The following is a 131,493-nucleotide window of genomic DNA, read 5'->3' as shown; positions in this document are numbered from 1 at the left end:
TTACCTGTGGGGCCGTATTAAATCAGAACACGGGCCGCAATTGGCCCGCGGGCCGGACTTTGGACATGCCTGGTCTAGATGTACCTTTGTGGGGAAGAAGCTTCTGAAAGCAGGCTCGCCAACGGGGGCAGGGGCAGTTGCCCCGGGGCCCAGCCATTCAAAGGGGCTTGGGGCTCCCTGCTGCCACAGCTGCTACTATGGCAGCAGTGGTGGCCGGAGCCCTGGGCCCTTTAAATTGCTTCTAGAGCACTGTGCTGCACACTCTGGGCAGCTCTGAGCATGGGTTGGGGGAGGCTTACTGTGCTCTGGATGGCTCTGAGCACTGTCTGGAGCCAGAATGGTGCACTTGGGCAGGTCTGAGAGCTGGCTGTCCTTGGTCCTGTCCCCTTCAGCTGAAGCCCCTGCCTCTTCTGGGAGTGTGGAGCCAGGGACCCCTCTCCAACATGTCTAGGGGCCCGTGACAGCTCTCGACTCCCCTGTCTGAAAGTAGACAACTTTTTCATCAATCGGAAATAGACATGACAAGATTCAGTGGTTGGAAGCTGAAATTAAATCAGCTTAGAAATAAGATGTAAATGTTTAACAGAGAAGGTTCTTGGCTATTGGGACAGCTCCCTTTAGGATAGTGGTGCTGGAACAATTTGTGTAGTGGAGGTGCTGAGAGTCACTGCAGCAAACTGCAAACCCTGTATAGATGGAAACGACTTCAAGCCCAGGCCTGTGGCACCACCCCCAGTTGCTGCACTTATGGATGTGGTGGCTTCTCCATCACTTGAAGTCTTTAAATCAAGAGTACATCTCTTTCTTAAAGAGATGCTACTAGAAGACTTACCCAGCAATGCTTGAATCCTTCAGGGCAGGGGGCTAGGGAATGGGGAGTGTAGGAGTCAGGGAAAGGGCTTAAGGCTGTGGGGGGAGAGGCAAGACAGGAAGCTGGGGTGTGGGGGGTGTGCAAGTGAGGAAGGTGGGGAAGTCAGGGTAGGGGATGTGGGTGCTTGCTGGATGCTCCCCGGGACCATCTGCAGCCTGGGGTTTAGGGGGGCTGCCTGTGGTCATTCTGGGCTATAACTGTCCCTGCTATCATACTCCATCATTTCCATTTGATGAGATTATCACATTCCACCCACATCCCATTGTCCTGGCACAACTGAACCCTGATCTTGCTTTAAGTTATGATGAGGAAGCTCTATATGGAATTTCCTGGTCCTAGCTCTTACTGTTTAGGAGGAGTTATTGAACAAATGGACTCTCAGACAGATGGATACAGATGGACAAATGCACAAACAGATTATTGGCTTGATGCAGAAATAACTGTGAGGTTCTTTAAAGGAGGAGGTCAGGCTAAATGACCATAATAATTCCTTCTGGCCTTAAAATCGATGAATCTTTGAAAATTAGTCTAGGGTCCAATCCATATGGGTAACCTATGTGCTCATATGATGTTTGTGGTGATGTATCCTGTATTCTTTATGCCTATGAATATGTTCTTTATGCAAAATACTTCATGTAACATGTCTCAGAGGAGTAGCTGTGTTAGTCTATACCTTTAAAAATAATGAGTAGTCCTGTAGCACCTTTGAGACTAACAAAAATATATAGTATCATGAGCTTTCCTGGGCAAAACCCACTTCCTCAGATTGGCAGAGGGGTAGCCATGTTAGTCTGTATGGCTATGTCTACACTACAAGGTTTTTGCGTAAAAACCGGCAGAGCTTCCACACCTCAAGCGTGTTTTTATGCAAAAAAAAAAAAAAAAAGTAAATCGACAGGACAGAGGGCTTTTGCCGGTAGAGGTATTCCTCTCCCCACAAGGAATAACTCTTTTTTGCACTACAGCTCTTGCGCAAAAAGGCACGTGTGGACACTCTGCAGGGGTTTCTTGCGCAAAAAGAGCCTATCAGAAAAAGCACAGGTGCTCTGATGGCCATTCTGTTAATGGCAATCAGAACTTTCTTGTGCAAGAGTGTCCATGCAGTGTGAACGCTCTCTTGCGCAAAAGCGCGTCGCTTTTGCGATGTTCCTTTGATGTGTGGATGTGCTTTTGTGCAAGACGTTTTTGCGGAAGATCTCTTTTTGTGTAGACAAAGCCTATCTGCATAAACAACAACTTTATGGCACTTTAGACTCTCATTATTTCATGTAACATTTTAAGAGTTATAATTGGCTGAATGCGTGTATTCTGTTTGTGTGCATGTATCATTCCTGTATTTGAAGTTAGAAATATGAAGCATAAACCTGTTTACTGATCTAGACATAGTAAGTGAGCACCAATAGGGGACTAAGGAACTTAATGGCTTGGTATGTGGTCAATCATCTGTGAACAGTCTAGCTTGTCCAGTAAGCCTGGACTATGGTTGGTTGTAGAAAGACATGTGACTGTCACCTGGTGGTGGAATCCATCTTGAATTTTGACTTTTCCACAGAGGTGTGCAGAGTTGAACAAAGACTTCCCACCCTAGGGAAATTCTGCATAAGGCAGGAGAAGTAAACAATGTCTTCATCTGGCTTTTGAGACTGCCTTCCTACCCCGAGAAGATACATGACACTACCTGGAAACAAAATGTCTTGGAATGACAGGATTGGAGAAGAACTGGCCCCAAGTCAGAAAAGACATCTCCGACTTGAAGGATTTTACCTGCAATAAGTATTAGGGTGCAAAATTATTATTTGTTTTATTTTGCTTGGAAACTTACTTTGATCTGTCTGTTATAAGTTGCAACCATTTAAATCCTACTTTTTATACTCATACAATCGCGTGTTAATAAACCCAGTGTAAATCATTGTTACCGGGGTAGAGGGGGGCGCAACAGCCGTGCATAGCTCTTTCATTGATAAAGGGGGTAAACAAGTTATGAACTTGCCCCATATAAACTTTAAACAGATGGATTTATCTGGGGTTCTGGTCCCATTGGGGCTGTGCATCTGGGTGCTATGACAAATCCCTGTGACTGAGCCTTCCCAAAGGTGAACTCATCTCAGTGTCTGTGCTGTTCTGCTGTGAGCTGTGACCCCAACACTGTGCCGTTGCTGGGGGAGACCAGAGGTGGTGGCTCAGCAGCACAAGGTACTGGGGTACCCCCAGGGAGCCAGTAAGTGAGCTCAATGCTATTTTAGCACCTCATGTGACTGTCTTAGGGAGATCTCCGTGACTGAACCAGTCACAGTGCTTTGCTGATTTGAGTGAGGCTTTATGTGCATGGGATGATATGCCAATCCAGATCCAACTGCACAACCAGGGCCTATTGCTCTGCTCCTCTAGCACAGAAACCAATGCGAGCCTTACATTTGATTCCGGGGGTGGGGAAGGATCACACTTTAAATGGCTGTGGTGGTAGCTTAAAAAAATCCTAGGAGCCCTTGTTATGTTTGAAAAGTCTAATGCTTAAATTAAAGTGTATTTTTCAATGCTGTATTTCTTAGTATAGAAAAATCTGTTCTTCAGCCTTTCAACCCTATTACTCTGGTGTGTTTTAATGCCTCAGTTAACTGGGAGCATAGAGCAGTGGTTCTCAAAGTTTGTGACGGTCTTGCAGGTGGGCCACAGGCTCAGGGCTCACACCCGCAGCAGCGAGGCTGCCCTGGTGCTTCAACCTCATGAGTGGGTGGGAGGCTGGAAAGTGCCGGCTTCCCACTGGGGGATGGGTGAGCTTCACAGGCTGGTTCCAGCTCGTGGGGGAGGAAGTAGCTCTATGTGCTGCCACTCCCTCCCCCTTAGCTAGGGTAATGGCAGCTCAGGAAACCACTTTCCTGGAGGCTTTCCCCACTGCTCCCATTGGCCGGAATCATGACCAATGGGAGCAATGAGGGGCAGTGCCTGGGAACGGTGAAAGGCACAAAGCCAGGTAAGTGCTCCCTGTCCCCTTTATGCGTAGACCCCACACCCCCATCCTCCTCACGCACCTGTTTCTGCTGAACCCCCTCACCCTACTCCTGCACCCTTCCTCCAACCCAGACCCCCACCACCACTTCTGCACCTAACTTCACGGTCAGATCCCTCATCCCTACCCCCTCCTGCACCTATTTTGATTGGTTGGTGTTTGCAGAATTGTTTGCATTGAGTGGGGTGGGCTGGGGGCCAAAAAGTTTGAGAACCACTGGTCTAGAGGCAGTGTTTTGTGTGGTTTACCCTAATCTCTGGCTTTGATTCTTTAAAACTCTAGTCGATTTGTGATATTGAGTCTGGTACTGATGGCCAGGAATACTCTGTGTCTGATGGGTGTTTATGCTTTCTCTAGGTCTATTGCTTGTTGATGGTTAATAATTAAAATAATTACTGTCATAATAAAACAGTCTTGTTCAGGCTAGAGTAGATAATTGAATCCTTCCACCTCAAAATGGTTACTTTGTTTACTTGCTCTGTACAATTTGTGATGATAGTTTTGAGATATTCCCTGCTATTTATCTTTAGAAGTTAACAACGCAGATTCAGAGATTTCTCCTTCCCATTAGTCTCCTCAAGAGCATTAGTAACATAGCCAAATTATCTGTGGAGGCGGACACTCCTTAGGCTTTCAATGAGTATGTATTTATTCTACTTTGTAAGCACTTTCTATGGTACTCATCACTGTAGAAACTGAGTTTGATGAATAGTAACAATTTCTTCCCTGAAAGGGATAGTAACAATTTCTTCCCTGAAAGGGATAGCTGAATGCTCTAAGCATCAGATCTGAAATTTTTAGGCTCCCTTCAGGATCCTCCAAATCTAACCCTTGCCGGATTGACTCAACCCCTTCATTCTCTGAGGTAAATACATTTGAGTTCCTTGCAGATTACTGAGAGAGTCTTTTGGATGAGTCAATAAAAGCAAAATACTGTCCCCTTTGTGTGGCTATTAAATATCATGGAGAACTCTTGGTAAGAGAAGGGTTTTGTCTTGGAGTCCTGAACAAATTTTCCCTCTGCTTTTCCTTGGCATTATGCAGGATGTTGGTGGTTTATCTGGCTGATGTTCTTTGCTCCAAGGTGAATTTACCCATGCTATTTAACCTCTCCTATTTCCTTTCCCTTTATCCTCTCTGTATATTGGGAGGTGGGCTGGGATTGGGATTTGGGTCTGCTTTATGTTTAACTATTGGATATATTTATATAGAATGTCCAAGATCCTTCTTGATGATTGACACTGAATTCATTTATTTTAAGTCTAGGCTCGACAAAGCCCTGGCTGGGATGTTTTAGTGAGGGTTGATCTTACTTTGGGCAGGGGGCTGGAGATCGATGATCTCCTGAGGTCTCTTCCAGCCCTATGATTTACATATTAACGTAGCACATTTTATTTTCAAAGCATTTAACAAACATTTAATGATACTTCCAATACCTCTGCAAGTTAAGCAGACAAAGATAATAATTGTAATACCACCTAGCACTTCTTGTTGGATTGTTATCTTCCTTCAGATTCATTCACTACAGTTAAGGTGTAAATGATTTGCATGAGACCACAGAGACTGTGTCAGAGCTGAGATTATAATTGCCAGCACCACTTGCCTTGTGAACAAATCCTCTGCAAGACTTCAAGTACTTTGTAGTTTCAGTTGGTTTGGAAATACCAAAGGAGGAAGTGGGACTGGGGGACTATATATTCAGTTTAGGGTTGCCACAAAAAAATCTCTGGGACTCCATCAAACAGAGGAAAGAGACTCCTGGCCTAGTTTCAATAGGTTTCCTCTCACTTGCTCTTTCCTGTAAGGTAGTCCATAGCCTTCCTTTAATACCATTAAGTCTACTCTGCTGCAGTTTTGCAGTTCAGGATGTTATAATAGCTCAGATGGTTTCCTCTGTCAAACAGGCAGACCAACCAATATCTCAGTGGGAAATAAAAAAAAAAAGAAAAGGCTTTAGGAGTGACAGTATTAGACTGCCTGCCTTAGTGGTAACATTGTAATAAAGTTCTTTGAAGTAGGGCGACTGACCTTGTAGATCCCTGTGTGAGCTGTACTCTTTGGTTATTATTTGTATTTCAGCATGGCCTAGAGGACTCCTCTGAAATGATGGGTCCCATTGTGCTAGGCTTTATATGTGCACACAGAAGAGCTTGTCCCTGAAGAATTTAGAATCTAAATACACAAGATGGACAAAGGAAAGATGGGAAAGATTATCGTTCCGTTTTACATATGGAGAACCGATATTAATGGCTAACTTTGTAAAGGTATTTAGGTGCACTAAGATGCAGATAAGTGCCTAATAAAGTTTTTTAAGTGCCTAAGCATCTAATCCCAATGAAACCCTGGTGGGAGCATCATCCAAGCCTCTTCTGGTGAAATGGACCATTGGTCCAGAGAGAGAAATGTGCAAGTGGAAAGACTGGGCTGTATCTATACCACACAAATGAAGTGTAAACCATTGGTAAACACTGACTGTTGGCCAAGTCTAATGTAAAAGGTTCAGCTCAGTCAGTGTGGAAGGGCCCAAATTGTTTTAGAACTGGACTTCTAATCCTTCCTCTAATACTCTGCCCCAAATCTTGTTGGGCTACTAGAAGGTAGTTTCTGACCCCCTTGTTTTAACATTGTTAGGCCTCCTCAATGCAGTTTAGATCCTTCTTAAGCAGCAATTGCATTTAACAGCACTGCTGACCTGTGTGGTTTGTGCAGGGGATAGGGGCAGTGCCAAAAGCTGGGCTCCAAACAGCAGAGCTGTTCAGTGCACCGAAGGGTTGAGAAGCAGCAGAGGTGTGAGCTGGCTGCATGAGAACTGGAGTCACTTCTAGAATAAATCTTCCTTTAGCACATGACTGAGGCCTTGTCAGTGTAGGGGATTTGCCCCAGTTCCACCGCAGTTATATTGTACTGTTGCAAATAGTGGCTTTGCTTGTCTGTGCTATGGGTTGTCTTGGTGCAGCTACATTGGTATGCTATGATGGCTGAGATCAGGGCAAATCCCCAGAGCAGACAAGTCCATAGACTGCAGCTTCCAGCTTTGCTCTCCAACATATCTGAATGGCATTAATGGTGTTTGTTGTTCCAGGTCAGATGGTAGGACAGCTGTACCTGAAGTGTTTAATGATCAGATTAGTTCTGTTGTTTTTTTGATGCATTCCAGGTCAGTGCCTTGCAGATGTTTATTTTGTAACATGACCTGGGCTTTGCAATTCACAACTGACACCCAAGCCCTAAGCACACATGTAAGGCCCCAGGGGACACTGTTCAGCTACAACTCCCAGCAGCTCAGGTTTAAAAACAACAAAACTCAAACCTTTTTATTAACCGGTAGCCTTTAGGTGGCAAATTCCAAATCCTGCATTTTCAATCATAAGCTTGGACGTTGTATGCCACTAATACCAGACTTTGCCTGAAACGCAATAACAGGTTGTGCAACTCTTTTTAGAGAATCCATTGTTCAGCATATCTGTGTAAGGCACGACAGATTTTAATATCCAATATGGTACAGTCACATCTTTCTTTTAGTCCTCTAATCCTGACCCACCCCTATCAAAACAATAGGGAACATGACGTAACATAAACGACAAAGTTCTTTGGTAGCAGTGCACACGTCTGTGCAGGAAAGTTGTTTGGTAGTGATCTTTGTCTTCTCCCGCTTCCTTCCCACTAGCAGGATTATGAGAAAGTGAGGCTGTTGTTAGTTGTCATCCCCTTCCTTCTGAAGACCAAGAAAGGAGCTGGCTCCCCACCATAATCCTGCCTGAACACTTGTCTGTGACGAACTTGCTTGTGCACATCCTGAATCTGCTGGAGCAGAGAGATTCATACACATCAGGTGGCTGGAAAAGAATTGGCATCCCAATGCATTTGGTCTGCTTTAGTTAATCCAAATAGAAGGCTTTCCTAGGATTTCTTCTCCCTTCTGCCCTGTTAAATATGAAACATTTCATATTTATTAAAATAGTCCTGAACCTGAAGTCCTTTACGATGGAGATTAATGCTGTGACAGGCAGTTCCAGAGAAGACAGAAAAATCAAACCATCAGAGCGCTAAGCTTTGCACCTCTGCTCACCAGTGTCCATTATGTGTGGTAGTCCTTCTGCTAGGATCACCATGGGGCATGTGAATATTTACTGGGTGAGCTGAGTGGTCCAACTTTGAATTAAGTATGGCCTCATATTTATGTATGCATTGGTAAGAGGTCTTCACCATTTAAGAAAGATACAGCCAATTGCAAAGCATACAAGCACTTTTAATAATCAAAGATGGCCATTTTAGATTTTGTCTACACTGGCAATTGAGCCAAGAAGCTTTTGTCATTCACAGGTGCTTAAACCCCTCTTGCCACAAAAGCTTTGCCCATGTGTGAACAGTGCGTTGAGGAATGCTCTCCCGCTGACAAAGCAAAACCACTGTTAGGCTTTGTCTACGCGCGAAAGGTTTACTAGTACACTTTTGTCTAGTACAGTTTCTTTCTGAAAGAAGCCCAAGCTGTGGTCCTCCCACTGGTCTGAGGCAGGGGAAACAGTTTCTCTTTCAGACAATAAGCAACAGAATGGAAATGCAGGATAAGTCCAGTACCTTCACTTCCCTCCTTAGGGCAAGATTCCACCACTCCTAGGATATACCTGCACTGGCAAGTTTTGATGACGAAAGTCTCATTCCTCTGATACAAAGTGCATAAGTAGCTCTGCTGCAATGCGTGATGTCCTAAGCACATTGAACACAACATGGGAGAGAAGTCTGGAATCCACAATTTCTCACAGCAGATGCTGGAGTTAGCAGCAAGGACTGTCAGTTTCAAATGGTACAAAAATAAGCCACAGCCCCCGGGAGGGATGGGAAGCAAAGAGGTAGCTGATGGGACATTTTTAACCTTCCCAAAAAGCCTTGCGCTACGTATTTGACACATTCTGTATTTGACCCAGTTTACTTGGGACATTCTTTTTTATTCCTTTCTTGTACGTACTTCATTCTGAGTCTTTGAACCATTGGAATCAGTGTGTCTATATACACTGCTGGAAATGTCCGGGGAAAGTAAGTGAAAATAATTCACATTTCTTCAGTATCTTTCACCGGAGGAATTGGCCCAGAGCCACAAAAACACCAAGGTACTGCAAAATCACAGGAACAACACTGCAATCTACAAAACCTGTGCTAGGCACCTAGGTTCCCTGTACAATAAATGGGGAAAGTTAGGCACCTTAGATCGCAATCTACAAAAGCCAGCCTATTAGGTGGGGAGCTGCCTCAGGTAGGTAGCTGATGGGGGATGGTAATAAAAGAGGCCCTGGCACCCCACAAGGCCAAAGTTAATGAACCCTGATCACACTCCCCCCCCCCCCCCATTAGGTATGCACTATTAAATCCCATGTGTCCTGGCCCTGCACCACTCCTGAAAGCAGCTGGCACGTACTTCAGTGACTCCATGTGCTGCCCCCCTTCCACAGGCACCAACCCACAGCTTCTATTGGCCACAGTTCTCCATTATTGATCAATGGGAGCTGCAGGAGTTGTTAGGTATGCACTATTAAACCCCACGTGGTAACAGATTTCTATAGCAGTAGTAAGGCTTACGTTCTTTGTAGGCGGCAACCACTAACGTGTAGCATAATCTCTAGTTTGTGACGCACTATTTAGGCAGTAGAGGGTGACATGGTCTTTCTGGCTCTGTCTCCATCCAGTAGCAGGTAATCAAGTTGCAAAACACCCCCACGTTTTTCTTTTTCTTTATCGAGGAAGGAGTACTTCTTCTTGGATGTTAGTACAGTATGCAGACATGTGTTGAGTCTCTGATCCCTTAGCTCTGAGTTTCTAAATTAAGTAGACCAGAGACCCATTAGGTTGCTGACTACCGGAATCATAGCTGGCTTCTTGCACACAACAGCACTGAGCTCCTCAGAGAAACGGCCACTTCAGCCTCATTTGATGTTCAGATCCATGCTGACTAGCTTACTAGCCCCTACTCCTGCCATGACAAAGATGTTTCTCCAAGTGATGTAGTTTAGTGGACATTTCTGTCTCCAGATTAGGCATGCGCAGCACTGTTCTATTTAGGGCTAACTCCTAGACATAAAGGAAATATTAAAAATGTACAAGGTTTCCGACTTGACAAATCCTCTCCTCTAATTCAATACCATGGACTGCTTCAGGCCGTCATGAGGCGCAACGCTGCTTTGTTGTGAGAGAATAAGGATCCAGTGACACATGCATTAGATATATGGACGGATGTAAATGTCTGGTACCACTAGTGGAAGCTGATTACATCTGAAGGTGGCTAAGTAAATAAACAAGATCAATTTACAGCACAAATAGAAGGTTCTAAATTAAATGTGTGGGCCGGTGGGGTTGCGGGAAGATTGATCTTTCTCCCAAAACCCTTTTTATTCTTTGATTTGCTGGTGCAAATCTCAAGTCCCAGTTGGGATCTTGATGAAAAAAGTACTTAACATGCTTCACTTTGATCACAAGGTATTCACATTGTTACATTAAGCACAAATGTAAGTGCTTTTCTGGTAAGTTCCTTGCTTTTCAACAAGCTGTCTCACATCCCGCTTGGTTTGAAAGAGAGAAAATGGCTTCAGTTTATGCAGGTAGTCTTTGTTCCATCACATGCTCATGCTGTGGGCTCAGCTACTCCACTCAACCCACCCAAGAGAGATTTTCTCTTTTCAGTTGGTGGTAGAAAGTGCCGTGTGGGGAAATGCTAACTTGCTGCAGGGAGAGCAAGGCCAAGGGCAGAAACAGAACTGGGATGCCCTAGCAAGCCTCTTTGCTTTAGAGCTTGATCTATCACGTGAGAAGCTGAGGAAAAAAAACCCACACAGGACTGAGAGCCAGAAGGCCTCGGTTTTCTCCTTGCCTCCACCACTGACCAGCTGCGTGACCCTGAGTGGTTTGCTTCCCCTCTTGCCTTTTTTTTTAATTATTTTTTTTTAAGACTGTAAATTCTTTGGGGAAGGACCAACCATCTCTTACTAAGCATGTGTTTGTACAGTGCCTAGCACAACAAATTCTTTATCTCAGTTGGAACTTTTATGATACGTTTACGCTTCACATTTATTTCAGAATAAGCTATTCCAGAAGTATTACTCTGCAATAGTTTATTTCAAAATAGCATGTCTACACTAGAGGGAAGCCTGGAAATTAGTCCAAGACAGGCTACCCTAATGTGGATGTGCTTCCTCGATTTAGACCCCCAGGAGGCACTGAGGAGTAGTTAGTTTGAATGGCCCTGAGGGGGAGGGGGCTATTTCAAAATTGCAGCAGTGGAGCGTCCACACTACAGCTAATCTGCAATAGCTATTTCGGAATAGGCATTATTCCTTGTGGAAGGAGGTTTACAGAAGTCGGAATAAGCCATTCGGAATTTTGAATTTATTTCGAAATAATGGAATTGCTGGGTAGATGCTCGCATTATTTCAAAATAACGCCAGTTGTTTCAAAATAACTGTGCTATGTAGATGCACCATTACTAACTACCATGACTACTATTATCATCATCTTTTATTTCTGGAGTATGCCTACCACCCTTGACTTTGGTGAAAGTGTTGGATTGGGCACTCTTTCTGATTGGGCATTTAAAGAACTTCCCTGAGAAGTCTGAATTTCAGAAGGCATCAACTCTACTTATGTGGTGTTACTTCTGGCCCCTTGTTTTTTGTGAAGTGGGAGATGAAAACAGTATTTCACAGTTTTTCTTCTTTCTCACGATGCTTAATTCTGAACCCAGATCATAATCCACTGTGACATTATAGCTGGTTGCTATGGAAAGCCTTTGATGTCACAAATGAAGGGTTGCAGTTGCATTATTTAACTTTTCATCATTTAAAATATCATTTCATGTAGCTCAAAAGCAGGAAGTGAAGCTGAACTTTGTCTGAAATCCTGATTTCGTGAAAATTCTTCTTACAAAAGACTAATCTGCAGGGAAAAAAATCTCATGTATGTGCAGAATGATTTGTATGAGCAAATTTTAAAATGCTCTTTTATAAAGGTGTGAGATTCTTTAAAGAAACCTGCTCCCCACCCCCTGATGTATGCTCTTCATCCCCCTGCTGAGCCCTGGGCTTAAAGAGAAAGTGGGTGGTCTAGGACCATTCCTCATGCATTACAAAACCACAATAACTGGCACCCCATCAGAGATTCTCAGACCAAATTGTCCTCTAACTCGGGGGTGGGGAGTAGGTAGACATATGCCAGGTGCTCCAAAATACACTGTTTATTGTGCAGCAACATTTCCTGTGGGGTCTTGTAGATTCTTCTAAATCAGGCCCCAGCCTTTTGAATATGTAGATAATGTCAGTCATGTGAGTGGTTCCACTGATTTCACTGAACGAAGATGTCAAAGAATGAAGTGACAAGGAGTCTTGTGGCACCTTATAGACTAACAGATGTATTGGAGCATAAGCTTTCGTGAGCAAAGACTCACTTTGTCAGATGCATGTTATGTCATGCATCTGATGAAATGGGTCTTTGCCCACGAAAGCTTATGCTCCAATACATCTGTTAGTCTATAAGGGTACATCTACACTTGCTCCCTAGTTCGAACTAGGGATGCAAATGTAGGCGACTGAAATTGCTAATTAAGCGGGGATTTAAATATCCCGTGCTTCATTAGCGTGATCTCGTCCGCGCGTTACTCTGCTCAACAGCTGATTCGAACCAGCAAGTGCGTGCCAGGACGCGTTAGTTCGAACCAAACCCCTTGGTTCGAACTAACGTTACTCCTCAAAAAATGCGGGGTAACGTTAGTTCAAACCAAGGGGTTTGGGTCGAACTAACGCATCCTAGTGCCCACTTTCACTTTCGAAACAGCTGTTGAGCAGAGTAACGCGCCAGAGAGATCATGCTAATGAAGCACGGGATATTTAAGCCCTGCTTCATTAGCAATTTCGGTCGCCTACATTTGCATCCCTAGTTAGAACTAGGGAGTAAGTGTAGACATATCCTAAGGTGCTGCAGGACTCCTTGTTGCTTTTGCAGATCCAGACTAACACGGCTACCCCTCTGATACTTGGATCACATGGCATGCATTAACCTGCTCTAGCAAATACACAAGAGATTGTCATGTTGCAGCCAAGGACTGATCCCTACAGATGTCTTTGTGATTGTGGCTCTGTGCTAGGACTTGAGAGAGCTGGGTTCTGCACCTAGTTCTGCCATAGACTCTCTGCATGACCTTGGGTAAATCACTTAGTCTTTCTCAGTCTCAGATCTCCATCTGTAAAAAGGTGATAATACCTTCCTGTCTCATGAGGTTATAAAGATAAGTCTATGTCTACACCACCACTCTTGTTTAAAGGTGTGAAAAACACATTTCTGACCAAGGTAAGTTTCACCAACAAAAGCACCAGTGTGGGCAGTGCTATGTTGGTGGGAGATACTCTGCTGCTGACATAGCCGCTGCTGCTCATTGGAGGTGATTTAATGATGCCAGTGGGAGAGCTCTTCTCCATCAACAACAGAGCAGCTGCAGTGGTACAGCTGTGCCACTGTCACATCTGTAATGTAGCCATCGCCTTTATCTAGGTATATGTGGGAGGTGGTTACCCACAGTGGTGTTGCGTGAGATGTCTTATAAACAGTTAGACCCTGGTCTACATATAAGATTTAGGCTCACCTGAGAGACCTAGTGAAGCTGACCTAAGCCCCAGGGCCAGCATTAGGCCAACTGAATTCTTCCATTCCCCCAGCTCTACTGTCTCTTGGAGAGGTGGAGTTACTAGAGGGAGGGAACAACCCCTCCCACCCCTGCAGTGTTGGTGATTAAGAAATGCTGTTGCTGTGCCGCTGTAGTGGTTCTACTAGAGACAACGTGACCTCAAAGAGAAAATGTGTAAAACAAAACAAAAAAAAACCCTTCAAATTTCAAATGGCTTGATAATCCCTCTAGAAATGGCCCTTCTGGGTCAGGACTGAGGTACAAAGCCATGGCAGCATGGGTCAGTTTGCACTATGGCCGCCTTTGCTTTACCTGTTCCATGAAGAAAAAGAACTTGAGCTTTTACTGCAGCTGGAACATACCATAAACTGTGAGCTCTAAATCTATTGTTTAAAAGCATGTTTGAATAGAGGGATTTTTGTACAACAATGCTTCCTGGCCTACTTCACCTTTTGCATTTTCCTCACTACAGTGTTGGTTCAGAAGCACAAAAGAATAAAAAAATAGTCAAAAGACAGCATTCCTTAAAACTCTCTTAGCAAATAAATTAGCTGGTTTTAGTTCCTGCCTCTCCTTTTTTGGCCGTTACAGTGGTCCCCTTCACATGGGTCCTTTGTCCCTGCTGTGGCTGTCTGCCAAGGGTGAGACAGGCAGGTGAGTGGTGCACAAGGGAGGAGTCTGGTGACAAGCTATAGCAGATGCATATTAATAGATTCCCCTGCCTGTCAGGCTTTTGATTTGATTTCCCCCCCCCCCCCACCTTCCCAGTCTCTAGGGCGACTGCTTAGGCTTGGAAGGAGGATGATGCCATTGTCTGCTGGATCTTGGATGGCTGCTGCTGCTGCCGCCGCCTCCACATCTATCAAAGGATTTTGCACCTTTGCCCAGTGCCTTAACTTCCTGCCTAATAGAGGTGTCTCTGTTTCCACGGCAATAAGAGGAGGAGCCTGCCAATCACTAGATACTGCACGTGCTGCACGTTCCCAGCCAGGCCAATATCTTTGCAGACTCTGCAAAGGAAAGAAGCTGGCAGGCAGCATGGCAAATGCCGTGCCTCAAAGAGCAAAAGCTATTGTATTCTAATTGCAATGGAGAAATATAGTATATTAAATCCTTTCAGTGGAAAACATTATTTGATGGCCTCATATCAGGATCCAGTGATTTTTATAATGCATGGAATGTTTTGTAATTTGAACGAACTAAATCTATTGAATATATATTCTCTTATCACCAACACAGACAGACCTCTCAGAGGTAATGAATAACCTGCAGGTTATGAATAAGAATTGTTACTACTTGCATGGAAAGTTAATGTTGTAAATAAAAAGTTTTAAAATGAGAAACTTCCATCTTGATTGCAGCATTCTTTGCTACACATGGGATAGTTTGCATATTCATCTTCTGCCTTCTGTTTCTCCTCCATACTAAAACACACACCCTCTAGCTCATACCTCGTGGAAATTTACAACAGGCTATGATATGTAATATAGAAAGAGTTTGTGCGTCTGTCCTTGAGTCCATCCATCTATCCCTCTGTAAATCAGTTTGTTCAAGAACTCCTCTAAATGGTAAGAGCTAGGACCACTTATCCAACATGCACTTGAACTTTCATTGCTGAGAGTGAATCAGAGGGGATGAGAATCAGCATCTCCAAATCAGAGGTCATGATCCTCTCCCGGAAGAAAGTGGCCTCTCCAGATGAAGGGGAGCAGCTATCCTTAGTGGGCGAGTTCCAGTATATAAGGGTCACGTTCACGAGTGATGACAAGCTGGAGCATGAGATCAACTGGCAGATCGGTGTGGCGGGGGCAGTAACGTGGGTGCAGTGCCAATCCATGGTGGTGAAGCAGGAGCTAAACTCTTGGCCAATGGTGTGGAAATGTGGTTCCTCCACAGGATGGCTGTGCTTGCTCTCAGAGACAGGGTACGGAGCTCAGCTATACAGAAGGACATGAGAGATGAGCTGTTACTGCTCCAGATCAGAAGCCAGTTGAGGTGATTCAGGCACCTAATAAGGATGCTCTTTAGGACGCTTCCGTTGGAGCTCTACTGGGCATGTCCCACTGGGCGGAGGACCCAAGGAAGACCTGGGACATGCTGGAGGGATCGTATCTCCAGGCTTGCCTGGGAACGCTGGGGAATCCTCTAGGAAGAGCTCGAACCTGTTGAGGAGGAAAAGGAAGTCTGGTCCTCCCTGATCTCCATGCTGCTACTGGGACCTCACCAGGAAAAAGCAGCCTAAAAGAAGACGAAGAGAATTGCCTTCTGTTTCATGCTTTCTGCCCAGCTGCCAGTGAGCTTTGGTGAAAGGAAGGCAGATTGTGTAAATCCTTCTTGCTAGGGCCTGGCCTCTCTATGATCAAGGCTGTTGCAGTGCCACCTTGTGGCACCAGCTGGAAACTGATGTGGCTTCGGAGCACATGTGGGGAGATCTCCGAGCAGCAGGGGCCCCAGAAGTACTGTGTTCAGGCTCACCAGCAAGAGGACATGCCCTGATGCTCACCTACCATGCCCCAGTTATGGATTACATGGTGACGGTGGCCATCCTTTGGTGTGATGTACAATTTCTCAAAGTGGCACATGAGCTCCTAGCTGTGGGTTAAATCATTGCATCCCCACCAGTCACCCTGCTTGTTGCAGTTCTCTGTGCCAGCTGGATATTTGTCTGGCCCAGACAAGAGGGAGTGTGATATCCAAACCGGTCCCACTTAAATCCACTCAGGGTGCAGGCAGGCGGTTTGTTTCACATGTCTCCTGCAGTGATGGGGAACTGACAGTGGGGGCAAGCAGGAGATGCTGTTGGGAGCCCGCAGTCACAAACCACCTTCACACATGGGCACTTGCTGTAGACACTGGTGTCATCTGTTGTTTGTCTCTTGCCCATGTGTCAGAGTAGCCCTTCTCAGGGACAGTGCTGATCCCAGTCCAGGGAAAGGGGAGAAAAGGATCCCTAAATAATGCTTGCTCCATTTCCTGACCTGCCAGCTTACTATGGCTGGTTGAGCATCCAAATCTGTTGTCCAAATACAGAGAATGTGAAGTATATCAAACATGACACCAGTACTGCCTTCTGGAATAAGTCTCAGTTCAAAGATATTAGTGCTGGATATTCCTTTTACTGGATGGTTTGACTGCTGCTAAAAAGCTCCAGTCGGGCTTTCTGGGGCTCCCCACCACCTTATAATGCTGGGTCTGCTCCTCTGGCTTCCCCTAGATAAAGCACAGATTTGGAGCAACCACTCTCTTTTAAACCACTGCAGACATTGAACTGCTTCAGCTCCGGGGGGATGCTATTCAAAGACACAGCACCCAGAAAAAAAAAACTCCCAAAAGGGATCAAAACTAGGGATCTTAAGGAATAATAGACTATCCAAAAAGCAAATAGTTATTGGATGGTCAGTCAACTAGTTGATTACCTCTCCCCCCTTGCTGCCTCTATCAGATAGAGGCAGCAAATGGTGTGGAAGAGGAGGTACTTCAAAGGGGCCGCGCTGCACAGCTGATCCGGGGATCAGCTGTGTGGCTGCCCCTTTGAAACACCGCCTCAGCGTTTCACAGAGGTAGCACCACGCAGCTGAGCCTGGGGTCCACTGGGTACTCCCCAGCTGATCCTGGGCTTCAGCGCAGCATTTCCTCAGAACCTGGGATCAGCTGGGGAGTCTCCAGCTGACCCAAGGTTCTGGGGTAATGTTGCACGGAACTGCGGTCAGCTGGGGAGTCCCCAGCTGACCCCGACTCTGCGTGGCATTTCAAATCACCAGCGCAGCTTGGAGCCCAGGGCCATGCTGTGCTGCCGCTTTGAAATGCACAAGAGCTCCCGATGGGGACTCTTGTGCATTTCAAAGCTGGTAGGTGCCTGCTGCCTGGAGTCAGCAGGACCTCCTGCTGGCCCCAGGCTGCACATGGAGTTCTGCCTGGATTCTTGTACATTTCAAAGGAGGAATGTGGACGTGCCTATCGAGTAGTCGATGGAAATTCCATCGACTACTCAACCAGTAAAATAACCAATAGTTAATATCCCTCATCAAAACCCCAAATAAATCCGTCTTACTCTGTGTAAAAGTTTTACAGGAAAAACTCATCCGGTAAGTTCCTTTTATCAATGAAAGAGAGATATGCACTGGGGCTGCTCCCCTCAGGTACCAATCATTGACCCTGGGCTTGATAATAAACAAACATATTCTATTAAGTATGAAGGTAGGATTTAAGTGGTTTCAAGTAAACACAGAGAGATCAAAGCAAGTTATTAAATTAAAACAAATAGAAAATGCATAGCTAGTTCTAATTTCCCAAGAAACTTGTCACATGCAAATTCTTATCCTAAACAGCTGTTCTTATTTCAGGCATAAGCTTCAAGACAGAGACAAAGTCTTTTACTCTGACTTGGGTCTCCAGCTCTTTTAAAAGTTCTTTATATCCTTTTAGGGTGTGCCAGGCAGTTTGCAAAACCAGCCAAAAAAAACCGGGCTTTGCTTAAATAGAATTTCCGCCACGGTGGGAATCTTTTGTTTGGCATCCCCCCCTCCAATGAAAAAACACCAAGTTCAAAATGGATTCCAGTACCAGGTGGCGTGGTCACATGTTTTCCTAGGACCAACCACCATTTAGACTTATTGGACAAACAAGGATGTTTACAAGTCATTGAGTCGATCGCCAAGCCATTAGGTTTCCAGGGCACCAGTAATGGCTCTCATTAGCACATTTAAAACTAAGCAGATTCACACTTCGTATTTCTAACTTCACATATAACGATACATGCACCAAAATAGGAAATACAGATCCAGCGGATTGTAACTATGAAATTGATGGGTGACATGAGGTATTTTGCATAAAGCATCTTTGAGTTATACAAATTCATATTCATATGCCAATGTTCACATCATGGGGGGGGCATCACAAGGAGGAGCTCAGGGCAAGGGCCGGGAATGTGATGGGGTGCTGCAGGAGTCAGGACAGATGGTTGGAAGGGAGAGGGGGATGTGTGACGAGCTCGGGGCTGGGGATTTAGTGGCTGTGCTTCCCAAGCATGGGAGCTGAAGCCTGGATGTGCTATGGTCAAGTAGCCCAGGGTGCTAGCAGGGTTCAAACCTTGCTCCCAGCTAGTCAGTCTTACTGGTGCACCACCCTGGGGCTCACTGGCTTACTTTCACCTTTGCATTTGATAGACTTTGTCATAGTGCACTGGTGTAATCTCCAGGATGTCAACTAACCAGGGTGATGAGGTACCAACAGTTGGTCTGACCTGAGATTGGTGCAGAGTAAAGTGCAGCTAGCTCTATGTTCCAGAAAGCTTTGGCAGCCTGCCAAAATCATAACGAAACTCAATGTCCAGAAGCTCAAGTTCTTCATATTCAGAGGCTTTCCCATCATCAGACAGCTCTGTAATGGATTTTGAAGCCAAGTGAGGCCAGCTTTGTGATATAACCCTGAATTCCGCCAGCGACATGCTAGGCTTTAGCATAAGAAGACGCTGACATTGGTTTGACAAGAACGACTCAGAGACTGCATGTACTTAACTGCATGAGGTGCATAAAGCATGTTTATCTGATAAGACTTCGAACACTAAGAAAGCTGCCTATCTCAGCTTCAAACAATAGGCCCAGTCTAAGCTACGTGTAATGAAAGCACACAGTAGAAAGTATCCAACAAGCTGCAGACCAGGAACATCTCTTCTCAACTGCTTTTACTCTCAATTCAAAACAATTTTGGTTCCAAATCTCACAGTAGCAATCCCATCCCTGGGGCAGATTGCAGCATACTACACACAGACAAGAAAGCCACTCTTAAGTCTATTCAATTGTCTGTCTGCAATTTTGGAAGCTATTGACGGTATACCACAGTTCTTGATACACAAAGAAGTTGTTGGACTGCCAAGTACTATTCAGACAGAAGCTGACATCAAACAATTGTTGTGAGGGTAGGCAACTGACTTGGAATACCACCTGAAGTTTGTAAGCATGGTGGCTATCACATATCTCATATGGTTCTTCATTGTCATCTGGGAGCAGGAGCCCATGTCTCAAAACTTTAGTTATTTATATGCACAAAGCAGTCTGCCACAATAGTTATGATATCTTGCTTCATTCCATGGTTAGGATGATTTGGTGCATTTCTTCCTCAACAGATTCTCCTCCATCCTTGATAACAGCATTTCAAAGAGTCAGAGTGGCTTTGGTGCAGGATGCAAAATGTTATGATTTTTGCTGCTCACCAAATACAGGAAAAGTGCTAAGAAGAAAACAGTGACCCCTTTATGGTGTTTGCAAAGGCCTTTGTCAGGTCTACAATGTTAATCACTAAGGTCTCGGGCAGATCTTGCACAAAGTTGGGTGCCTGCATAAATTCAGCCCATTATGTGCTAATTCCAGAAGGGTACAACGGCTAGAGTGCTGGAAAATGGTGTTTCCTAAGAGCCTTTCTATGTCACAGTGTTAAACAGGGCTTTGTATTTGCAGCTACACTGTTTACCATTCTCTCTGGTACTATGCTGCTAGATTTTTCCAAAGACTGCACGTACTTAAATGGTTCCACACAGATGGCAGCACCTTTTGTCTCCAGCATTTTTGAGCTTGTACTAAAGTGATTGGTTTGCTTCATAGGGGATGGTCATTTTATAAGTTGCCAGTAATACTCAAGACAGATGCATGTGTTGGTTGCTTCTTTGGTAAATGGATCAAGAACCTATACAACAGTGTTGTCTTCAAGGCGTCATTGTCAAGTCCAAGTCGAGTCTCAAGTCATTACAGGTTGAGTCTCGAGTCCCTAAAGTCACTTTCGAGTCAAGTCCCAAGTTGAGTCTCAAGTCTTAATTTAAAAAATGTCAAGTCACTTTTGTACAAGCCATCAATATCATTTTTGGACAATTTTTTCATCAAGTTGATTTAACAAAATTAGCAAGTCTCAAGTTGAGTCTCAAGTCGGGTCACCTAGGCAACTAAAGTCAGACTCGAGTTCAAGTCGTGGGACTTGAGTCAACAGCTCTGCTATACAATTCATTTTTCCCAACCACTTGGTTTTCAACAAGACAATATGTTCCATGCTTTCAGCTGAAATCAAAGAAGTAGCAGTCAAAGCACATTTAGAATCAACTCATTTACTGTGTTAGATCATCTCTAATTTGGGTTTATGAAGGAAACATTTTGCTCGCTGAGTGACAAATCCAGAATTATGCAAGCTTATTTGGGATTCTCTTGTATTTGGGAACAGGCCTTTGTCTGTTACGAATCCGAACAAATCAAACAATGCAATTGCCTAACTGCCTGCCTCAGACCTTCACTCTGTACAACATGTAGTCCCTGGATGATAAATCATGAATTTGGGTATAGAGAAATTGTGCCAGTCTTGTTCACGATTTTTTCCTCTGCTGCCGTCAAAGCTTGTTCTATCTATGTGTCTTGTGAAACAGTTTTTGTTTACAGCACTCTGCGCCTTTTGCTCTGATTAAAATCATGTTATGTAAAAGGAGATACAAAGTAGGCATGGCTGTGGGGCTCTTGACAAGTTTCATATGCAGCATTCAGAGCTGTAAAGCTTGCATGACTCAACGCACCATTTCCCCTTCCTTCACAAGCAGGAATTGGCTAATGCAGAGCCTTATTTTACCCATTAATATTTCAGTAATTTCCTTCCATTAAAAGAGGAAGTATTCATTCCAACAGCAGGTTCTCCCCTGCTTGGATAAAGTAATTTATATAATATTATACGTAGGAAGAAGGTGGAAAGGAAGTACTTTCCCTTGTTAATTATTTACTAGTCAAATCCTGACATTTGCACGAACACTTCCAAGTCACTATACTGTAACGATTGACTTTCCTCTGAGAGATACTGAACTGTCACGTATGCCCAGAGTTGCTGTTGCTTTGAGTACCTAACATTTCAGTACAGGGAAGAAAAGCTGGGCAACATGCATGTCTCTGAAAGAACCAGGCGCTTTGGCCACTTTTTAAGCATTGTTCCACAGGTTTGCCAATTCTCCCAGACTTAGAAATGCAAGACACTTTCAAGCCTGCCCTGAGGGTTTGATGTCAGTCTTGTAGAATATATGACCTTGCTCATCTTGCCTCATAAGTTTAGTGTGTCTTGATCTCACATGAAGCTGCAAATAACATGTTAATTTTTTGGCAAAAAGCATTTCGTTTTTTGGCAGAAAGTCCCCTTCTGGGCACACCCAACAAACACAATCAAGATCCAATAGTGAATGAGCTTAAAATGGCATTGCTAGTGCGTAGGCAGAATGTGGGTGAGAGTTGCTGTGCAATGGGAGGTCTCTGAAGGTCTCTGAAGCATGCAGAATGACTGAATGATTTGTATTTTCTTCAAATGACGAGTGGGTGTATCTTTGGGCTGCTTTTCTTTTTGTAAGACTTGTGTGGGTGGACGACATGACTCAGTATTTTCTTCGCAGATGCAAAGATCACATTGCCAGTTTTGAGTAGATTCATGCTGAGATCTGGGAAGTTTCAGAGCTTTGCTTTCTGGCAGCTTGAAACATCTTGATTTTAAGCAAAATCACAATGAAGTAACTTTTGCAAAATGTGCAAAATACATTGAAAGACTATTTAAGACTGTGAATCCTTTTTCACCCAGCAATCTCCTAAATCTCTTGCTATTCAGAATGTTACTTCTGGTATTTATGTATAACTAGAGGTTAGACCTCCTCACTGGTTCTGAGTGAGGGGATTTGCTGAACCAGGGGAGGTCTCCTGCCACCGGCCCCTCCAGCCCACCACTTCCGCCTTCGGCTGGTCACCCTGCTGCCTGCCATGGCCAGGCTGCCTCCCACTAGCCCTAGCTCAGCTGGCTGCCAGGCTGCTGTGGCCTGAATCCCCCTGCTGGGCTAACAGGTTGCTGCTGCCCTGATCCCAGCTCCACTGCCAAGCTGCTGCCAGACCCAGCAGGCAGGGCTCCCACCTGCCGGCCCTTCTGCTGCCTGACTCCCAGCCACTGGGGCTCTCGACCCAGAAACATCTGTGGTCCTGCCATGCCATGGATGTTGCTGGACCAGAGAGTCCTGGTTTAAGAAGGTGCATCCTATACTGTCCTGCCTAATTACAGCACTACTATTGAGTGGATTAAGGCCCTGATTCTGTGAACTGACTCACTTGCTTAATTTTAATATTTAGAGTCAAGCCCAAGCACAAATGTTTGCAAAAGATCAAGTCCTAAATGAGGATCACATCTGGTTTGCCTAATTAGCTACTTGTAGTTTTTTATACTCAATGTTGTTAGTATGAAATTTTAGTTTTTAAATGCATTTGATTTAATGGTTAAATAAATGATATTCTCAGTGCTGGGAAATATATTTATTGAAGGTGTTTTTAAAGTTTTTTATTTTTCTCCTATTGTACAATCTCAGTCTTTTATGACCTTTTTGCTGAATATTCATGTATAGCACTTTGTTGAGTTAGAATCTGACAGACAGAAAGGAGCTGTGAAAGAGCAGATCTAGAGCTAGCTTAGGACTATTTTATTTCTCATATTTTACAGGACATGAACTAGTTTTTCCCCCCCTCTCCAATGAGTTCCTACCAATCACCAATATCCCCTCATCCTTAATTATGAGTCAATGACCAATGAAATAATGTTTGCAATTGTACCTGAATTCTGGCTGAACTCCAGTTGTTTCCGTTCTCTGCACTAAATCAATCAATGCTGAGCCACCCCCAAAGAAAACAAATCCTGCTCACCTAGTAAATAAAGTCTAAATCAATTCATGCTCTCCCCCACCATAGGCCTCTACTGGAATGATGGGCGAGGTGGATAAAGGCCCTCCACAAACACAAACCGTTGCTGGGATTGTGTCTAAGGTTTCTTTTCTGTGCCAGATCTTCATCCCTTCCAAACAATGAAGCAATGGCTAATGAGCAGGGAAATCCTGGCCATAGCTTGCTTGAAGATCAATGACAGCCAACATCTGCCTGCCATCCTAGTAGTAAAGCACAGTTTCAGATGCTTCCAACCACACCCCACCTCTCCAACCAGAGAGCCCTGTCTGTGAGATTTTTATTGTTTCCCCAGCAGAGCTGTTTGCTTGCATGATAGTAGTGGTGGCGGGAAACCTCTCATACCCCATAGAATGTGAGTGACTGGAGACCCCCACATGCATATGTAACTAGGGTAACACTGTTCCTCTGTTTTTGGGGGGGGGATAACACTATTCACTCCTGTTTCTGGGTGCACTACTCCTATAATGTGGTCCTCATTGTGAAAAAGTTTGAGAACACCTGGTTTTAGAGAGTTTTTGAGACACATTTAGCTCAAGTGGGAATTCATATGTCAAATGGTTATGTTCTTTGACCTGATGTTCCATCATATTCTTACATAATAACCCAAACTGAACTGGCTGTTTTGTTTCTCAGTTTGTATATGCAATAATTGCTCTTGCAGGATCTTGTGGGTCCAGCCAGGAAGGTCCAACCAAATAGGCATTAGGATAAGAGTCATACGTTAATAATAGATTATGCTGTTGATTGTTACCTCACTGGTTATTACCTCACTGGTTATCATAAGCCTTTAGGTCTTGAAATGTATTTATTTCTCTACAGATTGTTTAAACCTGTACAATACTCATACTAATTTACGTTTGTGTGTTTGTGTCATAAGCTGCTGAAATGAAGGAATATTTTGCAGAAGTAGCACTGAAGCGACTTGTTAAAACACCCCCTTATACAATTATGTATGCTTTGTAGCAAAGTCAAATTTTGGACCATTCTCCTTTATCATTGTTTAAAAGTACTACACTTTTTCTGTTTTTATTTTTCCATTAGTTTTGATTACCAAGAAACTTGTGTTGGGGTGTTTTGTGGGGTTTTTTTGGTTGTTGTTCGTATAAAAATGCTTTGCTGCCCAATTTTTCAGTGATATTATAATCTAAAGTTACCACCCTTTTTAAATATTAACATTAGCTTGCCTTACAATGGCAGGCTGCAAATGAAACATTTACTTCATAGCATTCCCTACCCAAATGCAAGTACAGGAATTTGTGGAGTTGCTGGTTATGCATGACAAGCGATGTAAACTAACAAATTTGGATATTCTATAACCATAATGATCATGGTAACATGCACTATACCATGTCATAATTGTTATTGTTCTACTATTTACTTGCTATAATTATTATGGAATCCCCATGTGGAAGCATAATCTATGCCCCACGAGGTGCTAGTTGCCTGATAGAAGACTGAAAAATACAAGGTTTTTCAAGTAGATGGAAAATCAGGGTTAGTGAAAATACCTATTAGGAATTTTCAAGTGCATTACTTATTGAGCAGTAAGGAACTACAAGAAACAAGTAATTCCAAGAAAGCTTAAATATTTGGATTTAAACTATATCCTCATCCCCAGATTGGCATATCAGGTGTCGACATTTCTTTTTTGCCATGAAATGAAGGACAACTTTATAAAGTACTAGAAGTCATACTCAGCATTGCTTGGGTCTGTGAGGGAAGAGGGCTGGTGGTGGAGGGGATTCAGGAGTCAGGGTAGGGGTCTCGGATCTCGGGCAGGTAGTGGTGGGTGCAGGAGTCAGGGCAGCAGGTTAGGGAGGCTGAGAGCAGGGGTGGAGGAGTCAGGTCAGGTGGCTGGGAGGTGTGGGGGATCTCAGGATAGAGGGTGGGGATGCAGGAGTCAGGACAGGTGATGAGGGCTCAAGGCAGGAGACTGAGAGGTCTGGGAGGGCCTACCAGGGTGGTGAAGATGGAACTGCAGCTGCCACCCACCCCACCGGCTCCTCTAGGGTAGGGAGGGCTGGGGATGTGGTGCCTGACCCTGGCAGATTTTCTGGGAGTGTGGGTTGGGGGGGTCTGAGGCTGCTCAACCCGGACCTAGCAGCTTTTCTGGGACTGAGGGAGCAGGACGGTGCTGGTCAGCCCTAATGGTGCTCCTAGGGGAGGTCGCAGTGGTGGGTCTGCTGGGTGGCAGGGACCCACTTCTGATGCTGGGGCTAAAGGCTGGGGAGGATGGCTTTTGGGGCAGAGGATCTACTTACTCGTGGTTGGTGGCCAGCAATATGGAAAGCGCTGGTCCCAGCAGGCCATTCTTTTCCTGATGCGGCTGCATCCTTGGTCACTCTGCAGTGTTTCCTGCACTCACTGTCCCCAGTGGTCATTGCAGAGCATAGCTGTCCCTGCTCCCAGCCCCCTCCCTTTCTGTTATGGAAAACAATTGGATTCTAGGCACATCCCATTTTCCTGACACAACCAAACCCTGACCTTGCTTTAAGCTAGGATAAGAGGGACCTGCATACCAAATTTGGTGGTCCTAGCTCTTACCATTTAGGAGGAGTTCTTGAACAAATGGACTTATGGACAAAAAGACAGACGCACAAACTGGCACACATATTTATCAATATATAAATAAAATGTGGAATAGCCTTGAAAACATCCCTCAGGACTTCCACAACAGTTAAAGTAATTACAAAACCACCTGTACAGAATAAGAGCAGTGTACCTTATTCCATATAAATAAGGCTGCAAGTCTGTCTCAGAGGTTGAGAGTCATGGATCCTGTGACTTTCTGTGATCTCCATGCAATTCTGCAACTGCAGGAGTGAGAGTGGCTGATCCCAGGGCCATACAACCAACTGACCTGGGAGCCAGAGCTGCGGCCCCAGAGGCGGGTGGAACAGTGGGCAGAGTAGCAGCTGCAGGAGCAGCCACACCAACCACTGCTTGGTGGTCCTGGGCAGCTGGCCCTTGGGGCCACTCAAGCAGCAGCTAGGGCAGTTGGCCCTTGGGCCTATCCAACAGCAGCCAGTGCTGCTGACCCTATGGAGCTCTCTAGCAGTGACCAATAGACTAGTCCAGAGGCCCCCGTAAAGCAGTGGTGCCATGGGAGCCCCCAGAGCAGCTGGGCCCTGGGGCAGCTAAGATTTAGTCAGAGGTATTTGTAGTAAAAGTCATGGACAGGTCATAAATTTTTGTTTATTGCCCATGACCTGGCCATAATTTTTACTTAAAGTACCTATGACTAAATCTTAGTCTTACTGGTAAGTTAGATGTGCCTCAGAGCTTACAGATCTCCCAAGGAAAAATGGAACTGCAGACCTATTACAGCCATATAATGGTCCAAAGATAATCCTTGCTTGGGTCAGTGGGCTCTTCAAAGGACAGTCAGCAAGTGCTGTTTCACTGTGTTTCCATGTCCCTTGGCTGGCTCATCACCCACTTTCACAGAACCCCTGCAGTGAACAAATAACACATTGCCATTTTATGAAAATACTTCTGTTGCAGTTCAGGACAATGGCATCTGTCTTCTCTCTCCTGCAAAGAGACTCACTCTTAGGCTTCTGGCTGGTTCTCAGCCATCACTTTTCTTGGGCAGAGAAACATATCTCTTTCTCCACTGCCTGTTTTTTTTCAGATGGCACAGATCCCCAACATAAGGTGAAAGCATTACAGAGAAAATATACTTAAAACAATGCACTACAGTGTGCTAAAAAGCTTACCAGAGATCACCCCCAATTCCAGCCTGGGCTTTGATTGGAATCAGTCCTTCGAACCTCACCAAGGGGTTTTTTTTTCTGTGATTACAAGCTCATAGCAGTCTCATCTCAGAAGAAGCACACCATACATAGGTTAGTTTTTCCTTTATACAGGTCAGCCAGGGCCTTTGATCTTCAGGTTCTGTGAATGGGTGATCATCAGGAAATGGTCTCTTTCTCAGGGCCTAGCTTCAAAAGGCTAGATCTAAGGTAACTGAGGTGGGAAGGGGAGCAAAAGAATTTACTTTCAACCCCAGATACTTCTCAATAAATCTACTTCACACATATTGTTCCAAAAAACATTCTTGTCTGCCACATTGCTCAATAGAGTCCTTTGATCATCCTGGCCCACAATAATATATAAGCTTTGCATTAAACACACTGGATCCCAAGGATATTTACACTTAATTCAATAAGATTTTTCAAGGATATTGCAGGAAATTGCCACATCTGTCACAATTTCCTTCAGCTGTCTGATCTCTGCAAGTAGTGCACAGAAGTAGTAAAATGGATCCCCTCGGCTCCTGGCAACCACACCAAAGAGCTAATGACTGGCGATCATGTTCAATATCTTTCAGGGTATAGAAAGCAGAAGAAAGCATTAGATGATTCCCAAGTTCTGCAGCTGACAAACCTCACATAGTTCATCAGAAGCCAAGTCCTATTTCTGCAAACAACAGTTGGATCACTGACTGAAGAAAATAAGTAAGCACTTACATTCCTCCCTCTTTATCTTCTCCAGATCTACTACATTACTCCTGCTTGCTTCCTCAGCCCAGCTGGGTCATTCCACTCTTGACAGCCCAACTTCTCAGTTCAGCAGATCTGTAGTCTGATTTTTCCCAGGACATCTGCACAGGGGAAGATAGGAGGGAAAAGTGAGGTTGTTTGGGTGCCTTTTTGAAAAGTGCAACATTAACTGAATTTTCAGGGGTTCAAAGATTTTTTTTTATTTGAAAACTACTATTCTTGAAATGTAATATTTTCACATCACTGATGTGCCTACACACTTACCAAGGTTTTTTTGTATGAGATTAATATTGATCTGTTAAATAAGTATTTTGTAGCTCTTAAAAGGTATGGATTAGTTTGATGTAAATATTCTGAAGGACCTAATGTCAGGGACAGATGCTGAAAATCAAAATAAATGAATAACTATAGCAAGTTATGCATAGGTCCACTCAGAGACTTATTCAAGTCAAGACCACTGTACAGTAGATTGTCCCATTACTACTTCGTATCTTAAATCACTCCTTTATAGAAAATATAGTGTGCAATGTAAAGAAATGCAAATATGCCACAGCAATCTGTTCCTTTTTCAAACATATGGATGGGGGTGGGTGGGAAATCCTTCACCATTTCAAATGGAAGAACTATCTTTCTATATGTGTTGTAATGATTTTTCTTTGTCACAGAAAAATCCTAAGGCATCCCTCTTGAAACTTCCCTCAGTAGTAGTTCCTTCAGTTTGTTTTGGAAGGTAGTCTCAAATTTCTGTAATGTGAAGAACATGTAACATTGATAAATTTTGCTTCAGATTGATAAAAATGCTCCACTGAGGTATGACATCATGGAGGGGTTTTTTTTTGGGGGGGGGGGGGGGGGGAGGGATCCACTAACCAAATTCTGAAAGATGGCAGTGCTAGTGATCTACTGCATTTGCTAGTTCATTGTGTGAGTTCTTATTGAGGTGTTTTGGGCTCATTTACCTATACCAGATATTATCATACTACAGGAGAGATTCAGATGCCTTTAGGCAATTTTTATGCTTGTAGAAATTTTCTAAGTGAATGTTTCATTAAAAACTTCAGGCGTTCTGTGAGGATGTTTCGTTTTCTGCTTAGCAATAGCTTGAGCTAACTCAGAGTAACTTTAGTTCCTACTCTTCCCTATACGATCTGTCCATTTACTGTTTGGAAAATTCATTCTCTGAATTAAATGACTTCAGGATCCACAGGGATGTGCTGGCAGTGGCAGCAGCAGCAGCAGCAGCAGCAGCAGCAGGAAGCCACAGGCAGTGCGTGAAAGCCCAGATGGGAAAGGCAAGGCCTAGCCCTACCCCTTCTGCCCACGACTGCACCCCTTCCACCTGAGATCCTGCCCCTTCAGCAGCCTCCCCCTCCATTGCAGTAGGAGGGGCCAGGGATGCATAGGGAGAGGGGGATGCACGGGCCAGTAGGAGGGGCCGACAGGTGTACTGGGGAATGAGGAATGCATGGACACCCCTGCCCTGCCGGAGCCCTGTCAGAAGGAGATGCCTCTGGTCCACTGGGAGGATTTGAGGATTGGCATTGGTCCTAAGGTAAATTGAGTTTAAGACCCTTTCCTTAGTTACATGCAAGAACATCTTATTCTGAGAGGCTACATCTATACTACAAGGTTTTTGCGCAAAAATGCCTGTTTTTGCGCAAAAATTGGCAGAGTGTCCACACCTCAAGCGCACTTTTGCGCAAGAAAATCAACAGAACAGAGGGCTTTTGCCAATAGTTATAGCTCTCCCCACGAGGACAGCTCCCTTCTGCGCTATAGCTCTTGCACAAAAAGGTAGGTGTGGACGCTCCGCAGGGGTTTCTTATGCAAGAAACCCCTTTCGGAGAAAGCACAGCTGCTCTGATGGCCATTCTGTGAATGGCCATCAGAGCTTTCTTGTGCAAGAGCATCCATGCAGTGTGATGCTTTCTTGCGCAAAAGCACATTGCTTTTGCAATGTGCTTTGGGGTGTGGACGCGCTTTTGCGCAAGAAGTTTTTGTGCAAAAACTCTTGTGCAAAAGGCTTCTTCTGCAAAAACCCTGCAGTGTAGATGAAGGCAGATGGTACAGCTTCCTGGTGTAAGAGGTGCAGTCTCTCTTTGAGATAACAGGCCTTGCAGCAAAGGTGCTATTATAATACTGCATGCAGGTGAGGTCTCTGATGTTTAAGACAGATACATTCAAAGTGGAACAGATGCTGAGGAGAACTATGAGGTTGACCAGAGAAATGGAGACCTAAGGAATTTGGCTTCTTTAACCTACACAAATTAAAATTGCAGAGGTATATGATTGCTCTCTATAAATATATCAGAGGAATAAACACCAGGAAGAGACAGGACCTATTATAAGAGGGGATGGATGAAATGCTGTGTCCTGCAGGAGGTCAGATCACATGATCATGATGTTTCCATCTGGCCTTACAGTCTATTTAGTCAATGTCCTGTGTGTCCCCACAATGACATGCCCTATGGTCTTCTCAGCAAACATCCTTAGTTGCTTAGTTCCAGGCTTTACATATCCCTATAGTACCATCACCAGTGGCTGTTCGTTCCAATAAGGGTATGTCTGCTCAGCCAACGAACAAAAGAGACTGCGTTATGCTGCAGAGAAACGTCTTCTTCACAAGTCCAGGGCTGGTATCTTCTCTTCCTCCAGTCGGCCGTCTGATCTTTCATGTCCCTACTGTAACCGTCAATTTCGGGCTCGGATTGGACTAATCAGCCATCTCCGAACCCACCCCCAACTAAACTGATGACACTGGGTGGTCCTCATCGACCTCGATGGACGAACAGCATGTCTACTCAGCAGCATTATTTTGGAATAACTGACATAGTACACATCTACACTACAAGCCTTTATTTCAAAATAATGTCGAGCTGGAGAACTTCTTACTATGACTCATGGTAACCCTCATTTCATGAGGAGTAAGGGAAGTTGGAGGAAGAGTGTTCTTCTTCGAGTTCCTGCTGTATAGATAGTACCAACTGCCAAGTTAAGCTATTTTGACGTAAGCTACGCAACTGACGTAGCTGAAGTTGTGTAGCTTATTCCAACTTTAGTCCTGCTGTGTAAATGTGCCCTGTTCTGCTTGGTTCTAAGCCCTACACGTCCTTATAATGTTGTACCCCTCCCAGCAGATGCCCTGTGCCTCTTTGCACCAGCTCCTACCTGTGCACAGGGTACACTGATTTAAACCAACATGATTTAAATCACCAAGTAGAAAATGTCAATTTAAATACATTTTAATCAACTTTTTCCATTTATACTGCAGTTATTTTATAAATAAAGGTGCATTTTCTTTAGCTGGTATGACCTTCGAAACATGTTGATTTACCATGCGGTTGAGCCTTTACACTAGATTTGGTACATCATTTTGATCCCTGGGAAAGTATATTATAACTATATACTTTTATTTAAGTAGTGATATAGCTTAATATTTTCTATTTATTTAATATACGTATTTAGTATGCTAGAAAATGATGAATATCATCTCCTCTTATTTCTAAGATAATTTAATATTTTGCTCATGATTTGTGTCAAGCTGCATTAGAAAGGTAACTGGAATTTAATCAAATCTAGCATATTACATTTATTTTTATTAAATGAAAGAACCTTAATAATTTTGGATAAATAAACTTCTCTTTTCAAAACAAGTTTCACATTTGCAGCTAAATGATTTATTAAAGGAACAGCAGGATTAGCTGTATTCTTTGTATCAAAATGATTATTTCAAGTCAGCCTGGGAAGATTTTCAAATGTGCCTACATGAAAGTGGCAAGTTCTTAATTGCCTAAGTTTCTTTCCTCAGTGTCCAAATTTCAACAGAATCACGAGGAAGGGATAAACACCAGGGAGAGACAGGACATATTATAAGAAGGGGTGTATGAAGTTCTGTGTACTGCAGGAGGTCAGATCACATGACCATGACGTTCCCATCTGGCCTTAACGTCTATTTAGGCTTAATTTTTCTGAGTTTGTCCAAGGGGAGTATAGATCAATGTTCACATATCACACCATGTCAGTGCCTGTCCTGGGGCCAACTGATCTAACCTGTGGACCAAATTCTGTGAAGAATCCCAGCTGTGTATCATATGGGGCACATTGTGCATACAGTAAAACATGTGAAGCTCATCTTCTATGTTTCCCTTTAGTCTGAGGCTGACTATCTTGACTATCATAATTGCACCTATTTTGTCACGTTCTTCACAAATTTTCATCTGAACAGTTTTAAACTATTTCTTAATAAATAGTTTAAAACAGTCAACTACTGAATTTCATTGTATATCTCAGGGGAGAATTAATTTGGCTCTTCCTGCTCTCTCTTCATCGAAGCTGAAGCAAAGTTGTTGTTGCAGAAGTAGTCTGCAATTTCAACACTATTGTATTTTATTCCTGGAGTAGTTATACTTAAATTTTGGCTAAAAGATGCAACAAATAAGCAGGTTCCCTACATTAGCTTCTTCTAGATTTGCTGGTCCTGACTACAACCCATTCATGGTTTTAGTGGATAATGAAGTATTTTTGATAGAGGTAATTTACCGCCTAATGCTTGTTTAGCTATTGCTGGTACTAATAGAGGACTAAAATTGTGGATGCTGCAAATTATGCCTAAGCTGGACTTTGAAACAAAATGGTAAATCGCTCATATATTGAAAATTACTCACTACAGCACTTTAAAAAACTCTGATGCTCCCACTCAGGAATAAGCCCTCTTGCGCAACTGTTCTTGGCAACATGAATTTCTTGCGCAAGAAAGCCCTATGGTTAAAATGGCCATCAGAGCTTTCTTGCACAAGAGAGCATCTACAGTGGCATGGATGCGCTTGTGCAAAAGCACATCTCTTGCGTAAACACACATGCCAGTGTAGACGCTGTCTTCTGGAAGAATGTTTGCACAAGAACTCTTCCGCAAAAGATCATGCCAGTGTAGACGTAGCCTAGACTTTTGCTAGAGTAATTCAAGTATTGAGAGAATGAGAGGGAAGCAGTTGAGAAATTAATGAGTTTCTGTTTGTACAGTGCATGGAAACAGAGCAATGCCATTTGTATGAAGTGTCCAGACCCATTCATAAGCAAGGACTAGTAGTTACTGGGCAGAGGTCAGTATTTTTCCATGAGCCGGAGAGAAAATTTCCATGGTGGATGAAGTCATAATAGTCACAATGTGAGTACTGAGCTGATCATACATTACACTGGGAGAAACTATAAAACAGGAGTGGGAGAGCAGCCAGATGAGCTTAATGGAGGGTAATGAGATATTTAATGGTGTCTCCGGTAGGCAGAGGCCAGATCCTGATGTCTGTGATGACTTTATCAGACCCTGTCACCCTGTAGCAAAGCCCCCTGGATCTTCCTCCACAGAGTTAAGCCCTTAATACAACACATGACCTATTTGCCATATTTATAAAGCTTGACCTCAAACATTAGGGCTATGTCTACACTCGCGGTTTCTTGAGCAAGAACATCTTGCGCAAAGATTCTTGCGCAAGAAGTCTTGTACAAGAAAACGTCTAGACTGCCATGTCCGTGCTGTGCTTTTGCGCAAGAACTCCCATGGCAGTATGGACGCTCTCTTCTGCAAGAAAGCTCTGACGGCCATTTTAGACATAGGGCTTTCTTGTGCAAGAAATTCCTGCTGAGCGTCCACACTGTCCTCTTGCACAAGAGCTCCTGCGCAAGAGGGCTTACATCTGTGGAAAAAAAAGTGTGTAGCTCTTGCGCAAGAAGCCCCCTCTTACCACGCCGTACTATAAATTTCCTTGCGCAAGAGCGGGCGGGCAGTGTAGACGCTCTGCAGATTCTTGCACAAGAACAGCCATACTTGAGCAAGAAGCCGTGAGTGTAGACCTAGCCTAGATGTTTTCCTCATGACTCTTTCTTTATACAGAAAAGAAGCATTTCACTCAAAAGTTTTTGATACAGATTCATGGATTCATCATCTTTTTTTATTGAATGTTTTAAAAGACTGTTATAATTGTGGGCCTTAACATATTTTGTATTAAAATCAACTTTTATTTAAACATTTATTTTTAAAAGGAAAAACCTATTATGATTTAAATAGCAAAATAAAAATCCAACTAAAACAAATTGGGGTTTTATTTTTCAATTGATTTTTTTTTTTACCCATCCTACATGTAGTGCGCAGGTTTCAACCTTTTTTTTTTTATATGCAAACTCCCTAAAACAATTCAAAGTGGGCATGGACCCTTTTGGAAATCTTAGGCATAATCCGCAGCCCATTAGGCGTCCAAGGACCACAGGCTGAACTTCACTGCCCTATATCCTAGTGCCCAGTGGGCCTCTAAAGCAATGCCCAGTGCCACTCTCTGGCCCTAGCACAGGCGTGGACAATAAAGAGGTGGGTGGCAGTTCACCAAGGTTAGCCCCGGGTGGGTTGCCTCCGTTATATTTAGCTGCATCTCCACATATATGGGTGATAGCAGCAGCACTTCCCACAGCCCCAACAGCAGCTACAAGTGCCCGCACCCGTGGAGGTGCAGGTAACTAAAGTAGCAGCAGCAGCAGCCTGCCAGGTGCTAACCCTGAGGAACCGGATGTGGCCCGTGGGCCACTATTTGCCCACCTCTGTCTAGCATCACAGGGGGGAGGTGTGTGTGTGTCAGTCACAGGGGGAGGGGTGTGTGTGTCACAGGAGGAGGGGTGTGTGTGTGTGTGTCAGTCACAGGGGGGAGGTGTGTGTGTCAGTCACAGGGGGGAGGGGTGTGTGTGTGTGTGTGTGTCAGTCACAGGGGGAGGGGTGTGTCAGTCACAGGGGGGAGGTGTGTGTGTGTGTCAGTCACAGGGGGGAGGGGTGTGTGTGTGTGTGTCAGTCACAGGGGGGAGGGGTGTGTGTGTGTGTGTGTGTGTGTGTCAGTCACAGGGGGAGGGGTGTGTGTGTGTCAGTCACAGGGAGGAGGTGTGTGTGTGTGTGTCAGTCACAGGGGGGAGGGGTGTGTGTGTGTGTGTGTCAGTCACAGGGGGAGGGGTGTGTCAGTCACAGGGGGGAGGTGTGTGTGTGTGTCAGTCACAGGGGGGAGGGGTGTGTGTGTGTGTGTCAGTCACAGGGGGAGGTGTGTGTGTGTGTGTCAGTCACAGGGGGGAGGGGTGTGTGTGTGTGTCAGTCACAGGGGGGAGGGTGTGTTTGTGTGTGTGAGAGAGAGAGAGAGAGAGAGGCGCCTGTGTGAGATAAAGCCCCAACTATCGGGGCTGTCCCTATCACATCAAGCCATCTGCTCACCCGACTCCCAGCAAATGCCTCGTGCCCCCCTAGCCCCGTTGCACCAGGCCCCACAGAAATCCCAGCGAGCCAATGTCCCTCCCCTGCTCGTGCTCCGCATGCCCCAGCGCCCGGGCAGGGCCCCGCCCCCGCGACAGGGAATCCCCCCCGTGTCATTCAGCAGCGTGGAAAACAAAGTCGAGCGCTTCGGGCAAGTCCGGCAGCTGTCGGCACTTTCCGTAAGGGGGAAGCGGCAGCTCCCTCCCACAGGCGGCCCCGCTCGCTTACATAAGGGAGACGCTTCAGCTCCTCCCCCTCCCAGCGCTCGAGCTCTTTCTCTCTGTGTCCTCGCGGAACCCTTCGCTCCTCTCTCTCTCGCCCCCCTCCCCCGCCCGGAACTGTCACGCGAGAGGGGGAGGGAGGGGCAGAGAGGAAGGAGGGGCGAGCGCGTGCCCGGACTGCCCGCCTGCTCCGCCTCCGAAGGGGATTGTGGCACGTGCTTTTTCTGTCGCGCATCCAATTAGCGTAGACGGGCTGGCGGGCACGCTCGAGAGTCGCATCCGCTCGTACGTCTGCGAGCGGCCGCTTGTTCTCGGGAGGCGAAGTGCCCCGGCGCGCATGCTCAGCGCTGGAAGCGAGCACGGGCTGAAGGACGGCAAGGGGGGGGAGGTGGCGCGCGCTCTGCTAGGCTGGCGCGCGCGCTGTTGTTATTGGTGCCGCCGGCGGCGGCGGCGGCTGTTGGAGGGGGAGGGTGGCTCAGTCAGTGAGTTCTTTAAAGATGGCCGGAGCGGCGGCGACCCCCGTGTACTGCGTGTGCCGGGAGCCCTACGACGTGAGCCGCTTCATGATCGAGTGCGACATCTGCAAGGACTGGTTCCACGGCAGGTAGGGGCCGTGGGGCGAGCAGAGCCCCCGCCGGGGCCGGGTGCACGGGGGGGGGGGTGAGGGGAACGGTCGGGGGTGTCAGCAACCCCGGTCACAACAACCGCCCCCCCAGTGGGGAACAATGCGGGGGGGGGGGGGAGCCCGGCGGCTCCTCGTGTCCCTGCTGCCGCACTTCCAGGCAGGGGCAGCTGCGAGCGAGCTCCCTTGACCCGGCTTAGCGGAGCCGGGTCCCGCCGACGAGCCCCCCCCCCCCCCCGAAGCCCTCTTGCCCCGCGCTGCGGAGCCGCAGAATTGCTCGTCCCTCGCTGCGCTTCCGCCGGGAGCCGCGCGCCGGGCTCCGCTGCCCGCTACTCCGGCGGTGTCACCGGCAAAAGTAACGCGAGCAACAGCTGAGGGCTGGAGCGCGGGGGCAGGAGCTGTCCAGAAGTTGGGCTCGCGGCTGCGGTGGGTCGGGGCGCGGAATGTGGTGGGGAGGGGGGGGGTTTCTCTCACTTCCCCCGACTGCCTCTGTCATGCAGGGCGTGGGAGCTGCCGGCGGCCGGTTACGGTACGTGGGGGGAGGGGGCGGAAGAGCAACATCCCCTTGCCTGCCCCGGGGTGTCAGAGCTGCCCCGGGCCGGAGCACCCGGCTGCGGCCGTGCCTGGGCTTCCTGCCTCGCTTTGTGTTTGGGGTGCGTTCCTGTCTTATCTGGGTTTGACGTTTCTTGTCCGGTCCCAAGCGGCTTCCCAGGCCGCCGCCGCCGACTCGCGTGTGTTTTGTAAGCTGTGTGTGTGCCTGAGAGAGGCCCGAGGCAGCGGCAGCCCGGTGTGTGTGTTTGGGGGGGGGAGAGTCATGAACGTTTAAACAAAGAAACAAGTTGGGGGCTCGGCGGCCCAAGTGGCTGTCCGGCTCTGTTCCCAGCTGCCTGGCTGAGGTTAAGAGTCTGTTGTTTGTAGCGACTAAGCGCTGGGATATTTACTGAGGAACTGGTTGTGATTGTAGGAAGTACGTTTTGATTGACAGCAGGACATTTAAATACCCCCCATTTAACAAAAACAGACTCACGATGTAAAGCAGGCTAGACAGCCGAGTCTCCCTCTGCTGGATGTGCCTGGGAAGCTGAATTTAAAAGAACAAGCACATGCTTTTAGTACTCATTCCTAGATTAAAGGAACACTGGAGGCAGTGATAGGCTCAAAAGTTATCTCTGAAATTTTTTTTAAAAATCAGTCAATTATTCTGCTGCTTAGTAAGCGCTGAAATTTCTTCAGGGGTTTGTTTGCTGTTTCAGGTATGTTTGTGTCCCCATATCCCCAGCACATGTGGTCGTATTGTAAGCAGGGAGTGTGCCTTTAACAGTGACAGCAAATCCAATAATAGTTGCTGGGTGTAGGTTTCAGTCCCGTGTTTAAGTTCTGTTAGAAAATAAAAGCAATATTTGGTTCCTTTTTTTGCTGGGAGCATGGAATATTAATGACTTCAATATTTTTTTTGTTAATTGTGTTCTGTGAAGTCAATCAGACGTCATTTGTATGAGTCTTTCACACATCAGAAACAACTGAGAAAATTGGAACTAGTTTTAAAACCACAAACATTTGCAAGGGGTTTCAGAAAGAGATGTAAGGTTTGAAACTATTTTTAGTTGACTAGATTTCAAACTGATAGTGATTACATCTTTATTCTCCAGCACATATAGGATTTTTTATTTGCTCAGCACTTTTCAGAGCACAGTGGGATTAGACCTTGTGTATGCTCACCTGGCTTGCTATGTTTGTAATAAGCTAAACAATGCATCCTGATACTGTCCTTTTGATTTTAAATTTTTATTGAGAAAGGGGCAGTTGTGTGGAAGGTGTCTTTTTGTTCTGTTTTCTAATATTTTCTGTTTAAATGGGGATGTACTATGTTTTCTTGATATAGAGAAAGGCAATATTATGGTAAGAGTCGTTTTTTTTTTTTTTTTTTTTTTTTAAACAGTTGCATACAAGGCTATAGATCATTGCCATGGAAAATTTGTTATCCAGTATCATGAAGTAGCTGCGTCTTGCTCTTACAATTTTCTGCTGTTTTCTATATTCTATGTTCCAATTAGTATGCCATCCCTTTGAGTATTGTAATCTTATTTGGGCATATGGTAGTATAATACATGTTTTACCAAAGTTAAAAGTACACTGTGTTTTGCAGGGTACATGAAAGGTAACCTTCACTTGGGCTATATCAGAAGAAGGTGGGAAGCAAGTCTTCACAAAGGAGACTCTTCCAACTTCCTACCACCTTTTTTTAAAATAAACATGAGGAAGAGTTCAGTTTGGATGCCCAACTGACTGCAGTTGTAGTAGGGGAAAGAGGCATTTGCTTGGCTAGGCCAGTCACAAGCCACTTAGAGTATAAGGTACAGGTTATAACCTACCGTATATTCCGGCGTACAAGACGACCTCTGATGTTAAAAAACATCCCCCCCAAATCGGGGGTCGTCTTGTACGCCGGATGCACCGCCGCCGGAGCCCCTCCGCGGCTTTGAAAGCCTCGGGGGAAGCCGGAGGGGGGGCATCCCAGGCGCGCATGGGCTGCCCCCCCCGCCGGAGCCCCTCCGCGGCGGCGCGGAGGGGCTCCGGCGGGGGGGCAGCCCATGCGCGCCTGGGATGCCCCGCCGCCGGCTTCCCCCGAGGCTTTCAAAGCCGCGGAGGGGCTCCGGCGGGGGGGCAGCCCATGCGCGCCTGGGATGCCCCCCCGCCGGCTTCCCCCGAGGCTTTCAAAGCCGCGGAGGGGCTCCGGCGGGGGGGCAGCCCATGCGCGCCTGGGATGCCCCCCCGCCGGCTTCCCCCGAGGCTTTCAAAGCCGCGGAGGGGCTCCGGCGGGGGGGCAGCCCATGCGCGCCTGGGATGCCCCCCCGCCGGCTTCCCCCGAGGCTTTCAAAGCCGCGGAGGGGCTCCGGCGGGGGGGCAGCCCATGCGCGCCTGGGATGCCCCCCCGCCGGCTTCCCCCGAGGCTTTCAAAGCCGCGGAGGGGCTCCGGCGGGGGGGCAGCCCATGCGCGCCTGGGATGCCCCCCCGCCGGCTTCCCCCGAGGCTTTCAAAGCCGCGGAGGGGCTCCGGCGGGGGGGCAGCCCATGCGCGCCTGGGATGCCCCCCCGCCGGCTTCCCCCGAGGCTTTCAAAGCCTTGGAGGGGCTCCGGCGGCGGGGGGGGGGGAGGCCAGGCGCTCCTGGCGGCTTTGCTCCCGGTGCCTCTGGTCTGCTGGGGACCATCTCCAGGAGACCAGGGACACCGGGAGCAAAGGAGGCAGAGGGGCGCTGGGGTATAAGATGAAACCCTATCTTTTAATTAAAAAGATAGGGGGTCGTCTTATACACCCAGTCGCCCTATACGCCGGAAAATACGGTACTTGCAGACCAGTGGGTGGCTCCTGTAGATCCCAGTGAGATGCCCCCACACAATAAATGAACTGCTTCATTCTACACTAGCGTCAGTCTCTCTGGTTTTAAGGTGTGGGTTATAGAGTGCATTGTAGTAGCCTGATCACTTAGAGTAAAGGTTTCAAGGAAGTACAAAATGTTAATGAAAACTTAAAATGTTTTAAATAGCTGAATTACTGTACTTGAGAATTTGTATTTTTTTTATATTCTGCTCACTGACAAAGGTAAGAAATTGCTGTCCACTTACCCTTCTGCTTTCTTCTTTCATGTATTCTATCCACCAGAACCCCTTGGCAGCTGTATTCAAGAGAGTGCAAAAAAACTTACAATTTTTGTCACGTGCTTCTTGCCCGTTTTGGCCTCCAGATCCAGAAGGGAAAAATTCATGAAATTATTTTTCTACTTTTTTTAAATGGCTAGGTTTTTGCCCAGTTTTGTTGTAATCTTGTTAAAATATACATTCATGTGAGTGCTTTATGTACCTCTTGTTACATATTATCTGAAAATCTATAATACATTTTTGATTCTAGTGATGTTGCAATTGAATATTAGCCTTGTTACAGTCTCCTGTAATCGATTACCTTTCAGTGACTCAAAGACATAACAAAAATGTATACTTTTATAAATAGGATAGATAACAATTTAAAAGTTGTGTGCGGTGTTATATCTTTTATTAGACCAGTTTCAAGCTAGCATGAGTCTGTCTTCCTGGGATAGGGAGTTCTCTCACAGACCCAGTGCAGATGTACCCTCTTGCGCCCAAACCCCCTTTTTGTACTACATTTGTATTGTCAGTATCTTCTTATAAGCCTCTCAAAACATATTGTGCAGAACCTACACAAATCCTATTCTCCTCCTAGGATCTCAGGATTAAAATTTCAAAAGACCTTGACAAATGGAGAAATGGTCTGAAATCAGCAAGATGAAATTCGGTGAAGATAAGTGCAAAGTACTTCATTTAGGAAGGAATAATCAAATGGGGAGTAACTGGCTAGATGGTAGTACTGATGAAAAGGCTTTGGGGTTTATAGTGGATTATAAATTGAATATTCATCAACGACATGATGCAGTTGCAATAAAGCCAAATATGATTGTGGGGAGAATTAGTGAGAGTGTTGTAGGTAAGAAATGTGAGGTGATTGGGACCAGAGAGCTGTGCAGCTGGAGTACTATGTCCAATTCAGGATGCCACATTTAGGAAAAATGTAGACAAGTTGGAAAGAGTCCAAGTGAAAGAAAACCTGACATATGAGATTTTTAAAAAGTGCATATTTAGCCCTGTGAGAAGAAGACTGAAGAAAGACTGTTGGGTCCATCCGTGAATATATAGTGCTATTATAAAAAAGGCCGATGGCCAATTGTTCTTAGTGTTCACTGAAGGGAGAAGTAGAAATGGGCTTAAAATGCAGCAAGGGAGATATAGGTTAGATATATTAGGAAAGCTTCCTTACTACTGTAAGTGTTAAACTCTAAAACGGGTGGAGAACCTAAGGCTCAGGGGCTGGCTGTGGCCCTTGGCTTGCCTGGATCTGGCCCCCAGGGCTCTCCCACCCCCAGCATTGGGGAGTGCATGCTGATGCTCCATCCTCATCCCCTCCTTCCCCTTGCTGGGATGGAGCACACAAAATCTATTAGCCTGGGCCCCACTAAGCTCTGGTTTGTGAGGAGAATGTGCGGAGGGTCTTTCTCCTCAGTCGGGGTTCACATAGTGAGAATTTGGGGTCTTTTTTGCTTCGCACTTGGGTGCAGCCCCCAACTGACTTTTTGGGGATCAGCGGGCCATGACCCAAAAAAAGATTACTCACCCCTGCTCTAGAATAAGCTTCAAATGTAGAGTGCAGAATCCCCATTGTTGGAGGTGTTTAAGAGCAAAGCAGAAGAAACCAGTCGGAGATTATCTGGGTTTACTGATACTGTACCAAGTACAGGGGGCTGTACTTGATGACTACTCAAGTAAGGTGTTTTCTGATTATACATTTGTATGATTGTTTTGTTATTTTTATAATAGTACCGTCCACTATTTACTGCTCTATGCACATACCGTATAGGCTTCTTTCATTTCTTTACTTTTTGTTCACATCCATCGTACATTTACACTGCAAAACTTTGTGCTTTTACTTTATTTTTAGCACAAAAAAATACAAGAAACTTTCAGGAACAAAACAAAACCAAAACTCCAAACAACAACCCTCCTAGCCTCCCAAAAAACTAAAAAAAAATTAGCCCTTAGAGACTTAAAATCTGATTTCTATGCTTGCTACTTTTTGAATTTGTAAAATTGAATAATTGAGACATAACCAATATATGCTATTAGAAGATTTACCCAGTGTTGCTCAGGTCTTTAACTCGATTATCTTTTTTGTTTTTCTTCATTTAAATCATTGTTCTGGGGGTGAGGCTGGGGATGAGGCATTCAGTATGCAGGCTGCCCTGGGAGAGAGGACTAACACAGCCCTTTCTCACTATAGCAGCTTGAGGCCAGGTGAGAAGTACCTTTCCAGGGCTGCTGCAGCTCCATTGGGCACAACTAGGGGAGGGGTACATGTCCCTGAGCTGGAGCAGGTCCAGCTTCATCTACTCCCTGCAGTCCTCAGCCTGAGTGAGGAATGCAGCAAACTGTGCACTTTCTCCTCACTCCCTGATGAAGGGGAACAGCCAGCAATGTCCTTTGTGAATTGGAGGGTGGGCGGGGAGGGAGAAGTAGAGCTTCAGTTCCTGCCATTCCTAAAAGGTGCATGGAGGTGGGAAGACTTGGGGCTAGGGCAGTCCTGGATAGACAGTAGTGATACTGTCTCTTTTCTGTATGGTTTTATGAAAAGCCATCCCATTCCAGGCACATCCAGTTTTACTGGCACAACAAAACCCTTAGGTTGCTTTAAGTTATAAGAGGAAGCTGAATACTGAATTTGGTGGTCCTTGCAATTAGCATTTAAGAGTTCTTAGACTCTCTCAAATACATACTAGTTAAAGAGCTACAGACAACTTTGTCAATTTTTAAGTTAAAAATAGTTTGATGCAATAGCTGACTTAGATCTTCTGTCCATTTTTTTGGTGACATTTTCCTGCCCTCTTCCCCTCCCCTTCCATCCTCCCAATTTTTGGTTTGCTGCAATAGTGCGGGACCCACTGTGCAGTGGGATACATAACTATATATAGGCTGATACCAATGCATAGAACAAAAGCTAATTCAGATATAGTAGTGTTAAGGTTTTTTTAAAAAAAGGCAGAATTATGATTGTTCTTAAACTAAATTCTCCTAGTGGAAAGTTCTAGGAGTTGTAGTATGAGGAAAAGTCTTCTTCGTTGCTGAATAATTGTCATAACTTGTTTGAAAATCTTTTTGTGTTATTTTTTTCAGTGTTAATTGTGTTGATCTAAGTTGATCATCCAAAAAGAGAGATATTTTGCTACAAACTAAGGATGTTAAATGGCTAATCGTGTAGTCGATACAATTTGTTTCTACTGCTTGATTATTTGATAAGGGGCCGCTATGCAGAGCCGCAGCAGGGGTAGCTGCTGGCGCCAGCTCTGGGAGGCACCCGTGCTGCAGCTCTGCATTTTAAATGTAGTAAGAGCCACTGGATCTTACTACATTTAAAATGGAGAGATGCAGCGTTCCAAACCAGTGCGAACAGTCTGTCTGCTCCCTGCGGACAGGTGCTGCTGCTGGAGCAGCTTCTGCCTGCGGCAAGCCTCGGCCTGCTGCAGGCAGAGGTTGCTTCGCAGCAGCCTCCCTTATTCCCGCCTCCCTCCCCCGGCTGTCTCTGATAGAGACAGTGAGGGCAGGGAGGGCGCAGAGGCACTGTGGAGACGGTGCTGGGGGGAGCTGTCTTTTAAGCCGGCTCCCCCCAGCACCTGTTGCTGTTTTCCTCTCCCGGCAGGAAGGGGTGGGGAAAGCAAATAGCTAAGTACTCCACTCGACTACCCAATAAGTTTATGCTTATTGGTTAGTCGAGTAGTCGACTACTTGCTAACATCCTTACTACAAACGTGGTGCACTTTACAATTGAATGTGTGTTTCTTCTTAGGTCTGTTTTTAGATTTAGACGTTTATATTCATATCTGTTTAAAATGCTCATTATTTAACAAATGAAGTCATCCTGGTGACTATATTCCAAAGTGAGCGAGTTATAGAGTATCGTAAAGAGAAAAATTGTGGCACCATTTGTATGAGCGTAATGTACACTACTTCTGAGGTAAACAGGATGAAGACAAATGCAAAATGCTCCACTTAGGAAGGAACAATCAGTTTCACACATACAGAATGGGAAGTGACTGTCTGGGAAGGAGTACGGCAGAAAGGGATCTAGGGGTTATAGTGGACCACAAGCTGAATGAGTCAGCAGTGTGATGCTGTTGCAAAAAAAGCAAACATGATTCTGGGATGCATTAACAGGTGTGTTGTGAGCAAGACACGAGAAGTCATTCTTCCGCTCTACTCTGCGCTAGTTAGGCCTCAGTTGGAGTATTGTGTCCAGTTCTGGGCACCACATTTCAAGAAGGATGTGGAGAAATTGGAGAGGGTCCAGAGAAGAGAAACAAGAATGATTGAAGGTCTCGAGAACATGACCTATGAAGGAAGGCTGAAAGAATTGGGTTTGTTTAGTTTAGAAAAGAGAAGATTGAGGGGGGACATGATAGCAGTTTTCAGATATCTAAAAGGGTGTCATAAGGAGGAGGGAGAAAACTTGTTCATCTTGGCCTCTGAGGATAGAACAAGAAGCAATGGGTTTAAACTGCAGCAAGGGAGGTTTAGGTTGGACATTAGGAAAAAGTTCCTAACTGTCAGGGTAGTCAAACACTGGAATAAATTGCCCAGGGAGGTTGTGGAATCTCCATCTGTGGAGGTATTTAAGAGTAGGTTAGATAAATGTCTATCAAGGATGGTCTAGACAGTATTTGGTCCTGCCATGAGGGCAGGGGAATGGACTTGATGACCTCTCGAGGTCCCTTCTAGTCCTAATATTCTAAGATTCTATGATTCTGGTATAATGAAGAACCTTTAATCAGGGGTGGGGAACCTTTTTCTGGATTGGGGCCACTGACCCACAGAAAAATCATTCCGGGTCAAACACAAGTGAGAAGCAGGGAAAAAAAACCCTCACTGCGGTCCTCAACTGAGAAGGAGAAAGACACTCACCACACTCCTTTCACACACCAGAGCTTAGGAGGTCCCAGCTTAGTAGATTTTGTGTGCTGCAGCCCCCAGGGAATAGCAGGGGGGCTGGAGCACCAGTGTCGGCTTGCCAATGCTGGGAAAGAGAGGGGCAGGGAAGGGAGGCTGAGCTTTGGGGGTTAGGTCCAGACAAGCGGAGGGCTGCATCTGGCTCCCAGGCCTAAGGTTCCCCATCCCTGCCTTAAATGATTAAACTTCAGTTTTGGTCATCTCTGAATTCACAGCATTGATTTGTAGTTCTTATCCCCAGAAACTTATTCCGTATTTAATCTAACCTGCTGAAAAGAAATACAGGTTGAATCTCTAGTCCGGCACCTTTGAGACCTGACCAGTGCTGAACCAAAGAATTTGCCAAACCATGGGAGGTCAGTATTGTCTAGCCGCATTACCAACACTTCCATTGTTTACTCGTAGAAGACATTTAGGGGGTAAATTAGAGCCTAATAACAGCACAGAACACAGAGCCAGGACTGGTGGTTGTAAACAAACTTTGTGGGAAACTTGGCCACATGGAGGGTAAGTGGACATCCAGCTAGCCAAAATCATGCCGGACAATAGATGTTGCCGGACCGGAGAGTGCTGAACTAGAAGTTCAGCCTGTAACTTCATATCCATCGTGGTGACAGTTATTACCGGTACAAAGTTCTGCCATGAGTTCTGCTCTTTAGCTTTCAGTTGTGCCTTAGATCTTTTCCAAAATGTGTCTGTGGTGACAGTTCATTTGAAAAGGTAGAATGTGTGTGTTTGGTTTTTTGGGGGTGTTTTTTTGTACTTTGAGGACTGGTTAGTATAAAAAGTCTCTTTTTTGCTTTTTAGAACAATTCCTTATATTAATTCTTGGGTCTAAGAATAAATAGAATTTGTACTTGATTCTAACTTGTAAAAAAAAAAAATTACTTAGAGTAAGTATAGTCTATAGATTCTGAGGATGGTGAATATCTGCTTCCTGACACCAAGATGTTCTCAGATCCATTCATTAATAAAATATCCACCTCAAAACCAGTTTTGTGTTTCTGTGACTGTCAGCATGAACTACATCATGAATCCTAATTACAGTACTTGGCAGATTGAGGATGAGATTTCTTCCTTCTGGGTAATCCGAGAGAATGTTATAGTGACTTTTTATTTTTTTTCTGAAATCTGCCTGGTGTGAAGGGCCAACCTTCAGAATGCAAGTTGGTGGAGGATGCCTTTTGGAATGCCATTCATTCTCTAGCTCAGGGGTTGGCAATGTGTGGCATTCAAGCTGATTTTGAGTGGCATGCGGCAGGACTGTATGATTGGTGGCTGCCCCGTGTGCCACGGCTGGAGCTGGATTGTGGTGAGGCTGTCTCTGCTGAGGCAGGGCTGTGTGGCATAGAGGGGCTGCTCTGGGAGCTGCAGCTGGAGCCGGGCAATGGTGAGGCTGTCCCTCTGGGACAGCCTCACCACAGCCCCGGTTCCTTCTCCGTGGCAGCTACATGGCCTATGGTGGGCAGCTGTTTCAGGGACTGTGGCTGCTCTGGTGATGGCCAGGCCATGTGGCAGAACAGGGCTGCTCCGGGGGTGGGTAGGCCAAGTGCAGGAGCGGGGTACCCCCAAGCTGGCTGCCAGGGGCAGGTGGAGCTGGGCTTGGGTGCGACAGTCACAGAGAAGAGGGTGGCTAGCTCTGGGTCTCTGTTTCCCTGCTTTGGAGGAAGATGGAGTGTGCAGAGCTGCCTTCCAGCCCCTCTGCTGCTTCCTCTAGCCCTCCACTCTGTTGCCCAGCCCCAGCCCTGCAGCCTTGGCGCTTCCCACTCCGCTCGCCTCCTTTTCTGCCTTGCGATGCCCCTGGGAGGTGGGCTAAAGACAGCACAGCCACCAGCACCACTGCTGCTGGGCCCCCACTAGAGGATGAGAGCTGCTTGGGCTGTGGCTTGGGGCTGAGCGGTGATGGCTGAGGGAAGAGGAGAGTGTGTGTGTGTGTGTGGGGGGGGGGGGGTTGTCTCCCTGCCACAAACCCACGTTGGCGCCTGGGTCCCTGGCAGGAAGGCAGGGGCGCTATGGACTGGACTCTCATGGGACTCCAATGCCAGTGTGGCTGGATACCCCTGGATTACCCACCATCAACCCCCGCCTTGCCCATTTCCCTTAACACTCCTCCCCTCCCCTCCCCCCAGCCACCTCGTCTGCAGTCCATGCTGGTGATACAGCATTGTGCCTCCTGCAAGATTGCAGTCAATGCTGGCTTCCTGCAGGAGGGGAAGCCCAGAGGCTCTGCCCTGCATCCAGCTTCTGGGGAAGCGCTCTGTGCTGCTCCTCTCATCCCCACAGGAAAAGCTCTTCTTTTTTTCCCCCGTAGGAAGAGCTGGAGCCCAGGGCAGGAGACCAAGTGAGGCATGCAGTGGAGAGAGCCCCTCCCCCCTCCCAGGAGAGCTGCGTGGCCCAGGGCAGGAGGGTTAAATCTTGGTGCACCTCTTCAGAAAGATGCTGACCCCCTGTGTAGCCTGTCATGGATGCTTCCAAAACAGGTTGCACAGTAATGCAACAATTTATGACATTCTGACCATTTATGGATGCTGAAAAATCAAAAGTTACAAATAAAGTGTAAAAAGGAAGTGTTTTAATTGGCCAGGAAAGGTTCAAACTTTACCAAGACAGGATACATTTAACTAATTTTTATTTCCAGAAATTATTCCTTTTGAAATGGGAAAGTTACTTTACATTTTTATTTTAAAAACTAAAATTGAATCACTCCAGACTAGGGCAATTGTGACTGTATGCTTAGTTTATATAACCCACATTTGTTGCTGTAATCAACAAGTGAGATTTTGCTTCTAGGTTCTGAGTGTTTCGGCAGAAACTGGGGTTAGACTGGCAAATGTAAGGTGAGGGAAGGTTTTTTTAAATTTTATTTTCCCTAATTGAGCACTATTTCCACAGAAGTAAGAACTACCTCTATTGTAGTACAAAAAGGCTGTACCCATGCCCTTCCTCCCCCGAATAAAAACAGTGTTTTTCTGTTGACTTTACAACTTTTTAAAAACAAATCTCCCTGTGTTAACAAGCTCACTTTTAGGTACATTTTGGTAGTTTGATTAGTGGATAAAATATCAGATTAGTACTTAGATTAGGACATCTGGTGTCTGATTTCAGCCCTGCCACAAATTTCCTATTCTTTTTGTGCCTCAGTTCCCTTTCTGTGACATGACTTCTCTTTTCTCAATAAACTCATTAATCTGTGTGAAATGCTCATATACAACAGTGCTGAGCATTGTAGAAAATGCTTGGAATTGTGTGGATGTACGTTTTGAGTGCAGTTGTCTTGACAAACTGCTCTGATTTGAAAGCAATGTATTATCTTTTCCTTAAGATCAATACACGTTGAACCTCCCAAATCCAGGGCTCACTGGACCGGCAATATCCATGGTCCAGATCAAAGAGCTGTGGGAGCAGGAGTCAGCTGGAAAATGCAGGACTGGGGAGCCCTGGAGCCCAGCAGTAGCTGGGCTAGGTGGTGGCTGGGGAGTCCTTGCCCAGCTGGGGAACTCCTGGCATCTGTGGTGCTGGGCAGGGGTGAGGAGCCCACCCCAACTGGAGAACCCCCAGCATCAGCGGGACCAGGCAGCAAACAGGGAACCCACACCCCGATCAGGGAAACCCTGGTGTCAGCTGGGCCAGACAATGAGCGAGCAGCTCCTGCCCTTGCTGGGGAACTTGCTGAAGCAGTGGGGCTAGGCAGAAGCCTGGCTTCCCTATGCCGGGGAACCCCTGGCGACAGCAGGACTGGCTTTATCAGTGGCGCTGGGACCAGCTGGCCAGGGCCAGCCAAGGAACTCTGGAAGCAGCCAGCAGGGTAGCCCCAGCCAGGGAACTCCCCAGTGTTATATGGGCCAGGAGTGGCCAGAGAACCCCAGCATCAATGTGTCCGGGGAGCCCCAGTCAGGGAACCCAGGGAATCCCCAGTGGCGGTGGGACTTGGGTGGTCAGACAACCTTCAGTGGCAGGAGGGGAGCCTTGGCTGGGCAGCCCGGAGGAATCCCCAGCGGCAGGGGGCAGACAGCTTCTGAACGGGGCTCGGGGAAGCTGGGTGGCCCTGGGAAACCTGATGGCAATGGGGCCAGCAGCAGCCAGGTGGTCCTGGCTGGAAAGTGGGGAACTCTGGCGGCTTTGAGTGGCAGCAGGGTGGGAACCCCAGCCTTGAGAGCCCGGGAGTGGGGCAGCTAGCAGATGAGCATTGACTTTCCCTGGTCTGGCAAACTCCCTGGTTCAGGACAGTTCAGGTCCTCAGGGTGCTGGACCAGGGAGATCCAAGCTGTAGTACAGGGGTGGCCAACCCATTTTGGGCAAAGAGCCAAGATATCCGTGGGTCCAGTGCGAAGAGTCGGGCCAAAGTTGTCAAGCAACAACAACAACAAAAAAAGACTGCCCCTTTAAAAGGAGCCCTTGGTTGTGTTTGGTCAAGCAAAAACAAACAAAAAAACCTCTGCCCCTTTTAGAAAACATATTTAGAGGCTTTTTGGACACATCAGGCTCCCGCTGGCCAACGCCATCTTTAATTCTCCTTCTTTAATGGCTCCCCAGCCCAGGTCAGCACAGGGAGCCAGGAGGAGAGGGTCATTTTTGGGGATGCAGGGGGTCTTTATGAGCCACACGAGGAGTGGGTGGTCTTTGCGAGCTGCACTCGGGGGGAGGGGGAGGGGAGAAGAGCTGCATGTAGCGTGAGAGCCGCAGGTTGGCCACGGCTGCTGTAGTATGTTCCCGGTGCACATATTTATTTTATTTAAATCCTCAGCACCTTGAATCACAGTAGGAATCACTCCCGTGTTTTTTAAGTAAACTTTTCACCTCATGGTTGTTGGAGAGAGAGACTCTGAAAATATGAATGTTAACTTGGAAGGCAAATAAGCACTCTGAAGCTTATTTTCTAAATTGATTTTTTTGAAGATACTCTTCACTTTTTGAAGCCTGACTTATAATTGTTGTCTTAAATTCATTTTGTTTCAGCAAATGTTTTTATAATATTTTTAAAATTACTGTGGGAGGACAAATAAGGTGATTTCACCATGCTACAGTAGGTGGTGGTTAATTGAGTTTTTAATAGTACTTTTCATCTGAGAAGAATCAAAGTATCTTGTATACACTATCCATTACTGAATGTTCTTTGTTGAATAGCAGCTGTATTTCACCCATGTCTGCAGTGCAAAATTTAGAACATGAAGTGAAGAATACAGTTAAAATCTCTAAAACTCTAGGTAGGCATAACTCTAGTTTCCAGATTAGAATCAGGCCAGGACATATTAAGCATGCATTTGTTTGTTAGAACATTGCTAACATATAATATAGTACAAATGAATTATCTAAATTAAGATTCCAGGATTGTCACTCTGTGGGCACACTGTGAGGTAAGGTCAAATCTAATGTGGTTGATTTCTTACCACCTAATAAGTAGATGGTCTGTGTCCTCACTGTGGGGAAGAATTGAATATAGTCTGAAGTAGCACATCCCCATTAGGGAGCCTAATTGACTCAGAGTGAGGCTCTGTGGGCAGCTTTGCATATTGGGCTATGCTTACCGTGCCACTGCAACCAGAATTGTGCAGCGGTTGGTTATGGGCTCATGTCACACCGCGGTGTTCCATAATTCACTTGTCTAGTCCCTTCTTCCTTGTGTGAGATAATGGGGTGGCAGTATGCTCATGCCTTTTTGTTCCCTGGTCGCCCCCACAGACACACCATAGCAGCATGAGCATGAAGCCCCTGTTTGGAGTAAGCCATTGTGATGGATGTGTGTTGTGGTTCATCTAATGGCGCAGTACTTGGAGAGCATATGCATGTCGCTTCTCCATGAAGAGAACGAGGACAACTCAATGTGGTGTGGAGGTGCTGCTCATGCAAGTCTTTGTGCTGATGCTAGTGCAGCCACCAGTCAGTCCTCTGGACACAGTGGAATGCTGTTTCTGGTGCCATGAGACATGCTCAGACAGTTGGGACTGTATCATGATGCGGATATGGGACTTCAGCTGTGGCTGCAGAACTTCCAAATGCACAAGGCCACATTCCTGGATCCTTACAAATTGCTTTCCCCTGCCCTGAGGTGCCAAATTACCTGAATGAGACCTGCTCGGACCATGGAGAAATGTGTGGCTATTCCTCTATTGAAGCTTGCAACACCAGACAACTATCAGTCAGTGGAGAAAGAGTTCAGAGTGGGGAAAATCTACAGTGGGGGCTGCTGTTAGTTAAGTAGTCAAGGTGATCGATACTATTACGCTACCGAGGGTTTTGACTCTGGGAAATGTGGACACCATAGTGGATGGCTTTGGTACGATGGAGTTCCTTAAGTGCAGTGGGGCTGTAGACAGAACACACATCCCCATCTTGGCCCCGACCACCTTGCCTTGGAGTACATCAGCCATAAGCGGTACTTCTCCATGGTGCTGCAGGTGCCGGTGAATCACAAGGGCTGTTTCACCAACGTCAATGTGGGATGGTCGGAACACATGCCTCTTCAGAAAGATGCTGTCAGGGCTGTTCCCCACTCTGGCACTCTGAGTGCGGGGGGGAGGGGGGGGTGTCCCCGCAAGAGACCTTAAATATCTTGCCTCGATAGGCTTCTGCTTACAGAAATTCCTTAAGGTCACAGTTTTACTGGTCTTGGGGGAGAGGCTGCCACCATCAAGTGAATTAAAACCCTGAAAACCAGGAAGAAACACTTGAACTTCTTCCCAAGGGGTACACCAATCTCTTTTACCACAAGAAAGTGTGAAAAAACAAGAGAAAAACCTACAGAAAACATACTTGTTGTCTTGGATAGCTGACCTCTGAGTCTAGGCAGGCGCACACACAGACCTCCTGTTTACTTTTCAGGACAGAAGAATCAAATCATTGCCTTAAAAGTGATTTTTAACAACAAAACAAAAAGATATATTTGATAAAGCATAATTAGTTGCTAGGTGTTACAGAGCAACTAAGAAAAGAACAGATCAAAACACAGAGAAACATAGCCTCTTTGGGCTGCAGCTTGGATACGGTGGATGGGAGAGGGGGAGTGCACATGAATTAGCACAGAGAAGTTAACCAAACAACAAAACAAAGAAAATAACCTGATTGTGACTCAATATACATTTCCCCCTCTATTTACTCATGATCCCTTCACGGGCCAGTTAATTTTCATGCCCAGTATTCTTTGGTAGTCCTGCCTGGATTTAAATCATCCTGCTTCTCTCACCTCACATAAAGAGAAAGGGCAAGCAGGTAATCTTTACAATTTAAATTTCAGCACTATATTCCATGCTTCTGGCTTCTTGCCAACACCCCCTAGCTACCTGAGTTTAACCCTTTAGTCATCATCATAGATGCACAAAAGCACTTTTTTCTCAGCCAGGGAAGTCAGAGTCAGAAAAGTGAAAGTGCCAATAGTGTTCCTTGGCAGCCAAGCCTACCCTTTGCTTCTGCGCCTCATGAAGCTGTATACAGGCAGCCTGGACCCTAGCAAGGAAGGAGTTCAACAACGGGCTGAGCAAGTGCAGAGTAGTGTTTGAATGTGCATTTGGATGTTTAAAGGGTAGGTTTAAGAATCTCCTGACTGTTCTGGACCTCAGCAAATGCACCACTTCCCTTTGTGGTGGTAGCATGGTGTGTGCACCATAATCTGTGTGAGTGCAGGGGGGAATCTTTTCCGATGCGTGGGTGGTAGACGCAGAGCACCTAGCCAGAGACAGTGGGAAGCCACTCCTTCCCCTCCCACTTGCAGGCTCCTGCCCTGGCCTCTTACCATGTTGCCTGCCTTCAGGCTGAGGGCATCCTGATGCTCCCCTGAGAAGTCTGTGCACCTGCTGTAAGTGCCCGCTTCAAAGCAAACATTTGGACATGCACGGAACACATCTCCTTTGTCTTTACAGAAATCTTCAGTGAAGCCTAACCCTGATCTGTTAGCTTAAACACAATGTATGTGCTGTACAGTTTGCCCTTGTAACTTTTCTTTGCAGCTGGGACAACAGCCAGCTCGGTGCATACTCCCCTCTTCCAGCATCTGCCCACGTGGCTTTGATCCATATATGAAAGCTGACCAGGGAGGATATGTTCTGGGAGCAGATGGGCTGTGTGCACTCCCTTATGGAGGAGATGTGGGCAGAGCACCTGGACCAGACTGCAGAGCACCAGGAGAGAACCACCACCAGATTAAGCAGCAGGAGACCATCTTTGCCTCCTCTACCACTGTGAAGGAGCACCTGACTTCATTTCTAGAAAGAGCCTCCTCCAAGAACCCCATCCTCCCCAATGACAACCCCAGTTCCTCCACTTCCAGCCCCGTTGCTTCCACACACCCCAGGGGCCACCAGGGCTGAGGGGAACTCAAGGGCAGCCATACTCTCCAGGATGTTGGGAGGCAGAAAGTCCCATTCATGTTTCTAAGCCCTCCCTCCCTCCCCACTTCCGGTTCCCTCATTTTTCCTTTCCCTACTGTTTTCCCCAAATAAGAACTCTTGTCCCTTGAACAACTGTCTCTTTATTGCTTGAACTACAGGGGTGGGATAAGGGAATTAAAGGCAAACACAGGGAATGTAGGGGCAACTTGGAGAGCCACACAGGCAGCAGAACAGAGCAACAGGCAGCCGGTCTGTAGGGGGAGCTGGTTTTTAAACGGGCTTCCCTTGCAGACCAGCTCCTGCCTGACACCTAGTGCTGCTGCCTCTGATATGCAGGCAGCAGCGCGGGGTGGCAGGAATTTCCTTGGGAGTGCAGCCGGAGGGCATTGGCTGCCGCCTTGCTCTCAAGGACTATTGAATAATTGTGTAACCACATGAATATTTATTGGCTACATTACTATTCAGTTACCCAATGGGCAACATCACTACCAGAAGGCACAGGGCCTCAAGTGAAAGGGAGAGAGCTGGAGGCTAGTCTCTCCCAGCCAGCCCTTTAGTGCTGCTTGGCCTGTGCTGCCTGGGGCTCTGGTGGCGTTTTAAAGGACCTGAGGCTCTGGCCACTGCAGTGGTAATGGTGATGCTATGGAGGAGCCCTGAGTTCTTTTAAATCACCAGGCTCCAGGGCAGCTGCCTCAGTTTCTGGGAGAAATGGTATGGCAGGGGAAAATGTTAGGTTATAGTCGGCCTATGTGCTCTATTTTGCCCATCCTGGGGATAATTTTATGATTGGAAATGCAGTTGTATATCATAATTTGGGCTTCTAACAGCCTAGCTGTTAGAAATTAAGTTCCTAGGTCTTCAAATGTAAGTAAACTGTTAAGTGACTTTCTTAGCATTTAGTAGCAAAATGGCTAGACTTACAGTAATGTTTTTCTGTTTTACAGTGTTTGCACTATTCATTGTGTTTTCAGGACTTAATTTGATTTCTAACATTTTCTGTGTACTGATCATATTCACAAAGGACTAGATTGTAAGTAGTGAATATTTCAAACATCTGGTAAAATTCTGTGCTCTTTTCATAGAAAGACAATAGATGTGCATTGCCAATTACTACTTATATGTGAGTTTGTATACTTGTAGTTAGCAGACATGTTGCCTTTTGTACAAATTCTTGTATTTTCAAGTACATTGTTCTTTCTTTTCAGAATCAATGTCTAAACAATTTTGATTAACCTGTAAAGACTTTCATATATTCAGTTCAGACTTGAAAAACATTCCACAGTGTAAAAAATATTTTATTTGTTTAATAACAGAATTTCAATCAACTATTTATCTGTTTGAGACAGAAGGATGGTTAAATTGTTGTGGTGAAATATTTAGGGAATTGCTGAACCATTTCTCATTTATCAGTCTTTATTCATATTGTGACACAGTTCTGTGTATTCACATGTCAAACATGAAATTCTGAAATGCAAGTGTCTTCAGGTGTGTTTCTGCTTCATGCCAATAGCATGGATTTAAATGGATAGTTCTGCCTTTCCAGGTCAGTTCTGCTTTGAATTAAATTAATATTTAATAGGTCTCTCTCCATTACTTTGGCATTATATAAAGTAGATTTTCTTGTTGAAAATGTTGAGATGCAGGATATAAGTGCTGAGATTTGCGACAAAAGCACAAAGCTTCTAGTGGCAACCATTCTTGTAAAAGCCAAACACATTGAGTCAAAATATTTTAAATTTTTAATATGTTGTAGTATTAAATCTGTGTATTTTCATTTTAAATTCAGTAGACAGACTGCAACTAGCCTGCTAAACTCACTCCAACATTTAATTATATTGGTTTTTTTTACATTAAATTTTTTTCCTATTCACTTTGTCAGTCTTGAAAACACTATTCATGAAAGTAGGGGGAGGGAAGAAAGCATGAGAACTGAATATTTTAGTGTGTGTTTTCTTTCGTTCGTTCTTTCTTTCAAGACACAGATCCTTCTAGAAGGTGAGCTCTTGACGTTTTCCCAACAGACTTGGATCCATAGCTTTGTCGGTTTTCTAAGAGCTAAACATGAAGGAAAAACTGGATGAATGAGATGTAGCCAAATTGCTCTGTGTGATTACCTAATATGTTTTGTAAAATAGCTGTAGCTAATAACGAAAACTCTTAAAGCTTTTCCTCAGAGATCACTCAGCACTTTTTACCCGTTTTTTAGTTATGACTTTGGGTCCTCCATAAAATGAAGGAAATGAGAATATCTGTAAAATTTTCAGAAGTACTTGAGGGACTTAAGAGCCCAAGTCACTTAAGCTTTTAAGTCCTGTTTACCCACACATGCTTGACTTTCAGAATAGTGATAGAAATGTAGCCGTGTTAGTCTGGTGTAGCTGAAACAAAATACAGGACTAACAAGATGGTTTATTAGATGATGAGCTTTCGTAGGCCAGACCCACTATTTGATCTGAGGAAGTGGGTCTGGCCCACGAAAGCTCATCATCTAATAAACCATCTTGTTAGTCTTTAAAGTGCTACATAGTCATGCTTGACTTTCAGTGAGGCTTTGTTTCCAAAACCAGGGGTGGGGAATCTCAGGCCCAGGGGCCAGATGTGGCCCCCGGCTTGCCTGGATCCAGCCCCCAAGGCTCAGAGACTTCTCCTCCCCCCAGCACTGGAGAGTCTGCGCTGGTGCTCCAGGCCTCCCCTCCAACTCCCCCACCCCCTACAGGGCTGGAGCACACAATGTACTAGGCTGGGTCCTCCTAGGCTCTGATGTGTGAGGGGGAATGTGGGAAGTGTCTTTCTCCTTCTCAGTTGGGGGGCCACATCAGTGAAGATATTGCATGTGTTGCAGGGTTTTTTTCTCACTTGAGTGCAGCCCCTGACTGATTTTTTTTTTTTTTTTTTTCCCTGTGGGTCAGTAGTCCCTGACCCAAAAACTGTTCACCACTTTGTTCTAAAGTATGTGTTGCTTTTGAAAATTTTGACTTCTATTTTGTAGCTTGCTCCCGGAATAAGGGATAATGTCATTTGCCTTTTGAAGATGAACTGTTTTAGCTGTGCAAAACAATGAAAATTTATCAGTCTGTTTTTGTTTACCAGCATTTCCTCTGTCCCTCAGAATAATATAAAACAAACAAACACAAAAGACTGTGCCCCAGGGTAGTGACTAAGTAACAGTTTGCTATTTCGGTCAATGTGGTGCTTTGCCTGCTGTTGGAGAAAACTGATAAATGAGATGGAATCCATAAGGACCAGAACACTGGATCCCAGAGTTTTGCTGTATATACCGTATTTTCCGGTGTATAAGGCGACTGGGCGTATAAGACGACCCCCTAATTTTCTAGTTAAAACATAGGTTTTCACCTATACTCGCCGTATAAGACTACCCCCCCTTAAGAGGCCAACCGGCAGCGCCCCAGCTGCTCTGCCCCAGGGTCCACAACAAAAGCCTGGTCTGCTGCGGCTTTGCTCCCAGTGCCCCTGGTCTGCTGGGGACCGTCCCCAGCAGACCAGGGACACCGGGAGCAAAGCCTCTGAGGACGCCAGCAGTGGGACAGCCGCGATGCGTCTGGGCTGTCCCGCTGCCGGAGCCCCTCCGTGGCTTTGCTCTGCAGCTTCCTGGTCTGCAGACCAGGGAGACGCGGAGCAGCTTTTCTCACCCCGGAGTACACGGGCAGCGGGACTGCGAGGTCCCGCAGTCCATGTCCTCCGGGGCGAGAAAAGCCCCGTTCGTACCTGCAAGTCGGGGACTGCCTGTGTGTTTATACCCGGCGTATAAGAAGAGTTTCTGTCGACATAAGGTGTTATTGCATGTAAACTGTCCTTTGCGTCTACACTACCATGTCGACAAAGCAGCTTGCTTTGTCGACAGAACTGAATGTAGTGTAGACTCTCTTTGTCGACAGAAGTTTTGTCGACAGTATCTGTCAACAAAACTTCTGTCGACAAAAGCCTGTAGTCTAGACGTACCCTTAGTGGCCAGACTGGGACCCTTAGGATATGTCTAGACTGCGTCCCTCTGTCAGCAGAGGGATGCAGATTAGGCAGGTCAACATTGCAAATGAGGCAGGGATTTAAATATCCAGTGCCTAATTTGCATAAAAATGGCCGATGCGTTTTGCTGACTCAGCACTTTGTTGGCAAAAAGCAGCATCCCAGAGGGGGATCTGTTGAGAGAGAGAGAGAGCCTTTTTCGACAGATCCTTTATGCCTCCTGCCCAGAACTGGACACACTACTCTGCCCCGATTAGGCCTCAATTGGTGTATAACAGAAGAATGACTTCTCGTGTCTTGCTCACAACACATCTGTTAATGCATCCCAGAATCATGTTTGCTTTTTTGGCAACAGCATCACACTGCTGACTCATATTCAGCTTGTGGTCCACTATAACCCCTAGATCCCTTTCTGCCATACTCCTTTCTAGACAGTCGCTTCCCACCCTGTATGTGTGAAACTGATTGTTCCTTCCTAAGTTGAGTACTTTGCATTTGTCCGTATTAAACTTTATCGTATTTACTTCAGACCATTTCTCCAATTTGTTCATGCTGTCCTGGGCTGCCCTAGAGGCCAGAGGCCCTGCTGCCGGTGCCATGCAGTCCAGGGCTGACCTTGGAGTCCCTGCTGTCACTGTTGACAGGGTCCGGGGCTAGCCTGGAAACCAGAGGCACCGCTGCTGGTGCCATGCAGTTCCAGGCTGGCTCCGGACTACGTGGCCACTGTAGCGGCATCTCTATAAGCTGGCCCAGACTGCGTGGTCACAGCAGCAGCACCTCTGGGGCTGGCTGCGGCTCCTCTGAGGAGCCTCAGCCCCAGTGCTGCAGCCTAACCTGCTGCAGGGAGAAGGGAGTGCTCTCCAGCAGCTACGCGGGGGAGGAGGCGCGGGGATGAGCTCCTTCCTCCATGCCATGGAAAATTGGCTCGTGTGCCATAAACGGTGTGTGCTGTAGGTTGCCGACCCCTGAAATTCATTGTTGATAAATGCAAAGTAGTGCTCATTGGAAACCTTAATCTCAACTATACATAAAAAATTATCGGGTCAAAGTTAGTTGTTACCATTCAAGAAAAAAAGCTTGGCATCATTGTGAATAGTTCTCTCAAAATCCACTCAATATGCGGACAATGTGAATTGTTAAGAAAGGGATAGTTAATAAGACAGAAAATACTATATTGCATCTATATAACTCTATGGTATGCCCTCATCTTGAATACTGCATGCAGATGTAGTCACTCCTCTTCAAGGAGATATATTGGAAAAGGTACAGAAAAGGGCAACAGGGGGAGGTGGGACTTGAACGCATGACCCTCTCCTCCCCAGGCAAGTGCCCTAGCTCCTAGGCCATGCAGGAACCCACCACCTTGGGATAGCTTCCTTATTAATAAGCAATTAATAAGATTGGGACTTTTCAGCTTGGAAAAGTGATGAATTAGAGGGGATATGGTAGAGCTGTATAAAATCATGGCTGGTGTGGAGAAAGTAAATAATCTAAGTGTTATTTACTCCTCATAACACAAGTAATGGGGGTCACCAATTGAAATTAATATACTGTACAGCGGGTTTAAAATAAAACGAAGTATTTCTTCAGACCTCTGTAACCCAAGCGCTAAAATCTTTCAGTTGTTTAATTTCCTCCCTGAAGGAGTGACAAATCGTGACTTACACAAAATACTTTCTGCAGAGTCATTTGGTGGGTTGGGACATTGACGTCTTTTTAGCACTTTCTATTGTCTGAATCTTCAGATTTTGCTCACTTGGCATCCTTTTGACACTTGGAGGCAATTGTCTTGACTTAATGATTAACCAGATTTCCATGGAATCTGCCAAACTAATTCAATATCTCTATCCCCCATTCTTCTGGATGAAAATGCTCACTTTGGCATTCTTTTCTAGGAATAAGGAGTGGGAGGGATTATTCTTTGCTTAGCTTGCAGCAGTTGAAAACGGGTTTTGCTAATAAAGGTACAACTACTATAAGTGTTTTTAGTAGTTTTAGTCAAAATATAATGGAAAAATTGGTGAAAGTTTGTAATAGGAAAACCTTTTTGTATAGTAAATCAGAAATCTTTTTTCATTTGTAACTGCTTGGAGATTAACAGTAATATGCCTTTTTAAAAATAGAGTATCAATCTTGGACATGAGAATAACTATTGAAAGCCCAAATTAGCTAAAATGGGGATTTTATTTTCCTATTGTGTACAGAAGCATCTTTTGGAGAGACAAATCATGTCGATGTCATTTAAAAATTATTTTAAGACCTCTTTAAAAGATCAGCTTTATATTCTACTAGAAGACTACCCAGCTTTTCAGAGCAGGACGCTGGGGGTTTGAGGGATGCAGGAATCCATGCTGAGGTATGAAGAGGGGTTCAGGGCAGGGAATGGGGACTGCAGGAGTCAAGGATGTAGGTTGGGGTGTGAGTGTGGGGGCTGCCGCTGTGATCCCCTGTGATCATTCTGTGGTATAATTGTCCCTGCTGTCACATCCCTCCCTTTCTGTTTGAGAAACAATCACATTCTATGCACATCCCATTGTTTGGCACAACTAAACTCTAACCTTTAAGTTATGAGAGGAATCTACATATCAAATTTGGTGTTCCTAGCTCTTACCATTTAGGAGTTCTTGAACAAACAGGCTCATGGACAGACACAGCCAAAAGCACAAACTCTTGTGCATATAGTAGATGTTATGTGAAGTTAAATAATTTTGTTTTAAGGTTCTCTTCATTTTTGTACAAAAAAAATACAACCTTCATATAACCTCTTAGCTCATATAACAAACTTACTTTGAAAGAGTTCTGTTATTGGTGGGGGTGGGAAAGATGTACAGTACAGGTAGTCCCCGAGTTACGCGGATCCGACTTATGTCGGATCCGTAGTTACGAACGGGGATTTCTCGCCCCGGAGAACTAGAGCAGCGGGACGCCTGGTCCCGCCGCCCGCCTTCTCCGGGGCGAGAAAAGCTGCTCCCCGTCTCCCTGGTCTGCTGGCGGAGCCAGCAGACCAGGGAGACGCTGAACAAAGCGGCGGAGCACCCGGGGCCGGACCCGCGCCGCTTCCAACTGATCTGGAAGCGCGCGGGTACGGCCCCGGGTGCTCCGCTGCTTTGTTCAGCGTCTCCCTGTTCTGCAGACCAGGGAGACGCTGAACAGAGCGGCGGAGCACCCGGCAGGACCCGCGCCGCTTCCAGATCAGCTGGAAGCGGCGTGGGTCCGGCCCCGGGTGCTCCGCCGCTCTGTTCAGCGTCTCCCTGGTCTGGAGACTAGGGGGACGCTGAGCAGAGCGGCGGAGGACCCGGGCAGGACCCGCAGCGCTTTCAGCTGATCTGGAAGCTGCGGGTCCGCCCGCGTTCTCTGTGGCTTTGCTCAGCGTCTCCCTGGTTTGCAGACCAGGGAGACACTGAGCAAAGCCGCGGAGGACCCGGGCCGGACCGCGGCGCTGATCTGGAAGCGCCACAGTTCGGCCCGGGTCCTCCGCAGCTTTGCTCCACGTCTCCCTGGTCTGTTGGGGGGTGACGCAGTTAGTGCCCCCCCAGCAGACCAGGGAGACATGGAGCAAAGCCGGGGGCCTGTGGTAGAGCAGGTGGGGCACTGCCGGTTGGTCCCGCAGCACCGCTTCTTGGCGCTACTGGACCAACCCGGCAGCACCCCAGCTGCTCTGCCCCAGGCGTCCTGATTCAGCTGCTGATCAGTTTCAGCAGTGGCTGAATCAGGATGCCTGGGGCAGAGCAGCTGGGGTGCTGCTGGGTTGGTCCAGTAGCTCCGAGGAGCAGCCGCGCTACTGGATCAAGCCAGCAGCACCCAAGCTGCTCTGCCCCAGGCGTCCCAAAGTCAGCCGCTGCTGAAACTGACCAGCGGCTGACTACAGGAAGCCCGAGGCAGAGTTGCTCTGCCCTGGGCTTCCTGGAATCAGCTGCTGATCAGTTTCAGCAGCAGCTGACTTGGGGACGCCTGGTGTTCTTATCTTGAATCTGTATGTAAGTGGAACTGGTGTCCAGATTCAGCGGCTGTTGAAACTGATCAGTTTCAGCAGCGGCTGATGCCAGTTCCGACTTACATACAGATTCAACTTAAGAACAAACCTACAGTCCCTATCTTGTACGTAACCCGGGGACTACCTGTATTCGAAAAAAAGGTGAATGTTTATTATCCTCAAGTATTTTGCGCATATATTTTCTTATCTTTGATTTTTTTTTATGCCCAAGATATTGAAGACAGTGATAGCTAAGCTACCAGTCACTGAGTCATTTTGTACGGCAGACAATGGAGAGGTATCTCTAGTATTGACTTAATCTCCTACACAGGGAGGACACAGAAAAGTCATGACAGGACAACTTTGCTCTCCTTTCTCACCCTTGTGGAGCACAGTGAGAGTCAAGGATTCTGGGGAGGACTTTTTCAGCAGAAAACAAACTGGGGTTCCAAAACACATCTCTTGTAGTACTTGTTTCCTTTTCTCTGTTGTATATCCTAGGACAGTGGTTCTTAACCTTACTGCAACCTGCACCCCTTTGGTTCTCAAAATAAGTTCTCGCACTCCTTATTAAAAATTGTTGAAGTAGGTCAGTTTTAAACCTAAGATATATCATAAAAATCTGGCATGTCTCGCACCCTCAGAGGGTGCATGCACCCCAGCTTAAGAACCACTGACCTAGGACATAGAGCTTTATTCGTGCAAACTGTCATTTTCTGCTCCTTCCAGTGTTACATCCTCCTTGCCAAAAAGGTGGAGTAGATCATACTAGCTAGGAGAACTGAGATCATAGAAAGGTGGACAAAGAAAATGAGAAGTAACATTTACAAGGGGGAAATAACTTATCTCTCTGAAATCTTCTTATCCTTGAAGCCTTAATCTCATCATCAGTCCAGTGACTTGAAAATTTTCCAAGACCCAACAGGCTAAACACATTATAAAAAAAGTTGCCAGTTAAAATTAAAACACTTTTTCCTAATTTATCTGGAAAAATGTACATTAAATGCATTGTCTTTCAAACTCTTTGACATATGGGTGCATTTATTCAAAAGGATGCACCTGTTTTACAGAGCAGAAGAATATACTTAGTGTGGTCACTCTTAAATAGCTGCTGTTGCAAGGGAAGTTATGAGGGAAAATGAATAGTTTACCTTTTTTCCTTATATCTGAGAATAGCAGTTGGTGTGCTTTTGTTGTTTTTACAGTATGCTAACGAAGACATGCATTGCCACATGGAATGCAACAAAACTTATTTGCTGTCTTCTGTAAACTATCAGCACTTAGACGTCAGTTATACATTTTTTTCAACTTGGATTTAATGACCTTGCACACCCTGCTTCTTGTAATTATGATCCAAGAATCACTGTTTCTTGCTTTGTATAGTTACTGTGAATTTTACTTCCATCTGGTTACTTTTTATTAGATACTATTAAAGTATTCCCAGTTAAACTTTGATTTGCATATTGTTAAAGAAGCTATATAGAAACTAAAAGTGACACACACAAGTTTGATGGCTTTAGAGTGGTGTATGTAGCTTTGACAGTGTAGAGTTGCAATATGGTCTGGTAACTGTTGCTAGACTTAACATTGATTCATGGATAGAGAGGAGAATAAAAGGACCTGGACTATTGACATTATACAACAACAACAAAATCATTCTCATGAGCACTGAAAACAATTATTTTCTTTTCAGCTGTGTCAGAGTAGAAGAGCACCATGCTGTTGACATTGATCTGTACCACTGCCCAAATTGTGCAGTTCTGCATGGACCCTCCTTAAGTAAGTACTGAATTCTCAAAGATCAAAGGTATAAATAACTATGTGTATTCTTTCCCCAACATGGAACTGGAAAAAATTAAGAAGGACATTCAAAATTCAACAGGCTATTTATGACTAATGTTAAGTGGTTTTTTTTGTTTTGTTTTGTTTTTTTAAAGTCTGACGAGGGTCATATGATGCAGGGCAGCAGATATGCAGATACTCCAATCCAGCTTACTTTGTTTCCTATCTGTCATTAAAAATGTTAATAGCGACTAAAGATCAAATATTAAGTTAAATTTCTCTGTTTTGGAGTCTGACTGGAGTTTGAAGAAAACAAAATTGAGTTTAAGAAGAGGGATCACAGTGGTGGCTTTTTAGGTAGCCTGAATTTGGCCACTGGTAAAAATAACAGGCAAGCGAAAATTTACAACATTCAACAGTAGCAACTTATAAAAAAGAATTTAGTCAATTCTGTAATAACTGGAAATTGGGAGGGACGGCAGATTAATTTCCAGTTTCAAATCCAGAAGAAGCCAGCAGTTGAAAGGACAGCCCAACAGGCTCTATGTCTTTCTTCCATGGATAGCAGGCCTCGCACAAATTGCAGTCAAAGAAATCTGAGTCTTGCAACTGCAAAAGGGATCTGTTCTCTTATGTCTTTGTAATTTTTCTTATTTTTGTCTCCATTCCAGTTTCCTGATTTTTTTATATAATATATATAATTTATTTATAATATATTTAATATATATAATAAACAAATCCTCACACGTTGCTGTGCGATCCTAAGTCTCCTAGGAATTGCATAAGAATCCATCATTCAAACACAATGGCAGCAGAGACTTCCTCTCCATCCATTCCTCTTCATTAAATCTATTTGTGGTGCAGATTATACATAAAAAGAGGGGAAGAAAAAACTTGACTTTATTCCTTGATGAATTACTTGAAAATCTCAGTATGCAGATTTCCTAAGCAAGTGAAAAAGCAGAGTTTGGATGCAACTTGGAATCAGCGGTGGTGGTAGTAGTAGTAGTAGTAGCAGCACTGCGTTCTCTGCTAAGAGCTGAGCCAATTAAATGTACAGGGTACTAGAACAAGCTAGTACCTTGTGTCTTATCAAACTCTACTTTTTATAAAGCAAAAATTTGAAGATTGTTTGCCACTAGGCACTGAAGATCCTCCCCGAATATTCAATTTCTTCTCCAAAACAATGCAAAGTGCAAATCAGCATGGCTGTCATAGGTTTGGGAGATGCTGCAGTACCCCCAAGGTTTTGTATTTGGCTACCTCATGCCCAGTGCCTGGCCCTGTTTCCTACCCAGGACCCCACCAACTTCACTACCCCGGGGTCCCACTGCCCACCATCCCCGCAGGCTCTCCAGCCCACTGTCCCTAGGGTCCAGGCCACCAGCATTGGAAGTTCTGCAGCTGCTCGGGTTCCCGCTGCCAACCCAGGGCTCTGCAGCTGTCTCCATTTGTAGCTTGGTTGCCAACTTTCTGCGAATGGACATGCTGGATGCCATTTGCAGCAATGGCGCCTGGTCTGGGAGAGTTGACAGCCCTAGGTGTGATCCTGGACTGGTATAGTAAGGGGCACAGACAGATCTGTGGGAGAACACAATTCAGCACTCCAACCTAAGAATAGTTCCAGCGCCACTGTGGCCTGTAGTCTTCTGGTTTCCCATCCAGTAGAGAATATGGTTCTGCCCACTGCTCTTAAGACATTTTAAATGCAGAGCCACAGCGGTCCAGAGCTGGTGCATGCCAGAAATGTTCAGTCCTGGCTCGAACAGGCTTCTGTTGTGGCTCTGCAGAGGGCCCCTTTGTCAACTAATTGTAGTATTGACTACACGATTAGCCAGATAACTGCTATGTAACATGCTTAGTTTTAACCTTTTTTAATACCATGGGTCCAGCATTTAGGCACCTAAAGACCTTAAACAGGATTAAATCCCTATTGTACAAACAAATAACACTGATCACTCCAGTCTAAAATCTAGATTGTGATTGTGCAATCGGCAAGGGTCAAGAAAGACAAGCGGAGGGGAGGGCAGGTAGAAATCATAAAAGTGTGCTTACATAAGTTAATTGGAAGTGGTTACTGGTCTGGTGTGCCAAATGTAAAAATCTTGATTAAAACAATAAATTAAAATTAAATAAAGTTTTCTCCTGTTCTATCTTAAAGTCAACTTCTGACCTGTTCTGTTGCTCCATTTCCTAAACGATTATCTACTCCAACTGATTTCTTTAATCCATTTTTAGTGTTGTAATTTTGGCAGGCCTTTCTTGTTTACATTGGTGAATGGACAAATATTTTTTTTCTTTCTACTTAGGGTTAAAACATTTTTACATTACACATCCATTCTAAATCAGAAAAATCAACACATTTGTTTTTAAACAAAGTTATTTTGTGTATTGTTCTAGTCTGTCTTACTGGATTTTACCAACTTAGAAAATAATTTGACACTTAAATAGGTATTTTTTCATACTGCTTTGTATTCTTCAATATTTTCTCCTATGTGAGAGGTCGTGGTATACCTCCCTAACTACCAAGTGATGAAAAAGAATTAACCAAAATAAAATTAATTTCCAGCTCTCGGATTTTAAAAACTGATTATAAATATCAGTTCTACTCTGTAAAAATAAATGTACAGTGCAATTACTGTATTCTTTCATTGCCGTATACTACATCACAGATGAATTTTGATGGAAGTTGTGTGTTGCAAATCAGAATATTAGCTGCTGATTTGTTGCATTTTTCAAATATTTGTGATTTGAGGAAGTAGATTTGGAAAGTTAATTAAAACTTCAAGTGGTACTGAATTTTATTTGAATAGTTGACTCATTAAACTAGCTATACAACACTGATTTTTCAGGTTAACAAGTCACTATAAATTTCACATGTTTAATTGAGCCAATTTATTTTCCTAAGTGTCTTTTAAAGAGTACAGTTTGTTGCCTCAACAGAAAATAATACATCACTGGAATAATTACCTATCACGTATAATGACTGGGAGATGCAAATAGATTAATTAGCTGTCAATCGGTGTTGGACTGCAGCTGCTATTTCTGGAAAAACCGCAACAAATTCCAGAGCTTATTTTAATAAAGTGAAGACAGATATAGATTTATATTTATATTTTTAATAATTGAGTGGTCAGTCTTGCTAAGTTTTGTTGCAATCTGGATACAGTATGGGTGCATCTAAACTACATCCCTTTTTCGATAAAGGGATGTAAATTAGATGTATCGAAATTGTAAATGGTTGGGATTTGAATTTCCCGTGCTTCATTTACATAATGGTGGCTGCAAGCTTTTTTTGGAAAGCCACAGTTAAGATGGGGCATTTTTTTACAGAAATGCCCCATTTTGAAAGATCCTGTAAACCTCAAAGAATGAAAAAAGGTAAAATAATGGAGATTGCCTATCTCCTAGAACTGGAAGGGTCCTTGAAAGGTCATCTAGTCCAGTCCCCTGCCTTCTCAGCAGGACCAAGTACCATCCCTGATGAATTTTTGCCCCAAATCCCTAAAAGGCTTCTGCAAGGATTGAACTCAGAACCCTGGGTTTAGCAGGCCAATGCTCAAACCACTGAGCTATCCCTCCCCCCACCTTAGCAACACCCGGACACTCACCCCAGGTTTACAGGATCTTTCAAAACGGGGCATTTCTGTTGAAAATGCCCTGTCTTAATCGTGGCTTTTTTTCGAAAAGCGGCTTTTCGGAAAAAAGCCGCGGCCACCATTATGTAACTGAAGTGCGGGAAATTCAAATCCCGGCTTCATTTACAATTTCGATACATCTAATTTACATCCCTTTATCGAAAAAGGGATGTAGTTTAGATGTACCCTAGGACCCCTCTATTAGGAGCTTATCCTAAATTTATTTCCTATTTGGATAAGATTTAATTTGTTTTGGATTGAATTAAGTTCCAGTAATATTAAAACTGCTTGGATGTCAGATTTTCTTAGCCAGACTATTTTGTATCAGTTTTTGACATACCATTTGTGTGACCAGGGTAGCAACCTAAGGAGGGACGTAAAACCCCATTTAATTAGTTAACTGGTTAAATGTTAAGTAAAACGGTTAACTGATTAAACAGGTGCAAATGGGGGGGGGGGGTCGGCAGCCTTGCCGGGGAGGGGTAAGTGGGAGGGATGGACAGAAGTGGCAGCCCCCCGCTCCTCACTCCAGTTGCTGCTTTCAGTCCTACGCAAAGGTGCAGATTTCTAGCCTGCCTAGGCTGGCAGCTGGCAGCATGGGGCTGCTCCCGTTACTCAGTAAGCATCAACCTTAACGGATGATGCTTACTGGGTAACCTGCTATCCGTTTGCATCCCTAAACCTGAGCTTTTTGCTTTTCATCATATGTAACAAAGTTCCTGCTTTTAGTACTAGTTTAGTAATTTTAAACATTACACACTTGGTTTCTTGGGTGCGGTTGTCTTTATTAGCATCTATCAAATACTAGTGAGCACAGTTTGGTATAGTTTTTTGTTTTTAGAATTAATCAGAAAAAAAATAATCATAGCCTGAGTGATAAGCTCTGTTCAATTTCCCTCAAGTGGTAACTGGTATGTTGCCGATCAATAAAAAGATAAGACACTATGGCTAAACTCAACACAAGTTCATTCAAAGCTCATGTGGTATAATCCTTTTTGCTCAGACATCTGGTTGGGAATGTAGTTGGGATCCGCAACCTCTGAAATGATAGAATCTGAGTGAAAGAACATTACAGTATTCATTGTGTCGGTAGAAAGTGCTATTGAAGTGTTGCCAGACATATTCAGATTTGTAAATGAACTTCTGTTGCTTCTGAAGGAAGTCACAATGTTACATTTTGCGTGACTTGTGGTACCAAGTGATTGATAGAAATTAAATGATTTATTAAAGGTTTAAATGGGTTTGAGGAGAGGTGATTGTGATGGATTCGATCACAGGGGTCCCCTTGAAACTGTCACTCAAGTGTGCTGATAGTGCCACTGAGTTCACCTACTTACTGGGCCAAAAGCTCTGGTTTTCCCTAGCCAAGGCATGGAGTTGTGATAACAGCCCTCCAGCAGAGCAACATAGATGCTGGATCAGTTCAGCTCTGGGTGGGCTCAGCTATAAGGCCATTGACAGCATCCAAAAATACAGCCCCAAAGAGGACCAAATCTCCAGATAAATCAGTTTTTATTCTGTATAAAAGTTTTACACAGAGAGCTCATAAGGTCAGTTCTCTTTATCAATGAAACATAGAGATGAACAGTGTTTGCTCCTCTCTCCCTAGGTAACAATTATTCTTTGAAGGTATGTCTACACTTCCACCCTCTTTTGACAGAGGGATGCAAATACAGCTGAGAGAAATTGAAAATGAAGTGCGAATTTGAATTTCCCACACTTCATTTGCATATTTGCGTTATGGTGCTATTTCGAAATAACAAACGCTGTGTAGACGCAGTTATTTCAAAAGAAAACCTTCTGAAATAACCTTTATTCCTCCTACAATGAGGTTTACCAGTTATTTTGGAAGAAAGGTTTTCTTTTGAAATAACCGTGCCTATACAGCGTTTGCTATTTCGAAATAGCACCATAATGCGAGTATGCAAATGAAGTGCGGGAAATTCAAATCCGCGCTTCCTTTGCAATTTTGCTCAGCTGCATTTGCATCCCTCTCTTGAAAGAGGGTGCAAGTGTAGACATACCCTGAGAGATGTCCCTGTGGGTACACCACATCAGGTTGGTGTGCTGCCTCCGAGTCTTTTGAGCGGAGTTTTCAGAGCAGTGTCCCTAGGGCTGTGCATATGTGCGTCCGCAGCTGCATGCTCCTACTTTGCTGGCGTTGTGCATACGTGATCCCCCTCCCCCACAATTCCTTCTCTACCGCCTCCAGCCAGATGGAGCTTGGCAGTGTTCCTTACCTCATCCTGAGTGTTACATAAGTAATCCCCTTTTCAACCTGTTTTTATTTCCCCAGTTAGTTAGTTTAGCAGTTTATAGTTTGTAGTTATTGAAAAAAGAGGGTTTTTTTTCCCCTCCCTGTTAATCCCTTCTGTTAGTTAGAAGCTCACCGGGCTTTAAGTGCAGTTCCTCATGCAAATACCCCATACTGGTGTCGGACGGATACACAAAATGTGTCCAATGCCTTGGCAAGGCACATGTTTCCCAAAAGTGCCTGCATTGTGTGAAGTTAAAATCCAGAACTGAGACTGAGACTTGTAACTCAAACTCATCCTCCTTGAGAAATCTTTAAGACCAGCTTCCGATCCAGGCCAGCAGTCTGAAAACACAGACAAAAAGCCAGCGAAAAAGTGAGCTTCTACTCTGCCTCAGGAGGCCTCTGCACTGAAATGGCCTTCACCAACACATTCAGTGACAAGAGGCACAGTGGCACTATGCCTGAGCACTCATGACTCAATGGGCATCTTTGGCACAACAATCAAAGTGGATAGTTCAAAACCCCATTCCGAGGCCTCAGGCTTTGTTGACTGCCTCTGCTGCTGCAGCACCATCCAGCACTGAGAACATTTTTACAGCACTGCAAAAAACCTTGGTGCCAACTTTGATAATCTGCACGAATACTGGCACCACAGCGCGACACAGGCACCAACCACATTGCCTGGCTGATCGGTACCAAGACACCATCTGGCAGATAGCAGATAGCATCGGTGCAGCCAACCACAGCACTGTTGATGCCAGCACAGCAATATATGCAACATAGGGACTTTTGGTTTCCTCCACTTTTAATTCACCTTTCCTCGGTATCAACGTTTCTCCTGGTACACAGGTACCACAATCAATTTTATCACTGGAAAGTTTTTCTACTGACTCTGAAGAGGACGTGAATGTAGTTTTCTCTCCAAATAATTCTCCCCCCACTGACAAATCCATCTACTCTGCCAGAACCCATCCATCGCATTCCAGGCATAGAAGCATGCCATGGTACAATAACCGCTGGATGCTACCCCTCATGCCATACCTGCAGGAGCAGTACTGGAGCCCCTGTCAATCTTGACCCAGACACCACTACATTCGGAAACACCATAGTGTACTGCAACATTCCCCACGACTGCAGTCCCCGTCTCCCCAGCGTCAGCAAGCCCTAAAAGGGGACCACTGTAACCTAACATCTTGCCGGACGCAAACGAATCCTCGTCACCAGATGAAGAAGTCTTTCCTCCTTCTCTGACTTCTGCAGATAATTTTGCACATTTTCAGGACCTTTTTAAATGAGCATCTGCAGAGCTGAACGTGCCCCTCCAAGAGGTCAACGAAACCAAAATGAGCTGACGGATGTTCTGCCTTCTTTGACATCTTCTAAAGTAGCACTACCTATTAATCCAGCCATCATGGCAAAGACGATTTGGCAAACTCCAGCAACAGCAATGCCTACTTGTAAGAAGGCTAACAAAAAATATTAGGTTCCACCCAAGTGCTGTGAGTTTACTCGCCCTGTGCCTAATTCGTTGGTGGTAGAAGCTGCATACCAAAAGAACAAGCATCAGCATTTCAGATTCACACCATTGGAATGCGACAGCAAGAGGCTCGATTTGTTTGAACGCGAAGTATACATGTGCTCAACATTGCAATTCTGAATGGCCAATTATGCTGCTCTAAATAAATACAACTATATTTCGGACATTCTGGAGGCAAAAAAACAACAGTTCAGAGCCATAATTACTAAGGGCCCTACAGGCTCCACTAGACATGGCCAACACAGCCGCACGGTCTACTGCAACTGTGGTGGTAATGAGGAGAGCCTTCTGGTTTAATTCCGCTTCTTTTCCCAGGGAAATGCAGTCTACCATCAAAGATTTCCTATTCGGCAGTCAGAAGCTCTTTACAGCCAACACGAATGACATCGTCCACTCAATGAAAGATCTTTCACAAGCTAGGCAGCCTCCTAGCCTGGGCCCAATCCTTCTCTCTGTTCAGTCTTAGATGTTTTCAGCAGGCATTTTGAGTGGTAAGTTGGGGTCCACTAGTATCTGGACACCCCTATTGTTTTCCCCCTTTTTATATCCCTTTTACCAAAGGTGGGAATGATTTGTGTTCAGTTCATATTTTTTCTCACCTTGAGTGGAAAAGTGCCAGATCCAAAATGGATTCCAACATCAGTTGGCCTGACCAACCACCATTTGGTATTACAGGAAAAACTAACCCATTTATAGATCATTGTCTTGAATGCTGGTCCATTATGTTCCTGGAGTATCAGTAATGGCTCTCATTAGCACATTTAGAATTATAAACAGATCCACAGTTCATATTTCTAACTTCACATGCTAGAGTGCTACATGCACAAAAATAGAATATACACATTCAGCAGATTAAAAATGTCTCAAGATGAATTTTGCTTAATACGTCTTTAAGTTATATATAATCATATTCATAAGATAATTTTCATGAAGCATGGCAGAGGCCATGAGTCATATTCAATCATTTTATGTTAAAACTTGGAAGCTTTTAAGATTAAGTAAATTTGTCAGTTTTTCAACCCTATTAAAATAAAAAAATGACATGGGAGACTGTATAATTCCTTTGTGACTTTGTGTATCATTTTCAGTAGTGTCCCTGTAATTTGTGTCGGTGCAACTGGCAAAGCAATTCATATGAGAACTTAGATTTACATTTGTGTGTTAGCTCTAGAAGTCTAAAGCCTCTGTATCAATATACCATGCAGCTAGTAGAAGAGAACCAAAGTCAGTTGCCCTAAACCACAAGAGAATGCCTATTGATTCTTAAGTTTTTATTGATATAAAACCATCCATCTCAAACCTGATGATTGCATGTAGTAGTTGCACCTAATGGCTTCAGTCAGGCCTGGCCACCTTGTGCTAGGCACTGTACAAACATGAAAAATGACAGTCCCTACTAGGGATCAACTATCTGATAAGCTTAAGTGAAAGCTTATTGGATAGTCGACTAGTCCCTTGACTAATTGTCCCCCTCCAGCCATAGAGGCAGAAAGGGGGGGAGCAGGAGCCGGTGCTGGGGGGGAGGTGGCTTAAAAGCTGTCTTTTTTCCCCCATTACTGCCCGAGGCAGGGAAGGCAGGGAGTAGCGGGGACTGGGCATGAGCCAGGAATCAGTTGAATGTCGGCTCGTGCCCAGTCCCAGATGCTGTGCCTCTGCTTTTAAATGTATTGAGCCCGCCAGCTCTTAATACATTTAAAAGGCTGAAGTGCAGTGTGTGTGTGTGTGGGGGGGGAGGCGGGGGGAGACCTAGTACTTGCTGGGAATCAGCTGTCCCGGCTCACACCGGGTTCTCCCTGCTACTGGCTCTTAATACATTTAAAAGGCAGAGCTGCAGCTGGGTTAACTCCCATTCTGGGAGCTAACCCTGCCGCAGCTCCCCTGCTTATTGACTAATTGATGGAAAATCCATTGATTAGTTGATTAAACTAAATTTAACATTCCTAGTTCCTACCCAAAAGAATTTATAATCTAAAAGACAAGATATAATCTATGGACAAGGCAAACAAATGGGGTTGGAGATATGAGTGGATGAGGATGGATTAACAAAAAATAGCCATTTGAACAATATGCAAAGATTAGACTTTTGTATGTCCATATAACTGCTAGCATATTAGGAAGCCCAATAAAGATTATTAGGCTTTATTGGTCTATTGTAAACTAAATTATTACTTAATAAAATATCTTGAAGATGTAGGATGATGTAATTCAAGTGTGTGATGTGAGCATTAGGAATTCTTCAGTTCTGTTCTGGCTCTGCTGTAGGCTTCCTCTTTAGTTTCCTGGGCAAAGTTCAGGCTGTCAGTGTTTGTATTGCCTTACTATAGGAGTATTGAATCTTAAATCATTATTCATAAACTGCTTTGAGATTCCCAAATGGAAGGAATTATAGAAATGCAAAGGATTAATATTTTGTTATGATCAACATAATATTTTAAAGAGACTTTGTTTATAAAACAGATTAATTCAGCTAAATTAAAAAGATGGTCAGTTGTAGCACAGTTGGTTCATTGATGGAATAGCAGCCAGTGTAACCTATGCCATCAACACTAATATTACGTTAATCCTTTTAAAAAAAACAAATCTAGTGAAGAAGAGGAGAAACTGGCATAGACATGACTACACAGAGTTTGATGATGGTACCAAACCAGTCCAAGCTGGAACACGAACTTTTGTTAAACAGCTACGAGCTCGCTCATTCCCAAGGTATGGAAATTTCCTTAGAACTCAGATCACAAAAAGGAGGAAAACCTTGGCTATTAATCATGTCTAACAGGCCTTCCTAACATGCCTCCAGAACCCTTTGCCCTCTCTCCAAAACCCTCCTCCATATGAAATCTTTTTTCATGTCTTCCGGTGTTTCATATGCATATGTTTATCTTCAAGGCAAATAGCATCCACCAAGCAAATTACTACACATGGATGTACTTTCTGTGGCGTCTGTCACTAGCACCCACATTGTTAGCTGTGTTGCCTCTTCAGCATTTTCCACTCATCTGATGCAAGAAACAAGAGACTCAGAAATTACTTCCCATTTTCTCTATAGTAGACCATGAACATTGACTCATTGGTTTATTTAGTCCCAGATGCTTCAGAAGAAGGTGAAGGAGCTGCATAGCTATGTAGTAATGTGTCCATAAAAGCAATTTTCCCCTTTATTCCAGCAGTTAAGGATTGACTTACTCTGTCTAAAGCATGATGACTTATATTCCTTTTAAAAGAAAATGCTTTTTATTCTAATATACCAGTCTGTTGTCATTATCCACATAAGTGACTTTTTTAAATCCTCCTCAGTTCTTTGCTTCAATGACATTAATTGGCAGAGTTCCCCAGATTAGACATCAATTGGTTTTAAATTTGTTGTCTTTTGGTTTGATTAAATGTAACCAGCAGAATTGCTTTCACCTTGAGTGCTTAATTATATACAATTGTATCCACTTATTTTAATTTGATTTATATTAGCTATATAACTCCATGGATTTTTATATATAAAAATAAGTCTCTAAGGTGCTACAGGACTACTCCTTTTTTGTGTGTGGTTAATTTACAGGCTAACACAGCTACCCCTCTGAGTCAATAAGATGTTTTCTAGAAATCTAACAAAGCTTTTGTTAACTTCTTTCAAAACTGGTGTACTGTTTTTTTTTCAGTGCTAATATTTTGATTTCCCCCTCCACCCAGTGCTGACGAAATCATTTTGAAAATGCATGGCAGCCAGCTGACACAAAGGTACCTGGAAAAACATGGGTTTGATGTCCCTATTATGGTTCCTAAATTAGATGGTCTAGGACTCAGACTCCCTCCCCCTACTTTTTCCGTGTTGGATGTGGAACGCTATGTTGGTAAGTGATTTCCTGGAATACATGTAAATGCTTCAGCATAGAGTGAATTAAATTCAATAAATATTTGCACGTTTTCAAAAGCTTAAGGATACTATATGCCTAACCTAAGTTGAACAGTTCTTACCAGAAGTCTAGCAAGGGTAAATTTGATCTACCAATTTGGGTTTTGTTCATGGGTATACATGTGACAATTGTATGCCCATAGCCCTCAACATTCACTCTTGTCTACCTGTGGCACAAGCTGTGAAAAAGTGTGCTAAATGATTGAAATATTAAACAGCTGTATTTTGTTCTGCAGCATACCATAAGAAACAGATTGTAGTAGTCTGAGGATGTTTTCTCACACTGTGAATCAGATAAGTTAGTTTTGCACTCGGCAGTCTAATGATGGGGAGTCTTTATTGCAGATTTGAAAAATGGTTTGTAACACAATGAGAATGTCTTTTAAAGGATTTTACACTTAAAAAACATCTGTTACTGATGGTGCATTGCAAAACAAAACTTTTGCTTATGTTGTCCTGTGTTTGCCTATGGCATCCCTACTCAGGGTTTCTGGGATGTTCGTGATCCTTGTCTGGACTTCTTGTGTAGTTTGAGGAAGAGGAGGGATGTATTTAGGAAGAAAGGGCTGCTACCTTCACAGCTGCCCCCAAATATAAAAGTTAATACATTGAGGTTATAGTGCTGCTTGGTTTCAGGGACTTCCAACTGCTGTATCTTTGGGACTCCTTGCTCCTCTGCCCTGGCCTCTCTGAGGAGTAGACAGTAGATTTCAGATAGAAGAGAGAGAGCTGCACTGCAGAAATATTCACAGTAGGGGCACAAGGACAGAAGGAGACTGGCAGCTCAGGGCCAGATCAATTCCCTCCTGCCTCACCTCATCTATATCTGTAAATTGTTGGCTCTCCAGTCTCTGATCCTTTTCCTTTATAAGCTTTTTTTCTGCTCCTTGGAGGAGAAATTCAGGGAGTACTGTAGCTTCAGTGGGAGCATTTTGTATTCTGTCAGACTTTCTGGGCAGTCTCTGACCACCTCTTGACCACCTGAATATGTATCTCAGTGGGGCTATAACATTAAGCCAGCTGTAATGTGGACTGTACAGTTGAGAATTGTGTGTGCTTTGCATTAACTCTTGTAGACTTTTGGTGGCATATTTAAATGCAATATAAACAGCACTTTTGTGCTTATCACTGATTTTTGGACTGGGCTTTGGAATACACAATATGCATTATATTGAATGACCCGCCTATATACTCCATTCCCTTACTGATGCTCGGAAGAATAGCTGGTAATAATCACCCTGCTTTCACAAGGTGAATTCACTTTAGGTGACTGTGCATCTCTGCACCTATGATCAGAGAATTTCAATGGCAGTGGCTTTTGGGATCTCTCACTCGCTCTTCCCATCTTGTGCCACTCCTGGTAGCTACATAACACTATATGGATAAACAGCCCTCATTTTCTTCTCATTCATCCTTGAGCTGAGAGCCGGGGCAGCATCTCTTTGATGTGGACATCATGCCATCCACCAGTGCCAGTTTTGCTGCAATAGCCTTATTGGGCTTCATGGGCTGCATACAGGCAACAGTATTTTAGGACTTCTAGCACTTGCAAGGAGAGACTGAGATGTACTCCATCCTCAGTAGGTGGACCTTCTGAGCCTCCAGAGGAGACTTTGGAAGAGCAGGAGGAGATATCTGCTAAGACCTGCCTGCAATTATTAGATCATGTGGCAGCAACCATATTAGTTGTATGACATGCCAAGCTACTTATATGTTGTCTTCATGGCTGTCTCAAGACAATATAGGCACTGCACAGATATAGGTTGAACAAGTGTCTCAATGACAATCAGAAATTCTCTACACAGCGGACTTGAGCTCACAAAATGTGTTGGAGTTTCCCTTAAGCCACTCCATCAATTATATTTACAGTGGCCACATATCTGTTAGATTGGGGAGCACACTTGCATAACCACACAGGGAACCACTCGCCATTGACGGTCTGAGACAACATTACACATCAAACTTTGGGGAACTCCGAGCAGTCCTCAATGCATGCTCACTCTTTTTTATCTCTGATTAAGAACAAGACCATAAGAAGGTACCAATATTAAAAACATACAAGCAATATTGTCTATAAACCATCAAGGAGGGCCAAGGTCACTCTCCCATATTCTCAGCCTTTTGGTGCAAAGGAACTGGTGCGTCCATTACAACATCAACATATTAGCTACCTGTTTACTAGGATGTCATAACACTGCAGAACTATAAGGCTACATCTACACTGGCATCCCTTTCCGGAAAAGGGATGCTAATGAGACGAGTCGGAATTGCAAATCCGCGTGGGATTTAAATATCCCCCGCGGCATTTGCATTTACATGGCTGCCGCTTTTTTCCGGCTTGGGGATAAGCCGGAGAAAAGCGCCAGTCTACACATGATTCTCCGGAAAATAAGCCCTTTTCCGGAGGATTTCTTATTCCTACTTTCAAGAATAAGAAATCCTCCGGAAAAGGGCTTATTTTCCGGAGGATTTCTTATTCTTGAAAGTAGGAATAAGAAATCCTCCGGAAAAGGGCTTATTTTCTGGAGAATCGCGTGTAGACTGGCGCTTTTCTCCGGCTTATCCCCAAGCCGGAAAAAAGCGGCAGCCATGTAAATGCAAATGCCGCGGGGGATGTTTAAATCCCCCCGCGGATTTGCAATTCCGAAGTGTCTCATTAGCATCCCTTTTCTGAAAAGGGATGCCAATGTAGACACAGCCTAACAGTAACAGATAGACTTTGAATATCTTTTTCATTCTCCACTATTTTCTGTTTAATGGCCCTTCACAAAGCTATATTATGCTAACTCTCTTTTGGGTTGAGGATCATTGGACAGCACTGCCTTTAAGAGTCAACATATTCTGTAATCTAATGAAGAGGGGAGGCAGTGTTGGTTGTTAAATAAGTCTCTTTATTTACTGACTCTCTGAAAATAGATATTTCCTTACTTACACTGTTCCATGATGTATCACTACAGATACTCAGAAGAAAATCCATAGACATAGGACCAAATCCTAAAGCGAATTAAGTATGTGCCTAGCTTTGAGCATGCATGAATTCCATTGTGGTTACTCCATGCTTAGTTATTCCTGTAGAATCATAGGGCTGGAAGAGACCTCAGGAGGCTGAGCCCCAATTAAACGGTTGTAGGATCCAAGCTATAAGCTTTGTTATTACTTGTCGAAAATTTGCAGTGCACGTTGAAGTAAGTGTTCAGATATTGTGGTGATGACCACTATTGAAATATGCAAAAATGTATTTTTGATAACTTCCTCTGATTTGTTCTTCCTTTTGGTGAAAGAAGCCACAAAGCCAAGTGTATGAACTAGTCATAATCATGTTGGGATCTTCCTTTTTCTTTTGGTTAACCACAGAAGTAGTGACTTAAGAATATTACTGAAACTAATCTTAAAATAAAGTAAAGGTAATAAGTTATAGCTAAGATCTTGCTTTATTCTTGTACTTCTGTGTTCTGGGGAGGGTAGGATAATAGTGAAGTTTATTTGTGTTGAAATTGATTGTCATATCTTGCAGACAATATTAAACATATGTTAAAATGTTAATGTTCTTGTTTTTACAGGTGGTGACAAAGTGATAGATGTAATTGATGTGGCAAGGCAGGCAGACAGTAAAATGAAGCTTCATAATTATATTAAGTATTTCATGAATCCTGATCGACCAAAAGTATTAAATGTGATCAGTCTGGAGTTTTCAGACACCAAGTGAGTAAATGACTTTGAGACAACTTGACTTGAACTCCTTTGAAGTAGAAAATGTGGTTTCTCTCCTCACTTCTTAAAACAAAGAATAAATGTAGAAATCTAAGTAGATAATACTCCAAAACTGTGTCTAGTAGAAAGATCTGAGTTGGGATTTGGGGACTATATGGAATCCTATAGAAATACAATTTTATGGTTATTTAAGAAAGGTAAATATTGAAAGATGTCTCTCCTCATTACTTGTACTTACTTCATCATTTACTTACTTTTTAAGGATGTCTGAATTGGTGGAAGTCCCAGACATTGCTACAAAGCTTTCATGGGTGGAAAACTACTGGCCAGATGACTCTGTCTTCCCAAAACCTTTTGTTCAGAAATATTGTTTGATGGGAGTTCAGGACAGCTACACTGATTTCCATATTGATTTTGGGGGCACATCAGTCTGGTACCATGTTCTGTGGGTAAGAAAGTTCTTGCTTTCTGAATGCTTGAAAACTATTCTGTCCTGTGTGTATCTTTTTGCCACAAAAGAAACCTGTGTTCAAGGACTTCCTTTCATATTTTGAATGAAACAATTAGTTTGAAAAGGGGATAGAGGAGGATTGACTGTGCACTGTCTTTCAGTATTCCGTACATGTTTATCTGTAGAAAGAAAATGCCAGTCTCTGAGCTTTCTAGCAGACAGGTGGATGCTATACTGAGCCTTTTGTAGGAGAAAATAAATAAACTGTTCTCTAACACTAGCTCACACTGCTTTCTGAGTTGCAGCAACCATGTAGCTCAGGATGACTGGACACGATTTTGATCTGAATTAATAAATTGTTCCTTAAAGTGACACTTTCCTGGTCCCCAAATTCCAAAAGTTTAGAATGGACTACATAGTTGCTTCTGGTAGACCAACATGTGAAATATGAGGGCTGGAAAACCTAGGGAGCTCACATGGAAGTATGGTATATTACGATTAGATAACAGAGCTTTCCTAACAAAATACCGTTCACATAAAAAAATTAAGAAGTTGTAACTTATCTCATATGGGACACCTTTTTGTGTACAGGGTGAGAAGATCTTCTACTTGATCAAACCTACTGATGAAAACCTGGCTCGCTATGAATCTTGGAGTTCCTCTGTCACTCAAAGTGAAGTGTATTTTGGGGATAAAATAGATAAATGTTACAAATGTGTGGTGAAACAAGGACATACCTTATTTGTTCCTACAGGTAAGATTTTACCTCTACCCAGCCCCTGCAGTTTGCATGCTTCATTGTATCACTAGTAAATTCCTGATACCAAAACATCTTGCTTAAATTGTAACTTTTAGAAATATCCTGAAGTTTGAAGAAGAGAATGTCTTAAAAATATCAGCAGTGTATCAGCCTTTAAAATGTTTAACTACAGGTTGAAACTCTAAACGAGGACTCTCTTGTATGGCAACATTTGTGGTCCACTGGACCATGGGTGTTGGTGAACTAGAGTCTCAGTGGAGGACCCAGAGGCAGGAGCCCAGCAGGAACTGGGAGCCCAGCTGGGCTGTCTGCAGGGGGTCCCAGTGGCCTGGAGCCCTGCTGTGGGAGTCTGGCTGAGTTGACTGCAGGATAGCTGGAGCACCAGTGGGCTCTGGTGGGGAAGCAGTCTGCTCTGGTAGGGCTAGCAGCCCCAGCGACAGGGTAGCAGTCAGCCACAGTGGGACTGGGAACCCTGCTGGTGGAGCAGCAATCAGCCATGGTAGGACTGGAGGGGCTGGGAGCGCTGGTGGTGGGGCTGTGGTCAGCCATGGTGGGGCTGGGAGCCCAGCATTGCAGTGGGCTATCTGCAGTGCAGCAGGGTTGGTGGCAGGGGGAGCCACTGGGCTGGGGAGGCAGAAATAACCTCTCCTGGTCTGGCAAAATCCCTTGTTTGGGACCAGTCAGGTCCCGAGGGAGCCAGATGCGGGAGGTTTAACCTGTAGTTGGAAAGTTTCTTAAGAAATTGTTCTGGGTTTTTGTTACTTGATTCACAGTAGTAACATTTTAAGGAGACAAGGACAAGATTAGAGTTTGATAACCAGGGCCAGGTTTATTATTGTGGGGCCTAGAGCTACCAGATTTTATAACACTCCCTAGGCTCTGTGGTGGGGCCAAAATTAGGGAATCAATGTGCAGGAGGGGGCTGCAGGTTGAGGTAGAAAGGTGGATGCAGTGCAGGAGTAGGTGATGGCACTGACTGGGGTGCAGGCTCCAGGGTGTGGCTGGGGATGAGGTGTGGCTGGAGATAAGGGGTTTGGGGTGAAGGGTGTGTCCAGGGTGGGTTTGATGTGATTGGAATGAAAGAGGGTGCCTGGGGCAAGACATTGAGGTGGGGGTGTGAGATCTCAGAGGAAGATAGGATGTAGGAGAGAATTGGGATAGGGGGTTGAGGTGTGGGCACTTATCAGGGGCAGCTCCCATTTAGTGAATGGGGGCAATAGGTGGCTCCACACAGCCTGTGCTCTCTTGTAGGCTCCACTCCCTGCAACTCTCATTGGCCAGAAATTGTGGCCAATGGGAGCTATGGGGCTGGAGTCTTCAGGCAAGGGCAATGCTCAAACAGAGCTTCCTGGAGTAGCGCTCATCATTGTGATGTGGCTCTGGGGGACATAGAGGGGCCCTGGGCTACAGCCCCTAAAGTACCTTTCTTAATCCTGCCCTGTTAATTTCTCAGCATGAATAGAGATTTTTCCAGCTGTTTCTGCAGCAAAACATTGAAAACCTATTTCCTCTTATGTTGCAGCCAGTCACTTCATGCAACATTTTGGCCATTTCTGTGTCTCTGGCCAGATTACTTGTTGGACAACCTCCAAATTACATTAGCAGATGAGTTGTAATTCATATTTAATCTTGTATTTGGACAAGTACTTTTTAATGGGTATGCTCTACTCCGTCACTTAAACATAGTTGAACAGCCATTCTTGCATAAGGCGCAAATAACAGATATGAATGTCAAAGACTGAAATTAGAAGTTGCTAACAGATAAGTACTTGCGGAAATTAAATAGGAAGTCTAGGAATAGTTGACTGAACTTCACTGAATTAATTCTACCAGTAGTATACATCTTGAATTAACTAATTTTTGGGAGGGGCGGGAAGAGGAAGATGAGTTTATGCTATTTTCCAGAATTAAATTTGATTAAATCTGTTGAAGGCAAACTTAAACTACATCCTATTTTAAACAAGAATCTAATAGATACAGGCAGTTCCCGGGTTACATGGATCCGACTTACATCGGATCCCTACTTACAAACGGGGTGAGGCAACCCCGCACTAGCTGCTTCCCCCCAGCAGACCAGGGAGACGTGGAGCGGCTTTTCTCAGCAGACACCTCAGCTTGAGAATAAAGGACTGAGGGAAGTGAGGTGTGGGAGAATAAAACTGAGCTCTGGAGAAATGTTTGGCTAGAGTTTCCCCTACAATATGTACCAGTTCCGACTTACATAGAAATTCAACTTAAGAACAAACCTACAGTCCCCAGCTTGTACGTAACCCGGGGACTGCCTGTATATGCTTTTATGTTCTTATTTAAAGTTCAGTAATAGCTAGGTAGAGATGAACGGTATTATTGGCCTGTGCTGTTCATATTAAATTGTGTTATAAGAACAGGCTTCCAATTACTTAGCAAATTAGTATTGTAAGAATAATTACCAGTCTAATTTTATTTTGATCATAGTTATATTGAGCTATTATATAATGGATACCATTTAGGATAATTAGTGGAAACATCTTCTAATTCTTATCTGAGTAACTCAGATAGGGCTATAATTACTTGTAAATATTTGTTTATAAGATTACAATGAACTGAAAAATAAGAGATTTTTTATTTTAATTACTTTGTTCATAGTCTGTTTCACTAAAGTCAATTTCCTTGGGTTTATGGGTTTTTCACATAGCAAATGGGGAGAGGGGAGGAGAGAGGAGACAAGAGGAGAGAACATTTTGTTTTTAATAAGAATGTGATTTTAATACCAAAAAGGCCTTGTACAAGTAGAACATATGTAACTACCAGTAATTAACTCCCCTCCTGCCCAAACACAAATCTAGATGTCAGATTTCATAATAGGGTGTAATAGTGTAGTCGATTAACCGATAAGCAAAAGTTTATAGGTTAATGTATTAAAATTAACTAAAACTACACACATTTCCCCCACCCCATCTACTAGTACCTTTTTTTTTTTTTTTTTTTTTTTTTTTTTTTTTTAAAGCAGGCTGGCCAGCAGCCCAGCTCAGTCCTGGCTTGTGCTGGGTCCAGGACTTACCCCTGATGCATCTCTGCATTTAAAATGTATTAGGAGCCAGGTGGGTAGGCATCCTGGTTCAGTTCAGGCTTGTGCTAGGTCCAGGAGCTGAGCCCCCTCAGAGAGGGGCTGCTGCCGCCCTGCGCTGCTGCCTCTGTACCATGCAGTTGGTCTGCGAGGAGAGCTGGCTTTTAAACTGGCTCCCCTCATGGATCAGCTCCCACCTGGCACTCCACACTGCTGCCTCTGATACAGAGGCAGCAGTGTGGTGTGGGGCTGGAATGCACTAGCTGCCAGCCCCACTCTGGGACTATAGAATAGAATAGTTGAGTAACCAATAAGAATTCATGAGGTTAATTGACTATTCACTTAACCAATCTTTAGCATCCCTAATTCATAATATCCCTTTAATTTGTATTTTGCTGAAATGCAAATTAGTTGCTCTCTGACCTTGTCTACACATGCAATCAATTGTTTGTTCCCAAACCCAGGTACAACAATTTGTAGTATAGATGCATATTATTAAACTTCATGTTTTTGTCAATTCAGGCTGGATTCATGCGGTGCTTACATCTCAGGACTGTATGGCTTTTGGAGGAAACTTTTTGCACAACCTCAATATTGGCATGCAGCTCAGGTTAGTGTTCTGACTACAACTTACCTCCACAAGAAGGACATCTTTTAATATATGAGTTGTACCTCCCTGGTCCGGTACCATTGGGACCCGACTGATCCCGAATCAGGGAATTTGCCAGACAGAGAGAGTTCAATGTGGGAGTGGGGGAAGGTCTACTTCCTCTCTGGCTCCACTGCTACCCAGGGCTCTGCTATCCTCACAGTGCCAACAGGGAGGGAGCTCTTATTTCCCCCTCCCCCCCCCCCCCCCCAATCTTAGCTGTTGCCTGGGGCTCCACACTCTTGCTGAGGTTCTGCTATCCCTGTATTGGCTGGAGATTCCTGTGCTGTCCAGAGCCCCACTACTCCCCTCCCCCCACCAGGCCCCATGGAGGGGGCTCCATTCTCTCCCCGGTAGCTATATTGCCACCCGGGGCTCTATGTTCTTGCTGGTGGCTAGGGACACTGCTTTCTCCCCAGAGACTCTGCTGCCTCCCAGGGGCGATGCTATTGCTTGGTGGCTCCACATTTCCCACAGCGTCCTATTGCTGCCTGGGGCTTCACTCTCCACCCAGAAGCTTTGCTGCTTCCTGGTGGGCTCTGCACTGCACTGCTCTGCTGTCACTTGGGGGGTTCTGTGCTCCTCTAAGCAGTTGCGCATTCACCCCAGCATCCTTGCTATGGTGCAGGGGCTCCATGCTCATTTCCAGCAGCTATGCTGCTGCCCTCCCCTCAGTGACAGGAAGCTCCACTTCCCGTCCCCTCCCCCCCACCCGAAACTGGGGGCTCTGCATTCGTCTTGACAGCTCTGCTGCCCCTGGGGCTCTGACTTGGTCCCCTAGTTTGGCTGTACTCCTGGCCACCTCAGCCTGATGGATTCTCCTCATGAGTGCTCTCACAGAGTCACCCAACGATGCCGGACCAGGGAAGCCCAGATTATAGAGTTTCAACCTGTACTAGGTAGTTTTCATTATGCTTGTTAAATGGGATTAAGTAGAAACAGGCTCAAGTTATGGACAGTAGTGGTTTTTTTTGTAGTTTGATAGTGCCAGAAGCAGACTTTGATCCACAGTGAAACCTTTGTTATCCATCACTCTGTTAATCAGAAAACTTTGTTAACCGGCATTGCCCCCAGCCACAATACTGTCACATCTTCAGGCACATAGGCCTGGCTTGGTTTACCATAATTGGCTTAACAATTTTTCTATTTGAGAAGTACTAATTATATTTAACTCAAAATAGAAATGTGAGACAAACTGCCTCACACTACAAAACTACCAATATTAAAAACTTGAATTTTACTATTATTGTCCATTGGTTTTTCCTACTTTGATAGGACCCTCAGATAACCGGAATGCCCTAATCCCAGAGTGTGCCGGATAACACAGGTTTTACTGTATTTCACTTCCAAAAGAATCTTCTCCAAAGCAGAATTAGTAGTCTGCACAAATTTAATTACACACTAAAATCAAATAAGCTCTATTTTGTAGATTAGTGCAAATGGGAGATACTAAAACAAGTTAAGCTCGGATGTGAAATTTTGAACTGAAAGGAGCAACCTTCAGTCAGGATTGCTGTTGGGACAGCTATATTATTTATTGTCCAAAATGTGGAATTGTCGTCTAAGCATACTGTTTTTGTTTATTACAGTGGAATCCCAATAAAATTCCATGTGTTAAAATATTACACATTAAGTTTGTACTATAGTTTTATGAAATCCAACTTTATTTTTGAAAGTGCTTGAGAGGGACCGAATAAGATCATAGTTCAGTCTTTTTCAAATGTGGTTTTTATTGGGGTTTGACTATGTGGTACTTGATTGGTTCTGTTTATGACAACCTGTTGATTTTATTTTCTGAACATTGTATGAGTTGGATATTGTATTGGTTAATTCTAAAATGCACACAGACCGTAACGTTGTAAATTATTTGTTTAGGTGTTATGAAATGGAGAAAAGGCTAAAAACCCCAGATCTTTTCAAATTTCCTTTCTTTGAAGCCATCTGTTGGTTTGTGGCCAAAAATTTACTGGAAACTTTAAAAGGTAACTAATTTAATGCTTCAATAAGATTTTGAGTATCTTGGCTTTTTTTTCTTTCACCTTGGGAAGGTCATGATCTCCATCTCATGATAAACATCCTATCTGCAGGAAATCTGGTGAGTTGGCAAAGATCATCTCTGTATGGCTTGAGCTCTAACTGGGAATAGATTGTATAATTTCTTTATCAAAATGTGTTCTTTGGGTTTTTTCAAACTTGTTAGGTACTTGCTTATGTCCATTCAACGTAGGTATGTGTGCTTGCCACATGCACTGGTAACAAAATATTTTCCCTTAGCAGTACCTGTAGAGGGAGCCAGTTCAGGCTCCCCCTGGAATGGTGCACACAGGCTGCACTGCAAAGGGCTCCTTTGGTTTCCTTCACCCTCAGTTCCTTCTTGCCACCAGTGATGATGCTTGGAACTTTCTCATCTCAGCATTAGCTGTTGCTCCCTTTTCTAGTTGATTGGACTCTGTTTTCCCTGTAAATAGTTCTCATTGTTAGTTTACTGTTACAAGTTAGTGTAATTGACTAATCAGGATTTTACATCCCTACATCTAGTATGGCGTTCAGCTGGAGGCTTGCCAGCTCCTGGAAACAGGGAATCTCTTAGCCGACAAGTTGAGCAAGCAGTTTTCTTTTCACAAATGGGCTCTCTGTTCACAGGTTGCTGACATGCTCTTCTGGAATTGGGATGTGAATGGATAACTAGTTAATCAGTAATAGAAATGGTTAATCAGTTAACTGGTAAACATCACCCTTACCAGGTGATGTTTACTAGTAACTGGTTTCTAATAGCAGTGTGGGATCAGTTAAACATAACATTTAACCGGTTAACTGATTAAATAGGATTTTACATCCCTATTCTGGAACTGAAGCACTCTGCCAGCGCTGGTTTACCATTCTAATGAGTCTCGTGGTGCTTGCTCTATGGCCCTTGCCTCTCCACACAGACCTACTTTCTCAGGGCAGTGTCTGCCTGCTTCAGCCAGGCTGCTTCTGAGTCTGCCTCACAGCATGGCTGCTCCATGGCTGAATGTGTAAGAACAGTCCTGCTCAGCAGTGGTTCAGCAGGTTCTCTTTGGAAGCTGAAAGCCATTGACCAGGCAAATATATGTGATCAAGTGGATTAGGTTTTCAGTGTGGGCAGAGCAGAGAGGTCTCTTTCTAGCAAAGGCTCATCCTTCATTATCTTCTCTATTTAGAGGAGGAAGGCCTGGAGCTTACATCTATGCGAGCGCACCCAGTAGTGATCTCTGCTTTCCATCTGCCAGTACAAGGCCAGTCTGTTTTGTCATGACGTGATTGTCTGGTTATGTCCATTCAACATCCCTCCCCTCCTTCCCACTGTCAGAGTTTTCTGGCAAGAAGGAACTCCGAATGAAAGGGGACTGGAGTTGTCTTATATAGCCTGGCATGTGTGTGCTACTCCAGGGAATGCCTGAGCTGGCTCCTCCTATGGGTAATGCTAAGGGAAAATTTTCTAGCTCTAGTGCATATGGTGAGCATACACATCTACGTTGAATGGACATGAGCAACGCATCTCAAACACAGTTACGGGAACAGGTAACTGTCTTTTCTCTAAGCAGTGTTAAGTTTCAAGTTTGGACACACTGCATATCTAAGATCCTGGGACAATACAGCCTTACTAGGAAGAGTATACCCCACCTACTAGACTTAGTTCCTGATTGAGCGAAAAAACCATATTAATCCTGATGGTTGTAAAATGTGTTCTAATTCCTCTAGATCACCTCTTTGAGGTACCTTCCAAAGATATTAAGCAATTGAGATACGAACATCATGCATTATATTGCTCTGTAAAACTCTTGTTTTCCTTGGTGAGATTCTTGATTCAGTTTGATCAGAGACTTCTTCAAGACATCAGAGTTTCACATTATCATCTTGAGGTGCTTAATGTGGTAACTAAATGTTTGAGAAGAAATTATTGATCCAATATAACTCTCCAAAACACTCCAGTAACTTGTAAGAGATTTCTGTTTTTCTGGTGACAGTCTCTTTGCCTTGTAGAAGCAGAGAGCTCCACTTTCAATGACACAGGCAGCACATATTCATTTAAAAAAATTTTTACATTCTTTCTTTTGAGGTGTCATTTTTATCAAGTCGCATTTATTCCCTTCCATTGACATTTTCCCTTTTCATGGGAGTCCATTGCTCATGTCCTCAGAATTGATTAATCCTTCTTGAACTTCAGCTCTATCAGGCCCTTATAGATCATAGAATCATAGGTCTGAAAAGAACCTTGAGAGGTCGAGTCCAGTCCCCTGTTCTCATGGCAGGACCAAGCACCATCTAGACCATCCCTGACAGATGTTTGTCTAACCTGCTTGTAAAAAACTCCAAAGATGGAGATTCCACATCCTTTCTCAGCTATTTCTTGCAGTGCTTAACTGTTTTAGTCAGCTAAACTGTAAAATTTTTCAAAAGCACTGAAGTGATGTAGGAGCCTAAGCCCATTGAAAGGATTCAAGGTTCTAAATTGTGTCTGCATTTCTGAAAATTTTACTAGAGATCTTGTCCCCATTAGCTCAAGCAGTATCCTCACAATACTTTGTGGACTGCAAGATTGAAATGGCTTTTAAGAGAGTCTTGAATCTTCCTCCCTTATTTTTATGTGCTGAAATAGCATTGTTGTTAACTCATGTGGCTCAGGCAATCATTCCTTCATATTCTCCCTCTCTTCCTCCCCTCTGCCCCCCAATTCCATCACAGCTGATGAGAGAAGAAGCTTTCTTCTTCAAGGGCTGTCCCTGGGGTGCTCGACTTTAAGTGTTCATGTGCCCCTGTGCTCATACTTGGAGACTTTTGGTAGCAATGCCTGGTTGGGTTGTATATGTGTGGTTCCCATCTTGACAGCTTCAGGCTTTTATCTGCTACTGTGTGACAAACCTCCAAGCTCCCCTCAGTTTCTTCTCTACTCCCTTGGCTAGGAGGCAGAACAGTTAGGAGTGCCTTGCTACTTAATAGTTAATTATTTTAACAGTTAGTTACTTGTGTCATTAGCAGTTAATCGGTTTCCTTTTTCATTTGTCCCAGTTACCTTGTTTAAAAACCAAAAACAAATCTAAAACCTTGTTTTTACTTTCCTTTTGCAGTTTAACATTACATGACTAAGGTGAACCTGTGCATGCACAGCTGCTCTGAGGTCAAAAGCTCCCCTGATAAGAATGCCCTGTTCCCCAGTCTTTAAACACTGTCTCACCTGCAAGCTTGCATTACCTGTCAGATGGACACAATCAGTGTGATTGCTGCCTAGGTGAAACACACGCAAGACAGAAGCGCCTGCTCATTGACACTGGGGTAGAGATTTGCAACTAAAGCTCTTCTTCATGGAGAAGTCTCTCAGGCCTGTCTATGAGCGTGAAGCCTGGATCTCCTCTGCCCTGGATAATCTTTGCTGACCGCTGCTTCTTACAGGGTCCCTTCTCAACCCAGGTGGCTGACCAACCTGCCAAAAAACTGTCAAAAAGGAAAGCACCTGTGTCCCCAATGCAGGAATTGGGTAGGAAGTGCCTTTCTGTGAGTGGACAGTCAGCACTGGTAGCACATACAATGGAACCACATTGTACCATCAATATCACTAAGAGCCGGGAATTCTAAAAACAGCTCTGACAGAGATGCAAAGGCATAAGGAGGCCAATTATGGCCTTTAGGCCACATCTGGCTTACCAGACCTTTCTGTCTGGTCCCTGAGCTCCTGTCCAGTGATGCTAGCTCCCAGACCCATCTCTTCTGTCCCCTCTTCCCTACAGCCTCAGCTCCCCCAGCATATGGACAGTGCACTTGCAGTGCTGCTAGTCCCAGTGCTCCCAGTAGCATGGCTGTGACCTTCTGCTGCTCTTTTCCTCCTTTATTCCATAAGGGGTGGAAGTGAGAACATCCTGGGGAAGAAGAAACAGAGTTGTCTTGAAACTGAAAGGAGTCTTCACATAGGGAAGAAGAAAAAACCAAGGACCGGGTGCATACCTTATTCAAGGGAGGAAGGATCAGAGTACAGCAGCTCCAAATCTGTTCCTTCTTTATGAAGGTGTTGGAGTTAGCAGCCACCTCCTTCCTCACTTCGACTCTGTCTGTAAAGGGGGAATAAACCTGCTGAGTATTTCTGGCCAACTTTCCTTTCATCACAGGCATTTCTACTACAGTGAAGGGAGTGAAAGGGAAGATTGAGCACTGTCCCACAGGAGAATTTGGGAGTCCCCAGAACCACAGCAGCCACCGTCTTTAAGGGAAGAAGAGGGTGGTCACTCACCTTCGGGGAGACTGCATTAATATTGTGTGTAAGCTTGTGTGTGCAGCACTAATTGGGAGGTTGGCAGAGATTTGGGGTTGGTATAAGGCAGCTGGTTGAATTGTATGAATTTTATGTAGGTGAGGAGGAGGGATTGCATGAGCTTGAGGCATTTTATACAGAAACTGTTCAACCGCACCACTCTTGATGTGGTCCAAAATAGAAAAATGTAGCACACCTATGTGGTGGTGAACTATAAGCTACAGATTGTTGCAGCACGAAATGTCATTAAGGATATTTTCTTTAAACCAGTTCTGCAGTATGTTGCATGCTGCGATCCTCGGTCCAAAGTAACCTATAACACATTGTAAAACTTGTAATTATTTCAAGCAGAAAGAAGCCATTCTTGAAAACAGACTTTGTATTTCTAAAATATTTTTTCTTATGGTTTGATATATACAAAAAGTAATACATTTGATTTATTACATGTTTTGTTGGTTGTGTAATACATTGGCAGGTATATTAAAGGTTGAAAGATATATGTCTGATTGTCATTTTACATTGCAATGTGCATATAATTGAAGCCTCTCTGTCCTTTTTAGAACTGAGGGAAGATGGTTTCCAGCCCCAGAACTTCTTAGTACAAGGAGTGAAGGCTTTACTTAGTGCTTTAAAGTTATGGATGAAAAAAGACGTAAGTGCAAGTGGGTTTTTGTTGTTTTTAGTGGATTGCTTTTAATTTTAAACCTACATAAAAATGTGACTCCTTAGAGTATTTCCTTTTTATAGATATTTTTTTCCATCCCTTAGCGATTATTAGGAAACTTGATAGAAGTTATGGGAAAAACCTGTCTGAGGTAGTGGCATACAACATAAAACCATCAATAATTACAGACCAATTACTATATTTAACTCTTGGATTTCATTTAATCCTGTTTTCTCTTTCCAGTATATGGTAAAGGAATTAGATACCAATCATATGCAGATTTGCCATGTGAAATGATTATTGCATGTTGGGAAAATGTACTAGGAGTCTCCCAGAGCACTTAAGAGTTAATCGGGGTGTTTATAGTATAAGTCATGGGCAGGTCACAGGCCGTGAATTTTTCTTGATTGCCTATGACTTGTCCGTGACTTTTACTAAAAATACCATGACTAAAATATAGTCTTAACCATAAACTAGAAGGTGTCCTGACATCACCCTCTCCAACTTCTCAAAGAAAACAGTCCTTTTTTTTTTTTTTTTTTTTTTTTTTTGGGGGGGGAGGCAAATGTGTGGGGTTTTTTTCTTTTGGTTTTTTTAGTGGGAGATTTAGAGTTCAATGCTTTATTCTTCACCTTCTCCCTCTTCCCATGGTCATTGGCCTGGTCTACAGGGTTATGCTGAAAACTCAGAGGGAACTTCTCTGACTTCAGGCCTTCTCATCCATGCTTCAATGAAACTAATCACTATGTATCATAATCTCCTGTCATGCTTTTCTTTGAATGTTCACAGTGAACTAAAAAATGAGAGAAGCTTGAATTGTAATTTTTCACAAAGATGAGATTTTTTTGGTCACCTCTGCATATTCCCATTTGTGGGATATATAGGTACTTTGGAATTTTTCTAGTGAACAATGTCTGTTGGGGCTGTTCTCCTCTTCCCTTCTTCACCCCCAGAAAGATGTCAATGGCTATGAAAGGGGGACTGGCCACATTTACTCTTCAGTTCCCTTTTAATTAACCACTGAAGGTGTAGTAAGGTAGAATCACATGTAGTGTCTTTTATATGTTCCTTATCTGCTTTATATTTTTTGATTCTGCCCTTCTCAGGCTATATTCTTTTTAGTTAGATAAACAGCATTGGTTTCGTCAGAACGAAGAATAAAGAAAAATTGTATTTATTGGTCCCAGGTATCATCTGGATGACCTGTTGGAGCCAGAAGGCTGCCTCACACCCTTTCTAACAAGGGAGGCTCTTGAGATCCAGCTGACTAAGTTTGGATGTGTGCAAGTTCAGCATGATTTCAGACATCTGCTGACCTTAATTGGTTCTGTGTTCATCTAAAACAACATCCATCTCTCTAATCTTACTTGAGTGAACCTAGTACTGAGGTCTTCAGATCCCTCCAGATCAAGATAATTCATTTTTAAGATTATAGCATTGCCAGTATCGAGGTTAACTGCTCAAATGGGGTGGGTGGGGGACTTTGTGAACGGGAGCCACTCTGGTCAGGCTGGAATAGCCCCCTGCGAGGCAGGCTGCTCCGGCTGTGACGAGGGGCTACCATGGTGCAGCAGGCTGCTCCCACCAGGACAGGCCACTGATTATGCTTACTGGTAACAGGTGATTCTTACTGGTTAACCGTTGACATTCCTGAATCTTGAGAGTTCATTTCACTTTTTTGGAGTGGTTCCTGAGAACATTCTGTCTTCTTGCATGAAGGAGGTTTAGCTTCATTGTGTAGTGTTCCATTGCACAAGAGAAGCCAAGTTGTCTGCCTCAGTCTTCATCCTGGAGCTTTAGGCAGTCTTGTAGATATATGGTGCCCAGACCATGAAGTACCTTGAAGATGAGGATCAAGACCTTAAATTCAATTCCCTATATTTGCTTCTCATAGAACAGTGAACAGAGGACAGGGTTGATGTGCTCACAGTAGTGTCTATTGCTAAAAAGATGTGCTGCACAGCATTCTATTCTAGTTGTTGGAGCTTGCAGAGTTCTGAAGGCTTCATATCCATATATATTGGCTGCTATATTCCAACTTGAGAGTTAAAAGAAGTGTCTACCTGGCTTTAGTTATTTACATCTGCCAGGAATGGGATGGAGACTGCTAGCCAACTGGAGATAATAGAAGGAATGACCTGTACTACTGTGTGAGAGTCTAGTGTCGCCAAGAAATCCAAGAGTAGTCCTAAACTGCAGATAGATTTGGACCAATTGTAGATCTGTGCCTTCAGTCAAAGGCCATTGCACTGTGGATATGTACTCTTTTTTTTTCATCTGCTCACCAGCATCATCTATGTCTTGCTTGGGTTTCCATTTGGCCAGCTGTTCTTCACCTTTGAGTTCATCTAATCCATGCAGTGGGCCATCTTGATTGAGGTAGTATGTATAGTAAAGGGGTGATATAGATGTATACCATCTGCATATTCCTGACACTCGAGTCCATGCTATCTGACCAGTTAAATTAGTGCCTTCCTAAAAATGTTGAAAAGGAGTGGAGGGAGAACTAATCTTTGTGGGACTCTACAAGTGAGGAGTCTAGTGTGGGAGGTGCTGCTCTTAAAGAGAAATGTCCTTATGGGTGCTCCACTCCAGGCATTGGTGCATTCCTGTGCCTTTGCTTTGAGATTTCTGCAGCAGTGTCCCTCCAGGTGTTACTTGTTCAGGATCTGTCTCATGACACCTTGGTGCTTAAATTACCACACGCATGACCCTGAACCCTCAATTCCCTTTCTGCCTGAGATGAAGTGCAGTAGTCCCACTGTCAAATTTCTCTTCTTGGCCATCTTCTAGTTGTTGTTGTTGTTCTTCTTAGTTTAGTTTGCTATAATTAAAAAACAAACAAACAAAAAACAGATCCCTCCACTTCAGTGGACTTTTCATTGACCTCAGTCAGTAGGATGCCTTGCTCCCCAGACTTCAAGAGATGTGCTTCCTGCAGAGAGGCTATGCCCATCTCTGACTCACGTAGCCAGTGTGTCTGATGTCTGGAAGAATCATATATTCCCTACAAACATACTCATTGTTCCAAATTGATGTCCAGGGCTGGAGGAGATCGAAACCTGAGGTCACTTAGACCGGCCTTTGACTTGGGACAGGAGGGATGATCAAAAGGCAGCTCCCCAGTCAGGTCACACACATGGTCCCTGAACTCTGAAAAAGTGGCTGACAGCTTCACCATACAGAGCACAAAAAATGCTCTCCAATGCGGGCTTTGCCAGCATCGCAGACTGTTCCCAGGGTAAGCACTTAGGTGCTACATGTCCCACGCACAGTACTGAGGCTGAAACTACTGCATCCACTCCCCTCTGTCAGTTTCCCACCTGCAGTACCACAGATAGACTTGGCACCGACAGCCAGTCTGCTTTCAGCTCAGCAAAACTGTACTGATGTAGTGGCACAACTCTAGAGGCACCACAGCTGGCCACCCCAAGAGCATATACCTATTAAAGGGATCTGTGGGTATCCCCGCCACCAACATCCTTCCTTTCCCTCCTCCTCCCTCCTCATGGCACGCCTCTCACCCACTTCAGGCACTGCAGTTCTCCAGAGGCTTCCCCTTTTTCTAGTGGGGAGGAGGTAGGCTTTTCTTCTTGCTGCTCATTTCCTCTCCTTCCTCCCCCCCTCCAGCCCATATACCAGACAAACCAGTGGGTTATCCACCCCACTATGACTGCCTACTGCTGTGGTATAGGCACCCCTCCACCTTTCTCTGGCCCATGGCCATTTTGGAATCTCTGGGGACCCTATAGATTGCACTATGACAGGCATCACACTCTCCACAGCAGCAGTATCAGATCTCCACCATCAACTCCAGAGCCCACTGAGGCAGGGGAATGGGATTTATCTGAGATGGCCATCCTGAAGACACCATCCAGAACAGATTCGTCCAGTCAATAATTCACCTATGTCACCAGAGTATTCTGGTCTGCCCTTACCACCACATATTGCGGACGATATTACCCATTTTCAAGATCTATTTAAAAGCAGGGCAGTGGAACTCCAGATCACTGTGGAAGAGATGCCCAACATCCAGCACAAATTGACTGATCTATTGCAACCACCCTTGTTGGCTAAGATAGCTCTGCCAATCAAAGGTGCCATTTTCTAGACCCAGTGAAAACGGCATGGAAGAATCTAGCCACAGCACTATCGACTTGAAAGAGAGCAGGTTGCAAATACTATGTCCCCGCCAAGGGATTTTTCCATCACAGCTCTTTAGGTATGCCTCTCTAGGAGGATCTCAAGCCATTTTTTGTGCATAACTCTGTACCCTGCCACCTCTCTCAAGCAAAACCGCAGTATTGGATGGTCAGCTGTGTCAAATACTTCAGAGAAGTCCAGGAAGATAAGAATGGATGTTTGCTCTTTATCCATTGACAAGGCTACTAAAGTTTCAGTTCAGTGTCCTGGCCAGAATTCAGATTGTGCTGTGTCTAGAATATTCCTATTATAATAACCATGCACTCCCTCTGATTGCATTGGTTCCGAAAATCTGTCAGCAGGCTAAGACATAGCAAGGATGTTGTCATGGCTGTAACTAGCTCTTGGAGATTTGATTCAGACTTTCTAGGTCTGATGGTAGAACCACTTTCCTGATTACAGGTTCTTTGTCTCAATGTTGGAGTAAGAATTTCTACCTGATGTTGAATCCTGTCAGGTTGATGCTCTGACTTCAAGGTAGCTGATGCACTTGATGAGTTTTTTTTTCTGAAGTTACGTGATTTGCATACCTCTACTTTTTAACATTTCTAAGTGTTACACCTCAAGCGTTCAGAAACATGTTGCAAGTTTGCTGAGCTGCCTGGGTTGTGATTTCAGCTTCCATCCTTGTGCTCAGGCAATGGTCTTGATTCACCCTGCAATACCCTAGCTTTTGAAAGTCTCTCTCTGTGTACCACTAGAATGGCATAACACAGTTGCTCTATCTTCATGGCTGCTCCACAAGAATCTGGTTTTATTTGGATCTATATATTTGTTTGTGTTGTGATTACCACAGGTTGGATGTGTTCATTTACCTGTTCTCAAGAATATTTCCTCTAGTGTGATGCTTTTTTATGTAGATTTGCTGCTTTTGTTTACTTAGAATTCCTCTGCTCACTTTTCTAGAAGGATTGAACTGCTTGCTAAACTCCCATAAATAGGAATATATAGAGGCTTTTCAAAGAAGAAAGAAGTTACTTCCAATAACTGTTGTTTCTCAGATATTGCCTCTGCATATTAATACCTTTTCCTCTTCTTTAGAGTCCCAGGTCTGGTTCTGCGTTTACATTCTGCTGACTTAGATTTGTTGGTTAGGAGTGTGAAATGAATCACACCTTTGCCTGGTAGATGCAGCTGGCAAAGGAGCCTTTTTGCTGCCATAGTGTTGAGGTAATTTGTATAAACCAGGCATGTCCAAAGTCCGGCCCACGGGCCAATTGCGGCCCGTGTTCTGGTTTAATACGGCCCCACAGGTAATTTGGCAATATCTATCTTTTATGGCCCCCAACGAATCCATATGTATTGAGATGAATACATTGTAAAATCTCAGTTAATGTCAGTTGGTCTAAATCAGTTATAAATATATTTGGACACAACATGTATAGTTGGTGTTATGTCGTTTGCCGTTTGCAATAAACTTTGCATAAAATAGTTAATTTGCATTTAATTTTAATGGTTCAAAGAATGTCAGGCAAAATGGTCGGCCCTCACGCATGTTCACTTCATCAAATCTGGCCCTCTTTGAAAAAAGTTTGGACACCCCTGGTATAAACTATATCAGCAACTCTGTGTGCTGATTTAGCTACACCAGCAAATGCTTTCTAATGTAGACAAGGACTCTGGTAAATAAATAAAATTAGGAAATGAAGGGCAGTTGGGGCCACTCCACTTTCAAATCACCTGGGAGGAAAGGGGTGGAAGGAATGAGTAGCCCCAATGTGCACTGCTTGCTCAAAGTAATCTCACCACAGTCAATTTAATATTTTTCCATACAGTCAGTGGTAACTATGGCATTAAAGCTGTATTAAATATTGGTGTGTACTACATCATCAGTTAAAGGAGAAGCCTGCTCTTTCCAACTATCAAAAGAAAACTAGGTTCTTAGAATGGTGTTAGAAATATAAAATTGGTGCATGTTCCATGCAGAATGTTTTGTAAGGAAAGAAGGCATTCCTTCTCAACTAAGGTGGTCTCTGATTTCATCCCAGTAATTCTGTATACCTGTGCTTTCTCCCTAATTGACTCTTGGAAAAAGTTAGGTTATACAGTTCAGATGTTAAGCAAATTCTCAATTCTCTAACTAGAAATAAGCCTTAGTGTAGGTCAGTTAGACTACTTATACTGAGTGAGGAGAAATCTATGGGGGAAGCCCATCTATGTTCAGATATTGTCTAAACGGATTAAACTGAACATACACTGGGGCTTACAGGCTTTTCAGTAGGTAAGGCCTTGGATCATAATCTGCTATATTTAAAACAGGCTCTGTCACTGAAATACACAGGGATGCCACCTGGAGATAAATTTGTGCATTTACTCAGCGTTGCTTTAGATTTAGCTTCTATGTCTGAGGCCTAATTCAGATTGTGACCTTTACGTAACTGAATTCTGTTCAGACCCCACTTGCTTTAACATTATTACTACTAATCGCCTCACAAAGTAGGGTTCCATACTGACCATGCTCAAAGGAGAAAGAGAAGCTATTCCCAGTACAAGTAGTCAGTTAAATAAATGGTCAGTATGACTTCATCTGAGGAAGTGGGTTGCGCCCACGAAAGCTCATGATACCATCTACATGTTTTGATAGTCTTTAAGGTGCTACTAGACTATTTGTTGTTTAAGTGTAATTTCCAAAGAATTAGAATAAAATATAAATAAATAAAATAGCATACAGGTACTCATCCGTCCTGTAAGAGTACTGCATCAGAGTGGTTGGTTTCTTGAAGCAGTTAGGTGTATACAGGTGAACTTTTCTATATAATAGGTCCTTATAATGCTAGGTATCACTAAAGGCAGTGCTAAAAGTAACTTATCACTAAAATTATACTGAACATAATTTAATCTGATTCAGAAGGCACTTCAGGATCTTAGATTGCCTCAGGGTCATCACTATCAACATATGTAGATGTTGGAGATTAGATCATTACAGATTCAGCCTAATGACACACCCTGGAAGCTGTTCTTTTGAATAAATCCTTGAGTTCTGCTTGCTTTCTTGTCTTCTGCCTCTTTTGCGTAAGAGTAGAGTACAGAATATGCACTTTCACAATCTGAAGAAGTGGGTCTGCCCCACGAAAGCTCATCACCTAATAAACCATCTTGTTGGTCTTTAAAGTGCTACATGACTTTTTTGTTTTGTTTTACCTAGATCAGACTAACACAGCTATTTCTCTCTTACTTTTCTCTATAGCTTTTACTGTATATTGATTCATACTGACAATGTACTCTAGTTTTAGTAAGTACTCTGGGTTAATTGAATAGGTTTTCTTTGGTCTAGACTTTCCATAGTTTGATCTACGTTATAGTACTTTATTGATTTTTTATCTTATTTTATCTTTTTCCACTCTTCATATACAGCTTGTAACCGAACATGCCTTTGAAATTCCAGACAATGTTAGGCCTGGGCATCTCATTAAAGAACTCTCTAAGGTGATTCGCTCTGTAGAGGTAAGACCAGAAAACATTACTTATCTGCACGCAAGTTTCTCTTACGTCCTCAAATTATTTTAAAAGCTGACATATTTGCAGAAAGGGTAATTAGTCACTCTGGGCCTTCAGGGTTTACAGTAGTTGCACTTTATGATCAGTTTTCAGCAGTGTCACTCTCTGAGGGTATGTCAACACAGCAGTGTTATTTCAGAATAACTGACGTTTTTTCGAAATAACACAATGTGTGTCTACACAGCAAGCCATTATTTTGAAATAATGTCGAGATGGAGGATGACTCATTCTGACTTCTGCAAACCTCATTTCACAAGGAGTAAGGGAAATTGAATGAAGAGTGTTCTTCCTTCGACTTCCTGCTGTGTAGACCTCACCAAAAGCCGAATTAATCTATTTCGACTTTAGCTATACAATTGTCAGCTGAAATTGCGTATCTTAATTTGACTTTTGACCTGCAGCATAGAAATGCTCTAAGTATCCTGTGATTTGAAAGTAGAAGGCCAGGTGAAAAATTTTGGAGGTTTCTAACTGGAGATTCCTTAGTCTAAAATTAGAAAACTTAAAATCGCTTCAAAAGTAAGCAAAAACAGAGGTTTTAAATATTTTATATATATTTTGATTATGCTATTGTTCTGTTGTACATTTGAGAGTCCTGTATTTTCCAAGATCTTAATGTTTCTATCTCCTTCCTTTCCCCCTTGTATGTCCTTTTTCTTTTTAACATATTCTGCTCTTTTGTCTGCTGTATCATCTTTTTTCTCTTTCCTTCATTTTTCCTTCTCTTTATTTTGCGTTGGGCATATTGTGCTCTTTACTACTTAACAGTCCTTCAATGATTTGGATCCCTACTTTATTTGAAATAATATGGTAAGAGCAGTGCTGGAAACTGAAGAGCGTAGAGGTCTGCTGAGTATAGTGTTTATATGCCCTGTACTTCCTTAGTGTAAACAATGGTTAGGGCAGCAGACATGACGTGACAATTTTTATAAAATTTCACAGTGACAATAAATAAGTCACTGGATTTAGAAGAAATGATATGTGAAGTCATGGAAATAGCATTTAAAGAATACTATTGTGGGAGGATTGGGTTGGATCATGGACACATAGGAAAAAATAGCATGATTTTTCTGTTCATCCCTATGTAACATTTTTACCGCTGTTACCAACTTGCTGCTCTTACAGATGTATTTAGTGATGGTGGTTATATTGTGATAAAACCTATGGGCCCAAATTAGAAGAGAGGTCTCACTTTACAGAGTATCTCCTCCAAAGACCTTTTGTTTGTCTTTTTATGATTAATTTTCATTCATTTATGTAAATGGGAAACAGTTTAAATGTGTGCGCTTGCTCTTGACAGACCCTACTGAAAATACTTGTTTTCACTTAAAGGAGGAGAACAGCAAACCAGTTAAAACTCAGGGAATTCTTGGTATTTGCCCAGTTTCACGATCCTCACACGAAGCAACCTCTCCTCCCCATTCAAGAAGAAAAGTGAGGAAACTGCGAGATCATGCAACCAAAGTTCCTTCTAATCTGGATATTCTGGAGCTTCACACAAGGGAGGTACTCAAAAGGCTGGAGATGTCTCCCTGGGAGGAGGCAAGTATTACATTTCATGGACATAAAAGGCAGAAATTAGAATGTATAAAAAGTTTAAGCCTTGTATTAAGATGTGAAAAACCGCATAAGATATTGGATTAAAAATATATTATAATGACACTTTATACATTAAGTACCTGTTACTTGAACTATTGTATTGATATCTGTCATCCTATCTCAAAAAGGATATAGCAAAACATAGGCGATTTAAAGAATAAAAATAATTATGGCTTGAAAGGCCACCTAACCCAGTAAAAATATTGGGAATATTTAGTTCAGACTAGAGAGGTTGAGAGAGTATGTTAGAAGTATGCAAGACCATGAGTGTCATAAAGAAAAGTGAATTAAATGCTCTTACTTGCCTTTTTCTCATAATACAAGATCAAGAGACATTCTATTAAATTAAAAGGTAACAAGTTAAACTTCATTTTTACTAATAATATAATAAGCTTGTGAAAGTCGTTGCTACAAGATGTAATTGACAATTAGCCTAGAAAGATTCAAAATATTTTGCATGTATGTGGTTGAGGGCAGTTTTTCATCTGTAAATTCTCCTGAGTCAGAGGATTAGCCATCCTTGAAGTTAGGAAGAAAGTTTAGTTTATGGGCAAGTTACTAGGAATTGTGGGATTATGGGCAGATACTAGCTATTGGATATGATTTGGAGTTCTGTCATTCCCTGGCCTGTAACTTTGGGGGTTTTATGCTGATTGTTCACCTCGGCTGGTGAAAGGCAGAGTACTCTTTGTTAGGTGACATTAGCAACCCTACCAGTTCCAAGTTTCCCCAAATAAATTTTTCTCCAAGTTGAGTTATCAGATACTTGAACCATTCCCCTCTGATTGTCACACCCAAGGAAATTAAGCGAGACCCAAATTATCAGTTAATTATGGTATAGACGTGCTTCACATCATTTGCACACTAGAGAGTTGCTTAGGGTACAAATTAATAAAACATTTATTTAATAGAAAAAACACAGATTCATAGTTGGAAAAGTAATGAAAAGCAAACATATGCAATTCAAATACAAGATAGAGATGCACCTTCAAGCTTTACACTTTCATATTAGATAGAAACTAACTAGAAAAGAGATTTTATTTCCTTAAAATTTCCCATCATGGATCCTAGTTATAGGAGGGATCCAGTGTTGATGAACAGTCTTCCCCCAAGTTCTGGATGATCTTTAAATCAAACTTGTTTCATTTTAAGAGTTTGGAGACGTTTTTAATTGAGGTATTATATAGATACTCAAAATGTGGGAAATTCCCTCCTTTTAGTTTCCAAAGACGGAGATTTTCTTTTTGTGTTGAAACTGTTCTCATTTTCTCTGATTCTTCATTTTTACCTGGACTGGGCAGTTGCTAGGTGCTTGAATTCAAGGTAATCTCTTTGGGGAGGTAGCCCCTCTGCCTGGTTGCTTCACTGCATTGCTGAAGTTGCACCACAGTTAGTTAAGACTTTACACACACGTGAATGTGTATACACATACCCCTGTCTTTATAACCATAACCTCTATATTTAGGACATAATGACTATTAAGTTCAGTACATTACAAGTTTTCTTAAAAGATCTCACTCAGTAAACTCTTACAGTAATATAACATAGTATGTAAATCATTTGAATTCACTGTTTAGTTTGTTGAGTTTAAGCCTTCTTTCCTCCTCTTGGGTGCCTAGACCTGATTGTTGCTGTGGGCTAGGTAGTATTTGCAATACCAGTTCCCTGTTTGGCCTTTGGTTTCCATCACCTTGTTGCTGTTCCTATGATTCAAGGAGGAGGATAACTTCTTTAGAGGGAGTAATTTTCAATGTACTTGTCTAGAAGAATGTTTGTTGTGACCACAATGGAGGGTGGTCACAATAAGCAGAAAAAATTCACAGGTGATGGAATGAACTCAGCAACTTTGTATTACCTTTATCCAAAACTGTTCTATCCCAACCACTCCAGCCATTGATAGCTAGCTTAAGCTTTCCTCTGCTGTCTGTCTGAAATATTCCTTTGATCTTTTGGGGAGAAATGCTGTTGTGGATTGCTGAGAAGAAATATGTGTAAATTCTTGTCATTTGAAGAAATAATTAACAGTCCTGCTTTGGATTTTTTAGGACACAGCAAACTCTAAAATGAAAGGAAGATTTAACAAGCCCTTTCAGCCATCTTCTACGGTACCTGAATGGAGAACAAAGGACAATGATCTACGCCTTCTACTTTCAAATGGAAGAATAATTAGGTATAAAAAGTTGCTTATGAATCACTTGTTCCCAGACATTTTGGATGGGCACATTCTCATTTTGTAACCGATATCTTTCCTTCTACAAACCTATGACAAGGCTTCATGCTAGAATCAGAGTAGAGAAGGACCCACTAGCACCTCTGTGCTTTCTATTCCTCTTGAGGAGCAAAGGAGCCCTTGCATGGCGGGGAGGGGAAAAGGAGGGGTCTTGCCTGTTCAGTTAGATAGCATTACATTCAGTTATTTGATCAAACTTCAAATTGTGAATATTTTTAAATCTACAGATTTGTTACAGAGGGGCAAACACCCTCCAAACAAGTAATTCTCATAAAAATATCATAAGATCAAATTTAACCTGTTCAGCATCCAGGTTCCAGGAGGAACATGAATGGACTCATAATTGTGAGAGCACATTTAAGGAAGATTAAGATACACAAAGAAGTATCTTTTCTGTGGCTGTTGCTGCAGATGGAATGCAGCAGGAAAATGTTTGGTAAAAGCAGAAAAAAAGGGCAGATAGTATAAGCCTGATATTCTTGCCTCTAAAAGTATTGCAAATAATAAAGAATGGAAACAATTTGATGTAGCTCTATACATAATCTGCAAATCAGCAAATAACTTTAACATTTCAATATCTTCTGAGCTAGAGATGAGCGACGACCATTTACAGATCGAAGTCTTTACACGGCAGATAGTGAGGATGAGGATGACAGGACGAGGTCAAAAATGACAAAGACTATTAAGATGGAAGACCAGAGTTCAGAGTTGGAAGAACAAGGGACTGCAGATGCCCAGAAACCACTGAACAGTAAGTAAGCTTTTGTTTGCTTGCACTGAACAATTCAGCACCTTTTTATGACCAGAACAAAGTCCACTTGTGAAACTTATCTGTGGAACTTTGACTGAAGTTTTGCCATGAGCAAAAGGTGGAGAAAAGCTACAGGCTAGAGGTAGTAATTCTAGGAGTTGAAGGACCTTCATTTCGAACAGCAACATATTTGCTGATGAACTACCAACTAGAATAAGACTCTTGCTCTCGGTATATTTGTCTATTTGTGTGTATATAGATAATTATGGACCAGAAACTGGTGCTGCTGTCAGTTAAGGTTGAATTTAGCTTTTCATTTAGAGGGAATTCAACAGCACTTATTCTGAGGAAAGAATAAATGTTCTGAGAATTTTCAAGTAAATATGGTAAATGTTTGGAGTGTAAATTAATTTTAAAATGGGTCCTTTGAGAGACTTAGTTCTTGGTCTTAGCACCTTCTCTATCAGGTTCATGTAACATGAACACTCTAATTCACTATTTCTCACCCACTCCATCTTCTTTTTATTTTGGAACTGGACTTTTATACTCCATTCATCTGAAGAAGTGGGTTGTACCCATAAAAGCTCATGATACCATCTGTGTGTGTTGTTAGTTTTTAAGGTGCTGCTAGACTATTTATTTAAGGGGTTTTTTTAGTACTTGGTGTCAGACATGATCACTAGTGATCTTAATTGAACAGCAGAGTTTTTTTTTAACTTCCTTTATAATTAAAACTCAGATTTTGTGCATAGACTGTTGTTGAATGAAAGGGTTATAGTCAGTTTTGCCATTTTTCTTCATATCTAAAATTATATGTGAAGGCTAAAGAATAGTTTCATGCAGAGATTTCCATGAAGAAATTGCCCTCTTTTAAAAGAGCTGCCGTTTTCCATTGCTTTCAATGGGGCCAAGGGCACAGTTTGTCCTTGGCAAAGATTGTCCACTATCTCATTAATTTGTGCCTCAGAGTGTTCCCTTCTGCCCCATTGACAACATAAAGAGCCATCATCTTCCATGGGGATATAAGGCATCATTTTCACAGAAGGTGATGGGAGTAATTCTGAAAGAGGGTAGTTCTTTGAGAGGTTCTCTGAAGATGTCATGCACCAGTTTCTGCTGCTTGGTAACATTTCAGTTATAAAAGGTTTAAAAAAAACCTTAAATATGTTTTCAAAAGCTATCCCTTGCACCAGATTTGCTTGATGGATAGTGTGTGTGGCTGGGTGGAAAGAAGGGTATATATGTAGATAGTGTAAGGGAGGGGAAAACTGGGGCAGATCTTTGAGGAATGTAGAAGTGAGGTGATAAGAGGTAATTTGGAATGTATGCAGAGGAATGTAGGAAGTTGCAACAGGCAGGGGAACTTGAAAGACAAGAGGGAGAAGGATATTGGGATGTACATTCTAGCGGTTTTGCACTGCCCTGGAAAAACAAGCTGTAAAACTGCCTGGTGCAATCTGGCTGCTGATGTTGCACACATTAGGTCTCATAGTTCAAGACTGGTTAAGCTCTAAAGCAGCGTTTCCCAAACTATGGGCCAGGCCGTGGGGAAAAAAATACTGGGCCTCAGCATGCCTGGTGGCTGCTGGCAGGGCCAGCCTTAGGCCGATTCGGGCCCCGCACCCCCGAACCCGGAAGTGCCGGCGAGTTACAGAGCCGGGGGCCCTGCTGTACCGGTATGTGGAGCTGGGTCTCTCCCCCGGCTCTGCCTGGTGCGGATGCGGGTCTCCCCGTGTGTCCTTCCACCCCGCCCCCTAAGCATCCCTGCTGTGCGCGGCTCCTCCTCACCGCCTGCTGCTGCCGCCCATGTGTGGCGTTGCACGTGGGCGGGGAGGACGCCCGGGTGTGACGTGACATCACGGCCCGGGATTTTAAAAGTCTTTGGAGGCACGTGGCAGGGCCACACTGGCTCTGGCGGCCTCCGGCCCCGCAATGTGGAAGGCAGAAGGAAAGGAACAGGCTTGGGGGAGGCGGCGGCGGCGGTGGGCTTGCGCGGAGGGGGAGGAGTGGAAGGAGAGAAGGGGTTTGGGAGGGGAAGGCACCAAGGGACAGGGTGCAGGAGAGAGACACAAATGCCAGGGGGCCAAGTGCAGACAATGAGGAAAAGGGTAGGAGGAGAGGTGTCAGTGGGACAGGGGACAGGGTGATGCTGGGGGAGGAGAGGAGAGTGGAAGGGCATGGGGGGCTGGAGGAGGAGGTGCTAGGAGAGGGGCAGGAGGGGGATGGGGTAGAGAGTGCTGAGTGGGTGGGTATCAGGGAAAGAGGGCAAAGGGGGCAGAGGCAGTAAGGAAAGGGGGAGGCACCAGGAGGGTGCAGGGCTCAGGGAAGGTGCAGGTGCCAGGGGATTCTGGGGTGAGGAGGAGGAGGGGAGAGCTGGCCACTGGAAGCAGCACTGGATGGGGGACTTGGGGCAGGCTGGGGAGATTGGGGGGCTGGTGGAAACAGGGCTGCTGGGGGGTGCGAGATTGGGGGCAGGGAGCTGGCCGGGGAAGATAGGGGGTGGGGGAAAAGAAGCGGCTGCTGAAAGGAGGGCTGGATGCGGGCAGCGGGGCTGGCCAAGGGAGATTGGGAGGAGAAGCGGGGGGGACCCAGCTGCCTGGGAGGGGTTTGGGGGAAGTGGGGATGGCCAGAGGCACAGCGGGGGGAGCAGGGGGGAGGAATGAATTGGCCTGCGGGGAGTGGGACTGACCCGGCCATATGTAGATCTTGGGATGCTGCCCCTATATTTCTCCCCCCTCCCCCCCCCCCCGCAAAGCACAAAGCATGATTTAGTCCGGCCTGGGGATTCTATTTCCCCCCCCCCCCCCAACCCCTCCCTCGAGTAGTTGCGAACTGGCTGGCTGGTAGACACACTCATGCAGCATGAACACATTTACCAGCCAGGCAATTCGAAACTTACAAACTGATACATCTAGTAATAATACAACTTACCTAATGAGAAAATACCAGACATGTTATATGTCTGGTATTTTCTCAGTTTGTTTTTTATATGTGTATATTTTTGGGCTGCAAAAAGCAGTATTGGAAAAAAGGGGTTCCAACTAAAGTAAAAAGCTTGGGAAACCCTGGTCTAACCAGCTTTCTGTCTCTTACAGTCCATTTATCCAATACATATTCCTTAACTTGCAAGAATATTGTGGGCGACCATATCAAAAGCTTTGCTAAAGCTGGCACTGGGGGCTTTGAGAGGACCAGAAACAACTTATTTGAATATTCATCATTTGATTAATGAATATGCAAATATGCAAATGAACATTACCAGTCCTCCAAAAGTTCGTGAATGGATTTACTGGTCCCTGTGTCAAAACGTTTGGGAACCCCTGCCCTAAAGCATGAGAGATAATATTCCTTTTAAAATTTTTGCTAGCATTAAGTATGATAATTCTTGATATTTTTGTTACCCAAATGTCTCTGAATCGTCAGTAGTTTCCAGGAGCAATGCATTTTATAGCCCAAGTTAGGGATGTTAAAATGCATTTGATTTTTGTAAATGGGTACACACTGGGGGAGAGGGAAGGTGAGCAGCCGCCCCTCCCCCCCCCCCCCCCGTAAGCTGCTGCCTGTAACAGAGGCAGCAGCATTGGAGGTGGAGGGCGGGAGGGATGCATGTAAGCATGAGAATTAACTGATGAACCTGTTCACATCCCTAGTCCAAGTACACATTATGTGATATAAATATTTCTTTTCATCAGATTTGCTACATGTTATCAAGTGTACTCTCTCTCATTCTTGTGTTACAAGACAGATCAGGCACTTCTATTTTCTCAGTACTTTCTCTAAGCCATTTGTTGTTTTATGTATATTTATCAGACTCCTTTTTGTCTTTTTTCTAAGGTGGACAGTTTGACACATGAGTTTTTCCATACCTCAGATGTTCTTGCTATTCTCTGAATTCCCTTTAATTCTTCAGTATTCCTTTAGAAATTGACTGACCAGTAATACGTAGTGGATGAGGCTTTACCATTTAAATGATATGTAATGGCATTTTAATTTCCCTAATGTTCTCCATCATGCCTTATCGCAGGGTTGGAAGCCATTGACACAGATAAATCAGACTGGGCTCTGGGGCTGCAGGGATGTGGCAGGGGCTGGGATGCCAACGTGGGCTCCCCAATGCTGGGGGAGGCCTTAAGCCTAAGAGGCCAGATCCAGACAATCCAGGGGCTGAGTTTGGCCCCTGGGCCTTAGGTTCCCCACCCCTGCCTTATCCTAACACTTTGTTGTTTTTCACAGAAGTTGCACATTGGCAGCTGTCTCCAGTGTTAGCTAGGTCCCTTTCCTGAGTTGATAGTTAGGACCTTATAAGGTTTATATTCTGCTGCCACCGTGTGCGTTACTTCACTATTGTCAACTTCAGAATTCATTTGCCCATCCACCCAGGTTGTTAGGACTGAAATTCTTAAATCTTGATTAACCTAAATAGTGTGTGTTCATCTCTTCAGACCATTAAAAATATCTCATGGCAGTAGTGTCTTTGAGATTCTTGATTAGCCTTCATGTATGAAATTTATAATTAGAAACAACAGGGAAATTCCAAGACACAAACTGTTAGATGTAGTTAAGACTTAGACTACACATCAGTGATTTGGGGTAAAGGAATCTAGAGAGAGATTTCTCTAAAAAGGAAAGCAGCTTCTCTCAATAGCATAACATTAGATTTTATAGGTTGATTTGTTTTTTTGTTTTTTGGGTTTTTTTTGGACAGTCAGTGGAGCTTTTGAAGCTAAATGTTGAAAAATGAATAGTGTGGTTATTGCTGAAGACAAATGTGAAATGATAGATTAAATAATTAATTCTGTCCTTTTTTCCAGTGTTCTTTGAAAGTGTGAAATCAGAACTCAGGAATGGATCTTCAGAATATTCTGATATTTCCGATTCAGAAGAATCTGAGCCTGATTGCACTACTCAGGTAAATGATAGAGAAGAAAATAGTAGTTGGTCAGTGAACATCAAAATAGTATTTTATTTATATTCATGCTTTTAAATCTCGGGGTACATGTACAAAATGGTCAGTTAAGAAATTCATTCATGTACAGATTGGGCCAATATCTCTAAAATTACAAACTGTCCCAAATTTGCTCATCTACCTACTTCTTGTGTCAACTCCAATATTGAAGTCACCATAAGATGCAGTTTCTTGAGCAAGGATTTTTGAGGGTTGAACCACAAAGAAGTTTATGTATGATACCAAGGAAACTGAAGTACACGTGCTATGAGCTCTAGTGAGTGAGGTAGGTCACAGGCTTGCAATGTTTGGCCAAAACACCCTATTCTAGGGGTTGGTTTTGCTGGGAAACTGTTGTGTAGCTTGGGACAGATGATTTGTTACATCAAACTGATTAAAAAATAGAGATGAGGTGATTGTAGGGAGGATCTGGAATATATTGTGAGCAGTTCTAAGGAAGGACACCCAGAAGAAACTAAGTCTGTGGAAAAGACTTAAGCTTAGCTGCTTTGTTTTGATGCCAAAGCTCAGGAATAGGGATATAAGATTTGACTATACACTTTTTGTAAAGCAGGTTGAATAAAGGTACCTCTCATTCCCTCAACTGCTTTTGTAAGCATAGTGCTCCCCTGTAAAGACTTCTTGTAGTATTACATTGAGACTGATTCAGAATTGTGTTGCATCTTTTTTGTTTTATACTCAATAAGCTATATATAAATTTCAACAATGTACATCCAGATACACATTTCCATTATAGAACCAAAGGGGCATAAGTAAGTGATGGATCATCTCACAGACAAACTGGGTGGATTCTTTAAATGCCTGTTTTCAGATTTTAATTTTTGAAGTTTAAAAAATATAAAGCTTTTGTTAGATAACTTGGGTTCTTAGAGGTTGTTAGTTGTATTTCACTGAAGCACACTTTTAACCTTTTGAACAAATTTTCTAAAATATATTAGACCTCTGGGTGTGTTCATTGTTACGGCATTCTGTGTGCTATAATTTTCTGAAAAAAATGAATTAGCCGAAAGATTCTTAGAATAGCAAATGTATCTTTAGAATTGACAATAACCATCTTATATACTATTTGCTGTTGTTCTAGCAAAAGAATTCCTCTACAGAGGAGTCAGAATGCTCAGGTGATGAAGAGAAACAGGAGGTAACATCAAATTTCAATGAGGAATCTAAAATAAGGGACCTCTGTCAAACTACCCAGAAGCCATCAAAAAATGAAACTCCAAGTAAAGGGTGAGACAAATGATGTTAGAGTTCCGTTTTCATAAATTGATAAGAACTAATAATGTAAAATCCCATTTAGTCAGTTAACAGGTTGAAGTTACATTTATCCAATTAACTGCTTAAATGGGTGGGTGAAGGGAATAGGGGGCTGCTCCAGCCCATGGTATGGTACGCTGATGCGGCGGGTTGTTCTGGCCAGGCTGGCGCTCTGGTTAACTATTAACTGTAAGTATCACCAGAAAGGGTGATGCTTATTAATTAATTAATTGGTTAACCACTGACATCTTTAATAAGAACTTCTAGACAAACATATTCGTAAGTCTTTGTTTAATATGAATATAAAAATCTCCATTAAATTAAAATTAAATTAATGATGATGAAATTAATGGTGAAATTAAAATTCCCTCTGTATTCTCTAATCTTTTTTTCTAGGGAATGTCCTACCTCGACAAGTACAGAAGAAGAAGCTATTCAGGGCATGCTTTCTATGGCAGGATTGCACTATACCACATGTTTACCAGGTCATACACAAAGCACAGACTGCACAGTTAAAAGAACCTCTCATCAGGAACACAAAAGTTACCCCAGAAGTCGGCATAAGGACAGGCAGCCATCCCAGAGTCATAAAACAGAATGTGGTAAGTTCTTATATTAACTGTCATTACCATGTTATGTTATACTAGGGCTAAGATTTCAAAAAATAAATGCCTAAAATTAGGTTCCTAGATCTATAGTCAAGTTCCTAAATAAGTCTGGCATACTTTCAAGAAGTCAGTAAGACAAAAGGAGGCTCCACACCTCTATAAACCAGGCAAAATCTGTTCAGGAGACTAGCTTTAATGAGGCCTTAGCCATCAACATAAAAGTTTCTTTAGAATCTTTTGGCTTTACAAGAGTTACATGGATACGGATGAACAGAAAGCTACAATTCCTTCGGGGGGGGGGGGGGGAGAGCGGGAGTGGGAGGCGGGCAGGAAGCAGTAGTTCACAAGCGCTCTCTAGCTTCTGCTTTCATGGCATGTGCCTCAATAGATAAACCTTAGATTCTCAATCTGTTTGATTGCATCTCATACAGTTTCTATAAAAAGCACATCTAGATTTGTTCCAGGAATAAAGATGTGGAGACTAGACAGTTAATGGCAGCATCCTTATTCTTATATGGAAATCATCTTAGTAAATCTTAGAAAATGCTATAGCTGAAGCAGCTGATAAAGGAAACTTTTACCTTTGAAATGCAAAAGAAAAAATCAGTCTATTGTGGGAATTGGGAAGTCATTTTGTAGTCCACAGTGTTCAGATAACTACAAAAAGAGTTTAAAAAAGGAGAAGGTCCTGCAGAGTTGGAGTAGAAGGTATGTTAAGAGGAAAAATGCCCTATCCAAGCCTATTTCCATACACACAAGTACACTCTGACTAAATGTGGCCTCTCTACATGAGTGCAGCTCATTGGGTAATGCTAAAAGTTTTATCCATTACAAATGAACTATGCTAGAGAAATGAGTTCTACACATAATATAGAAATGGATATTTAATAGAATTTAAGATAGCATCAGAAGTTTTAAAAAATAATGCCCAAAGAAGAAATTTAGTATCAAAGCCATATTAGAAGCATCTATTTCAGCAGAGCTAGGAACTAGAGATTTCTCCACTTTTTGTGGTCGGGCTGAGTAGGTTGCAAGGAATCTGTGCTGATACTGGACCAGGGTACCAAGGCAACTTAAATTTCATGGGGAGACTTTTTGAAGACTATAATGTCTTCAAATTCTCAGTAAACCTAAAAGAAACACATGATTATTCTAAACCTCCACATGGAATTTCTCCATTTTTCTCATAACAATTTGTATTTACATTACAAATTCTTGAGATTATTGACCTGTCTCATAAACTTTGCAGATGTCTTAGTGATCAACATTAGCAGCTCTTTGCCAAGAGAATCCATACTATCCTTTCTTAAACTGTTTATTGGAAGACTAAACCAGAGAGTACAGTAACACCACAGTTCAGTTATTAAAAATATGACTTCTGATAAACAAGAAATAGTTTCAGCCAGAAAGATCATCACTCACCTAGGTGTCCAGATAGTTACAAAAAGAGAGAATTTATTATGCAGGGAACACAGTCAAAGATTACATCTATACTTAGAGGCTGTGTCTAGACTGCATCCCTTTTTCGTAAAAGGGATGCAAATTAGACATCGCAATAGCAAATCATAGAATCATAGAACTGGAAGAGACCTCAGAAGGTCATCAAGTCCAGCCCCCTGCTCTAGGCAGGACCAATTCCAACTAAATCAACCCGGCCAGGGCTTTGTCAAGCCGAGACTTAAACACTTCTAGGGATGGAGACTCCACTACTTCCCTAGGTAACCCATTCCAGTGCTTCACCACCCTCCTAGTGAAATAGTTTTTCCTAATATCCAACCTGGACCTCTCCCACCACAACTTGAGACCATTGCTCCTTGTTCTGCCATCTGTCACTGCTGAGAACAGCCTCTCTCCATCCTCTTTGGAACCTCCCTTCAGGAAGTTGAAGGCTGCTATCAAATCCCCCCTCACTCTTCGCTTCTGCAGACTAAACAGACCCAAGTCCCTCAGCCTCTCCTCATAAGTCATATGCTCCAGCCCCCTAATCATTTTGGTTGCCCTCCGCTGGACCCTCTCCAATGCATCTACATCTTTTTTGTAGCGGGGGGCCCAGAACTGGACACAATACTCCAGATGCGGCCTCACCAAAGCCGAATAAAGGGGAATGATGACATCTCTGGATCTGCTGGCAATGCTCGTCTTAATGCAACCTAATATGCCATTAGCCTTCTTGGCTACAAGCGCACACTGTTGACTCATATCTAGCTTCCCATCCACTGTAACCCCCAGGTCCTTTTCTGCAGAACTACTACTTAACCGGTTGGTCCCCAGCTTGTAACTATGCTTGGGATTCTTCTGTCCCAAGTGCAGGACTCTACACTTGTCCTTGTTGAACCTCATCAGATTTCTTGTGGCCCAATCCTCCAATTTGTCTAAGTCATTCTGTACCCTATCTCTGCCCTTAAGCGTATCTACGTCTCCCCCCAGCTTAGTGTCATCCGCAAACTTGCTGAGGGTGCAATCCATCCCCTCATCCAGATAATTAATAAAGATATTGAACAAAACCAGTCCTAGAACCGAACCTTGGGGCACTCCGCTAGAAACCGACCGCCATCCTGACATCGAGCCATTGATCACTACCCGCTGGGCCCGGCCTTCTAGCCATCTTTCTATCCATCTTACCGTCCATTTATCCAATCCACAATCCTTAACTTGCTGGCAAGAATATTGTGGGAGACCGTATCAAAAGCCTTGCTAAAGTCAAGATATATAACATCCACTGACTTCCCCATGTCCACCGAGCCAGTTACCTCATCATAGAAGCTAATCAGATTGGTCAGGCACGACTTGCCCTTTGTGAATCCATGCTGACTATCCCTAATCACTTTGCTCTCATCCAAGTGCCTCAATATGGATTCCTTAAGGATCCCTTCCATGATTTTTCCAGGAACCGAGGTAAGACTGACCGGCCTATAGTTCCCTGGATCATCCTTCTTCCCTTTTTTGAAGATGGGCACTACATTTGCCTTTTTCCAGTCATCCGGGATTTCTCCCGATCTCCACGACTTTTCAAAGATAATAACCAAAGGCTCCACAATGACATTTGCCAACTCCCTCATTACCCTCGGATGCACTAAGTCCGGACCCATGGATTTCTGTACGTTTAGCTTTTCTAAATAGTTCCTAACCTGTTCTTTACCCACCACGGGCTGTCCATCTTCATCCCATCTTGCGTCACTTGGCGCAGAAGTCCAGGAGCCGACCTTGTCCGTGAATACAGAGGCAAAGAAAGCATTGAGTACTTCAGCTTTCCCCACATCATCTGTCACTAGGTTACCTCCTTCATCCATTAGGGGCCTCACACCCTCTCTGATCACCTTCTTCTTGTTAACATGCCTGTAGAAACCTTTCTTGTTATCTTTCACATCCTTAGCCAGTTGCAATTCCATTTGTGCTTTCGCCTTCCTGATAACCCCCCGGCATTCTCGAGCTATACCTTTAAACGCCTCCTTGGTCATTTGTCCAAGTTTCCACTCTTTGTAAGCTTCCTTTTTGTGCTTAAGTTCACCAAGGATTTCCCCTGTAAGCCAGTCCGGGCTCCTACCATGTTTGCCTCTCTTGCTACGCGTCGGGATGGTTTCTTTCTGTGCCTTCAATAAGGCTTCTTTAAAATACTGCCAGCTGTCCTGGACTCCTTTCCCCTTCATGATAACATCCCAGGGGATTCTGCCCATCATATCTCGGAGGGAGTCAAAATCTGCTTTTTTGAAGTCCAAGGTGTGTATTTTACTACTCTCTTTTCTTCCTTTCATCAGGATCCTGAAATCTACCATCTCATGATCACTGCTTCCCAGGTTGTCACCCACCTCCACTTCCCCTATTAGTTCCTCCCTGTTTGTGAGCAGAAGGTCAAGCTGCGCATGGCTCCGGTCGGATCCTTCAGCACCCGTGTCAAGAAGTTATCCCCAACATTCTCCAAAAACTTCTTGGATTGCCTGTGTACTGCCGTATAGGTTTCCCAGCAGATGTCAGGGTGATTAAAGTCCCCCACGAGAACCAGGGCCTGCGATCTGGAAGCTTCGCTCAGTTGTCCGAAGAAAGCCTCATCTACCTCATCCACCTGATTTGGTGGCCTGTAGCAAACACAAACCACAACATCAGTGTTGTTGTTTGCTCCTTTAAACTTAACCCATAGACTCTCAACAGGTTTTTCTCCCTCTTTATACTGGAGTTCAGAGCAATCGTAATGCTCTTACATATAGTGCAACTCCTCCTCCTTTTCTCCCCTGCCTGTTGTTCCTGAACAGTCTATACCCTTCCATGACAGCGCTCCAGTCATGCGAGTCATCCCACCAAGTCTCTGTTATCCCAATTAAATCATGTTTCTTGGTCTGGGCCATGGCCTCCAGTTCTTCCTGTTTGTTGCCCAGGCTTCTCGCATTAGTGTACAAACACTTCAGGTAACCAGTTGATCGTCCTATCTTCTCCATTCGAAACATGGGTCCTCCTTTCTTGCCCCTTCCTCTCTGCATTTCTTCCCGGTATCCGACTTTCCCACTCCCCTCAGGGTTTTGGTCACCGTCCCCCGACGAACCTGGTTTAAAGCCCTCCTCACTAGGTTTGCAAGCCTGCCCGCGAAGATGCTCCTTCCTCTCTTCTTTAGGTGGATCCCATCTCTTCCTAACAATCCTTGCGCCCGGAATAGAGTCCCATGGTCGAAGAAACCAAAGCCCTCTCTGTGACACCATCTGCGCAACCACGCATTTACGTCCTCAATTCGACGATCCTTTCCCTTCAACAGGGATGATGGAGGAGAATACCACTTGCGCTCCAAATTCGTGGATCCTTCTTCCTAGCGCTACGTAATCTGCAGTAACACGCTCAAGATCATTCTTGTCCGTATCATTAGTTCCCACGTGGAGAAGCAGGAAGGGGTAGCAATCTGAAGGTTTGATCAGCTTGGTAAGCCTCTCAGTGACATCCTGAATGCGAGCTCCCGGCAAGCAGCACACCTCCCTGAGCAGAGGGATGGCTCAGTCCCTCTTAGAAGGGAGTCCCCGACCACCACCACCCGTCGTTTCCTTTTGGGCGTGGTGGCCGTGGAACCCCCATCCGTAGGGAATCCCTCCCCGCTTCATTAGCATAAAAATGGCTGCCGCTTTTTTCCGGCTCTGAGCTTTGCCGGGAAAATAGCGCGAGTCTAGACACAGATCTTTCGGAAAATAAAGCCTTTTCCGAAAGATCCCTTACCCCTCATTTTAAGGGGGATAAGGGATCTTTCGGAAAAGGCTTTATTTTCTAAAAGATCCGCGTCTAGACTGGCGCTTTCTTCTGGCAAAGCTCCGAGCCAGAAAAAAGCGGCAGCCATTTTTATGCTAATAAAGCGGGGAGGGGGGGATTTAAATGCTCGCTTCATTTTCAATTGCGATATGTCTAATTTGCATCCCTTTTCCGTAAAAGGGGATGCAGTCTAGACACAGCCAGACTGTTTCAGCAGAAATCAGAAGTCAGAATATCACCTTGTGAGTTCCCTTGGGATGTTTGGATCTTCCATTGAATCTTATCTAAACAAGATAACACAATTGCTACAGATCTTTACCCTGTCCATTCTTCTTTGGACATCAATCACTCTGGGGGAAAAAGTAGATATTCCAAAATACAGGCCTATCATTCAAGAAAAAACATACAACAGTACTTACCACGGACACAATTTGGGGGCCTACATTAGTAAACTGGTTATGGGGTTATTACTTTCAGGTGAGGTAAAAAAAAAAAAGTAACGTGAGTAGAGTTCAGACAATTTTGATTAGGTTTATGATGGTGTGTCTACACTACGTGTTAAGGTTGAATTAAGATACACAACTTCAGTTATGTTAATGGCGTAGCTGAAGTCCAAGTACCTTAACTCCAGTTTTGGTGCTGTCTGCACTTCAGGAAGTCAAAGGAAGCACTTTCTCCCTTCGACTTCCGTTACTCCTTGTGGAAGCAGGACTGCCAGCATCAACTGGAGAGCCCCTCTCAGTTCAAATTAGCATGTCTTCACTTGACCTGTAATTTGAACAGTGGCAGCTTCGATTTTCTCTGTAGTGTAGTCGTACCCTATGAGTTTTAGGAAAATACACCAGGAATGATAGATACTACCACTGTAATGACATGCATTGTTTCCCAAGGAAGAAAGAAATCCATTTGGCCTTTGTCTAAAAGGGAGTCCACAGTCCATCATGGGGAGAGACATTTTATTTTAAACCATTCATGTGAAAAAGAAAGGTGAGATCAGCACAGCCTGGCTGTGATACAAGAATTAGAACAAGTGGAATGAAGTCTCAGCCAAAGACATGTTACCATGATGATTCGTCAGAGTCATATCACTGATTCTTCTTAGAGTGACTTCTGTGTGGTCCCAGATGTGGGATACAACAGCCACGTTTAGTTCAGAAAGCAGTACGTAACTAGCATTGCCAATTGGATTTCACTCACATTCTTCTGTGCTTGTGCCTTATCTGTTCTTGAGCATTCTAGGACAGGGGTGGCCAACCCGCAGCTCTTCAAAGAAAAAAATTGCGGCTCCCGCACTCACGGCTCTGAAAGGGGCAGCGTGTTTCTTTCTGAAAGAGAGAGAGATGGAGTCGCAGCATCCCGTGCAGACTTCAAAATGGCCACCTTAAAAGGGGCAATGCCTGCTCTGCTCAAAAGGGTTGCAGCTGGGGCCCCTTTTCTCCCCCCCCTTCAATAACTTTTTCCCCCTTGGCTCTTTGCGCTTTATCCACCGCTATTTTGGCTCTTCAGCTGTAACGGGTTGGCCACCCCTGTTCTAGGGCATGGCTGTAAAAGGAGGCATAGCACTCCAATGACATCTACTCCATCCATATGCCAGAAATGACAGACCAGAAACTGGTCTGGAAAAAATGGTCCCAAAGCTCTTAAAACAGCGCTCTAGTTTTTATTAAAGGTCAGATTTTTGGTCCTCTCAAACTGACCCTGCAATTTCCTAGATCCTATCACACACTATCTAAGTGAAAAAGGGTTATTTGAATAAAACTGTACTCATAAGAAGGCTGTGATTCTCCAGCCTGATACCAGTTAAGTCCTTGTATTCTGCTCCCAGCCCACATTTTGTTTTCTCTAGGGATGTTAGATATCATATATTTTAGTAATTGTGTAGCCACAACAATGTTTAGTTAGTCCTAATTTAGTTTGTCCTCACTTTTCCTGGAATGTGGTACTCAGAATTGGATATGGTATACTCCAGTTGAGGCTACCAACTCCCAGCAGTACTTTAAAAAAAACAAAAACAAAAAACGGTGAATGTGAGTTGCTGAAGTCTTGCACCTTTTGTGGACTTTCTTACAAGGATGCAGAAAAGTCAAGAAACAGATATTAAGGACGCATATTTTGGTGGTACTTTGACAGTACTATGGCAGGGCATTTATTTTCAACATCAGTGCTTTCAACATAGCAGTGTTTATCAGATTTTCATATGGAGATTCGACAAATGTGGGCTACTATGATGTGCCAAATAGCTATGGGGAAGTGAGAAATCTGATACTTCTGATGTGTGCAAACCATAGTAACAGACATTTTGTATTATGAAAGAATTGTTTTTAGGAAGTCTTACACAACAAAGGTGGAATCTCTCTGGTCTGGCAATGTCTTTGGTCCAGCATGGTTTTAGTTAGCTGGATGTCTACTTATCATGGGTGTGGCCAAGTTTCCCACAGTCCTGTAAAGTTTGTTTACAGCCACCTGTCCTGGCTCTCAGTGTTCTTTGCTGTTGTTTAGCTGTAATTTACCCCAAATGTCTTTTAAGAGCCTAGTAAGAAGTGGAAATGTTGGTAGTGCTGCTAGTTAATGTAGATCTCCCATGGTCCAGCCAATTCTCTGGTTTGGCACCAATTAGGTCCCGCGGGTGCCAGACTAGAGAGGTTCAACATGTACTTTCTTTCTCTTACATCTGAATTGTAGGTTTCAAGTTTTTCAATTACAATTAAGAATTTCAAGGTTTCAGCTTGCTACATTTCTTTTTAGGTAAGCTCATGAAAGAAGAGGAAAGAGGCTTGGGGTCTTCAGTATGGGCAAGACAGCTAAATGCAACTTCCAGGGTTACTCCTCAGGTACGACAATATGTTTAACCCTTGTTATAGAACAAGGAGTATGCAGCTGTCAACAGAAAACAAAAATCATAAACCTGATGAAGGTATCTCCTTCCTGCATGTCTGGTAATTGATAACTTTGGAGTTGATGTCTATCTGTATCATGTTTTATCTGAGCTGTTCTGCATTTCTGGATGTTTTACTAAACCTAAGTAGATTATAAAATTACTATAAAGATACTGAGTATCTTTGAAAAGATGTGAATTTTCTGTTCGTGATAGATTCTAGATTGATGATCCATGGGGCGGCCTGTGAGCCTAGGCAAACTAGGCAGTTGCTTAGGGCGCTGCCGGCTCAGGCGCCCAATGATGACATGCCGGGGTACCCCGTGATTGTCACGGCCGTGCAGGCGGGGGTGCCGATTGCACCTTTCGCCTGGGGCGCCAGCTGCCGCAGCTGGCCTCGGGCCGCACCTGATGTTCCATATCCATGGAATCTTACTTCAGAGAGAGTAAGTTCTAGCTTTCCCATATTGCTCAGTCAAACTTTATTTGGAAACTTCACCTCTTTCTTCACTCTTCTTGTCTGTCATCTCTAGTCATACTGCCAACAAGGTTGTCAATTATACAGAGGTTTTTGAGATGTGGACAGTTCCCCATTAGAAATTGAATTAAGGCACCTCAACTCATTTCACATTGGCTGCATTCAGTAGTTTGCATTTTTAATCTGGGCTGTATTCAAGGCAGAGGCCTAAAGATTGAAAGACTCTAAATCCTATTGATAATTCTCCGAGCCTTTCAATGTTTACTGATTCTTAAATGCTGACCATCTTATCCCTTTGTTATATTCACTGGAAATATTACTAATACTTTAAGTTAAAGAATACTGCTACTACTTACTAACGATAACATAATTGCATGGTAATTTACTATTCTACAGGAACATGTAATTACATGGTATAGCTTATGTTTTATAGTTTCTAATTTAGAATTGGTTGGGTTTCAGCTACAGAATATTCAAGACAAATTGCCACTTTAAAAATTCACTGGTTGTGATATTCATTATAGCTAGGGTTTGTCTGTGATATCAAGGACGTTATGGTAACACTTTAGTTACTTTGTGGTGGCTAAAGCGGAAAAAGTTGGTTATATATTTTTGTTTATTTCCCTGTATCTGTATTGGCAACAGTTAAACACTCTTCTACTGTCTTCAATAACTGTGTATGAAAAAAGTTGTGCAGAAATATCATATTGTTATACCTTAAGTTTTTGAACAGGCATATATAGTATGGAAATGAACAGAATGTTAAAACAGATAAGATTTATTCCTGTTAGAAGTGTATTTTCTTGCAGAAATATCAAATTTGTCCAGTAGTACAATAAGAAGAATTAAAAAGCATTTCCATTCAGAAATTATAAGTCCTCATATGTGACTTTTTCCCCCTTTCTGCTCCAGGATACAAATAAATCTCAGAAATATATTAAGAAGATGTGTGCATCAGAAGCTAGTCATAAGGTTCAGGAGAATAGAAATTTTACACACAGCAATGGCTTGAGCTTCCAACATGGCAAGTACACGCGGGACTCCACCTTGATCCAAGGGGAGTGTCGGTTGAGTGATGGCAGTCTCAGCCCTGACAGGCCATACGGTGAGACGTCCTTATCTGTACCCCTTCACCCAACCAAGAGGCCAGCATCAAATCCACCCCCTATCAGCAACCAGGCCACAAAAGGTAACATTTTCTTTGTCCTCTTGTCACCTGGCTCCCTCTTTTTCTTTATAAACTTGTTTGAAGCAGAAATGGCAGAAAGTGCAGACATAGACTTTGAGAAAAAAATTTAACATAAGCAAGCATCATCTTGTCAGATTTTGTCATGGAATAGTTATATAGTGAAAAGGGAAGGCTTTAATGGAGTTATGCCCAATTTGAGCTTCCCCTACTTAATGTCGAGAGCCTCTACAAATTTAGCAGCAGTGAAATAATATCTAGTTTAAGTATCTCATTTGTTCTTCCTTTTTCGGAGTAGAAATACTCCAAGTATGAGGCTTTAAAAAGTAACGTCTTCCTAATTATCTCTTTAGTTGTGTTATTTTCTTGAGTACAAATCTGAGGAAAGTGCACAATTCAGAGGTTTTCCCATTTAAACTAGGAAAATCTGGAAGTATATAATCAAATTCTTTATTATAGTGCTTATTGTAATGTAGGAAAAGTAACTTTTGATTTCATGTATGTCCAAGAATCTGCTTTCCATTTAGGGTTCTCTATTTTTAGAACAGATTTGGTAAAATCAAACTGAGATATTGGTTTCAATTTTCCAGGCAAGCGTCCAAAGAAAGGAATGGCAACTGCCAAACAGCGCCTTGGGAAGATCCTTAAGCTGAACCGAAATGGCCATGCACGCTTCTTTGTTTGATGTAGCTGCTACTACTACTACTGCTGTCTTTTCTTCACAGCCAGTATTGAGGACAGCAGAGCCTGGAGCTGCTGCTGTTCCTATGCCTGAAGCAGACTTGCATGTACCTTGTAGAACACTGCCTAATGAACAAAAAAACCAATGCTGCATTTTCACTGTGCCACACCTGCTCAGCAATAACCATTTGGGAATGGGGAAATCTTCAGAGAGACAATGGACTAGGAAACAGTCTCTCATCAGGGCTTGAATATCACTTTGTTGCTGGTAGTGTCTGAGCTAATTCATGAGGGGAAGGTGATAAAGGTGGTATCCATAATTTATTTCTGACAGATTTTTACAACTTTTAAATTCCTTTTAATTATTTATTTGGAAATTTTTTTTGTGGGGTTTGTTAATTTAGATTAAAGAATGTGAAGGTTTTTAATTGTTCTTGATAATGTATGTTTGGTGCAGTGGAGAGCCACGTTAATGGTGATTAGTCTGGACTCCTAAATTTGATATTCAGGTTATAGTCTTAAACAGGGATGTGATGCATTATTAATTTTAAATGAAGTCATATGGAATCATATTATATTTTTTCTGCTCTTTATAAGCTATTGGTTAGACTTCTGTTGACTTGTAAGGTACATGGTCTCTGCCAGTTTAGTTCCCTTAGCCTCTCCCCATTATGCACACATTACTGATTCATCCAAAATGAAGAAGCAAAGACTTTTCTGGCTACAAGGAGAGTATGATTATTCAAATTCAATAGCTAATATATCTTCCTTCCCTAAAATTGGGGTTTCTGCTCTTCTTCCTGATGTGGTTGGTGTTCGGTCCAGGCCTTTGAAAATAAAATGGTTGAGATTTTTTGTTTACACAATTTAGTATAAATGTTAGTACATAGGAAAGCAGCTTTTATTTTTTTCCTCAAGTATGGGAGAGAGTGCAATATAATGGGCTAAGTTTCATATTTTAGAATAATTTTGTTGATTGAAGAAACAGTTCTTAAAATATCAATTGCAGAATTAAGATTTAGCTGATTACTTCCTGTGGTGGGTTGAGGGAACATAAAAATCAGTGATAGTCATTAGTATACTTCAGAAATATTTTCTACTGAGGAACTAAGGAGGCAGTTAACATGTGCTGCTTGCAAGGCTGCAGTTGACAGCCAATGAGAGTCTTAACTGGTGCATATGTAAGTGTTGAGTTTAGTAGCTAGCTGATCTCAGAATGATCATTTGTGCCATGCTTTACATAGAGCTGATAGTAAATGCCAATTCTGAATTACCTGTAAATAATGTTGATTTTAAATTTGTATTTTTCTGTAATATAAAATTAAATATTTAAACTTTTCAGGGTGGGGTGAGAGGGGAACCACTTTACTTGATTCTGTAAAAAGGTCATTTTGCAGGGTCCAGCCAAAAGTAAAACATTGCTGTACTAGAGTTACCATCTTGGATTTTTCCTGTATAGTGAGAGTGAAATGGTTTGACTCAGCTATCGAATTTCTTGATTTGTCTTCACTCCACTCAGTTTGCCTGTCCTCCATATTCTGTCCTAGATAGCTTCTCCCTGCTGCGCTTAAACAAATTCAGTTTTAGTTTCCAGATTTACATGTAGATATATATCCTTGTATACAGTAGATTAGAGTATGAATAGTGCCCTTGGGAATGTATGGATATGTATGCTGTCAGGATTTCATGAGTATTACAAGTTCAGTACTAGCTAGTTGAGGATCAAAATGCACTCTGGTTATGTATAGGGCAAATAGAATTTGTCTCTTTTCTTTTTCCAGAACTTGCAAATTATTGTTTTTCTTTATCCCAGCTCAGCTTTTGGATTTGATTTGAAAGTAGTGTATGCATCAAAGTTAGTTTATTATTCTAATCCACAGCCAAAAACACATGAATTCATACTCTGGCAGGCCATTTTTATTAGTACATGCCACCAGCTTTGTTTAGAATGCTGGGGAAAGAAAACAATAAAAATGATGCTAACTACCAACTACCAAGAAGACAAGGAGAAGTGACTATACAGGTTCCAAAAGTGACAATGAATATAGTTGTTCTCGGACAACAAATTTTCCCATTAATAATGATGAGAGGAAAAAGTACTTTCAACATAGAATTAAAATTTCACATTGCATCTTCTGATACATTTTCATGGATATATTTGATAAATGTGTACCATGTTATCAATACTAGTTTAAATGATAAGAAAAGTCTTTTCAGGGAAAACCAGGTCGTATTTGCCAGGTTTTGATTGACTGGCTCAGTTCTGGCAAACCAAACCAAACTGCTGTTCCAGTACTGGCTATCTATTTATTCAGAGAAGTATTTCCTAAGGGACATCAAGCAGAATTGGAGGGGAGTAAAGACTGAATTTTAAAAATTCAGTAGATTTTGAGAAAGGTATTTAATGAAACAAAAATATGCCCTAATAAAATCTGGAATAAGGAGACTTGGAGTATGGAACATATACAATGATGCTGTCCCTGTGACTTGTCTGCAACAGGTCTCTCTTCTAAGCCTCTTCATTAGCAAAGTATATATAGCTTCATCTTATTAGTGGAAAAAGTACTTGGCTGGACCCATATATGTCAAATGGTTATTTTCCAAGGTTTTTTTTTCCCCTTCTCTCCCAATTTCTCAAGGTGGCTCTCCATTGTAGTGAGTGTATTAATATCTCTTCATAGGCTGTCAACAGGCAGAGGTTCATTTCCATTTTCTCCTGATTTCTATGCTTCCAGCAGAAGTCTCTAAGAGACTAAAACATTTTGGGGTGAGAGGGAACCTCAGTCAATTATTTTAAAAGAAATTGTCTTAATTGATAACCAATGAGTCTCCTTTTGGTAGCTTGATGAAGATGATGTGTTGACCTCACGATGTATTTGTATGTTGGGATGTTTATTATATTCTTGGAAGAAAGCACTGTTGCACCAAGTTTTTTGTAGATGGGCTGAACCTGGTGCTGTAGAGGTGGAGAGGAAAACACTGTTCTTCCCCTCCCCCTCACATTACAGTTTTTGGGGGTATTGGAAGCTGAATAGATAGGAGCACTCATAGTGGGCAACCCAGGGACTGAGTCCTCCTAACGGGAATGGATTTTCAGGGAGGATTTAAAAAGGACATGAAGAATTTGGACTTTTAAGATAAAATTATTGTACTTATTTTTTTAAACTTTCTATTGCTAGAAGGAAAAATGTTATGAAATGACACACTTGCAGTTTGCTTTTCTCCAGGTACTCTTTTATAATTTTTAAAAGAAAAATGTAAAAATGATAAGACCACCTAGAAATTATATCAAGGAGACTTCCAGCAACTTTCCCCTTTCTTCCTCTACTATACTTGTTAATTAAACCTGGCTACAAGGTAGCCTTTATGACCTCTGAGGTAGATTACCTATGCAACCTTTAATATTCTACATGAAATAATTCCTGAAGAAATCATTTAAAAAAGGTTTGATGTTAAGAATGAGAAATTGTTACTTTATGACCAAATTTTAAAGCCGAAGTATCTCTATTAATTTTAATAGAGATAACAGAGCACAGTGTCATGGCCACCCTTTAAAGAGCTTCAGCTCTCCTAAGCTTCGTTATATGGCTTAGGCTGCTTTCGTTCAGCAGGGCATGAAATTCTAAATGTTGAAACCTTTGAAGGCATATAATCCATGGCTAAGTCATTATCTTGCTGACCGTTGGTTGGTAATTGTGAGGACTAAGCAAGACTGAGGTTAGGACCAAACCACAGCTGCTGGCCCTTCTCTAGACTCCATGCCACCAAAAATCTTAATGTCTTTTAAAAGCTAATTTACATAATGCTTCCAGATCATTAAAGGCTGTCCATGGCCCTGGGACTAAGCAACCCTAAAGCTATTTTATTTTGCAGAAGGAATATAAATGAAACCAAGGCCTTACTGTATGTGGTTAAACTGGATTAAAAAGCTGCAACATCCATTTTTCCAACAAAACAAAACAAAAACCCTATTTCTGGGTGCAAAGAAAGTGGTTAATCATGCAGTGGGTGGAAAATCTGAATAGCACTGATTAGGAAATGCACATGTTTCTTCATAAGCTGCATTTCCCTTTGGAAATGACTTTTTTCTACTTTTAATAAAAATTAAGCCATAATAGTTTCATGCTGTGGGAAGGGAATGAAAGGGACCACTTTAAGAGATTATATTAATATGAATTATTGCTTCTGCTGGAAAATGTCTAATTTTGTCAATACTTTGGCAGTTATTTCTTTTTTTAAATCCATGAAATTTGAAAAAGGGGGCAGTTCTTGGCTCTGTTTACTAATTTTTGTAATGTTTTGCTGGTCTTTTTGTCTTTCCCTCTCCCATTTCTACTCTATTTTCTGTCCTTTTTTGAATATCTGTGGAAAATCCTAGCTTGTCTGCCTGAATAGGGGTCTCTGTTTGTCTTTTTACAGAAACGCACTACAATGTTGAGTATTTGGCTGGGAAAGGGGGTGCTGCAGCTTTAAGAGCATTTTTTTCAATTCATAACAGTATTTCCCATCCTCTTTTGCCTGCAGGCAGGGAAAATGTATGTACAGTATTTATTTTTGTTTCAATTTACTTTAAATTTGTAAGTTTCTATAAGTAGCTCACATTGATTATTCTAGGGGAGGACAAGTGGCTTGTTTAAATTTGTATTTGATATTCATAGTTTCCAGTTTCTGTACTTTAAAATATTGAAATTAAAAAGTTGTATTACATATGTTTTGATTTTAGCAATCTATAGTGTTTAATTTCTACAGATTTTTGTTCACTTGCTTAAAAGTGTAAATACAGAAAGTTGTACAGGATGTCTTATGATGGAAAAAATGTTTAATTCTATTTCTAGGTCTGATTTTTTTTTTGTGTGTGTGTGCCTATTATTAGAGTCTTGATTTTAATGAAGATGTGCCAGAGAGATTTGGGGAATGCAACATATTGTCTTGCTATTTGAATTTTTCTGTCAAAATATTCTCTGGGAGCTGGATGTATTTTGTGAGGATATATAAAGTCTTTTTTTTTTTTTTTTTTTTTTGACACCTGCATGTGTAAAAAAAAAAAAAAAAAAAAAAATTAGAACTTCCAGCAGTCCATCATTTACTAAATTGCAAATAACTGATCCAATTTGGAAGCATTTTAATGCTAAAAGATTTTTTCCCCCATCATGCCTTGTTTTTATATTTTTACTTTTTGGTCAATTTTGCCTTATGTTCCTGATAACTCAGGCTTTTCTAGAAGCAGCTTTTCCTGTAACTGACAAGATGTATGATTTCTGATAGAATGGGTTTCTGTCTCATTGATGCATCTTTTTTTTTTCTTTTCTTTATCTTTACTAACATTGTCTCATTTCCTTTTATTCTTACCTGCTTTTCTGTCTGTTGTACCTGCAACTGTAAAATGTTTTATTTTACAATCGTCATTAGTCCCCAATTTGTATTCATGTGTTGCCTGCCACTTGGAGGAAGAAGCACTGCATTTAGAATTAAATCGGGTCTACACTAGGAGTTCAGGTCGAATTTAGCTGCATAAGGTTGATTTTTTTTCTAAACAATGAGTCCACACTACCAAGCCTGTTCCATCAACTTTAAGGGCCACTCAATTTGATTTTGGTACTGCTGCTTTTCATGAGGGCTGTCTCTACACTGGGCCACTTATTCCGGAAAATCAGCCGCTTTTCCGGAATAAGCTGCGAGCTGTCTACACTGGCCCTTGAATTTCCGGAAAAGCAACGACGCTCTACTGTACAAAATCAGCCGCAATTCTGGAAAAGCTATGCTGCTCCTGCTCGGGCTTAAGTCCTTATTCCGGAACACTGTTCCAGAAAAGGGCCAGTGTAGACAGCCCAGTAGTCTTTTCTGGAAAAAAGCCCCGATTGTGAAAATGACGATCGGGGCTCTTTTCCAGAAAAGCGCGTCTACATTGGCCACAGATGCTTTTCTGGAAAAGCCCTTTTTCCGGAAAAGCATCCTCCTGCCAATGTAGACGCTCTTTTTCCAGAAATACTTATAATGAAAACTAATCTGTTTTAAGCATTTCCGGAAATTCATGCCAGTGTAGACACAGCCGAGGAGTAACATTAAATTCAACCTTGCGTTGTGGACTTTACAGTAGAGAACATGCAGTATTGCAAAAATGTGGCCTCCCAGGAAGTATCCCACAGTACCCTGCTGTGATCACTCTGGCCAGGACTTCACCTGGAAAGCAGTAGAGTTAACAGGAAAAGCCCCAGAAAACTTTGAATTTCATTTGCTATGTGGACAGTGTGGTGAGCACACCTCCGAGCAGGCAGCACACTTGAGCAGCACACCTAACTGTGAGTTCAAGTCTCATGACTTTCAGTTCCCAGGGGCACAGATGAGCACCAACATGGAGTGTGAAGGAGATCTTGGATGTTATCAAGTCATGGGGGGAGGAGTCTGTTCTCCCAGAGCTCCAAACCAGCAAACAAAATGCAGGTATCTATGTGAAGATCTCAAAGTCCATGGTGGAGAAAGGGCATGTGAGGGATGCCCAGCAGTGCTGAGTGAAAATAAAGGAGCTGAGGCAGTCCCATCAAAAGAAGAAGGCAAACGGACAGTCTGGAGTATGACTGCAAACATGCTGCTTCTACAAGCAGTTGCATTTGATCCTAGTGTGGGTCCTGAGCAGCTTTCCAAGCCAGGCCGTGAAATCCTTCCAAGACACTCTTCAGGGCAGCATCGTGGAAGACAGTGTGGTGGTGGTGGAGGGGAATGTTCAGTAGGAGAGTGCGGGGAGTCAAGAACTTTTCAGCACTTTGGAGACAATCCCTTCCTAGGAAGTCTATCAGGCACTGATGCGGGGAGGGCACTTCCGGTGAGTTTTTTTTTCTTGCTACAGGCAGCTTAAAGCGATTGGGTATGATGAGTGGTATGCTCCACGCCTACGGGAGGGAGCTGGAACAGCTTGTTAACATGTTTGTAGATGGAGCAGGAATCCTCCCTGGAAATCTCCATGAAGCTCTTATAGAGGAACTTTTTGATTCTTCTCACAAAGTTCTGGGGAGGCCAGCCTTATTCTGTCCTCCATGGTAGGACACCTTCTCATGCCAAGCCAGCAATAAGTGGTCTGGAGTCATTGCAGCATGAAGCATTGCAGCATAAGGCTCAGGTTTCTGGCCACATGCAGTCAGCATCAGGTCCCTATCACTCTGTGGGATCTGGAGAAGACTGGTATCTCCTGGAAACCTGGATGGAAGAGGAAGAAAAGTTATTAGCTGCTGTCTTCACAGCTAGGATGGCTACAGCCTGTGGCACCCCCTCCATCCCTGCTTCTCTCCCACCTGCAAGATGGGGAAAATAGCACTCTCTCCCAGGAAGCAGGGTGTTCTAGACACAGAGGGAAGCCGCATGAACCTCTAGCCAGCACAACCTGACCATGTTGCCCCCTCCTGCCCACAGGCTCTTGCAGTATGGGAAAGTAGCATTCATTTGGGAAGCCATAAATGGTGGACACAGAAGAGGAAAGGAGCATGAGCCTCTGCCCTGCCCTGCCCTGCCCTGCCCCTCCCACAGGATCATGCCCTGTCAGGTCCTTTACCATACCTGCCTTTAAGCTGCATGAGTCCAGGTGTTCTCTTGAGAATTCTGCTGTGTATCTGCTGTACTGTGGCCACGTTAAAGCATAACATTGGCCTTGCACAGAACACGTCTCCATTGTCTTTAGGAGACCTTTGCTGTATGTTAATACATTGTGGAGCCTAAAACCTAATCGATCTCCTGGAATGTGTGCCCTTGTAACTTTTTGTTACAGCTGGAATAGCAGAGATCTTGCTGTGTACTTCGCTAGCTCCTCTAGCTGTTCAGCTCTCAAAAATCCAGAGGTGAAAATGGACATGGGAAGACATGTTATTCTTGGAGTGTCCCTGTGGGAGCTCTACTGTAGGTGTCTTGGTGCTCTTGTGCTTGAAATCCAAACTTTTTAGCAGCAGTATGCCCCCTGGGTGCCGGCACACATGTGTGGCACTGTTGGCACCATAGTGAATGTGCCAACATAGGCATGCCATCAACTGTCCCATGCACGCTGTCAACTGTTGTTTCTCAACCGCTTCCAGTTTGGTCGGAACACAGCAGCACTCTGTGTTAGATCATAGATAGTGTAATTATAGTAGTAATTAGTGTTAGTTTAGATCCTATTCCTGTTCACGGTTCTCCCCTCCCTCCGTTAATTGTTAGTTTAAAAAAAATTCTCTTGTTCATAGTTGTTCGATTAGAGTAGGCATGCCAGGATTCAAACACTGCCTGACATGCAGAATATCTCTTCCCATCTCTGTTGGGCATACCCAGTGTATTCGGTGCCTGGGCCAGGACCATTCACCTAAGGCCTGCTACCATTGAAAGAAGCTCACATCGAGGTCCATGAAGGCATGGGAGCTACAGTTAAAGCTCCTCACTATGGAGAAGGTAGAGAGGCCAGCTTCGGAACTGGCACCCATGACCTCTCCAACCCGGACCTCCCCAACAGTGGCTTCTGACAAAGGTCCTGCCACACTGAAGGAGGCTCTGGCCGAAAAAAAGGCCAAGAGAAAACGCACTTCACCTTCGGCAGAGAGGCCACCAAAGAGATGATCTCAGCACAAGTCTTCCTCACCTCATGGTACAGGCTTCAGGAGATGAGTTGGCACCGGGGAAGTCTGGTACGGACAAACCTTGAAAGGCAGTGTCCACTAAAGACGCACACCCTTCAGTGTCAGTACCCAAACCAAAGAAGACTGCCACTGCGCTGCTGGTACTAACACTGGCAGTGATTAAATTGGTACCCAAACCACTGCATCACAGCACGGCCAAGGGCCGATTGGAGATGCCGAAACAGACACTGACTAAGTCGGTACCGACTCCAAGTACTGAACGTTCCCCAGTACCAACTACATTGAGGGTACTGGGAGATATGGTACCATAACAACCACAGCCCTCCACACTGATGGTACCGAACTTAGCTCCACCAAGGCTGCTGACTGCACATCAAGACCTGTCAGTAGCATCAGTAACTGTTGTTCAGTACTGACGCCACCCCAACATTAGAGAGACCAAGCAGGCTCGCAACACCATCACATACAGCCCCTCTTCTCAAGTGACAGTAGTGATGAGGAGATAACCTGCTCCCCCACAACATTCTTCTCCAAAACCAACCACCCAGGTACAGCAACAACAGGTGACTCAGCCCCAGATGTGGCAAACTTTTTCATGGCTGCCTTCCATTCCACTCACACAACCTTGGCAAGGATGGGATTCTTTAAAGCTTAAGCGCCAGCATCACAGTTGTTGGTGCCACCTAGACCTCAGTCAGTGGTCCCCAGCCCACCAGCAGTCACAGGATCCAACATCACACAGGAGGAGATGGAAGGTCTGGATGACTCCCAAGAGGAAGACACGTTTCCTCCTTCACATGTCTCATCTTCTCCGGATGAGTTGATAATGCCCTTTCCCCCAACAGTGGGGGATGACTTCAGGTCTTTTCAAGACCTTTAGAAGAGTGTGATCAGTACTCTGGACATATCCTTAGTCGAGGTTTCTGAGATTCATCACAAACTGACCAACTTCTTATGGGCCTCGCCTTCATAAAAAATAGTCCTGCCAGTCAACGAGGCCATACTGGACCCAGCAAAAATATTGTGGCAAACACCGGTTTCCATTTCTCCAACATAAAAAAGAGCTGACAGGAAGTATTATGTTCCTGCTAATGTGGCTGAATTTTTGTTCACTGATTCAGCATCAAATTCATTGGTAGTTGATGCAGCCCACAATAGGGGTAAGCAAACCCAATACAAATCCACCCCTTATTCCAAAGAATGGAAGAGATTAGATGTTCTGGGCAGGGAATTGTACTCCTCTGCCTCCCCTAAGATAAGGATAGCGAACTGTGTGGTGCGGTTAGCAAAATACACATACCACCATTTTGAAAAAATGAAAACCTTTGAGCAGCTGCCTGGGGACCGCAAATCTTCCTTCCAATCCAATATAAATGAAGGCATCTTCATAGCAAAGACAGCACTGCAAGTGTCCCTCAACACAGTGGACACTGCTTCACGCTCCTTGGCCACATCAGTGGTCTTGCGTCACGTCTCCTGTCTGCACCTCTTTGGATTTCCTAGGTAGGTGCAGAACAGTGTTGAAGTCCTGCCCTTTGAGGGACAGAAGCTGTTTTCCACTGCCACAGGCTCTTCACTGCACTCTCTCAAGACTCACAAGTGATGTTAAAGACCCTGGGGATGTATGTTCTCCAGCCCAAAAAGAAACTGAACTGACTGTTCACACTGTGGGGCAGAGGATCATCCTCATACTCCTCTCAGAGAAGCTATGACCTTAGGAGGTGACAGAAGCAACAATAACGTCGGCAGCCTCAAGACCAACCTGCCACGTCCCAGTCTTCCAATAACCAGCAAACATTTTGAGCATCTGATTGCGTTTTCCTACAAATGTTTGGTCTGCAGCCCTTTTATCATGCATGGGGCACCCGCACAACAGACAGTCCTTGGAAGTTATAGATCTTTCCCCCCACCCAATCCCCTTCCCTGTCCCTCTTCAGGGACCCTTCTCATGAGTCCCTGCTACAACATGAGATTCTCAGACTGCTGTAGATGGGAGCAATAGAGATTGTACCACCACATCACAGGGGAAAGAGTTTTTACTCAGATACTTCTTCACCCCCCCAAAAATTGGGGGGGTTGGAGACCCATCCTGGACTTGCGCAAACGGAACAAGTATCTGGGATAATTCTGGCCCTAGAAAAAGGAAACTAGATAATGTCTTTCGACCTGCAGGATGCTTATTTTCACATAGCAATTCGGCCTTCATACAGAAAGTTCTTGAGATTCACACTAAAGGATCAACATTATCGGTACAGTGTTCTACCATTCAGCCTATGTTTGGCACCCAGAGTTTTTTCCAAGATTCTTTCTGTAGCAGTGGCCCACCTATGAAAATTAGGCGCAGTAATCTTCCCTTACTTACACATTGCCTGATTGTAGCACCTACAGACCAAGAGGCCATACAATCCATCACAAGAACAATCCAACTGCTCAGAACTCTGGGACTTCAGATAAACGCACAAGTCACAACTCATTCCATCTCAGGAGTTGGAGTTCATAGGCACCACATCAGATTGCGTACAGGCACGACTATCACTGCAGAGGTTCCACACACTGGCTGCTCTAGCAAGGACTGTTACATACAGCCCCACAGTATCTGCCAAACAGTGCCTCCAGCTTTTCTGTCACATATCCACAACCACATACATGGTTCCTCACTTCAGGCTCTGTATGAGATATCTACATGCTTTCAGCCTCACAAGCACCAGTTATACAAACAACTAAGCCCTCCAAAAGAAGGTCAGAGAATCCCTCACATGCTGGTTATAGGCCAACAACTTCTGTTCGGGAGTCCCCTTCCAACAAACGCCCCCCTCTATACCTATAATTACAGATGCTTCATTTGATGTGTGCACCCCAGACCTCCATGGTCACAGCACCCAAGGAAGATGGGCTCTTGCAGAGTTAAGGCTGCACATCATCATCCTGGAACTTTGCATAGTAAGAAAAAGCATGCGAGTATTTTCTTTCCTTAATTCAAGGCATGTCTGTGGGAATACTCCTCAACAACACCGCCTGCATATTCTACATAAATTGCCAAGGTGGGGCCAGATCATTCCACTTCTGCAAGAGGCAACAGTACTGTGATGGTGGTGCATTCACCACCAGATTAGTGGTATACCTCCTAGGCAAGCAAAATGTCACCACGGACCAACTAAGTTGCATATTTCATCACAAGTACAAATGGGAGATACATCTCAGGCCCCACGTATCCTTTTCCTCAGGTGGGGCTTTACAGAATTCAACTTATTCACCACATTACACAATACCTCAAGTATTGTTCCAGGGAAAGACTGAGCAGGAGTTCCATGGGGGATGCCATGTTGATCAGCTGTCTCAGTCTTCTATATGCCTTTCCACTTCTTCCTCTCCTTGGCAAAGTCATACAAAAGATAAATTAGGACAGGGTCAGGGTTATCGTGATAGCACCCGCATGGTCCAAGGAGACCTGGTTCCCTTACCTATCACAACTGTCAGTAGCTCCTCTGATTCCTCTTCCACAGTGGCTGGGCATACTGTCACAGTGTGCAGGGAATTGCAAGCAAAGCACCAGGAGAACGTCTTGTTGTCTCTGACATCTGTGAAGGCTGCATGGCAGCTTTCCAAGACACATACCTGGAGAGGCTCTCCTCCCTTGTAGAACAAGTTTCCTTCCTACCCCTGGAGCCCTAAGACACAGTGGGGAAGGGATGGACCTCCAGGGAAGTCTCTCTCAATCTCCAGGATGTTAAGGCTATCGTTCTTGGATTTCTGATTTCCGCCCCCCAATCGAAGGTCCCAACATGGACTATTTTTCTGTCCCTGCCGTGTTCCCTAAATAAAAATGGAGGATTTCTGAACATCTTTTTTGCTTGTATACTGGGGGTGGGGGGTATTACAGGCAAATACACTGAATGCAGGGCCACCTCATTTAGAGCAGTGTGTGTGACTCTCAAAACTGCCATTCATAAAACTTTCAAAGCCTG

At 43.7% G+C, this 131,493-nt stretch overlaps 1 protein-coding gene and 1 long non-coding RNA gene across 2 annotated transcripts; one reads left to right on the top strand and one right to left on the bottom strand.

Moving 5' to 3' along the window:
- Window positions 1-26,906: 26,906 nt before the first annotated feature.
- LOC142830992 (uncharacterized) lies at window positions 26,907-35,305 on the bottom strand. The gene is made up of 3 exons (XR_012906577.1): window positions 35,274-35,305; window positions 27,737-27,870; window positions 26,907-27,161 (listed from the first exon to the last, which is right to left on the bottom strand). It is a non-coding gene; the product is annotated as an uncharacterized LOC142830992 (long non-coding RNA).
- A 360-nt stretch (window positions 35,306-35,665) lies between these two features.
- Window positions 35,666-122,193, top strand: KDM7A (lysine demethylase 7A). The gene is made up of 20 exons (XM_075939680.1): window positions 35,666-35,870; window positions 62,421-62,506; window positions 72,527-72,644; window positions 73,620-73,780; window positions 77,403-77,544; window positions 77,816-78,002; window positions 78,596-78,758; window positions 82,333-82,420; window positions 84,335-84,441; window positions 89,285-89,376; window positions 96,946-97,035; window positions 98,422-98,631; window positions 100,734-100,858; window positions 101,509-101,669; window positions 106,481-106,578; window positions 107,717-107,862; window positions 108,286-108,491; window positions 116,463-116,548; window positions 117,983-118,259; window positions 118,847-122,193. The coding sequence occupies exons 1-20, from the start codon at window positions 35,764-35,766 to the stop codon at window positions 118,939-118,941; spliced, it is 2,745 nt and encodes a 914-aa protein (XP_075795795.1). The 5' UTR covers window positions 35,666-35,763; the 3' UTR covers window positions 118,942-122,193.
- The last annotated feature ends 9,300 nt before the right edge of the window (window positions 122,194-131,493 follow it).

Source organism: Pelodiscus sinensis, chromosome 1 (assembly GCF_049634645.1).
Source record: "Pelodiscus sinensis isolate JC-2024 chromosome 1, ASM4963464v1, whole genome shotgun sequence".
In the NCBI taxonomy this organism is placed as follows: domain Eukaryota; kingdom Metazoa; phylum Chordata; order Testudines; family Trionychidae; genus Pelodiscus; species Pelodiscus sinensis.
This window is presented reverse-complemented; position numbering and strand designations above follow the sequence as displayed.

Excerpts from the sequence above, each read along its gene's own strand:
- KDM7A (XM_075939680.1), top strand. The coding sequence starts at position 35,764 with ATGGCCGGAGCGGCGGCGACCCCCGTGTACTGCGTGTGCCGGGAGCCC. Across the intron at positions 62,507-72,526 it reads TCTGCATGGACCCTCCTTAA|TGAAGAAGAGGAGAAACTGG; the intron begins GTAAGTACTGAA and ends AAACAAATCTAG. Across the intron at positions 107,863-108,285 it reads AATGAAACTCCAAGTAAAGG|GGAATGTCCTACCTCGACAA; the intron begins GTGAGACAAATG and ends CTTTTTTTCTAG.